This window comes from Lemur catta, chromosome 4 (genome assembly GCF_020740605.2).
Source record: "Lemur catta isolate mLemCat1 chromosome 4, mLemCat1.pri, whole genome shotgun sequence".
In the NCBI taxonomy this organism is placed as follows: Eukaryota; Metazoa; Chordata; class Mammalia; order Primates; family Lemuridae; genus Lemur; species Lemur catta.
Window position 1 is genome coordinate 6,975,724 of NC_059131.1, and position 107,844 is coordinate 7,083,567.

A 107,844-nucleotide genomic window follows, 5' to 3' on the forward strand; every position below is an offset into this window, starting at 1 on the left:
CCTGTCCGCCTCGCTGGGCCCGGGGGAGCAAATGAAGCAATGGATGCAATCACGCTCGTAAACTGTAAAGTGCTTTCACGTCCGACATGATCCTATTAACCCAGGTGCCAATGAGGGAAATACGTTATTTGATGACTGGCTGTTTCCTCCCATTTTGGCTGATTTCTCTGTGGCAGGACTTCTTAGAGTTCTGTGTTGAATGGCAAAGGCCTTTGTCAATGTGAACGATGACAACAGTAACTGAAAACAAAATCTTGCTTCTCGCGTTACTTTGTCTAATCCTCACGCTGAGTCCTCTGTCCTGGGACTCAGATGAGGGCCCGAAAGAAGGAAACATTTCTCAGGTCAGGGCTGAAGGGCCCGCCGTGGTCTGCATGCTCAGGGAGGTCGAGCTGCGTCTGTTTTCCTACTGATACTACGCTCTTCCCCGGCAGTAAGAACTCATCAAAACAGGCTATGTTTTCTTTCTCTTTGATAAATTAAAATTACTTTTATCGTTAATGGAGTGGAGGAACCTACCCCTCATTTTCCAAGGGTCTCTCCAGACAGCAAATACAAGCTGAGACTTCCTGTAATTCAGTTATAGATGGCCACACGTCCTTAAGGCACACTCAGCTTCTGCGACAGCTGCCGTGGTCACTGTGACAACAGCAGGCCTGGAGCATCCTTGTCTAGAAGGGTCTGGACCTTTGAGGCTCCATGGTTTTATTTTTATTTATTTATTTATTTTGAGACAGAGTCTTGCTCCATCACCCAGGCTAGAGTGCAGTGGCACAATCATAGCCCACTGCAGCCTCCAATTCCTGAGCTCGAGCGATCCTCCTCTCTCAGCCTCCTGAGTAGCTGGCACTAGAGGTGCTCACCATCATGCCTGGCTAATTTTTCTATATTTAGTAGAGACGGGGTCTCACTCTTGCTCAGGCTGGTCTCAAACTCCTGAGCTCAAGCAATCCTTGGGGCTCCATGGTTTTAAATGAACCTTCTTATAGGCTTTTAAAAAAATAACCTAAAAATATTTTATTTTTTCTTTCAGAGAGGTGGGGGGGGGTGTCTTGAAATGTTGCCCAGGCTGGTCTTGAACTCTTGGCCTCTAGCAGTCCTCCTGCCCCAGTCTCCCAAGTAGCTGGATTGGCTTTTTTTTTTTTAATTGAGAGAATTTACATGCCATAGGATTCACCCTTTTACACTGTCCATGTTAGTGGTTTTCAGTATATTCACACATTTGTGTAACCCTCACCACTAATTCCAGGACATTTTCATCCCTCAGAAAGATACCTGTACCCATTTCCCCCTCCTCTCAGCCCCCTGGGGATCTACCACTAATCTACTTAAGCTTATACTGTGTTTTTGCATTGCCATTTGTGTTCTATGGGGATTGAAAAAAAAAACAGACGGCTTACTTCATGTAACCAGGAAGGGCCGTGTGTCTCAGTGCAGTGGACACAGTTGTGGGGACCTCCTGCAGTTAGAACACAGGGTCCTGCTACTCCTCACACTAAGGAGCTGGGTGAACACAGAGAAATGATAAAATCTCTCCAACCTTCCATTTTCTCATTCTGAAGGACTAATAATGGTTAATAAAGATACTTGTCCCACTTATAAGGAAATCCTACCTCTCATAAAAAATAGAACCCCAAATCTGCCTGGATTTGATGCTGGGAGGAGAATCTTCTAGAGGCAGCAGGATTAAGGAGCTGGCTCCATCCTCGCCTCTCCCCCTCCCATTAGTGCGGCCCCCGGAGGTACTGCTCCCCACTCAGGCACAGCCCCCGGGGTCCCCCAGCCCAGCTGCGAGGGCTGACACTGAAGGAGACATGCCGAATATTCAAGATGACAGGGAAAGGAGAGCACAAAACACATTGTTTATTCATACCCTGCTCAGTGCCTGAAAGTATTTGTGGTGGCTTGCAAAGATGCATTCAATATGACAAGATTAAAAAAATTCATGAGGAAATTAGAGAGAAATAAAAACGAGGGGAGAAAAAACAAAGATGAAGCCAGGGTGAGGTTGGTGTGGAAAATCCAGACGGCGATTTAAGGAGCACTGACACAACACACATACCACATTCCAAGTGCCATAGAAGTAAATTAAGCCATTTAATCCTCACGACCCCTTATGAGGCAGACGCTATTATTATTCGCATTTTACAGACGGGGAAGCCCAGGCGCAGGAAGGCTGTGCAGCGTGCCCAGCGGATCCCAGCTACAAGCAGCAGACCTGGGTTTCAAACCTGGGCAGCCTGGTGCACGAGTTCACGCCACCCCTGCTGCTGCTTTGTGACATCACATGCGTGTGCTGGGGGCAGGCAGGGGAGCCCGTGTTTAGCACGGCAAGCAGGGAATGTCTTGGACGTCTTGGATCTGCTCTGAGAAATCATGTGCATTTCTCAATTTTTCCCATGATGTTTCTAGATCGGTGCAACAGAATGTTTAAAATTAGATTTTTTTCTGAGTTTCACCTGAGGCCCCGAAGGGTGCTGAACAAAGCACAAGGTGTCAGGTAGATCATCTCCGTGGGGAGCTGAAACCTACTTCTTTTTATTGTTATTTATTTATTTATTTATTTTTCTGGTCAAGTTTAGTGAAACTTACTTCTGCCAGCACTGACCCTCACTCACCTCCAGGGGGAGATGCCAGGACTGAGCGTTTGTTTGGGCAAGTTAAGGAGACTGGTGCAGAGATTGCTCAGGAGAGGTTTCCCATGTGCTCTTCTCTCCCAAGTCCCGGGGAGGCGTCCATAGGCTGGCATGTGTTTCTGGAATTGGAGAAACTGGTGTCTGAGCTCCCTAGAAAATTCTCACGATGAGAGGCTGTGGCACGTTAGCTAAGAGTTGGGAGCTGCCCCTCGTGCATTCATTCAACAAACGTTTATTGAGGTCCAGCATGAGTCTGCATGTTCCAGGTGCTAGGGTCACAACTGTGGACAGCACAGATTGCCCTGCGACCTTACATTCTGGTAACGAGGGTAAGGTCTTCAGAGGGACTCTGCACACAAACGCAGGGATAGGGCTTGCGGGCAAGGAGTGGGCTGCGGGGGTTCTGATGGGCTGGCTGGGAGAGGCGCCGGGCCTGTGGCTAGATCCCTGCATTCAGTGTGCCGTGAGATAATGAACAGACGCAGCATTTGTTGGTAGCTTACTGTGTGCCAGGCACTGTACATACAGAATCTCTAATCCGTGTACCCCTAGAGAGTAGGGATCATCACCCCACTTCGCAGAAGGCTCCTGGGAGGGTGGGTGCTGAGGTCACACAGGGTTCTTTTGCTCAGAGCTGATCTCTCTCCTGCTGCTCTGATGAGCTTCTCTTGGTGTTGGAAAATGGAGAAGGCAGGCACGGAATCTCTTTGAGCTCCATCTTCGCTGTGATCTGACACACATCCTGGGTTGTGTCAATTCTCCCAGACGCTCCAGGCAAGGAAAGCTCCTTCTGGAAGCCTCTCAGGCTGTGTGAAGGTTTGGATCTGGGTGGAGCCCCAGGGAAGCAGGCGCTAAGCAATTCTCTCTGATCGTTTATAGATTTTTATCTTGTGAACAGTCCCCAAGAGTTTAACCAAGTGCTAATACCATTGAGATTGTCTTCTTAGTGATTACCTTGGCTTGTATCAGGAAACGGCTTAATTAGCAGTCAGTTTATTTCAGCCTAGAATACTACAAGATTCTAGGTGGTCTTTCTACAGGACATATCTCCCTTAAAGCAAGATCTCATTATCTGACTCATTTCTAGGAGGAGAATGTGACTGACCCAGGTTAAGGGTGTGGCTCAAGGACACAGGAGGTGACAAATAGGAAACAAAGCTATCTCAGTCCATTCAGGCTGCTATAACAAAATACCACAGACTGGGTGGCTTACAAACAACAGACATTTATTTCTTGTAGTCTGGAGCTGGGAAGTCCAAGATCAATGCATCAGCAGATTTGGTATTTGGTGAGGGCCCATTTCCTGGTCCACAATGACCATCTTCTCACTGTGTCTTCACCAGGCAGAAGGGGCAAGGCAGCCCTCTGGGGCCTCTTTTATAAGGGGATTGATTCCACTAACCACCAGCACACTGGGCTCTAGGATTTAACATATGAATTTGGGGGGGACACATACATTCAGCCTGAAGCCAAAGCCCTAACCACGGCCAACGTTCCATCTTCCCTGCATGTGACTGTGCTGTTCCTCAGAAACCAGGACCCATAATCAGGGAAAGTTCTGGTTTCTTGTTCTGCTTCTGGAGAGGACTGTGTGGAAGTTCCCTCTGCCAGGCCCAGCCTTGTCCATATGAGAAGTCCTGTCGGACATTACAGGGTTCAGCAGGAAGTGGCCTTGGTCAGCAGCAGGCCTGACCATACAGTATTTTCCAGAACACCAAGGGGAAAGAACAAAGGTGCTGAACTTTAGGAAGAAAACCCAGACAGTCCGGGGTTTCTTTGAGGTGGTTGTTATTTTTTAAAATTTGAATTTAAAGCACTGGGTATGTAATAACAGTATTCTTCAGATTTGTATTCTAACAAAATCTGAAATGTCAACAGTTAGGTCAACAAATGCTAATTGAGCACCTACTACATACCAGGCACTGTTCTTGGTGCTGGAGAAATAAATACGGTAATCTTAGGTACAGATGCATGCAGGGAAGTTTATAAACGGAGGCCACATGGAGGGGTGACTGGGAGGCCAGTGCCAGCGGGTCAGGCTGGCCAGGAAGGCCTCTCCTGGGGCAGACGCAGAGTGGGGGCCTGCACGAGGAGGAGGAGCCAGCGTAGATGCCCTGGAGGACTCAGGCCGGGTCCAAGGAGTGGCCTCAGCAAAGGCCTGGGACGGGGATGGTGTTGGGCCTGGCGCCATCTGGGCAGGGAGAGATGCAGGTATAAGACAAAAGAGGACCATGACCATGGGGCAGAGTGTGGATTTCATCTGGGCTGGGAAGTCTCTAGGGTTTAAGCAGGGCGGGGTGGAAGGAGACTGCAGACGGGGGGTGTGGCGGCAGTGGGTGGGTGAGGGACAGACGGGAGTTATGGTGACTCGAATTAGTGCCGTGTACCAGTCAGGGGAATTTTAACAGGAAAAATGTGGTAAAGAGAATTATCAACTGGCAAAAAGTGGTGTTATGGGTTAAATTGTGTCCCCCAAAAGACATATTGAAGTCCTGACCCCTGGTACCTGTGAAAGTGACCTTATTTGGAAATAGGGTCTTTGCAGATGTGATCAAGGTAAGGTGGGTCATTCCAGGGGTGGAATGCCGTGGTCTGAGCATATATGTCCCTCTAAAATTCACGCTGAGCCGGATCCCCATCATGGTGATATTAAGAGGTGGGGCCATTTGGGAGGTGATTAGGTCCTGAGGGCTGTGCCCTCGTGAGTGGGATTCATGCCCGTACAGTAGAGGTTGAAGGGCGCGTCCTAGCTCCTTAGCCCCTTCTGCCCTCTGAGGATGCAGCAACAAGGAGCAACCCTCACCAGACACCGAATCTGCTGGCACCTTGACCTTGAACTTTCCAGCCTCCAGAACTATGAGGAATACATTTCTATGGTTTATAAACTATCCAGTGTAAGGTGTTTTGTTATAGCAGCTGAGTGCACTAGGACACCACAGTCTTTGGTCTCTGCTGATATAATCAAGGGTATTAGGGTGGACCCCTTACCCAATATGACTGGTGTCCTGACAGGAAGAGGGAAATTGGACACAGAAACACCGGGAGTAGATGGCCACCTGATGGCAGAGGGAGGGACCAGAGTGATGCAGCTGCAAGCCATCAGCAGGAGCTGGGAGATGGCCAGGAAGGTTCTCCCCAGGGTCTCAGGGGGAGCACGGCACAGGAGCATAGCACGGGAGCACCTGCTGGCATCTTGACTTCAGACTTCCAGCCTCCAGAACTGGGAGAAGAAGTTTCTGTTGTTTTAAGCCCCCTGTTTATGCTACTTTTGTGATGGCAGCCCTGAGATGCTAATACAGGTGGTTAACTGCTAAAAGGGGTAAGAGAGGTCTCTAAGGAACCCAGGAATAGCAAATGCAGGAAACAGCTGCTACTTGGAAGAGGCTTCCACCCCCTAAAGCTGGGACCCAGACCTTTAGGGAGGGTGTGCCTGCTGCAGGAACACAAAGCCTGCTGGTGGGAGACTTGCCAGAGTGGTCTACAGGACCAGCCCATGCAGTGGCCCCAGAGTCACTAGAGTGAGAGCAGGCCAGAGCTAGTCCGTGAAAGTGGCTCCCAGGGTGTGAAGTTTGCGGCAGAATGAATGTCACCTGACTCCTGCACACCAATCCCACCGACAGCTGTGCCACAGAAGAAAACGCTGTGCACTGGCAGCAGAAAGAGAAGCCCCTTCCTCCACGCTGGCCTTGTGGCCCCCCTCTGGCGCCCATTGACAAAGCCTAGTATTGCGCCAATTGGCAAAGGAAACATTTACAGGGTCCCCCTCCAGCATCCCAAAGCAGGGCAGAGAAGGGTGACTTTGGAACTGGCGACAATACACCGATGACTGGCATAGCTGGTAACGAGAAAGGTGGGGGACTGGTGTGAGGGGACAAGGGCTTGTGCTCCCCACAGTTCATAGTTCTGTGATATCAAAAACCTGCACTGAAAAAATTGTGATAGAGATGAAACTGTACTCTACTCAACCTCATAATCCATGTCTCCTTGCTGTCATCTGCCCTCTTAATCCACTTCATTTTAAATCATCCCTGCCGCACAGGTGAATACATAGAGGCACAGAGATGTTGAATGACATGTTTGCAGTCCTGCTGCTAACAAGTGTGTCCATCTGCCTCCGAGGCCTGTGTCCTGGCTGCTGTACCTGCTGTCTTTCCCGCAGGGAACTGGAAGGCCTGCTGCATTCTGCTCTTGAGAGCTCAGTGCTGCCTCCACCAGCCCCTAGAGGACCCTGGACCCTGGGCACACAGGGCACAGGGGGGCTAGCAAGTAGGTCTCACCTCTAGGAGGGTACCATCCAGTTTTCAACTGCTTCTCTTGGTTACCACTCTGAAGGGTTTCTGCCTCTTAAAAATGGAAGGATTTCTCCCTTGAAGGGAAGTGAGCTAGAGACAGTCCTGAGCACCCTTCCTGCAGAACACCTCCTCCTTTGGCTTCTGTCCTCCCGGCCTCGCCCCAGAGGGCTGGAGCTGCTGTGCCAATGTACAGACGAGGAGGAGAGTGAGTGGAAAATTCAGGGCCAAGAAAAGTACAGGTGGAGCGAAAGCGAATGCCTGCAGGAATATTAATATGTGCATATTCAGTTACAAATCCAGGCAGAGATTCCTAAGACCTAAAGTAGAGAGAGAAACAGATTAGTTAACGTGTTGACTACTGCACACCAGGTACAGTAAACTAACCAGTCCTCTATGAACCTGAATTTATAGATTTCAAGAAAAAAAAAGTAGAAGGTTGAGTGGAAAGGCAGATGAAGAAAAGAAAGCTCAGAGAGGTTAAGTAATGGGCTCGAGGTAGCAGAGCTAATAAGTGGCAGACCCAGGATTCAAATCCAAGTGTTTCTGCATCTAGAGCTGGGCTTGAATTCAGGGCACCACTTTTTTCTTCCGTCTCAAACAGAACACAATTCTGGCCCTCGAGAAGAGGAGCGGAAGCAGGTACGCAAGTGGGTCCTTGAGCTCCACTGTGGGGAGTGCACTGGAGGCAGGCTGCATGCAGGGGTTCAGAGCCAGCACGATGGGGGTGCGCTGGGGCTGGGTGGGTAGCCAGGCATCCCACGGAGGGCACAGTGCCAGCAAAGGTCTGCAGGCTGCAAATAGCTGTGTGCAGGGGGGGCTATCAGCAGTTCAGTGTTTCTGGAGTTTACAGAGCCGGGCCAGGGTCACATAGGATGAGGCTGGGGCGATGGTGGGTCGCCGAGAGCTCGTGGTCCACAATGAGGAGGATGGATTATAGCTTTAGGTTGACCCATAGAGTGAGGAGATAATTTAATGTCCACACAAGGACACTTGTGAGAAGGAAAAGGCGCTAAAAATAATTAGCAGGTGTTAATTGCTCTATAACAGGTATAAACTGACCTTCAGAGGCACCCTTGTCATTCATAGAGAGCCCCTGGAGAGTTTTAAGTGGAGTGTGACATAACCAGATTTGCAATTTGGAAAGTCACTGGCTGCGGTGCCAGACGGATTGGATGCATTTCGTAAAGAATTCAGACAGCACGGAAGTATACGGTGGCAAGTTAAGCCCCTTCCTACCCTTATCCCCAAGTTCTCCTTCTCAGACGCAGCAATCATTGTCCCCAGTTTTAGTGTTTTATTCCAGAGATAGTCTGAAATGTGTGTGTGTGTATGTACATATATATATAATCCCCTTTTAGTGCAGGTGGCAGCACATTATACACCCTGTTCTATACCTTGCTTTTTATTTATAGGCCGTGTAAATCGTTCTATATTAGTACATGTAGGGCTGCCTCAATCGTTTTTATTGCCTGTAAAATGTTCAATGGTTCTAGCATATTGTATTCAACTTCTTCCCCATTGATGGGCATTGATCCTAATTTCTTGCTGTTATAAACAATGCTGCAATTCATATCTTCATACATAGGAATGTGTGCATGGAATGAGTTCCCTAAAGTGGAATTGCTGAGTCAAAGGGTATATGCATTTATAACTTTGATAAATATTTCCAAATCGTCCTCCATGGGAGGGAGGTTCATTCTCTGCACACATTTCTGTGCTTGGAGATACTAATTGCAGCAGTAATGCATTGCGCCCTGGGTGATTGGGCGAGGCGGGGAGAGTGATAATGATGACAGCAGGAGTACAGGAGAGAGGTGATGAGGGTCTTAGCCAACGTAGTCCTGGTGGGGATAGCTAGGAGGCTATGATTTGGAGAAATACATCACATCAGAAAGGGGCTGGGCATGGTGGCTCACACCTGTAATCCCAGCACTTTGGAAGGCAGAGGCAGGAGGATTGCTTGAGGCCAGGAGTTCAAGACCAGCCTGGGCAATAGATTGAGACCTCCTCTCTATGGAAAATAAGAAAATATTAGCTGGGCATGGTGGCACACACCTGTAGTCCCAGCTACTCCGGAGGCTGAGACAGGAGGATCCCCTGAGCCCAAGAGTTTGAGGTTACAGTGAGCTATGATTGGGCCACTGCACTCCAGCTTGGGCAACAGAGTGAGATCCTGTGTCTAAAAAATTAAAAGACAGACAGACAGACATCAGGAAGGAAGGAAGATTGCTTTGAGGTATGGGGGGGGGGTTGGAGGGTTTTTGAGGGTAGCAGGGGGCTGGGAGGGGAATCCAGGTAGAGACATCCAGAAGTTGGATGCGCAGGCCTGAAGCCAGGGAGAAACTCCAGGCTGGAGGCACAGGCTCGTGGTGAGGCCACCAGGTGCCTGGGATGCAGCAGGTCCTCGCTCTGGGGCACGGGCACTGCACTTGCACACCTGGAGAGGTAGGACCTCCTTGCATTGTGCTGCCCGGGTGCCTCTCTTGCCTCACCCTCGTCCTGGCCCTGGTGAGGGGCCCACAGTGTCAGCCATATATTTAAGGCGCTGGCTGAGCAGAGAGACTCGAGGGAAAGAAGAAAGAGGTACGAGAATTCGTGGGGAGGGAGGAGTCCCAGAGGGCAAAGTGCTGAGCTCCCAAGTTCGTGGGAGAAGGCAGGGGAGGGCCAGAAAGTGTCCATTAGATACACCGATTAGGAGGTCACCAACACCCTCGGTGAAGCCGTTTTAATAAAGTGACAGAGGCTGGGTAGTCTCAGATTCTATAAAGCAATAATAGCAAGTCAGGGTGTTTACTCATTGGTCGTATCCTAGCAACAGTGTGTTCTCAACAGGGGCAAGTGTTCTAGAATGTGCAATCAAATTATATGAGAACACAGTATTCTAGAATGTCTGCATGAGTTTGCCAGTCCATTTCTTACTAAGAGGTACTCAGGAGATCGTTGAAAACTATTCCCTTTTCCTCTAAGTTTCCAGTTAGTCGATGACAAGCATTTATGATACTAATAGAACTTAAATTCTTAAATGCTCTGTCAGGGTCACTTCCCCGAATTCAAAGTTAATGTGAGGGAAGAAGATTGAGAACAGTATCCCAGCAGGGAAAATGAGCTGTGGGTTATACTTCGCCACCCTTTAAAGCTAGCAACACTTGATGTTCTTCAGAATTCACGTGGGATTATGTGTTCTCCCAAGACAGCATGACCAATGCATTCCTTTCCCTCCCCCTGTGGGTCCTCGCCCCCCCACCCCGGCAGTAGTGGCTGATTTCACCCAAATTCACTGTGAGCAGCTTTTAATTATGCACAGAAATTTGGGGGGTGGTTTTTCTAATCTAGCCTCTTCCTCCAGTGCTGCCATTCTCGCTTGGGCCTCCCTCCCGGAACCCTGCCCACTTCACCTGGAGCGCCTGGTACACCCTGATGTGTGACGCTCGTTCTCTTCCACTGTCTCCCGATAGCCGGGCTGTGAGCTGGCGGGGAGGCGGGGTCAGGCCACTCTGCTCTGGCCCAGTCTCAGGCGCGGTGACTGGGCATGCTGCCCGGTCCCTCAGTGGACAGGAATCCTGCTTCCTGGAATGCCACGGTACTTTGGACCTGTCCTTCTGTCCAAATCCTCCGAGGCAGCCCCTCAGCCCTGTCAAAGGGCTCCCCGGAAGCAGCCCCAGCATGAGCTGCGTCCAGACCAGCCTGACGTCCTCTCTGCTGGCAGCTTCCTGGTGACTCAGCCCACTCTGTGTCCGGTCCCATTTCTGCCCAGTCCCACAGCCTGACACCCCAGCGACTGCCTGAGGACCTGTGAGTATCCGATCCCGGGTCGCCACCCTCGCTGTTCCCTGGTCCCCTCACGGAGGGTGCTCTCTCCAGCACGCCGGCGGGTTCCCCAGCGACTCCAGGGAGGGCTGAGCTCACCTGTCAGCCCAGCGCCTGGAACAGGCCTGCAGGAGCACTCAGCAAAGCTGATGCGTTGAAATGACGGCAGAAAAGAAACATTCAGCCGGTTTTCATATGAAACCATCTTTTTCAGCCGGTTTTCATATGAAACCATCTTTTTTTTAAATCATCTTCTTCGTTATGCGGGAAGGACGGGATGTAATTATGCCCTGCCTCATAACGCAGTCAGGACATCAAGCTCTCCTTATCCTGGAGGACAGAGGAACCAAAGCAGGATTTCAGCTGCTCTGGACCAACAGCCGCTCAGGTCTACTGTGCAAGAGCAAGATTTATTTTGGGGAGCGGGGAGGCTGCTGTGCAGGAAGAAAGAAGGCGAGAGCGGGGCCTGGTGTCGAGGAGAGGTCACCTGTGGGCCCTGAGATGGGCCTGGGTGCTGGTCTCAGAGTCGCCCCAGGACAGAGAGGTGGTGGCGGACCCAGTGACGCCCCTGTGAAGCGTTCCAGGCACGGGAGAGCCTGCGATGCCTCTGGTCTGCAAGAACTTTCCCTGCCTGGCACCGGGGCCGACCCCGTAGCCTCCTGTGGGTACCGGGGGCCTTCAGCCCTTGCTGGGGGGCGTCCTCGGGAGCTGCTCTCTGCACCATAAGACCAGCCAGCTCCGTCTGATCACCGAGTCAGGCACGCAGGGTCACAACCACTGACCTCCCACCGAGACCCTGCATGTGAAGAGCTCGCTCCCACCCTGCTGCGCGGCTCACCCTCCCACGCGTGCAAGCCGGTCCTCGCCCACTGAGGTCACACAGCCCACGGCGGTGGCCTGAGGGATGTGAACGCGGGTCTTTGATTCTCTGGGAGCTGTCACAGTTGACTAAGTCGGAGGCGACTTCAGGAAAGCTTCTGGGGATGCTCTGAGGCTTTGGCTGCGGATCGCGCTCGTCTGTGTTCTGCGTGAGGAGGATTCTGGAGAACCAAGGACAGGAGAGCTGCAGTTAAACTCTATTTTAAACAAGAAATGAAAACACTGTTTAAAATAAGTTCTGTGGAGGTATTTGAAATGGTAATGTTAATGAAAGCATTGGGTGTTTACCGAGAGGTAGGTATTGTTTTAAGCTAGTTACAGGAGTCCACGCACTTAATCTTCATAGCAATTTCGTGAGATCGGCCCTGGAGAGGGAGCCAGATTGCTGCTGGCTTCTCCCTTGCAGAGCGACACCTCCAGACATGCGGCTTGCAGCTCGGGATGCCAGGAAATGGTGTTCCTTTTGCACATTGGTAGCTATTTCTGCATAAAATCCTGCTCAGAGACTGGAGATAATCAACAAGTTCTGCGAACGGAACCCAGGGAACATTTCTGACCCTGGCTGGAATGTTTTCCTCCTGCCACATCAGCCTGAGCACGGCTGTGCGTGTGTTCCTGTGTGGGGCTCTGGGGGGAGCTAGGTGAGACATAACCATGGTAACTCACAGGCAGTTAGCTCCAATAAGTGCTAATCACTCGGCTAGAATTTCCTTAGGAGCATCTCACAGGATGCTGTGAGAGGCACAAGTCCCACCACGTGGGGACTGTTCCCAAGGCCCTGGGACCGATGCTGCTGTAGGGACACCCGTGCCTCTGGTTAGGAGTCCCGTGTGACCCTGGGCAAGTCACTTCCCACCTGGTCCCTGGGGTTCCCATAGGGAAGTGGAGTGATACTTTATGGCCACCCTGAATTCTTGCGGGAACACAAGGAGTTAAAGCTGGTGAAACATGTTTTGTAAATAGTATGCAAACCCTAGGGGCTCCTGCCTTACTTCTCAGTCCCATGGGGCATCTTGTGGGTGGCGGAGTGTGGGAAGTTGGATGATGCAGCCTTTGATTTTTTTTGAAGCTTTTTTTTATGGTGACTTTCAGATACAAACGAAAGTAGACAGAACAGAATAATGGTCTTCCGTGGACCCATCGCCAGTGTCAACAATTAACAACTGGCCAATCTTGTTTCATTCTTCCCTTTTTAAAATTCATCTCTATTGAGGTATAATTTGTATACAAATAATGCACCTAAGTAATTTTTGATGAATTTAGACAAATTTCGACACTATTAAAGAAAAAATTATTCTGACACTTGTTCAAACAGTGAGGAAGGCTTTATGAAAGACGATTACAGCAGCGTCAGCCCTGTTACGACAGGCGAGAGAGGGGGGCTCAGCCCGACACAGCAGGACCACAGGGCGTTGTGGCCAAGGAGCAGAGTGGGGGTCAGTGATGGAAAGTGACTGAGAGGAGACGCCCAGGTAGGGGGACACTTGCTGAAAGGAGGTCCAGGACTTGGACACCAAAGTGGGGCATGAGGAACCTGATCAGACGTCAAGGGAGGTCAGACCTCAGGGTGGGGTCTCGCCAAACTGCCTTAGCAGGATTCTCGCTAAGGCTGGGCTGGGCAGGCCGAAGACAGGAGGGCCGAGGTTGAGGCCTAGTCCAGCAGGGGCTCAGAGGAGCCTGAATGACGTTTGGCCAAGGGGAGCGTCTGTCAACATGTGTTCGTGCAATCACCACCACACTGAACACTTAACATCTTCACCACTTCCAAAAGTTCTTTCATGTTCCTTCCCCATCAACACACATGGTCCCAGGACTGGGCAGACCAGACCAGGGAGCATGCACATCTTTTTAGGGGTGCACAGGAGATAAGCAGAGCCCCTCTCTGGACTTCTCGTTCATTCTGCGGCTTGGATTACAGGCAGAGTAGGATCTTGTTCTCAGTGGAGACAGGCAGATGGAGGCTTTTTCTTTTTCTTTCTTTTTTTTGTGTGATAAAATACATATAACATAAAATTTATCATTTCAACCATTTTTAAGGGTACATTTCAGTGGCACTGAAGGGGATCAGAACCGCCACCTCCAAATATGCCATCTTGGCATAAGCATTATTTTGAACTGAAGGCAATTGAGAAACAGCAGGCACAGGAAAATCTCTCTGCCCTGCCCCATCTGTCTAAAAGCAGGGCATAAATTTCCTTTTCCGTATCAGGAAACAGAGAATAAATCTTATGGCTGGAGACAGCACCAAGATGAGTCTGCATAAACAGAACCTTGCTCAATAACCCTTACCCACCAGCCGTTTGCCCCACATATTCACCTGCCCACAATTTACTGCCCCTAGAAACCCCAAATCCTTTCCCTTTGTCTTGTCACTTCTCCACAAATTTATTACCTTTTGTTAAAGTGGTATATAAGCCTTCATGTCTCTCTCTTTGAATTTTCATTTCTTTTCTATGAAGCCCTCTAGGTGCACATAAAAATTAAAATAACATCACGTAAAATTTATATGCCTTTTCCCCTTTTAATCTGTCCTTTGTCAGTTTAATTCACAGGCCCTAGCTGCGGACCATAAGAGGGTAGAGGAAAGGGATTTTCCTCCCTAACAGCACTAAGTACATTAATGCTCTTGTGTAGCTGTCACCACCATCCACCTCTGTAACCGAAGTCAAGCTTATACTACTCACCACAAAAAAGTCAATAAGTTGAGAGGGAAGGTTTTGGGGCAAGGAAAGTGACTTTTATTCAGGCAGTCAGCAAACCAAGAAGATGGCAGACTAATGTCCCAAAGAACCATCTTAAGTTAGTATGAACTTTAGGCTCCTTTTTATCTTAAGAGAAGAGGGGGATTAGGTTGTGAGAGGTAACGGAAGACTGCAGACATCTGGGCATCAGCTAGGGTTTGAGGAGGTTGTAAAAATGCCTTGGTCTTGGTTAGTTAACTTTGGAGGACGAAAGTCAGGATGTTTCTAAACGTCTTTAACATAGCATTGTTACTTAGGTGTATACTTTTCCTATCTGCCTGGGAGTTAGTTTTGGAAAAGGGATGGTTGTCACCTTCCTTCTAGCCTACGTGCAGAGCTCTGCAGAAGCTTTTAACCCAAAGGATATTACTGCAGGGGTCAGAAGCAAAGTGGAGCCAGTTATGTTAAGCTTCCATTCCACTGTTGCGTCTCCAGAACTTTCTCATCCTTCCAAACTGAAACTTCACACCCATTAAACAACAACTCCCATTCTTCCTTCACCTCCAGCCTCTAGCAACAACCACTCTATTTTCTGTCTCTATGAATTTGGTGACTTTAGGTACCTCATCTAAGTGGAATCACATAGTACTTGTCCTTTTGTACCTGGCTCACTTCACTTAGCATAGCGTTTTCAAGGTCCATCCATGTTGCAGCCTGTGTCAGAACATCTTTTTAAGGCCATGTGATATTGTGATACAATAACTATGTATTTGGTTTTTGTTCTCAGTTCCTGAACTTCTAAAACCCCTGCGGTTTCCTGAGTGATAGGGATGGGAGAAGCATCTTTTGTTATAATATTTGGCCTTAGTCCCCAGTTCCTGACATAAGAGCATCTAAGGCCCTTGGAATCTCCGGAGCGGTGGGTGTCTCATATGCTAATGAGGTGACTGGTGGCCCCTAGATAGCTTTAGGATGAGGGCTGGTCTCCAGAATGACTACGGCATGGCTAGAAGGTTGGAACTTTCGCCCTCAATCCCCAACCTCTGGAGAGGGGAGAGGGGCTGGAAATTGACTCGATCACCAAGGACCGGTGATTTAATCAATCAAGCCCACGTAATGGAACCACTGCAGAAACCTGAAACAACAGGGTGCAGTGAGCTTCTGCGTTGGTGAACACGTTGAGGTGCTGGGAGGGTGTCACATTCAGAGGGGGCGTGGGAGCTCTACACCCCTCCCCCATGCCTTGCTCTACGCATCTCCTCCATTTAGCTGTCCCCAAGTTGTCCTCTTCATAATAAACTGGTAATAAAATGCCCTCCTGAGTTTTGTAAGCTCTTCTAGCAAACTGTTGAACCAGAGGAGAGGGCTGTGGGAACTCCTGATTTGTAGCTGGTTGGTCCTAAGTATGGGAGGTCTAGACTTGGGATGGTTGTCTGAAGTGGGAGCAGTCTTATGGGTTGGAGGCCTTAACCTGTGGGGTCTGAAGCTAACTCCGGCAGATAGTGTCAGAATTGAATTGAGTCACTGTATACCCGTTTGGTATCTGAAGAGTTGGAGAGTTGGTTGTTGGTGTGGAAAACCCCACACATTTGGTGTCAGAAGTGTGAGTAGAAACAGATCGTAGCAGTGGGCTGAATAATATTCCACATGTGCATATGCCGTGCTTTGCTTATCAGACACTTGGGTTGTTTCCACCTTTTGTGAATAATGCTGCTATGAACATCGGTGTACAAATATCTGTTCAAGTCCTTTCAATTCTTTTGAGTATATACCCAGAAGTGTAATTGTTGAGTCAAATGGTAGTTTATGCTTAATTTTTTGAGGAATTGTCATATTGTCTTTTACAGTGGCTGGACCATTTTACATTCCCAGCAGTAATGCACGAGGGTTCTCATACCTTCACATCTTCCCCAGCACTTGTTATTTTCTGTTTTTGCTTTTTGTTGTTGTTGTTGTTGTTGTTGTTGTTGTTTTAAAGACAGAGTCTCATTCTGTTACCCAGGCTGGAGTGCAGTGGTGCGATCATAGCTCACTGCAGCCTCAAGCTCCTGGTATCAGGCCTCCGGAGTAGTTGGGACTCCAGGCTCGTGCCACCATGCCTGGCTAATTTTTTTCTTTTTTCTTTTTGTAGAGATGGGATCTGGCTATGTTGCCCAAGCTGGTTTCAAGCTCCTGGCCTCAAACAATCCACCTGCCTTGGCCTCTCAAAGTGCTAGGATTACAGGTATGAGCCTGGCCCGGTTTTTTGTTTTTGTTTTTTTAATTATAATAACTGTCCTATTGAGTGTGAGATGGTCTCTCACTATGGTCTTGATGTGCATTTCCCTAATGACTAATGATGTGGAGAATCTTTTCTTATGCTTGTTGGTTGCTTGTATATCTTCTTTGGAGTAACATCTATTCAAATCCTTTGACCTTTCTCTTCTTTTTTAAAAAAATGTTTTCTTATTCTCACAAATAATTTTTGCCAATTCTTACTTTATCTTATGTATATTTATTATTATGCTCTTTAAGATTTTTTGTGCTCCTCTTCCAGTAACTCTGCTTCTGGCAATGAGTCGTGCCTACTTGGCGTCTTCGTTTTGCAGTGGTGCCCTTCACTGGGGTCTCGGTACTTAGACCTGTGAGCTCAGGAACCAGTGAGGACGGGGTTTCAGCTACACTGTCAGGTCCTTGGGAAGGGGAAAGGCCAGGCCTGCATCAGTCCCAAAGTCTAAGGAAAGGGAGGGGATGGGACCCTGGGCGAGCAGCTCCAGATCTCAGAGTCACTCTCATTGGCTGTCTCCCGGCTGGTGACAGCACTGATCAGGGCTGCACCTCCAGCCCCCAGGGAACACTGGCCTTGGGAGGAGCCGGGCTCCTCGGATCCCTGGACTGTGGGTGCGTGTGGGTGAACGTCTGAGGTTCAGTGCTCTGTCCTCAGCTGTTTTCATCAAACCATCACCCCAGCGGGAACCATTTATTGCCCTGATTATTTCAGAACCCACGGGCAGGGCCTACCCTGAAGGGCCAGGCGATGGGTGAGCAGAACCTAAAACGGCCTCTTAGCCACACTCTTACCGCCGCTGCTGGTGCCTCCCAGGCCGTAGCCCCCTACGCCACACCCCCCGTGTCGCCCCATTCCTATCTGTAAGAACGAGACGTGCACCCCCACACTCGGCCTGGACTCTGAAAGCTGAAACCACACCTACTGTGTGTATTAACATGACTTGGTGTCATTCCTGTCTTCATTAGCAAGACTGTATTTTCCCAGGAGTCTCCAACCCAGACAAGTGGCTGGATAATTCTTACAGGAACTTCTGGAAAGACCCATCAGCTCCTCAGTGGAAAACATCAGCAGATGGTCTTTGAGTTCTTTGCCTCGAAATCCTCACCCTGCTCTTCCTACCACCCCCGGACTGTATCATGGCTGTTACCCAATCCTAATCAGGCTGTCCTCATTTGAAAGACCTGCTTTAAATCAAATTTCCAATTCTCCGTAAACGGTGGCCGTGCCTTCCGCCTCCGGTCTGAGACGCTGCCAAACGTTGGGAGGTGGCGCTCACTTGGCGGCGAGCGATGCACTCAGCTGTCTCCTCGACAGCTTGTGCTGGTGACGTTCGGGGGCCAGCCGTGGGCACCAGGCACCACTTACGACAGCCTTTGACTTCTAGATTTTTTTTTGTATCTCGTTGTTCTTGTTTGCTTCTCTGATCTGTGTTTCTCTTGCTCTATAATTTCTCCGGGTTGATTTTAGGGAAGGAGGCATCAGGGCAGCGAGTTTCCATCAACTTGCTTTCCACTGGAACTCACATGGTTACCTCGTGGAGAGCCCACACAGCGTGCCACCCTCTGCTTTCCTATACTGCCGATTTCTGGGTTTGTTCAATCAAAACCCCCACTTGCATTTTTTGTATTTCCCTGTGATTGACCCTGAAATTCAAATAATCTTGATCGGCATTTCAGTTTCAATCAGGAAGGAAATTTGTTAATCGTGTGACTAAAACCCAGTGGTGATCTAATAATGGAGTAATAATGCCAGCTTAATTATTCCTGCTCCTTGTGACTATTTTTAAAATGTAAAGTCTGGAGGCAGTGAATAATTATATACTGGTAGATGTTTCAGTGGTTTAAAAATTTCTCATTTTCTAATTCTAGGTATCTGGTTGGTGTAATGGGCATTTTAATTCACATGCAATAAAAAAGCCAAGTATTTACAAAAATTAAATATGGTATTGAAGTCATGGCTGTTTGAGCTTATAATTACTGACTAAGGTAATACTAGCAATATCCCTCCTGCTAAACTCCTGTTAACTCAGCTGCCTCTGACACTGTGGAAAAGACAAGGAGGTGAAAAGAACACACTCAGGATTTGAAGCCAGACAGGCCCAGGTTCAAGTCCTGGCTGTGCCACTTACTAGGTGTGATGTAGATCAAGGTTTATGACCTTTCTGATCCTTGGTTTCCTTAGATATAAATGAAAATATTTCTATCTCATAGGATTATCAGGAAGATGTTTGCTGTTATTGTTGGTTTGGTTGAAGCAGATGTCATTTTAGGTTTTCAAAGTTATCATTTCAAACTCTGTATCAGCAAGGGCTTGGATATATTTCCTTACCCAGTTTATCCCATAATCCACAAAGCTGAACAGATCCTTCAAAATAGAAGGAGGAGCACAGAACACACTTGACTATGATGGGGAAAGGCTGGTAGAATCTGAGTGTGGGTAAGCTCAGCTTCTGCAGAAGCTCCTAAAACCGTCCCAAGCCCAGCAGGAAGGGCACAGGCCGGCTGTGACCTGAATGTTAACCCAGGAGAGAGCTGTATGTCTCCAGCCAAAGGAGGAGCTTAGCAGAAAAGCTTAGAACTGCATGGAGGCATTGCCCAAGGTGACAAGCTCTGACTTAGGGGCTCCACCAGCAGGCCTGCCCCACTCAGAGGTGCTGGCCCGACTGCCATTCCCCCGACACGGCTCCTCCTCCTTCCTGGGCTCTGCGTTCATCCACCCCTACCCTCTTATCATTAGGCTTTTTGTGCCGCGATCTCCCGCAGTGTAAACTGGGCTCGCAGGGTCCAGATCACAGTCTCCGGAGTGGGAGTGTGCAAGATGATTCACTGGGGACAAATATTAGAACTTCCATTTGCATGTATCTTTTATCTTGTTCTAACATTCTATTTTTGGCTTATTTGTTAGCATGCACATAATGTGGTAGAATAAGCATATTCAATACTTTAAAATTTAGAAAAGATAAATGTGCATTTATTGAAGACCCATACTCTATTTGACCGATGGGCTGCACATACATAATTGGGGTTACCAGAGCCTGGGAAAGGGAGTGGGGAAGGGGGATACAGTGAGGATGGCTAATGGGTACGAACTGCAGTTAGACAGAAGGAATAAGATCTAATACGCAGCAGCACAATAGGGTGACTGTAGTCAACAAGAACTTACTGTATATTTTAAAATAACTGAAAGAGTGGAGTTGGAATGTTCCTAACATAAAGAAATGATAAATGCTTGAGGTGATAGATACCTCAATTATCCTGACTTGATCATTACACATTGTATGCTTGTATGAAAACATCACATGTATCCCATAAATATATACAACTATTAGCTATCCATAATAATTAAAAATAAATTTTTTTTTTAATTGGGAGCTCACTGCACTAGACTGTCTGATCCCTGTGGTCACTCTATTTTGAGTTGCAAATTAATTCTCTGAAATCCTTTCTTACCCTCCCAGTCAGTCTCATGAACTTGGTCATCAGCCGTGGATCCCCTGGGTGGCCAGCAGGGTGGAGCTGCTGGGTGTGGGGGGCAGAGAGCAGCCACGCAGTTTCCTTGGTCTGTCTCCCACGGACACGCAGCCCTGCGGCAGCCCGCCCCGCTGGGTGCTCTTTCTGACAGCCGGATCCTTCATGCCAGTCCTCTGCTACTAGTTCTGGCTGAACCGAGGCCTAACTTAGCCACTTCTTGATTGATCCTTTATTATAAAGAGAAGGAAATCTCATACTTGAAAATGCGTTCCAGTCTCTTGCTCCCTTGTAAGGCTTAACATCTCCAAGCCTCAGCTACTGAATCTTTCAAGTGACAGGATAATAGCTGCCTTGTTTGTCTCACAGTGTCCTTGTAAAGAATGAGTGGGATCGGATCATGTCATGCAGAAACTGCAGAACACCAAAGGTCAGGAGAAGATGTTAAACGTGGTGAGAGGAGAGACAGATTGCTTTTAAAGGAATGATTATTTAAACTAACAGATTTCCTCCTCCCCCTTCTCCTTCCCTTCCTCCTTCTCCTCCAATACCTCCTCCTCCTCCTCCTTCCTCCTTTTGTAGATAGCGGAAAAGTTTATTATATTTATAGTAGAATTTACCAGCTCTACTCTGTTCAGATGGTTCCCAGTTCTGTTGGCCACCCCCAAAGCCTCAGAGCCAGGCACATTCTAGAGCCTCCTGGGCCCCATGAGGCCAGGCGAGGGCATGGCCTTGGCCACGCTGGCGTCACAGAGCCTCTTCTCAGCTGGTCTGACCTGGTGGTTGTTGGTCTTGACCACCATGGCGAGCACCAGTGTCCTGTTGTTCTTCATCTCCGTGGCTGATGAGGTCAGGGGACATTGGACGGTGGAATATAGTTCACGTGGATGGTTTGGGGTGTGCTCTTCTGAGGATACCTGGTTTTCCTTCAGAGTTGCAGTGTCTTGGGCTGCCAGAGCGTGGTTGCCTGTGGAGTAACCTCTTTCTTTATCTTCTTGTTGTTCATGGCTGCGGACACTTTTCTGTGCTGCCTTCTTGGCTTTCAAAGCCTTTGCTTTGACTTTGTTTTTGGGAGATTTCATTTTTTGCATTCAGAACCTTTTGTAAAAAGGCAATAACTAACTTCTTAATAGGAACAATGGAAGCCAGAAAACAACAGACTAATATTTGCACTGCGCTGGAAAATATAACTGGCAATCTAGAGTTTCATATGCAGAAAAACTGTTTTACAAGAATGAGGGTAAAATGCAGACATTTCAAGACAAAGAGAACTGAGAAAGTTTGTTACAAATTCATTCTCACTAACGGAAATTCTAAAGGCAGAAAGGTCAGCCTGGATGGAAGATCTGAAAAGTAAAAAGTGAGATCTAAAGTCTTGATCCGTTAGAGATTAAATGTTTTCATTTAAGCCTGCTTCATAGGCTATTTTTATCTCTGGAGGATATTAGTAGCCATTGACATTCATTGCCTATATCATTAACCCATCAGGCACCGTGAAGTGGTGATAGGCTAATTCTACAACCCCTTCATTTATTAGCTAGAATACTGCTGTAAAAATAGTCTTGTTCTCATCAGTTTATGGATTACCCAGAAATGCAGTTTGTGTAGGAAAGGCAGGATGAAAGTCAAATGCACTGTAATACGCCAACAACAGTCAATTTAAAAAAATATTAAAAATATCATTTATAGTATCATAAATATTAAGTGCATGGACATAAATTAAAATACTTTGGTAGATATGAGGGTAGAATTTTACTGATAAACATTAAAGACCTAAATAAATGGCAAGATATATCATGTCCATTAATACAAAATATTCTGAGCCATATAGATGTTAATTCTTTCCAAACCAGCCTACACATTCAGTTCTATGCTATGCAAAGCCCCAATAATTTGTCTGTGTGTGTGTGTGTGTGTGTGTGTGTGGAATTTGACAAGTTGATCCCAAAATGCATATGGAAGAGCAATTGACCAAGAATAGCCAAACTACTGCGGAAGAGCAAGATGGGGGAACTAGCTCTGTAAGGGAACAGTACTTAGTAAAAAGTTCTGGTAGTTATTAATAAGACAATGTGGTATTAGGGCAGGGATATAAAAATAAACCCCTGGAACAAAACTTGTAGGCCCAGAACTGGACCGGGCATGCACAGAAACTTGATTTGTGACAAAACAGGCCGTGTAGACTAGTGGGGGAAATGTAGTTTTTACGAATGCTGTTGAGATAAAAATAACCACATGGAAAAAAATTAAATAGGCTCCTTTCTCATGCCATTTATAAAAATCAATTCTAGGCAGGTTAAATACTTACCTATGAAAAGTGAGATTATAAAACTTTACGAAGATAATGTAATATTTACCTTTCTGACCTCAAGTTAAGAAGTTCTTAAACAAGATACAAAGATGTATAAATTATAAAAGGAAAGACAGATAAATTGGATAATATTAAAATTAAGAATTTTCGTTCTTTAAAGAGACAAGAAGAGAATCTATGCATCTATCCATTGATGGAGGAAATGTAAATTGGGCTGAGTACTCTGGAAAACAATTTGGCTTTGCCCAGCAAAGCTGAGACCCTGTACCTTAGTGCCTAACGGAGCCACCCCTTGGTGTAGATTCTGGGGAAGGTCTTATCACGAATGCTCATAGCGGCATTGTTCCTAGTGGGGTAAAATTGGAAACCACCTAAATGCTCACTTGCAGAGAAGGCATAAATAAGTTCCGGGTGTATTTACATAATGGAATGTTACAAAGAAGTGAAAACAAATGCACTTCCAATATCTACATCAAGAAGGACAAACCTCAGAACATACAGTGGAGCAAAGAAAAAAAGCAGTAGAAGAATGAGCATATATCATTCCATTTGTGTAAAGTTCAAAACTATGTGAAAGTAAATACATCTCAGGGGTACAAACATGGCACAGCAGTGGAGTGCAGCAAGGGAACGTAAACTCACAACTCTCGTAAACTCACAGGTGGTGGCAAAGGTGTTGTCCATGTTCTGGCTCTCAGGCCGGATTGTGCACGGGTGTGTGTTTGTAGCCCAGGTAGTTTTTACAGCCTACGCGATGGTTATAAATGTCATTCTATATCTATTACATCCACTAGTATCTTCTATATCTACTCGATAGAAACTATGATTCAAACACTTTGAGTTTACAAAGGAATATTGTTATTATGTCTTCTCGAGCAGACCTGCCTGCGTCTTGTAACTGCTTTTGTGCGTGTACCGTAGTCCCCCTTTATCCTTGGTTGCACTTTCTGTGGTTTCAGTCACCCATGGTCAACTAAGGTTGAAAATATTCAATGGAAAATTCCAGAAATAAACAATTCATAAGTTTTATTTTTTTTATTGTTTTGGCCGAGTACAGGGAACTTTATTGATGGTACATGACAAGGCGGGGCTCCCTAGGCCCCTCCCATGCCTCAGGGGCTCTGGCGTGGAAGCTGTGTCCTGAGGAGGGAGATTCTCAGTGAGGCGGGGACTGAGCAGGCAGGGACACCCCCGCAGCTGAGGCCTCTCTCTGCGCTCTGGCTGGGGTTGGTGGTCTGGGGCTCTTACTCCTTGGTGGCCATGTGGGCCATGAGGTCCACCACCCTGTTGCTGTAGCCAAATTCATTGTCGTGCCAGGCAATGAGCTTTACAAAGTGATCATTGAGGGCGATGCCGGCCCCAGCATCAAAGGTGGAAGAGTGGGTGTCACTGTTGAAGTCGGAGGAGACAAGCTGGTGCTCAGTGTAGCCCAGGATGCCCTTGAGGGGGCCATCCGCGGCCTGCTTCACCACCTTCTTGATGTCGTCATACTTGACCAGCTTCTCCAGACGGCATGTCAGGTCCACCACCGACATGTTGGCAGTGGGGACACGGAAGGCCATGCCAGTGAGCTTCCCGTTCAGCTTGGGGATGACCTTGCTCACGGCCTTGGCCGCGCCAGTTGACGCAGGGATGATGTTCTGGAGAGCCCCACAGCCATCACGCCACATCTTCCCAGAGGGGCCATCCACGGTCTTCTAGGTGGTGGTGACAGCATGGACTGTGGTCATAAGTCCCTCCACGATGCCAAAGTTGTCATGGATGACCTTGGCCAGGGGGGCTAAGCAGTTGGTGGTGCAGGAGGCATTACTGATGCTGGTGAGGTTGTTTTGGTACTTGTTGTGGTTCACGCCCATCACAAACATGGGGGCGTCAGCAGAGGGGGCAGAGATGATGACCCTGTTGGCACCCCCATCTAGGTGAGCCCCGGCCTTCTCCAGGGTGGTGAAGACACCAGTGGATTCCACAATGTAATCAGCACCTGCTTAACTTCATTTGATTTTGGTGGGATCTCGCTCCTGGAAGATGGTTATGGAATGGCCATTGATGACAAGCTTCCTGTTCTCTGCCTTGACCATGCCATGGAACTTGCTGTGGGTGGAGTCATACTGGAACATGTAGACCATGTAGTTGAGGTCAATGAAGGGGTCACTGATGGTGACAATATCCACTTTGCCAGAGTTAAAAGCAGCCCTGGTGACCAGGCGCCCAATACGGCCAAAGCCATTTATTCCGGCCTTCACTTTCACCATGGTGTCTCGGAGACGGTGCTGACGCTGCGCAAGATGCGGCTGTCTGTCGAACGGGAGAACCAGAGAGCCCATAAGTTTTAAATTGCGTGCTGTAGACACTCCCCTCTTGGGTGTCACTTATAGGTTGCTTAGCTCTCAGATCCACCGTCACACTACTGAAGTGCTTGTGTTCAAGTAACTTATTTTACTTAATAACGGCTCCAAAGTGCAAGAGTAGTGATGCTGGTATATTGTTATAGTTGTTCTATTTTATTATTAGTTATTGTTGTTAATCTCTTACTGTGCCTCATTTATGAATTAAACTTGATCACAGGAATATATGTATAGGAAAAACATAGTATATATAGGATTTGGTGCTATCCACGATTTCAGGCATCCACTGGGGATCTTAGAATGTGCCTCTCCCCTTTGGATAAGGGGGGACCCACTGTAACGGCTAACCAGGACCTGTGATCTACAGCCCGGATTTCGGTGCACAGCATTCGTACTCTGGACAGCTGGAGTGAGGACGCCGCAGTGCCAAGGGCCACCGCAGGAGGGAGGCAGAAAGAAGGCTCCTTAGGAGGCCACTCTGCACTTTCCCATGGCGACGTCAGAAGTAAGGAGCAGTCTGTCCCTCTAGAGCCTGTCTAGACCCTCTCGTCCAAGAGTAGTTCAGCCAGGTTAATTCCAGGCCCTGCTGGCCCTGGCAGATGCCCCATCTAACAAATCACCAGATCCCAAGCTTGGTGAGGAGGAGATAGGAACAGAATGCAGACAGTCGGATGCACCCCAATTCTGTCTTACCTGTGGTTGTCAAGGTTACCAGAGCCTCATGTTTCTTAGTAACCACTCCTTCCAAAATAGCCTCCACTGGTGCCAGCCACTGAACTGCATCCCATTTCACAGTCGCTTTTTACACTATTTTGAGGGTTAGAATGTGAAGCCCGTTTACATGCAATAAGGTTATACGAAGAACACACAAGTCTTTCCTACTCTGATTGTTGTGACAGCTGGGTGAAGGGTCACAATCTCCATGTTACAGACGAGAAAATGGTCTCCGGGAAGATGTGTGACTTGCCGAAGTCAGATAACTAGCAGGAATCAGAAGCGAAAGCAACACACACAGTTTCTGAGGCTGTTGGTCAGAGCCCTTCCTACACTGCGATGCTGCTCTCATTGCTGAAGTTTTGTTCTAGCTCAGGAGGATGCTGGACCACAGTCACCTCCAATGGCTTGAGTATATTGGGCTAAGGGTCCACCTTGGTAGCTGACACTGCGCTCCCCTCCACCCTCTTCCTTGCCCATAGAACCCAATTCTCTTCCGGCCTGCGGGCTCTAAGCTTCTCAGGGTCATCCCCCACCCCAGGGAGTACAGGTTGATTAGTTGTAATGATAATTCTATTCCTTCTGCTAGCAGGTGTTTAAATGTGGACATGGGACCCAATCCAGCCAATGCAGGTGAAAGTAAATCTGCAGGGGGAATAGTTCTGGGAAAGGTGTTTCTTCCTAAGATCAGAAATTACCAGGAGCAAATGCCCTTCCTCTTGTGTCCCTTTGCATGTGACATCACCTATTTGATGGCCACGTTGCTAATGACAGCTACATGGAAGGACGGAAAGCCCCTGGTCCCAATTCCAAGAGGCCACCTACCCCTCAAAGCCAGGCCTCCTCCATCTGCAGCACCTTCTCGGGTGCCCTTGGACTGCACCTATGGCCGCCTGCTGTGGGGCACAGAGCTCTATCTGGGTGTGTCCTGCTGCCCCTATTGGGCTGTGAGCTGCTTGGTGCTAGGCGTTTGTCCCTTACTTCCCTCTCTCAGCTCAGTCTTCACATGGCAGGGGGCATGGAGGGGAAGTCATGGCATGCAGGGCTGTTCTGCAGCATCTCAGCAGTCCCTAGTGGGAGGCCTCTGCACCCCCGTTAGTGAGGGACTCTTTGATGACCCTCTTTAGAAGATCCTCAGCTTCGTGCCTTGCAGTGGAGCACAAGTGTCATCCCACTCAACCGCTCACAGGACAAGCTTCTTGTGGACACTGTTTCAGTTGAAAACCTTTCACAGTGTAGACAGTGACCATTGTGACACTTCAGAAGTTTTGTTCATGTGCAGAGCACTCTTGCTCTGAAAGAGGACTGTCACTTCCTTCTCTCGTTCATCTTTCCCAAGTGCCAGATTGTTAAATGTCTGGTGTGTGCTAAGCGTCAGGCCCAGAGGGAAAGTTCCCTGACCATGGGGCCCCACCTCGCAGAGCCCAGCCCAGCAGAGCTGATGCACACGCACAGAGAGAGCTGTGGGGCGAGCAGGGCCCTCACTGGGCTACAGGACTGGAGTAGGGCTTGGGGCGGGAGGAGCCAGTGGAGCTGAAAGGCAGTGAGCCCACAGCAGGTGGGCTCCACTGCATGGGAAGTTGTGGGAAGGACAGAGCGAGTGTGAGTCCTGAGGGCCCCCAGTGCCGGGGAGAGTGGGGTCTCCATTTGACCTGCCGTTGCTGGGAAGACAGTGAAGGGTCAGGTGGGGACCGAGGCTTGGCTGCTGGGTTTCGGGGGACAGGTGGGTGGAGAGAGGCCAGTGCCTTGGGGAAGAGGACAGCAGCTAGAACACGGGAGGCCCAGTCCTGGCTTGGCCACCATGGCCATGTGGTTAATCCTGTCTGGTTTTTTGCTTTCTCGGTGCAAACAGAACAGAGAGACACCGTGACCATCAGCAGCCTTGGTTCTGGCATTCTCCGCTTCTCTCTGCACGAGCTGTCCCTGCAGAGATCTGCAGGGCTGTGGCTGCTGATGGGACGTGGGGCGGGAGGGAGGACTCCAGGGTGTGGGACCTGGGGGCCAGGGCTGCGAGGGGACTGGGGTCAGCTCTGTGGGCCGGGGGCTTGGTCTCAAACACCGCGGTGGGGGCAGGTGTTCCGCAGGCAGTGGGAACAAGTCAGGGATGGAGCTGTGGTTCGGAAGTTCTTCCCATGAAGAGCGAGGTTAAGGAAGTCAGGGATGAAATAACGGAGGGAGATGACGTTGAGAGAGACGCCAACAGCAGAAACCTGCAGATGCTCCCTTCAGGGACGGGAGAAGCATCGAGAATGAAAGGGTGTGCAGAGGCAGGTGGCAGAGAAAGCACGTGAGGAGCCAGGAGAGGAGTCTGGGGGTTGATAACATGGACAGTTATGGACATGAAAAGAATTTTACAATAATAATAATACGGGGGGAACCACAAAGCACATACAGAACCCCTTCCGTACATAAACCTGTGTTGGGTCAACGCCCTCCAGCCAAAGACCATCATGGGACAACACTGGATGCATCGGCTCACGGTCGCAAGGAATAACCACAGTGTGCAGAGCCGGGGGGTGTCAGCAAGGGGCCTGGCAAGGGCCTGCTGCCTTGGGCTTGCCGGCCGATCTAGAGGAGTCTCCAGGAAGGGGAGCTTTCCTCCCCTGGATGGGGTGCTATCTGGAAGTGGCTGATCCTGTGAATTGGGGTCTTAAATCCCCTTCAGAAGGAGAGAGGAGTGAAGCAGGGTTAGAGCTACCCTCAGTGAATAACCCCCTCATATCAGCCAGCCCCGGGGATGTTTGGAACAGCAGGAGGCACCCGGTTCACTCCTGGTGGGGGGAAGAAAGCAGGAGAGGAGGGGGCTGGAGACAGGGAAGGGATAAAGGATGGCCTCTCTGTCAGGAAGAGGGACAGAGAGGTTAAGACCACTCTTCTGTAACCCACACAGCCAAAGGGCTCCCAGTACTGGCTTTTTGATGGAACAACCTCAGCCACCAAGTTCACAAGTTTAATATTTAGAACTCCAGAACGCACGTATCTGCAGTTGCTTGTTTTTCTATCTGTTTTTTAATTTCTTTGCTCAATTCCCAAGCAGGTATCAGAGCTAATGAAGCAATTCTATTATTAAACCACTTAGAAATTTAGAAGACAGTGTACTCAGGGTTTCAATGGGATAATTAGATATTGGGGAGAAAAACATTTGTAAGAGAATTCCATAAAATGTCAATGTTATCCCTCGGTACCATATCCTGGGAAAAAATAGGATCACTCACAGAGCTCAGAAACCAGCTACTTTGTGTGTTTCGGTAAAAAGCAAAAGCATTTCTATTTCCAGTGGAATGCTTTATGAAACACTTGAAAAATATAGATCTGAAACTCCATTTCTGGTTTAATGTCTACTGAGAAGGTTAGATTCATTTTGCACTTTTGAAGAAGCGTGTGATGCTGCTGAAAGCATGAGGACTTGCTTTGGCAGAACCAACACCTGCTAAGACACTGGGGCGCCATTCTATTCTTTGCTGAGAGTCGTGAAATAGATTTTAAGTTATATTTTCGTTGATGGAGAAGTGGAGGATTTAGGATATGGTCAGGATGTGGAAGGGACTGGGAGGGTGACTCTCAGCCAGGCAGAGTCCAGAGAGAGCCCGGGGAGGTCTTGTGGCGCTATCTGTGCCCCCAGTTCTATCTCCTGCTGGTGATCAGATGCACAGTGACCTTGACCTTGGCAATGACCCACATTCATGTGGCTCAACAATTTACAAGGCTCATTCACAGATATTACTTTACCAGTTTGAGATCGCCCTCGGAAACAGGTGCAAATAGCTTCCTTCCAAGGGCGTAGGTTGTTCACACAGTCAGAGTCAAGGCAAATTTGAGTTGTGCCCAGTTCCAAATTTGTCTGGACACTATGTGCCAAGTTAGACACATGCACGTGTGTATAAACGAGGTGTCGTATGGGACCTAGAAGCAACTTGGAAGGGAAGGAAAAGCACTAGATTTGGAGCCAGGAGGATCTGAGTTCAGATCTTGGCTCGGTCCCTTATTAGTCACTTGACTTGGGCAAGTTATCTACCCTCTGAGATTTATTTTCCTCATCTGTAAAATGGAGCTGGTTACAGCACCTTCCTCTCTAAAGTATTCTGAGGCACAAATGAGGCATGGAATGTGGAAGAACTTTATAAATGATGAAACATCCTGCAAATATAGTCACTGGGAGTTTGTCAGCAAGCCTGGGGTGGCCCAGGGAGGGTGTGATCGCAATGCTGGAAGACCCTGGGGTCATGTCGTGTGCTGGTGGTGAAAGAACCGCGTGGCTTAGCCCCAGAGACAAGTTCGCTGGCCACGGCCAGGTGCTGGCGGGTCAGCACAGAGTAGCGGAGCTGTGGCAAAGTGTAGTGAGTTTCAAGGGGGCTTCAACCCAGTCGCCCCTGAGTCAGTTCCTAGCCCAGTGCCCAGCACGTCCTCCACAAATGACCATGAAACGGAAAGGGATTGAGTGACGGTCACTAGGAACCTCAGGTGCACAGGATGGAGGAAAACCACACTTCCTCCCTTTATTCCCTCCCCCTTTCCTTTCCTCCTCCTCCTCCTCCTTATTTTTGTGTTATTTCTCTCTCTGGCTGATGTTCAAATAGCTCTAATTACGTAGTTGTTATTTTGCATTTAATTGTTTGCCCATGAATTGATTCACTTACTTAACAAAATTTATTCAAATGTACTTACGCACATTGTACGAAATGAGAACATTTAGCCGTGGCATCCACAGGGGAATTGGAGACCAGGAAAGGCATTCACGGACTGCTGTTACTGAGCAAGTCGGGGGACAGTTCCTCCCACAGCTTCCTTACCCACGAAATTGGGAGATGACAACTCCTTCCTGTGTGTTATGGTGCGGATCACGTATGTGCGAACACTCTGTATTAACTGGGGAGGTCTGAGGATTCTTTGCAGAACAGATGCCTTTCAGAGAAAACACGACAGCTGCCGTCCAGGGAGGGGGTGGTGAGGGCCAGTGCATTTATAAGGCAGATTCTTCAGACCAGGAACAATCATTTTCAGGAAGCTCCTGGGGAGCACTTGTGCCCCATAAATTCTTTATGAGGACGTTAAACCAATAGGCTGCAGTCCCAGTTCCTCCATAAACTCTGCCCCGTCTTGGGAGATATTAAAGCTATTTTTTTTCTCTGAAAGACTTAGTTGTGTCTTCCTTGGTGGTCTAGCGGTTAGGATTCGGCGCTCTCTGAAAGACTCAGTGATGGGGCAAGGAGTTCTTAGAGCTTGTTCCATTCAATGCTGAGCTATTTGGTGTTTGAAAAATCTTGTGTTCATCAGCTGAGGCTGCCCTAACAAAATCTTAAACAATAGCAATATATTTTCTTATACTTCTGGAGGCTGGACGTCTGAGATCAGGATGCCAGCGTGGCTGGGTTCGGACGAGGCCCTCCTCCTGGCTCCCGATGGCTGACTTCCTGCTGCGTGTCCACAGAGCCAGCAGAGAGCTCTGACATCTCCTCTCACAAGGGCACCGGTCCTACTGGATGTGGGCTCCACCGCATGACCTCATTTAAATTTTATCTCCTTAAAAGCCTTATTTCCAATAAGTCCCATGTTGAGGTGGTGTTAGGGCTTCAATATATGAATTTTGGGGGCTCACAATTCAGTCCATAGCAAACCTCGTGTTGAGTCTACAAGAGATTGAAGAGGGTTCAGGAGTCAGAGTGACCCAGGTTCAAACTCTGCCCTGCTACCTGTAGCTGAGGGACTTGGGGCAAGTTATTAACCTCTCTGAGCCTTTTTCCTCCTCTGTGAAATCGGGGTAACAAGGCCACACATCCCAGGGTTTGTGTAAGAATTACGTAAGGCAACGATTGTGAAGCACCAAGAACTCCACCAGCACCTTGCAGTAGTCAATGAGTCAGTCCCTTCCTTTCCTGCCCTCTCCTAAGCTGCCACCTCTTGGCTTCTTACTCCTTGCAGGCTGAAGAGGTTGGGCTGCCTTTAGGGTCCGCAACTGCTCCTCTGGTCTGGGGCTCTGTGAAAACTGCAGCGCCGTGCCTAACGGGCCCGGGGAGGATAAGAATCCCTAACTTTCGAGGTTACTAAGATTAACTGAGATACTTAACTCACTTCTTGGCATGCAGTAGATACTCTAGCAACATTCTTGCACCATGGCGCTGATGAGCCTGAGTTGGAAGGATGTCAGTCAGCAAAGATTTATGGAGCACGTGCCATGTGCCAGGTGCTAGGATGTAAAGAGGAAAACGTAGGTGCAGCCCCTGCTCTTACGGAACTGAGGGAGCTTTGGAAGGAGAGAGACATTAAACGGATCATGATGAAGGATAGGAAGAGCAGTTTTGGAAAAAACGTATGCAGAATCAGAAAATGATGTGTCTTGAGGGGCCGTCAGCCATGGTTGTGTTCACAGAGATCCCACAGCGAGGCAGTGGCAGAACTGTTGGCCACACCCTCGCCTATGCCCTTGCTCCCGGCAAAGGGTCCCTTTGGGAAACTGAAAACAGACAAACTAGGGTGGCTGAGCGTGGAGCTGGGCAGAAGGGCACCTACGGTGGGTGCTCAGGAAATCCTAGCTCTGGCTCTGTGTTTCCCTCATCCAGCCTGCCGGGCTGGGGCACAGGCTGGACTCAGCCGAGGGCCAGCCTATGGGCACTGGGCCCACTGTGCTCCTAGAAAGCTCTGAGAGGAGCATTTTGGGGACCCAGCTCTCCCATCCGCCACCTCCAATCTGCCATCAAGAGACAATGCTGCTTTTCACGGCCCACCAGCTCTGCCCTGGCACTCTGCTCAGGGTTCAATATGTGATCTCATTTAGCCTGTTCCCCAAGCAAAGGCCTACGAGGGGCCCTTGATCCCTGTCTACAGGATGGAATGTTCCCAGCAGCACAAAGCTAGCAGATCTTTGAGCCAAGGTCTAAACCACCCCTGTGGGTCTCCAGGGCCTTGCATAGTCCACCCCATGCCATGGCCTCTGGGGCCTGCGGGACACAGGAGGTGAAGTGTGGGGCTCTCCCGTGGCTTGGAGCTCACGTCTGTAATCCTGGAGCCATGACCCCTTGACTGGGGTCTCTGTGCCTCCTGTTGCTGCATAGAAGGTGTCCCTTGGAGGCTCACCCTTGGGCCCTGCCAGCTCATCCCTTCTGGGAGAGGTGCTCCGGGGGCAGGGTGCTGGAATTCCTGCCCTAAGTCCCTGGCATCTCATCAAGTGCCAGCTCAGCTTCCAGCTATGCATCTCCTCTAGACCATCTCCTGTTTTGGTGTCCTCTGGGCAGCCTCTCCAGGTCTCCATGAGTCACAGAGCCACTGCTTAACCCCTGGTCCTGCTCACAGTGGGAAGCAGAATTCCACTTACTGCAAACACATTCCCAGGAGGTGAGGAGCCTCATTTGCTGATACTATCAATGCACAATGATTGAAGATGCTTTGGACTGGGGGGTGGGAAATGTAGCTTCTGGTATCAGCTTTGCCAGGGACCTGCTGGGTGATACAGGCAAATTTCTGCACCTCCTGGCGGTGTTGAGAGTTTTGTGGTCTGCAAAATGCATTGGGGGTTAGGTGATGTGAGACAGCCCCATTGGGTTTGAGCAACACACAGATTTGGCAGAAGGGCAGATTTGGGATGGAATCTTACTTATGCCAGTTACAAGTTGTGTGACCTTGAGACAGTCACTCAACCTCTTTGAGCTTCGATTTCCTCATCTACAAACTGAAGATAATAATCCCCATGCCATGGGGTTGTTGGGAGGATCCCATGAGAAAATGAGCATAGGAATGCTGAGCCCAGCCTGGGCCACGTAAGTGCTCAGTTAGAGATCACTTCTCTCTCTCCTGCTACTGTGAGTTGAATATGTCCTAACCCCTAGTACCTGTGAATGTGACCTTAGTTGGAATAAGATCATTGGGGATCTGACCAAGTTGAGATGGGGTCATACTGAATTCTGTGGGCCCTAATTCAACAGTGATGTCCTTATAAGGACAGAGAGATTGTGAGACACACAGACACGACACGCAGGGAGATCACCATCTGAAGACAGAGGCAGAGACTGGAGTGCTGCAACCACAAGCCAAGGATTAATGGCCAGCTCCAGAAATGAGGACGAGGCAAGGAAGGATTCTATTCAGGGTCTCGGGCACGGGTGGGCACGGCCCTGCCACCACCCTCATTTCAGACTGTCAGGCCCCAGAGCTGGAATTTCTGTAGTTTGAAGCCACCCAGTTAGTGCTGACTTGTTGTGGCAGCCCTAGGAAACTAATTCACTGTCCTTCTGAGTCCCTTTCCAACTTGGAAATTTTAGGATTGTATCAATTTCATAGCTCAGTTGAAAAAGAAATGTGCAATTGCAGGGGAGGAACTCAATGAATAGTGCTGACTCAGAAGTGACATGGGATAGGAGAGCACGAGAGAAATGTGGTCGAGAAAACATGGGAGTCCTGTTTCTGTATTCCCCAGGAAAGACTTAAAGAGCTCAGAGCTGGGAGGGCTCTACTCCTGTCTTCTCTCTTAGGCCCATTTCAGTGACAGGAAAACTGAGGCCTAGGCAATGGGTGGACAGTGGCTAATGCTGTCAATACCTGGGATAGTCCCAAAAAAAATAGCACCCCAGAAGACATCCACTTTCAATCCTTGGAATCTGTGAATGTCACTTTATATGGCAAAACGTGTTTGTTAAGGATCTTGAGAGGAACCACAACAGAGGCAACCTGGTTCTCTGGGTCTCCCTAAGTGCCCAGCAGCAAATGCTTTCAATCTATCTGTATCTTTGCATCTAGAGTGTGTTTCCCATAGGCAGCATATAGACAGATCCTGTTTTATAAATCCAGTCTGACAATCTCTGCATTTTGATTGGATTGTTTAATCCATTCACGTTTAATGTTACTATTGATGTAGTTGGCTTTACATCTATCAGATTACTTTTTGTTTTCTATATGTCTCCTGTCTTTTTGTTCCTCTATTCCTCCTTTACTTCTTTCTTTTACATTAAGTGAATATTTTCCAATGCAACATTTTAGTTACTTTAATGATTTTCTCTATATTTTCGCGGGGGGGGGGGTGTTATTCCCTCAGTGGTTATTCTAGGGCTCACATTTTAACTCATCAGAATCTACTTTAGATTTACACTAACTTAACTCTATGAGATTTAACTTAAGTTCCAGTGAACTTACTCCTACATAGTTCTCTTCCCTTTCCCACTTTTCTGTGATATTTATTGTTAAACATATTACATTTATATATGTTATAAACCCAACAGTACATTGTTATATTATTACTTTATATAATTTTGTATCTTTTAAAAAAGCTGAGAAAAGAAAGGAGTGTAAGTATATATTTTTAGCTTTTGTTGTATTAATCTCCATGTTTCCTATTTCTGGTTCTCTTCATTTGTTCCTGTGACTAGAGTTCAATGAGGAGTTACTGTCTTAGCTCAGTATAGCTTTGTGCTCACCCACCTTTGTGTTGTTATTGATGAATAGGTGTCATTTGTATAAGTTTAGGCCCGACAATGCGAGTAAGTACATATTGTTTTATATAATTGCTTTTAAAACCAAATAAGAGAAGAAAGGAGAAGAAACATGCATTTATAATGTCTTTTATAATTACATGATTATTTATACCCATAGTCTTTGTTTTTAATGTGGATTTCAATTACTGTCTTGGGTTACTCACTTTCATTCTGAAGAATTTATATTAGTATTCCTTTTAAAGCAGGTTTGCTAGCAGTGAATTCTCTGTTTTTGTTTATCTGGGAATGTCTTTATTTTGCCACCCCCTGTGGGATGAGCCCCTGAGCTGGTCCTGAAGGCGAAGGGTCAGTTGTCTGTCAATAGGGTGACAGCTCTGCTTGCCGGGGGCCTTGTTCATTCAGTGAACATGAGCAGGGGTCTCTGTGGGGCTTGGTGTGGGGCCTGTGGGAGGCGGCACCCTCCCTGGACCCTGCCTGGCCCCACATTCTATGTCACCCCTCTGGGGTATCACAGGTGAGTGCTGAAGATCCCAGTTCCCAAAGTATCTTTCATGGAACACTACATTTTTTTGAGAAAAAAGTTCTGCTGTAAAAATAAATTGAGAAAATGGTGTTTTTCCTCTTTTTTGGAAATTCTTGCAGGTTGGCTCATTAGAGTCTCTGAGAAGTAAAAATCACTATGGACTTTGTATATTAGCTTCCTAGGGCCGCTGTAACAAACCACCGTAAACTGGGTGGCTTCAAACAACAGAAATCGATTCTCTTGCAGTTCTGGAGGCCGAAGCCTGAAATTATGGGGTTGGCAGAGCCATGCTCCTTCTGGAAGCTCTAGGGGAGGGCCCTCCCTGCCTCTTCCAGCTTCTGCTGTTGCTGCGGCCCTTGGCGTCCTTGGCTTGCAGTGCAGCTCTGCGTCCTCTGCTCTGTGCTCACATGGCATCTTCCTGTGTGTCTGTGTGTCTCTCTCTCCTCCTTTTTTTTTTTTTTTTTTTAAAGACAGGGTCTTGCTCTGTCTCCCAGGATGGAGTGCAGTGGCATCACTGTAGCTCACTGCAACCTCCAGTTCCTTGGCTCAAGCCATCCTCCTGCCTCAATCTCCTGAGTAGCTGGGACTGTTTTTCTATTTTTTGTAGAGATGGGGTCTTGCTCTTGCTCAGGCTGGTCTGGAACTCCTGGCCTCAAGTGACCCTCCCGCCTTGGTCTCCCAGAGTGCTAGGATTACAGACGTGAGCCACCACACCCAGCCTCTCTCCTCTTCTTCTAAGGACACCAGTCATACTGGCTTAACGGCCCACCCTACTCCAGTATGACATCTTATTTTAATTAATTACATCTTCCACAAGCCTATTTCCAATTAAGGTTACTATCTGAGGTGCTTCGGGTTAGAATCTCAACATTTTTGGGGGGAACACAATTCAACCCACGAGACTTTATTTAACCTAGAATTTCCCACAGAACTTATTTGTTTGCCTTAGAACTCTTGAAAATGCCTCCACAGCCCCACAGCCTCAGACCTGGTGGTGAGAGCAGCTCCCTTTGGGAAATGCCACCAGAGGTGGACACGGTGGAGCCCACCTCGGGGGAGGGGGCTACAGAGGAGGCCCCACCCCCACCCCCAGGCAGAAAGGGGAGTCTGGCACCTCCCTGAGGCCCTGGGAGGGAAGGGGGCTCACAGCTTTTCCAGACTGCACAGGTCTTCCGGCCTGCCCGAGGGGGCGGGGGCAGGGGAGCTCCTGTTCACCCAGCCCCTTCCTTCCCAGGCCATCCTGGTCCTGGGCGAGTGCGGGGTGGGACAGGGTGGGGGCCAGGCCGTGGGATTGCACGAGGGCTTTGTCACTTCATGACCCGGCATGGAGGCCGTGGCTGAGCAGCCCCTGGTGTGTGCTTGTTCCAGTCACACCTGGGCCCACGCTAAAGGTGTGGGCGGCCTTTTCAGATCCACTGGGGCTGGTGTGTGGAAAGCAACCAAAATAGACCACAGGTCTGTAAACAAGTTTTCTTCCTGCTCATCCATTTTCCCCTCAACTGGCCTTACAGGTAGGTCCCTCCCTCCACCCCCTGCCTTTCTCTTTGCTGCTTTGGGAGAGAAGACTAAGGAAAACCCACACTCTGGTCTGTGGTAAAAAGACACGGCTTCAAGCGCAGGGCTGTCACAGACCTGCTGCTCTTCAACTTGACCTTCGCATTTATAAAACAAGCAGTAATAATAATACCGGCCCTGCTGGCTTCCCTGGGCTGTGGCGAGAGACCCACACGTGAGAAACAGGATAATAATCCTAATAACTGCCACTTTCCTCATCTCTGTTCTGTGCCAGGGACTGTTATAGCAGCAGAGACTCTAAAAGTTCCTTGTCAGGTACAATGTGCATCATGTACCGTGTGAGTGTGATATATATCTTTATTTATAGCTCTATGCAAAAATATGGCATTTAGTCATGTATTAATCAGAAGAAATTGATATAAATAATGCTCCTTTTCTCTCATTTTAATAATAAACTTTTGCTAAAAAAGGAGGAAACAGTCCCTGAATATGGTAATAATGCTGAAAAAGTTTTAAAGGTAGATTTATTGAGGTGTAATTTATATACCGTAATATGTAGGTGTACCATTTTGTGAGATTTGCCAAATGCAGACAGTTGCGTCAACACCCCCACAGTCCACACGAATATTTCCATCCTCCCCAGAGGTTGTCTCCCACAACTTTTGAAGTCAATTGCTCCATGCTTCACCCCAGCCCAGCAGCCATCGATTGGATTACTGTCGTTAGTGGGTTTTGTCTTTTTCTGAATGGCGTATAAATGAAATCAGACAGCAGCCTTTTGTGTCTGACTTCTTTCACTTAGCATCATCCCTTTCAGAGGCATCCACATCATTTGATGTGTCCATGTTCCTTCCTTTGCCCTGCTGAGTAGTATTCCCTGGCACGGATGTGCCACTGCATGTTCATCCATTCACCTGCTGAGGGACATCTGGGTTGTTTCCCATTTGGGGCTATTACAAATATAAGTCTTAGGAACATTCATGTACAAGTTTTTTTTATATGAACGTATATTGTTTGTTTTTTTCCTGGCTGGATTGTATGGTAGGGATGTGTTTAACTTTTTAACAGACTGCCAAATCTTTTCCCAAAGTGACTGCCCACCAACAGTGTGTGAGAATTCCAATTGCTCTGATCCAGAATGAGTGCTTAATATTGTCAGTATTTTATTTGCTTATATTTTAGCCATTCTTATAGGCATGTAGTGGCTTCTCCTTGTTTTAATTTGTAGTTCCCTAATGACTGATGATGTTGAGCATCCTTTCATGTGCTTATTTACTGCTATGGTATGACTATGTCGTCCCAAAAGCATGTGTTGGAGACTTAATCCCCAATGCAACAGTGTTGGGAGGTGGGGCCTAGTGGGAGGTCCCACTTTAGGCCATGAGGGCTCCACCCTCATGATGGATTAATGGCGATTATAAAAGGGCTGAAAATTGTCAGAGAGAAATCTCTTCCTGAAACTGAGGAGGCTTGTGGGGGAGGGAGGTGCACTCTTTTGCCTCGGTCCTGTTTACAGAGAGCTGGGTATTTAGTTGTGTTCATTTAAAAGTCAATTTACCCCAGGAGATGAGAGAACAGAGTGTTCAAAAGCTCAGATGGTGTGATTCTTGCGAAAGTCAGACTCTGAGTAAATCAATGCCAGTCCCATTTTCAAACCATCAAAATCAAGGTCTCTTTGTTAAGCTGTTGATTCAGTACAGACAGGCAGCCAAGACTGCAGATGAGCCGGGTGCTTGGTTGTCATTCATCCCGCTGGCTGGGGGGGGCCAAGCTTCCCTCTCCCGCTGAGGATCCCCATGACTTACCACTCAGGCCCTTTCCTCATGCCTGTGCCTGCAGCATTTCCAGGAGCTGTGGCGAGAACCCCGTGGGCTAGCGGGTGACAGCTGTATTAAAGATCAGGCTGTCTCTATCAGAGGGATTCTCTCTTCCCTTGGTACTGGAAATAGTTAACTCCTGCTTTGCCAATTGGTTTTTCACCCATTTACGTACTCTCCAAAAGGACCGTCTGTGCTCGAGGGCAGGGATCACGTCTTATACTTTTCTGCAAAGCTTCCATTCTCTTGCACATAGTGTTCACTAGACATTTGTGGTTTTAGGGTGTGTGTGTGCATGTGTGCACACGTATATGCTGTGAACTAAAATAAAATTTTAAGGCTCACCCCCACCACCGGCAGACTGAATGGACCCCCTCATGGCCAAAGGAATATCCTAAAACTAAAATGCCTGCCAGGAGGAAGGAGGTCAGACATGCCTTATCATGCCCCTCTCCCTTCTTGGGAACATCCTTTGTAACCCATTAACAGGCCTAAGGGTATGCGAGACAAACCTACAGGTCCTCAATTTACACAACAAATACATGTCCGGTGGCTTACCTCTGATAAACAGCAACTATGTTAAAACATTCCAAGCCTTTAGACAAAACTTCATGTCTTTAGCCAATTACAAGCCAAAGAATCTTTAAACCCACCTACAACCTGTAAGCTCCCCTCCACCCCCTCCAGATGGCCCACCTTTTGGGGCCAAGCCAATATATGCCTCCCATGTATTGATTTATGACCCTACCTGTAACCCCTGTCTCCCTGAAATGTATAAAACCAAACTGTAACCCAGCCACAGCCAGTCCACTTGCTCGAGGCTTCTTGGGCATGGGTCTGGGTCATGATCCTCAAATTTGGCTCAGAATAAATTTCTTTAAAATTATTTTACAGAGTTTGGCTTTTTTTTCCGTTGACAAGGTTGGCGCCCAGACATAGGGCTCAGAGAAGACTCAGGACTGCCGAAGGAGTAGCCTGAACTCGGGGCCAGGAACCGCCATGTCCCTTTTGGGCCCTCTGACTCCGAGCTTCTCCTTGGGCAGAACTGGTAAGTCCTCCTGAGCTCCGGACCTCCCATTTTTGGTTAATGGTCTTGGTTTACTCTGAGCTGGTTCTTTTCCTAGGAATTGTTATTAGGGATCCTAACTTAGATGTGGAGGTGCATTCTAAAGGGTCTTCTCCATTGTCTTTTTATCCTAAAATTAATCTCAATTGGCTTTTCTGTGCATTTTTGAAAGAGGAAACTGAACTGTCTTGTTTGTAGATAAATGAGAGACTGAGTTCCTCAGCTCTGAAGAGAAGGGGCATCTTACTCTTCCCAGCCTTGGCAGCCCTAGGTGACTGGGGTCCTGAGTGGGAGTGGCCTGGGGCAATCCCTGAGGCGCAAGCGGCCCTATAGGGAACGCCCCAACAAATTAATTAAAAGAAGACTCATCCAGGAAATGCACATAAGAGCTGATCACTCTGTGTTTTGAGTCCTCTTGGAGGTACTAGACCTCCAAGAGAGAAACTGAGGCATGTAAGAGGATGAGACCGACTCAGTGGTGAAACACTGAGGAGCCCCACCCATAATCAGCACACCCTGATCCTTGACACCAAACCCTGTATTACAGTGCAGTTGCTTCTTTTAAAGAAAAATGGGAAATTCTTTAAAAACAAAGAAAGACAAGGAGAATGATCCCCGTTGGGCACCCCAATTGGTTTGTGGCACCTCTACTTGCAAGTATTTGTGTAAATGAAAAGATACAAAGGCATGCCAGGATCTAGGGCTCCAGTTGATTATAGCTAGTTCTTGTGCACAAGTTTTTACCAAGGAGCAAGTTACATCAAGGAAAATTCGGAGCTCTAATGGTCGAGCTACCACTATAGAGTTAAAATGTCTCAAGCTCTTTCTTTTCTTTTCTGGCTACTCAAAAACTTGCTAACTTTTTCTATTGACGTTAAGATAACTTTGACGTTAAGATAACTCATTGTTTATGGTATTTACAACTGAAAGGCTACCTGAAGATCCTACTGCCAGTTCTAGCTAAAATGCAAACTTTGAAAACTCGTTTTGAACTGAAGGGGTAAAAAAGGGTAAAGAGGTATTTTTAAAAAATCAAACTGCCATGGAAACTGCTTTACCCAAAACTTTGATCCACAGGCCTAATTAGGTTACCTATCAGGGCAACTAAAGGTTGCCATGTGAACAAGTTCCAGTTATGTCAGAAAAAATTTGAATCCAGCTGTCTTTTACAGACTGGTGAGTTTGTGTTACCATCTCATGGCTAGAGTTCTAGGGTAAAATCTATTAGAATTTTGTGTGCGTGTGTATGTGTGTGAGAGTGTATGTATCCATGTATTATGTTTGTACTTACATGGTTCAGGATTGGCTTAAAAATAAGGGAGCGCTCAAAAATTAAACCCAAATGGTTCACGAGAATTTAGTAATCTTGGTTAATAAGCTGGATTATTATTATTAAAAAATAAAAAGGTGTTATTAGTAAAGTTATAGTAAAAATGTTTTCAAATTGTCAGCATAGATTTGTTTTTGCCTGGGTTTTACTGGATATTTTTTATGTTCTTCAGGTGTCAAGATTTGACATAAAGCTTATGAAAATATAAACTCAGCCAAAGACAAAATAATGTGTGATTTTTGATAAGTAAGGCAAATTTAATATTTGATCTAATGATAATCACTAAATCTGAGTTACCAACAAAAAATGCCTATGTGTTTAACTTTAAGGTAAAAATGCAAACATGCCTAAATGTCAAAAAATTAGAATAAACAAAACACCAAGTAGATAGAGCTCAAAAACAAACTTATGGTCAAAGGTTTAGGAAAATATTTTTGGTTTTGGCCTTTTAATATTAACTGCAGATATAGTTTACTCTACTGATTCAATGTCCGTAGAGAGGTACACAAAATGTGTTTCTAACTCAGCATCATCTAATATTAACAGTACTGTTAGGGATTCAAAGTTGTCCTAGAAGTTGTAGTTAGAACAGCTTAAATTGGAAGCTTCCTTGGTCTTGTCCATTTTTGTCCCACTCTTTACAAGCTAGCTGGTTATGTGTACAGTATGTTGCTATAACAAAGTTTTTACATAAGAAAAAATTTCTAAATTAGTAATTTTTGTGTAGTAATTTATTTTAAGATAAAAAGTGAATGATTGTAAAATGCAAAGAGACTCTCAAAATAATCTTACTCCTTGGAAATATTGCATGTACTCAAGTTTACACCCAAGGAAAAAAAATGTTTTGAGACTATTTATATTGTTTGTAAAACGGCTTAATCTTGATCCTCATGTAAAAGGATGTTAACATTTTGTAACATTGTTTGAGGTGCTAAGGATTGGTGCTAAAGGTTTTTTTTTTTTCAGTCTATAGTCAGGTGATCTTATGTTGATGGGATTCAGAAAATTAACCTAAAATGAAGGCTTCAGAAGCAAAAAACTTCTGATCTTGCCTTGTCTGCCTGCCTCTTGTACCAATTCTTCCCTGAAGCTGGCCATAAAAACCAGAATCCCTTTACCCAAGGGAGGTTGTAAAGACCTGAACCCCTTTTTCTGAAAGCTAGCCATAAAACCTAAAATTATTCTATGTAAAATGGTCATAAAGTAATTATCTGATCTACTTTGTTTTTACTTGGTTTTACCATAAAACCCTATTCCAGAAAGGGCCTTGCCCTCCACCCAGAAGGGAGGAATGCACACTCAGAGAGGCCAAGCAGAATCTAAATATAAAAGCTTTGCTAGGTTCTGCCACTCAGACTGATAGAATTAGCTCATACCCTTTTTGTCCAATCATATTTCTACATGACTACTCATACTTTAAACATAAAAAAAATGGACAATTTCCCCTGCATCTTTTGAGTGTTCATTCTGAAGGCGTCCATGTGTAAGTTTTAATTCTTTCTCTATTAATCTTCATGTCAGTAAATTTTCAGCAGGTCTTTATGGGAACAGTGGCCTTTGCTCCCAAACTTTGGGGACCAGGGACACTTTGATCCCTATGATGTCGATAAATTTTGTTTTGGGATGTGATGTTTTGGAAGGATCTAATTAACTAATACCTTTAAACAGGATATTCTAAAATGTCTACTATGTTTATAAAATGTAGAAGTGATGTTATATTTGTTTAAAATAACAAGTCTTATTGAAATATTTATTTGCTTTTCTTGATAAGATTTATGAGTTTAAAAGAAAAAAAAAATAATTAAAACTATATTTTGCTCCCTGTTTTGTGTTACATATCTAATTTACAGGGTATAGAAATGGTTAACAGAAAAGTAACTTAAACTGATAGCTGTAATCTAAGTGAACTGCTAAGATAAATAAATAAGATAGATTAGGTAAATAAATATGAAATAAATACAAATGAAATTTTCATATAATTTAAAATCTTAAAGTCATTATGTTAAGTTAAAAAAGATAATCATAAAATGGCGGGGTCATTTGTAAGGTAAAACACTAGAACATTAGTTCTTAAACATAAGTTTAAGCTTATACCTTGATATCTTATTTTTATATTTAAGAATGCTAATAAAATTGGTGACTAACGGTTCAAAGTTACTTTAACTTCCTAGGCTTTTCTAAGAGTTGACATTATGATTAATATATGTAATTGAAACTTCTAGATGGAAGGAAAACAATTCTATTAAAAATTTTTAATAAAAATGTTGTAAGACGTTACTTTTGTTAAAAAAATAATTTTGCCTAATTTATTGGTTTTTCAAACTGCTTTAAAAATTCAATACATAAATGATCATTAAAAATTGAGTGGATATAAAAATTAAAAGTTATAAAAGGTGTATAAAAGTCTTAACTTACAGTCAAATTGATTAAAATTAGATGGATTTGTTTATAAGATTTTATTAAAATTAACTTTATCATTAATACACTAATACAGTGAAAAATTTGGCTTTCTCTTTTGACCTGGATTTTCGTATGATATTAATAGGAAGAATAAAAGGTTTTTTATTCACCTTTTAATAAACTGCAAAAAGGAAAAGAAGGAAAGACACAGAGTCAGCCTCCTTATTAACTTGTACTTCAGTCTATTAAGTCTTATGCTTGTTTGAGAAACTGAGTCTCCTCTGTCAAAGAACAGGATTTTTGCATTTTAAAAAATATTTGAATTATCAGTTTGGCTATAATTTTATAGTAACCTGCAATCTTGCTTCATGACAAGTGTCTTAGGATGAACAATTCATGACTTCCTGCTCTTTAAGCTTTCACTAAAATTTAAAGTTACTAAAAATAAGAATTCTACTCAATGCATGTAATTCTATGTATAAAGTGTACCAAAGAATAAGATATGTTTTTAGTGAGAAAAATTATTTAAAAAGCCAGAATGTGTTCTTATTAAACTATATAACTTTGTCTAATTCAGAGGTTATTTAAAGGTTGAATCAAAATAAATTTAGAAAGAAAATAAAAACAAAATTCCACTTGTGAGTAAGAGAAAGATGTAAAAAGGCAATGAATATAGAAACATATTTTTTGGTAAAAAAGGTTAAACAGAGAGAATAATGTAAAGAAAGGATCTTGCATGGAATTTTTTGTTCTAAAATGACTGGTTATTTAGGAAAAGGGAATGTTAGGACAAAACAGAAAGTTTTTAGGCTTGTTTTGTAGATAGTGTATGGTACGTGCAGGTTGGGATAAAGTTTATAAAAAGGAATTTATTAAGGAATTTTGTATGTGGTCCAGTTGGCTATAATTAAAAAAAATTTTTTTGGCTAAAACAAAGATTTCTGCAGATATTAATTTACTCTTAACGAAATGACATGAAGTACTCATTTTGATTCTATAACATTTCCTGGAGAAATAGAGGTGCCCATTTGCCTGGGAGGAGAGTTCTTCCTTCGAACATTTATTGAAGGGCAGGAAAAGCCGTTAAGAACAAGAAAAATCAGTGGCTGGTTGAACCACATAATAGATTGAGGAGAGTTGACGAAGCCATCAGTGTAGTGTACAAAATCTGGTTCTACGCGTCCTTCCTTTACTGTTGCTGAGATACGTACATCCTTTTCCTCTTTCTACTGTTTCTGTGTTAACTGCAAATCCACCTCTTACTCTCAGGAAGATCCACAGGGCACACCCCAGAGTCCCAAGCAAAAGCGACATGGAAGAGGGTCCTCTGTATCTCCCTCTGCGCAGGGTCTCCCTCCCTCCCTCCCTCCCAGCCGTGCTCTCACACTGGTCCTGCCAAAACCATGGAAACCATCCCTGTGGGCCAGTGCTGACAGCAGGAGGGGACCTCCCCAATTCCCCATTTCACTTGTTGTCCAACTGAAGGGCTAGACTTTTCTTAAATTTAAATTTCATTTTCCTCTAGCCAGGAATACAGATTCATTCTTTATATTTAAAATCCAATTCCAGATTTTATTTGTTGAGATTTTTACTAAAATCTCACTAGCGTTTTGTGGTTTTTTTGCTTAGAAAGGCAAGCGCACCGGGTGTGTTAGTCAGCTCGGGCTGCTACAGCAAAATCCTGCAGACTGCGGCTGACAGCAGTTCTGGAGGCTGAAGTCCAAGGTCAGTGTTCTGGCTGATGTGGTTTCTGGTGAGGCCTCTCTTCCTGGCTCACAGATGACCGCCTTCTCACTATGTGGACAGGTAAGGACAGCCCAACAGGTCAGGTCCAGCATTGCCACCACGAACCTATGAAAAGACATTCTGTTTCCGGAATGGCCAACCGGGGGTCGTGCACTCTAACAACTCCACAGATGTCACACTTCTGGTGGAAGGAGAAGAAAAAAGCAGCTTATTGAGAGTTAGAAAGCTGGTAAGTCTGGGGCCTTCCTCCAATGGCCTGCTCCTGGGTGGTCCCAGGTGCTCCAAAGACAGAGGGAAGCCTGTCTGTTTGCTGAGGGGGGGAGCACAGCAGCGGCCCCCTCCGTGTTTGTCCAGAAAGGCTCTCCAGCAATTCCCCATCCCCTGCCTGCTGAGCTGCAAATTGCCCCCTCCCCATATGCTGAAGTGTGCAGATGTTTACCTCTAATCCAGGGTGTAATTAACACCTGCCAAAGCAATGGGCTGGGACAGAGAGGGATTCTACTCTCCTCAAAAAAAACTGTTCTTCAAGAAGTATTCAGTGTCTAGGAAGAAAATTTCTGACTTGGAGGGATTAAAAAGTGATCTTATTAAATGAAGAGGCAGGTGGTGTTTATCTGGGCTAATGCCTCTGAGTTTACATGTTTGATTTCAGCAGACATACTGACAGATGCCTGCTGAGCTGTGGAAACTTATTTTGTTCAATAATGGACCCGTAGCCCCACACATTAATGCCAAATCTGGGAATGACATTTTACTTTGCTCCCCTTGACTCAAGAGACTTTTCTGTGGGTAGGAAGAAGTTATTTGTTTTTATCTCCATAGTTATTTCTTATAAAGCAAACCAAGGGGATGATAACCTTAGAGGCTCTGTTTATGATAAATTAAGGAGCTCTGCAATCAATTAAATGTGCAGTGGCAAATGAATTGCTGAGAAGGTTATGGTTTTATGGGACATAGTTGTACATGTCACCAAGGTTTTTGTTTCAATTTTGAAAGATGCCCAAGTGGCTCACACACAGATAGGTTGGCTGGCCACAGTGGTAACAGTGATGAACACTGCACCAGATCTTTCGGTTTTTGAAGAATTTTCACAGTCACTGTCTCCTTCGCATCTCACATCCTCACATAGTTTCTGTTCTGATATGTCCAGTTTGTAGACTCACATACAGACTCAGTTTGGTTAAATGACTTGTAGGAAATAAGGGGAGGAACTGACATTAGAAACCATACATTTTTCCAGAGATGAACCCTCCATTCTTCTGCCTTAGGAGGTTTGGGTGGAAATGGTGACATGACCCTTATAAGGACACCAGTCATATTGGATTAGGGTTCAGCATGATTCATAATTCATCTTCACTTAATTATACCTGCAAAGACCCTACTTCCATGTAGGGCATGAGGAATTAAGACTTCAACATATATTTGGGGAGGCACAATCGAACCTATGACACATTGTTAATAATGAGCTTTGTGATGCCACTGATGGTCCTGTAACCTGTCATGCCATTGAGCACAACACAATTGTGTGATCTCTGATTGCAACACAGCCTGAGGACATAGGGAAAAAAAAGGAAGCCTGTGCTGTCTCAAATTACATCATCAGCGACAGGACTATAAAGGTTCAGTCACAGATTATACACTGTGTTTTCCTTGGCTATGAGGCTATGAGATGAGGGATTTAGCTCTCTCTAGGCACAGCCCTAAAGGCAAGACTCTTGGAAGGGCAGGGGTTGCAATTCCAGGGACCCAAGGGTGAGGAGAAAGGAAACTTGAGTCAGGGAAGGAGGGAAAGCATATATCACAAAGTGGTGCGCCACCAGGTAGGCCACAGCTCTCTAAGGGGAACTGAGCTAATTTTAAAGTCCTGTACACATGGAGAAGCTATAATGTATGAACCACCGCATTTCGAACAATCCGTCAGGGTTGGGGGATGGCTAGGAATGGCAAGAAATTCACCAGCCAGCCCCTCTGGTCTCCTGTCCCTCAGTAGTTAAATCTTCTCTCATGGTGATTAACTCCTCTGGTGCTGGGTTGTATCATTGCATCCCTCTGGCCAGCCACCGGGGACACCAGAACCAAGAGCTGTGGTCCTGGTGGGCTCTGGAGCTGCAGGAGGAGCCAGGTCTCCTTGGTGGCAGGAGCTGCCAGCAGCTCCCACAGCTGGCTCAGGCAGCCCCTGTGCTAGAGGCAGGTCCGGACAGTATGGTCTGGGGCCAGCTGCATGTGCTGGCCCTGGTGCTGCAGGCCAAGCGACCACCATGCCCATCCAGGTTGCCCACCTAGGGTAGGCGTGGCAGAGGCTGGGGCCAGTGGGCGCCCTGGCTACAGCCTACACATGGCCCAGAGCCAGAGTTTGGGCAGCTCTAGGGGGCGGATCCAGACCAATTCAGTCCCTCAATGTCTACCATTTAGCTATGGATATTTTGAATGTATAAGGTTGATCTCATGGGTTTTCCAAAATACTGGGCTGCTAGGCTCTGACCTGCCATGGCTCCTGCTTAGCGCCTGGCAATAGCCAGTGCTCAGATGGAAACTGCCCTCCTCGAAGCCCCTCCTGAGGCATCACATGGGACGGTCTCTGCCAAGTCAGCACTCTCATTCCTAAATTCGAAGCACAGACATGCAATTTGAAAGTCCTCAAAGGAAATCAACCATGTTGCAGCTGTCCTTATGTGACTCAAAATCTGGTGACATGAATCTTCTTTAAAGAGAGCAGGGATGTAGTGATTCCTCAGCTTCACCTGAGTCCCCATCCAGCAAGGGCTTTGTACTGCTGCTTTCTGCTCCTCCAGGGTTTGTGCAGCTGCAGAGAGTGGGCAGGGAAGGGCCCTTCCCAGCATCGTCCACTTTCAGGGACTGTTCAAGGCAGAGCCTGCTGGTCTGCCACCCTGACCCAGTTCTGCTGGGAGACCCACTCCAGAGCTCCCCACAGGGCTGGTGGGTCTTGGTGGGGCCCACACTGCAGCTTGGCTTCTTCCTCTGTCAGATCCTCCCTGCTTGTCCTGTTCACAGGTGTCTGTCCCTAACTGTCCTCTGGCACAGTGAGCACTTCCTCAGCATCTGCTTCCAGAGAAGTCAACAGGCAGCACCTTTGTGACAAGGTCTTCTTCCCTGTCCTATGACATGTTGGACATGGAAGGGATGATGTCCTTGAACAGTCCTTGTTGAAAGAGTGAGTTAGTAGGTGAGACAGGTTGGGGACTCGAGAGAACGCCAGGTGCTGGTTCACGGATGGTGCTTTTGGCTGCAGGGACCCAACAGGAATCCATCCCATTGTGTAGCACTTAACACAGTCGGCATTTTAGAGCAAAGAGGGCCATGCTGGTTCATCCACTCTAACAATGCAGGTGAGAAGTCTTAGGTTCAGAGGGGGAGGCCGAGTATGGTGGCTCCCACCTGTAATCCCAGCATGTAGGGAGGCCAAAGCAGGAGGATTGCTTGAGGCCAGGAGTTCAGGACCAGAGAGATTTCTCAACTTTGCCCCATGAAAGAGCCATACCTGGAACTGGGTCTGCCTCCTCAGGCCATTGTCATGTCTGTTTCCTGTGTGCCTTTCTGATGATTCTTGAGAGAGAAAGAATGTGAGAGAGGACAAGTGCTGTGCTTGCCCATGAGCATCTATCTCCTGCATGCTGTACACAAAAACATTCTCTTCTCTCTACATGCTTCCCATCCCCCACCTGCAAGATGCCTCAGAGTGAGAGCCTTTGCCATCCATCCATCTCACCCATCCATTCACCCACCCACCCATCCTCCCACCGCACCCATCCATCCACCCATCCATCCATCCATCCATCCATCCCTTTTCACCTCAAACATTCACCAAGTCCACTGGGTTAGCATTAAATAGGTGGCATCTGTCCCCAAAGAGCTCACTGTTGAGAGGCAGAGACTGGCCTGTAAATCAGCGATGGCCACCCAGAGTGTGAGGAGCCTTGGTAGAGGTCAGCAAGGAGTGGGGACCTGGGAGGTGCACAGTGTACAGCTTGGGATCAGACAAAGGTGGCTGGAGATGGTGCTCAGGGTTGCTGTTGAGAGAGACTCAGCCAGGCATTGGCAGAGCGGGTCAGGAAGGATGTGCAGTTAAAGAGCCGGAGCCAGGAACTGAGCTTGGCTTTGTCTTGCAGCTCTGCCCTCCGGCCCATTAGGGTGGAGGCCCTGCCTGCTGTGCTGGGTGCAGCCCACAGTGCAGCTCCCAGGGGTTCAAGTCGCATGCCTGCAGCTCCCCCAGGCTGGAATCTCGCCAGTGGCTCTACCTGCCTGGGGTCTCAGGGGTGGCCTCACCTTCACAGCCTGCTGGGCATTGCCCTAGTGGGGCTCTCTGCAGTGGCCTAACCCTGCAGTGGTTCTCCGTCTGGGCCCCCAGCTCTCCAGGGCAGCGTGTGAAATCTAGGTAGAGGCAGATGCAGCCCCACAGCTTTGCAGGGGGTGGTGCAGGCTCACTGGGCCCTGCAGGGCCTCACGGTGGGGGGGGGGGGGCAGCTGGGGAGTGCAGTGTGGTGACTAGGAGTGCGATGGGAGGCAGTACCAGGCAGTGCTGTCCTCTCCTTTGAAACTTCTGCCCCACAGGCCCTTGCATTGTGATGGGTCACTGTCTTAGACAATAGGTCCTGGCTTCTGCAAAGATGACTGACTGATGTCCCTGAAGTCTGTAGGAAGAAGCACTAGCTTTTGCTGAAGTGGCCCATCCACACTATCTCCTATCAACCCCGAGGCGGAGGGGCTGGGATGCTACGCTGCTGCGTGGCGGTGCTGCAGCGCAGGGGACGGGAGGGGTCCACGGGGCAGGGTCCGGTGCCAGGGGCAGAGGGACCCCCCACCCCCAGGGCGTGTGGGAGGCCATCGACAAAAGAAAAAGCAAAAGCCTACAGCACCCGGTATTCCCAGGCAGTCTCCCATCCAAGTACTAACCAGGCCGGAGCCTGCTGAGCTTCCGAGATCAGACGACATCAGGCGTGTTCAGGGCGGTTTGACCGTAGACAGCAGCCTGTGCTCCTGGACGCCTCAAGAGGCCGAGCTGCTCCGCGACCCGGTCCAGTCCCGCCCGCCGCCCCGCGCCAGCGCGACCCCGCTCGGCCAGAGGGGCAGGCTGCTCCCGCCCAGCGCCTTCCGCCCCACGACAGGCGCGGCGCTGTCCCGCTGCCCCACGGGCCTCCCAGCCGTTCTCCCGCCCCTGGTCGCTCCGGGCCTGCCCCGCCCGGCCGACTCCCGCCAGCCCACCGGCCGCACTCGGGGCGGGCTGTGGTCCCCGAGGCCTCAGGGCCCAGCACCCCCGCGGCCTTGGCGGTCGGTCCCCTCCTGCCCGCCGCCCGGCCCGTCCCCCTTGCCCGTTCCGGGTCCCTCCGGCCGGCCCCATCTTGCCCCGCCCGGATACCGGTCCAGCCCTGCCGCTGCCCTTCCACAGAGCCCCCTTGCCCCCCACCCCCGCCCTGCGCACCACGGTAACCCCCCCCCCAAGAACCCGGCAGGCCGTGGGAGCCGCTGCTCCCCCTCGCCCTGGCACTTCGATAGACCACCTGTCCTTACTGGGGGCAGGGGGAGACTGACGGGCTGCTGGCGACGCGAGCCTGCGTACACACACACGCACACCCGCACACCCAAACACACGGGCACACCCCCGTCCCGCACCCCAGCGAGCAAACCCACAGGAACCCACGTAGAGTCAGACTTCCAGACATGGGGTCAGGGAGCCAGAGCCAGAGCGTGAGCGACAGAGGGCCCTTTCCCCACGCGAGGGCGCGGTGTGGGGGGCGTGGGGCTGGGCCAGGACAAGGAGGCAGGGCCGTGGGGCTGGCCCTTCACCCCGAGGTCCTGAGGACGCGCAGCCCCGTGTCCGGGGAGGCATGTTCTGCCCCGATTCCTGTCGGGCCTGCGTGCGGCAGCACCCACGGGCCTCCGAGCTGGCTCTCCTGTTGCTGGGTCGGGGGGTGGTTGGGGTGGGTTGGGTGGCTGGTACCTCGATTCCTACGAGCGTCCCTTGGTTTGTTGTTGCGTGTCCTCCTGCCCGGGTGGCCCAGACTTGCTGAGTGCGTGCGCTGGGCTGTCTCTCCCGAGCCTTGGCGAGGAGCCTGCCCGTCTTGAAGCCCAGGCCTGAGGCTTGGGTGTGTGGTGGAGACCAAGCCGGTGAGCTGGGGGTCTGGGAGCCCTCATATTTTCCAGTATGAATAGGCAGAGAGTTTTCCAAATTTTAAGTTCTGCTTCCCTTAAGATCAACAATTCCTTCTTTATATCAATTCTCTTTTCTTAAATTTTACCGTAAGCAATCAAAAGGAACCAGGCCACACGGTCAACACTTTGTTTAGAAATAGCTTCAGCTAAATATCCAATTTCATCACTGGGTAGTTCTACCTTCCACAAAACACTAGGACACAAACACAGTTCAGCCAAGTTCTTCACCACTTATAACAAGGATTGCTTTTCCTCCAATTTCCGGTAATACGTTCCTCATCTCTGAGACCTCAGAGTGGCCTTTTCCATTGTATTTCTACCAGCGTTCTGTTCACAACCACTTAGGCACTCTAAGGAGACTGAGGCTTTCTCTACACCTCTCAAACATTTGTAGAGGAGTGGAGATCTGTACACTTTTAGCTTGAAAGCGTTTTGCTCGGGTCCTGGCTGTCTGTGGGCTGGGAGGCAGGCAGGACAGCAGTACCAGGTGCTCGTTACCCGGCACTGCTCTTGCTGGCGAGCAGCTCGGGACATTAGCCTTCAGCAGGAAAGGGACTCTGCACGTGCCACTCTTCCCTGGCTGCCTCCCTACTGGGGATGAATGTCCTGTCCTGTGCTCTGGGCACTGTCCTCCCCCAGGGAGGAGAGTCCCTGCAGGGGACGTGGTTCCTTTAGCCACCTGCCCCAGGCCCACCTCAGAGGGGACACCTGCATCCTCTTGCTGGAGCCATCTTTGTTGCTATCCCTCATCTGCCTCAATTTCTGCCCTCCGTGCTGTCCCTTCTGCGACCTTCCGGCTTCCCCCTGCATGTGACGGCTGTCACTTTCAGCACACCCCATCTTTCCCAGTCAGCGTTCACCTAGACCTCAGCTCTGCAGCGCACAGTTGAGTTCTCCTTCCTGCCCCACGGCCTTGGGGCCCTCCAGTGAGCACCCTGCCCTGGATCCCCGCATGTCGTGCATCCTGAAGACACCCAGACCAGGGGCTCAGCCCCCGCGAGTGGTGCTCCTCCTCAGGAATGCCTCCGCCCTCCACTGGGAATGCACAATATGCTTGAAGATCACTCAGGGTCCAAATCATGGGCAATTTTGTCAGTTTTCAACCTGATCAGTGGGAATTATATTTTAGCTATTAGCAGCCCTGCACTGGAGCTGTGCGGCCAACTGGGCAGGGAGGCAGGTCCTATGCTCCCAGGCACTGGAGCCTTTCTTATCCTTCTAGATCCTTCTGGTGGACTTTCTCTTTCTATTTTTGCCCTCCCAGGCCTCAGGAGCACCTTCATCCAGTCCTCCTCCCCTCCCACACTGCCCAGTGGAAAGAGGCAAGAGATTTGCCATAGACAGATCCTGTTCCCAGATGCCCAGTGGCCATGTCCCCGACCTGTACTTTGTCCCAGCCATGACCAATGGGTCTGAGGAAAAGAAACAGAGACCCCTAGCTGGGTTCTCTCCTCTGCTATGCTTCCTGCCTGCCCTCCTGCCTCAACTCCCAATAGCAGCTCAGGGAGGTAATTTGGCTTTTCCAGCTTTGAAAACTTCAGATTTCTGGGACTTAAGCTCTTTAGGATGGCAATCTAGCTTTGCTAAGAGAGCAGAGAAGGTTCTTTTATTGAAGTTACACTTTGTTGTCTTCTGCTTCCTGCTTTTGGTGGGATTCCTGAGCCTGGGGCTTGGGGCTTTGCTCCTCGCAGGACCTCGCAGAGCACAGAAAGCACCCACCTCCATATCCTGCTGTTTCCTTCTATGCTCCCCAATGCTACAGCCTTGGTTTGCATCCCCAAAGCCACAAACAACTGGTAAACGCCTGTTTCAAAGCTGTGAGAAAAGATCCCAGGACCCTGCTACTTGCTAACTTCAATCCAGCCAATTCCAGATTTTAAGCTTCGTTGTCATGATGACATTTCCTTGTAATCGGATGCCAAAAGTTGCAGCCCCAAGTGATTTAAGCAATAGAGGAATGTATTGGCCCATCGGACTAGAAAATCCAGATGTGGTTCAGGCTTCAGGATCAGCTTGATCCAGTATTTCAGTGACACAAGGACATCTATGGATGTCCCTCCATTCTTCCTTTGACTATGTCCATTTCCACTGCAGGCTGGCTGTCATCAGAGTTGCAAGAAAAATACCAACAGCTTCCAGAGAAACAAGCTTCCTCATCCATACCCAGAAGGAGAGGAAGTTTCTTTTACCTCAACAATCAAACAAAAGTCACTCACTACCCTTTGGAGCAACTTGGATCCAGTCCAGTATGGTGGTTTGGGACTGGGCCCTTTCTCTTTCCCCCAAACGATTATGGAGATGAGGGAGATGTATGTCAAGAGGACCATGCGAGTGGCTTAGACTGATCAGGATCCCCTCTGAAGTTGGAGGGGGGTGCAATCCTATCTGGATGCCACAGCTCCCCCACACACTGGGTTGGGGAGGAGGGATGAATGTTGGAGAGGCCAACAAGGCAGGGAGCAAGGCTGTGTTAGTGCATGTGTGAAGACAGTGTACGGATGGAAGCATTGCCCCAGTACCTAACCTCTTTGTACTCTTTTTCCACCTGACTGTTAGCACATTTTTACAGACAAGGACATGAAAGTTCATGTGTATGTTGGTGCCAGGAAGCAAAGAAGTTTGTATCTGATTTCTTAGGTCCCTTCCAATGCCAATATTATAAAAAATAGGTGCAATGAGCCATTCTTCACATCAGAGTTCCCAATGTGCATTTTTTTCTACACAGTATTATCTTCATCTTGTGGAAGAGGCAACTGAGACTCAAAGAGGTAAAATGACTTGTTCAAGGTCACAGAGCGTACACAGCAGCAGTGGGACTCAGCTGAGTTTTCTGACTCGAGATCAAACCTACCTAGATAGATACTGCCTTCATGGTCTCAGGGCATGGAAATACTTCACCATCAGAAAGTAGGAAGGGGCCTCTTTTCTTGCCAGGAGTTTGCATGTTGTACCCTTCCCTGTTCCCTGAATGTCATGAGCTCCCCATCCTCAGCTAGAGGCATCCAAGCTGAGACTGAGAGCCTGCCTGGAAGAATACAGTGGCAGAGATTTCTACTTGGATGGAAGGTTGATCTAAGCGATTCAGACACTCCAGAAACTGAGCATCTCCAAGGATCCATCTGTACACTTGTGAAGTCCTATTTGATTGTCATGACCATACCAGGAAGAAACTTCTATTCCCCAAGGGCCGTGTGGTGCAGCCCATGCTATGACTAAGGCACAGGAGGCTCTGAGGATGCGTGAACCATGTACATCCGATGACTGGGTGCTGGTTTGGAGGAAGGCACTGAGGACCATGACATCATAATTGGTTCTTTTGTACTGAAACAGCCCACAAATGACAGTAATTATCAAGTCCTGCCTGACATGACATTTTCTTCCAAACACTGGAAGAGGTTCTGGAATTTTCTCTCTCTTAACTCCCATTGCACCTTCCCACCCTCTCTTTATCCCCCTCCCACTCTGTTCCCAGTTCATGGTCAGCCCAGAACACTTTCCGCTTCCCACACTGTTCCCTTTTTCTTCCTCTTCACCTCCCCCTCTCTGGCCAGGATAGATACAAAGTTGGGGACACCAGGACTCAGCAATTGTCATGTCCTTTGGCCGCTTGTATGCTCTCTTTGAGAAACTTCTATTCAAATCCTTTGTCCATTTTTAACTGGGTTATTTGTCTTTTTATTGCTGAGTTAAAAGAGATTTTTATATATTTGGGATACTAGCCCCTTATCAGATAAATGATTTGCAAATACTTTCTCCTCTTCTGTGGGTTTTCTTTTCACTTGCTTGATAGTGTCCTTTGACACACAAATGCTCTAAATTTATCTATTGTTTCTTCGGTTGTTTGTGCTCAGAAGCATCTCATTGCTTGATCTAAGCTCACTAAGAACTCATCTAGGTGTCATTTTAAGAGTTTGATGGTTTTATCTCTTACATTTAGGTCTTTGATCCATTTTGAGTTAATTTTGCATATGGCGTGAGACAGAGGTCCAACTTCCCCCTTTTGTATGAATGGTGTCTCAGCACCATTTGTTAAAAAGACTATTTTCTCCCCCATTGAATTGTTTTGGCACCCTCTTTAAAAATCAATTGACCATAAATGTGAGGGTTTATTTCTGGACTCTCAATTCTATTCCATTGATCCACAAGTCTATCCTTATGCCAGAACCACACAGCCTTGCTTGCTGCAGTATCATAGGAAGTTTTGATGATTTGCTAACATTTTGTTTAGGTTTTTACATCTCTGTTTATGAGAGATATTGGTCTGTAGTTTTCTTGCAATGTTTTTGTCTGGTTTTGGTTTTAGGGGAATGCAGCCTCATAAATCAAATTGGGGAGAACTTTCTCCTCTTCTGTTTTTTTTGGAAGAGTTTGTGTAGGATTTGCATTGCTTCTTTCTTAAATGTTTGGTAAAATTCCTCAGTGGAGCCATATGCACCTGTAGTTCTCATTGTGGGAAAATTTCTAACTACCATTTCAGCCTGTTTATTAGATATAGGGTTATCCACGTTATCTGTTTTCTTGAGTGAGCTTTAGTATTTGTGTCTTTCAAGGAATTTGAGAATTGTGACTCTTTACACCTAAATTCAATATCTTGAACTAGACTTTACTGTAATGCCTATCAGAGTGGATACTTTTTATAGGTGAGAACAATACCATTTCACTTCTGTATTTTCCATACCAGGCCCAGAGTCCAGCATGAAACAGGTGCTCAGCTAATGTCTGTGGAATGAAAGGCAATGTGTCATATATTTAAAAGGGTCTAATGATCAAAATCTCTACCAAAGCAACTAAAGTTAATGACTGAATATATTATCTAATAGAGTTCAGAAGGGCCATGCTTTAATGAGAGAGAGAGAAATAAAGGTGATGAATAACAAAAAAGGAGTAAAAATAGAGCTTCTAAAATCATTGAATTGTACCTCATCAATAATCAAAGAAATGTAAATTAAAAGATGGCACCATTTCCACTCTTCTGACTGCCAAAAACTTTGAAAGATTGATTATACTCAGAAATGGTGAGAGTTTGGGGAAATAGAGACTTTCACCGAGGGTGCCTCTTTGCAAGGTATTTTAGCAGTATGTATTAAAATTTAAAATGTCTATACCCTTTAGCCTAGTCGTTCCACTGTAGGAATGACTCCTACAGAGATGCATATGCAAGGGCATAGGATGTATATTTATTACAGCATTATTTTAATAGTAGAGCATTATAAGCAAACTTAATATCCAGCCATAGGAGAGTAGATAAGTAAGTTCTATAAGTACTAACATAGAATAATGTCTTTGAGGCATTACTAATTAAAAAAGAAAGCAAAATGCAAATGGAAGAAACTTTCTTCCTTTTTTTTCTATCTATCTATGAAAAAGGTCCAGAAATATGAAGACCAAAATATGTGCAGTAGAATCCTAAGATGGCCCCGTGACGCCTGGCCCTGCTGTCCACACAGGTACAGTTTCCTCCCCGTGAGTGTGGGCACGACTGTGAAGATGATAGAAGTCAGTCCTGTGATCAGGTTATATGGCAAAAGGGAAAGGGTTCTGAAGATGAAATTAAGGCCCCTACTCAGTTAGACTTTGAGGTTATCGAAGGGGGGAGATCCCGTGGTGGGCCTGGCCTAATCAGGGAAGCCTCTTAAAACGGGGTCAGACCTCTGAGGTCAGAGAGATTCTACCAGCCACCTTCACAAAGAACGAAGGCTTCTCGCGTTCTATAGCGGCAAGGAAACGGACTCAGCAAAGAGGACCCTGTGCCTCAGATGAAACGGCCTCAGCAAAGAGGACCCTGTGCCTCAGATGAGGCCAAGGCTGAGGCCAACACCTCAACTGCAGCCTGGCGCAGAGGACCCAGGTGAGCCGGGCCACACGCCTGATCCATGCAAACTGTGAGATAATAACGGTGTGCCGCTCTGAGCCGCGACGTTGGTGGTAATTTGTTCACAGTAACAGAAAACGAACACACCATGTTTCGTTCTGAACTTTGGACAACAGGGAATTTGGATGCAAATATGGACTCACGTTTTTCACATCTTTACAGTAAATATATATTAATTTTGCTATTAAATAGAGGCAAATGCTAAAGGATTTGTTTTTGGATAGTTTTCTTCAACCATTTTGTTTACCCTCCCAGTGTGCTTCCAAAGCCAGCACAAAAGCAAAGGGCCTCCCGCCCCTCACCCCGAATTGGTGGCGCAAGCGAGCGCAGCTTTCCTTCCTCTGCTGTTCGCTAGCTGTGCTCGCTCTTCCTGCGATCTCCGCCCAGAGGGGTCCCTCCCCCAGCCGCCCGGCAGCTGCACACATCCAAAGTCTCTGACACCTTGCCACACATCCGGGGCGCGAGGCACCTGTCGCGGTCCTCCCACCTGCCGCCCGAGCGGGATGAGTCACAGCTGAGCCGAGGCTGGGAGCGGGAGGCGGAGGTGCGCGGACCGAACGCGCGACCCTGGGAATGTGGAGATGCGAGGTGGGGCGTCCGCTCCCCGCCCCCGCCGCCGCGCTGTGCCCGCGCCGGTCCGCGTCTTGTCTTTACAGAGCCTGTTCACACCCGGCATTTTATTCGTTCCTTAGGATCTTACAGTCAGGAAGGAAAGGGTCGCTAGTTCCATTTTGCTGATGAAAAAAACTGGGCCATAGAAAAGAAAAAAGCTTAGGCGCTGGGGCGATGATTCAGTCTGATATCCTTCCCCCTCTGCCCCATTTCCGTGGCATCAGCTCCCACCCGCCGCCCCCTGCACTTGACTTCCAGGGGCCAGAGGGTTCAGACAGGAGCAGATGTGGGGGCCTCTCCTCGGTCAGCGTTTCCCGGCGGGGCCGGGGGAGGGTGCGGAGGAGAGGGGGAGCGGAGGGGCTGCGCACTGGTGCTGATGGCTGCACAGCAAGTAATGAAATGTAAATTTTCCATGGAGTACAGAAGGGAATCTTAATGAAAGGTATTATTAAATTCAGCAAAACACAAAGAAATTTTAACAGAGCAGAACTGATTAGTCCACAAAAAGGGAATAGATTGCAGCTTGCATCATTCACAGTCTAGACAAATCATGTAGATACACATGTGCTGGTTTTAATTAGTGCCATGGAAATTCAGCATTCTGTAGCCCAAAATGTTATTATTCAAGAAATAATAAAAACATTTTAATAAAAAAATGCAGCCCAATCACTTTCCATAATGACTAAGTAGACTGTGGTTTTTTTCTCCTCCTCACTCCTCATTTAAATGAAAAACCCACATGAGGTCAAAATTGCTGCTGCTTCTTGTGTCTAATAGAAAATTCTGTGCTCCCTTCCGCCATGGTGTCACGAAATGTACAATTCTCATAGAAGTCGTATGCAGGACTGAATACATCACAGCAAGAAACTTTCCATTTTTAGCTAAAAAGTCCAGACTTTTTTTTGCTGGTTTAACCCTTCAGAAAATTCTAAATGGATCCAGGCTACTAGCTCAAGGTTCTATGCAACAGTGACCTTTAGTGAGAAAGTGAGAAGGTAGCATGTTGATTTTTTTTTTTAACCTATGGAATCCCAGCCTAATCCTTCACAAAATCCAAAGAGCGTCTATGGGGGGAGAGGATAAAGGGCCTGTGTGTGTCCAGAGCTTTGAGAAGAGGGAAGTGTAGGGAGGACTTCCCAGGTAGGGGAAGGAGGAGGATGTACCAGTCAGCTTGGGCTGTGGTAGCAAAGCCCGCAGACTGGGGTGCTCAAATAATAGACATTTATTATCCCACAGTTATGGAGGCTGGAACTCCAAGGTCAATGTACTGGCAGGTTTCATTCCTTTGAGGCCTCTCTCCTTGGCTTGCAGATGGCCACCTTCTCACAAAAAATAATAAAAAACATGGTGGAGAGAGCAAGATCTTCCTCTATCTTCCTCGTCATATAAGGCCACCAGTCTTACTGAATTAGGGCCTCACCTTATGGCCTCATTTAATCTTAATTATCTCATTAGAGGCTCTTGCTCCACATGTAGTCACATTGGGGGTTAGTGCTTCAGCATATGGATTTGGTGTGGGGGGGGCTGGGAGGAAGAAACTATCCCGTCCACAACAGAGGTGGCAGTGCGAGGCAGAGAGAGCATGGTGAGGCAGAGTCACCCCACCTGACCCACAGGCTCCGTCTACTCTGGCCAAGCAAATGGGAAAACCCCAGTTTCCTGCTGGGGTATGGTGGGATTTGAAGGGGAGGCACCTGGGCTTGAGCACATCAGTAGACCAAACCCTGAAACTTGCCAGGGTCTGACAAGGAGGCCGGGGCATGAAGCATGCAGGTTGGAAGGGAAGAGGCCTGTGTCCTGACTGTGGAAGGAAGACCACCCTGTGGCTGCCCCTCAACCCCTATCACAGCCAGGCCCAGCCCCACTCAGCTCTCAGGTGACTCTCACCTCCCATCACCTCCCTGACCCCAGGTCTGGGGCCTGCTCAGAGGACCGTGTCTTTTCCACAGCCACACCTCAGAAACCGCCAAAGCCCAGCTCTGTGGGATGGCTGAGCAAATTAAGGTCCAACACAGACCGTGCAGGTCCTCGTGGCTTTCTCAATTGTGTGCATCACTCTGTTAGTGCGTGATGAAGCTGCCTCTCATTCCTTCTCTCCGCACACCTACCCGGCACCTGAGTGTTCAGGCCCTGTGCTGGGCACAGTCACAGAGAGAAATAATCCAGATTGTGCCAAGGGCGGGGCAGGAGGCAGACAGGCCAGCACTGCATGAGCTGACCCTGTGGGCAGAGGGCTGTGTGAGCACATGGGGAAAGGGGCGCAGTCCCCAGAGACCTCCTGGAGGCAGTGAGGCAGTGCAGCACACGCCAGGGATGGGTGGGCACAGCGCTGCTGCCAGAGGCACTGCGTGTGCAGAGCACGTGGAGGCCAGCACAGTGCCAGGACCCAGGCTGGGGTCTCCCCACCGCTGTCTGCCTGGGAGGCCCAGCCCCACTCTCACTGCCCCGTGTGACCTGGCTCAGCATCCTCAGACCCCACCTGCCCAGTGGCAGCCACTGGCCACACAGGGCTATAAACAAAATGTGGTCAACTACCTACCTCCTTACCAACCTCCACCTCTCACACACCAAGTCAGTATCTCCCCAGCTCTAAATCATCCCTGGGCTGGGGGCCAGGCAACCAGAGACCACCCCTGTAGTCCAAAGCCCACCACAATCATTCCAACCAGCCAACCCTAGCCTGCTCACTCTGCCCTGCTCTGCCTTCCCCTAGACACCCCAGTAGAGGCTCCAGCCTTGTTTTCACCTCACCCCTGCTTCTGCATGGTCTCAGGACATGTTAGTAATGAATCCCTCTTTCAACGGCGTTGACCTGTGTGAGCACCCAGTACATAAGCTGAAATCCTGGGGGTGTCATTTTAGTACACAGCCTCTCCTGGGCTGGCAGAGGTATCTGCAAACTCCTGGGTTCCTGCAGCACCTTGTACACAGCGACGGTACCAAGGGGTGGGCATCTGCCTGAGGGATCCACATCAGACACCCGGATGCAAACCCAAGCCAGCAATCACTGTACTTCTAAGCAAATGTGGCCCCTCCCTCTTCCAAAGAGAGGGCCACCCCTGGGCGCCCCCTGGGGAAATTCAGAAAGCACCACTTCTTGTGCCTACTCTTGTTACAGGGATTACCCCAAACTGTAATCATTATTCACAAAAAAATATATTTTCCACTAGAGTAGAAACCCCATCCCCACACCTAGGAGGGTGTGTGTGTGTATGTGTGCATGTGCACATGTGTGCCATAAAAGCTCAATAAATATTTGAATAAGTGATTGAATGAATGTTACTAAACTCATTAAACTCAGACTAAGACACAATTTGAATTTAACCCTCCAGGTACTAGGGAGCAACTAAAGACAACTAACAAGGGGCGTAACGTGAATAAGGGCTGGAAGATGAAGGTGGAATGTGTGTTGGAGGCGTGTGTTTCACTGGATTCGAGAGAAGAGTATGTCTCAGAGCCGCAGGCCCATGGTCATGACCAGCTCCCCTGGGTGATCTCAGCAGGTTACCTGACTTCTTGTTTCCTTAGAGTTGCTGTGCGAATTAAATGAGAAAAATACAAAGCAGTCAGAATGCTTGGTGCATGGTACGTGTAGAATAAATGTTAACTGTTATTAATACTCAACCATTCTGAGCCTCAATTTCTTACTCTGTAGTAGCATGTCATTAGCTGATTCTAAATGGAAACAAAGTAAATTTGTAAAAACAAGTTTCACCAAACAATACTTGCTTTGTGTGATATACCCTAATATATTCAGTTTTATGCTATCTCATTAAAGAAAAAAAATACTGTCAGTGACCCAGTAAATTGATTTCATTACCCATTAATGGGGATGACCTTAAGTTTAAAAAACCCAGCCTACAGAATATATTTTTACAGACTTTATTTTTTAGAGCAGTTTTAGGTTCATAACAAAATTGAACAGGGAATACAGGGAGTTCTGTCTCCACACCAGGGCTCTGTACTTGTGACAATGGATGGACCCACAATGACACATCTTTATCACCCGGAGTCCAGAGTTTACATTAGGGTTCACTCGTGGTGTTGGACATTCGCTGGGTTTTGACAGCTGTATAATGACACACAGCCACCATCCTAGTGTCGCAGCACAGTTGTTCACCACCTGTCCCTCTAGACTGTTTTTCAGCGGAGTCTCCAGGCCATGGAGACTGCTCAGTAATTTGCAGTGTTGATGATGCTGACGAGGATGATGGTGAACTGGAAGCAGGGAGAGGCTTTAGACTAAGCCAGTTAGGAAGCTGCTGTAATGGTTCAGGCAGGTGAGGTCAGGAGGCTGCTGTGGCTCTGGAAGCTGGTGGCTGTGGTGTTGGACTGTGGGACAGGACATGGTGGACAGCGAGGACTTGGAGGCAGAATTGAAATCTGCTGAACAGCGGGGCCAGTCAGCTGGGACAGCCAGAAAGCTCTGGATTAAGAGCTGGCCCAGCTGGGCTCTGCTCCCATTTCACTGTGACCTCGGGCAAGTCCTTTCTACGAGGAGACTGGACTAGATGTCCTCATCCTACAGCGCTAGGGGGAAGGTGAGCTAGTGCCGCCAATGTCAGGGCAGCGTTAGAGAGGGGTAGGAAACGCTTCACGGGTCAGGCGGGGTTTTCCCTGGGCCGCAAAAGACCGGTGGGTCCAATACCCCCGGAGGGACCGCGGACTCAGGAGCAGCCTCCGAAGGGGCTTCCTTGCGCATGTTTTCCTGCCCAGCAACAGGCGGCCTTGTTCTTTCACCATCCACCCTCTCAAAACAGCAGTGAAAGGCAAACTTTCCAGCTTGAGCCCGCCTGCCGCTTTAAAGCCGGGGTTCCTGGCCCCTCGGCGACCGGTTGCGCCCCGGGAGGGGCGGGCGGTGGCGCGGTGGCGGCGGCGGCTGGGCGGCAGCTGTGTCCGTCTGCCCAAGGGTTAACCCGTTCCCCTGCAGCTGCCGCGCGTGCCTTGCAGAATTTCACCAGAAGAGGGTACAGTTTGAAAAGCGCTTGACGTCAGGCTGGAATTCCTATTGTGTTTAGAAACGGCTTGGGCAAAGCCAGACCAAGTTCGCTCTCCGCGCACCTCGGCGGACAGCGTGGGTCCGCCAGCCCCGGGACCAGCCCGCCGCTGCCTGCGCGCCCCGGGGCGGAGGACGGTGCCCGCCGCCCACGAGGAGACCCGCTCCGGCAGGAGGCCGAGCCGAAGCCGCGGATCGCGCTGCCCGGGAGCCGGGGGTGAGTGCCCAGGCGAGGCCGGTGGCTGCGAGAGCCTCGCCGGCGCGCCCGGCGCCCGGATGCCCGCCCTGAGCCCCGCCGCCGGGTGCATGCCTCCCCCGCGGCGCGCCCCCGCCTGCCGCCGCCCGCTGTGACCGCCCTTCCCCGCAGGCGGGCGCCGGCCGGGCTCTCCCCAGGGCCGCGCACTGGTGGCACCGCCAGACCCCCGGCGGCGGCGGCGGCAGGGGGCGCGGAGCCGAGGCTGCGCGGGCGCGCGCCGGGAGGATGGACGGGTCCGGGGAGTGCAGCCTCCCGGAGCAGGGCAGCCCGGGCTCCGCGGCCGGCGACGACATCGAGATAGTCGTCAACGTGGGGGGCGTGAGGCAGGTGCTGTACGGAGACCTGCTCAGCCAGTATCCCGAGACCCGGCTGGCGGAGCTCATCAACTGCTTGGCCGGGGGCTACGACACCATCTTCTCCCTGTGCGACGACTACGACCCGGGCAAGCGCGAGTTCTACTTTGACAGGGACCCGGACGCGTTCAAGTGTGTCATCGAGGTGTACTATTTCGGGGAGGTCCACATGAAGAAGGGCATCTGCCCCATCTGCTTCAAGAACGAGATGGACTTCTGGAAGGTGGACCTCAAGTTCCTGGACGACTGCTGCAAGAGCCACCTGAGCGAGAAGCGCGAGGAGCTGGAGGAGATCGCGCGCCGCGTGCAGCTCATCCTGGACGACCTGGGCGTGGACGCGGCCGAGGGCCGCTGGCGCCGCTGCCAGAAGTGCGTCTGGAAGTTCCTGGAGAAGCCCGAGTCGTCGTGCCCGGCGCGGGTGGTGGCCGTGCTCTCCTTCCTGCTCATCCTCGTCTCGTCGGTGGTCATGTGCATGGGCACCATCCCCGAGCTGCAGGTGCTGGACGCCGAGGGCAACCGCGTGGAGCACCCGACGCTGGAGAACGTGGAGACGGCGTGCATCGGCTGGTTCACGCTGGAGTACCTGCTGCGCCTCTTCTCGTCGCCCAACAAGCTGCACTTCGCCCTGTCCTTCATGAACATCGTGGACGTGCTGGCCATCCTCCCCTTCTACGTGAGCCTCACGCTCACGCACCTGGGCGCGCGCATGATGGAGCTGACCAACGTGCAGCAGGCGGTGCAGGCGCTGCGGATCATGCGCGTGGCCCGCATCTTCAAGCTGGCGCGCCACTCGTCGGGCCTGCAGACCCTCACCTACGCGCTCAAGCGCAGCTTCAAGGAGCTGGGGCTGCTGCTCATGTACCTGGCAGTGGGCATCTTCGTCTTCTCCGCCCTGGGCTACACCATGGAGCAGAGCCACCCCGAGACGCTGTTTAAGAGCATCCCCCAGTCCTTCTGGTGGGCCATCATCACCATGACCACCGTGGGCTACGGGGACATCTACCCCAAGACCACGCTGGGCAAGCTCAACGCGGCCATCAGCTTCCTGTGCGGTGTCATTGCCATTGCCCTGCCCATCCACCCCATCATCAACAACTTCGTCAGGTACTACAACAAGCAGCGTGTCCTGGAGACGGCGGCCAAGCACGAGCTGGAGCTGATGGAACTCAACTCCAGCAGCGCCGGCGAGGGCAAGACTGGGGGCTCCCGCAGTGACCTGGACAACCTCCCGCCAGAGCCGGTGGGGCAGGAGGCACCGAGCTGGAGCAGCCGGCTGAAGCTCTCCCACAGCGACACCTTCATCCCCCTGCTGACCGAGGAGAAGCACCATAGGACCCGGCTCCAGAGCTGCAAGTGACATGAGGGCGCCCCAGGCAGAGATGAATGGGGTGGTGGATGGACAGATGGTGTGGCAGGCATGTCGGCCACGGCAGAGAGGGGCTGTCCTGTGTCCCCCCACCCTCCCCTGAACAGACTCTCAAGGCCCTCCTGGGCATCTCTGACAAGGCTGGGTAAGACTTCTCTGTGTCGCCTGCTGTCCAGAAGCCGGGGAAGGGCAGGGGGTGCAGAGCCACAGGGCCGCGTGGGGCGAGTGGAGGCCATGGCCCGGCTGGCGGCAGGAGCCCACGCCCGCTTCTGTATCTCCCTCAATAAAGCCTCCTGCTCTGTGCACCCTCCCGTGTTGTAGGTTCTGTCACAGGCTGGCTGTCACCCCCAAGAGTGGCTCAGGCACACCCCAGTGCCAGGCCAGGAGGTAGGTGTGCCGCCCGGGGAGTGGGAGCTATTTTTAGTTGAGAGCTAATTAAAGAAGGGCTCACAGCCCAAGGAGCCTTGCCACATTCCGGGAGGCTCTGTGCAGGCCAGCCTTCCTTCTGGTTCCTTCTGGGGAAGAGCTCAGTCCCCGAGCCCGCCCGGGAGGCGACAGTGCACACAGCATCCGGGCAGGGGGGTCACCGTTTAGTTGTCACTTAGGGAGTGCCCTTTGCACGACTCTTCCTATGCCTTCCAGTGACCCTGCTAGGTAGGTAGTCCCATTTTACAGAAGAAACTGAGGCCCAGGGTCACATGGAGCAGGAATTTGATCCCAGATCTGATGATCCCAAAGTCTGTGTGTCATTCTCTCTGACACCGGATGGTCTTGGGATAGAGGCATCTGCTTGGGCTCCTGAGGGAAGGGTATGCAGACCGGGAGAGGTGCTGAGCTTCCTCTGTGCAGGAGTGCCTGTCCTCCAGCTCTTCTTCCTTCTAGCCCTGCTACCTTGATCTGCCGAAAGGACAAACCTGAGCATGGCGCCTGGTGGCTCACTGCCAGCCCACGCAGAGAGCCCCAGGGGAGCAGAGTCAGGCTGAACTGGGTTTGAAGCCCAGGCCATGCGCAGGGGATCTGAGACACCTTTGAGCTGGTGCCTCTCCCCCACTACTCCCTTACTAGCTGTGTGACTCTCGGCCTGTTGTTAACCTCTCTGATCCTCATTCTGATCATTTGTTAAACGGGGATATAATAAGTACCTTGGAGAATCCTGGCACTTACTCTGTGCCGTGAGGGAGGGTGTCCACAGATCTGGCTGGGCTTGCAGGTGGGGAGGGGTGCGGCAGGGCATTGTCACACTGTTCTCAAAGACTAAGAGTTGGCCCCAGCAGGCCCCTCTCTCTGGTTTTCCACCTTCTGTAAACCCCAGAGCTCTGTTCTTTCTTCCCCTGCTGGGGCAGCTGGTGCAGAGGGAGGGGCCCTGTGGCGGGGGCAGGGGAGACTGTATGAAGCAGTGGGTGGTGGTCGTCCCTGGGCTGCCACCAGCTTAGGCCCATCTGTCCCCTTCTGTGGGCCAGGTTTTCCCATATGTCTAATGAGGGATGATATCTTGGGGCCCCTTCTAGGCCTGACCTTCCAGGATTATGAAGCCTTGGGGGCTCAGATGCTCTGTGGTGGGGACTCCAGGAGGTGGGAGCTGCCACATTGTAGGGGGCCTGGGAGGTCTTGGGTCATCCCTGTGGGGTGAAGGGCTCAGCTCCAGGGTTGCAAGTGATATGGGAGCATCCCAGGCAGAGATGGACCGGTGGGGCAGGCAGTCGGCCCTCTAGGCAAGGCCCCTCTGTGTTGCCCTGAGCCCTGCTGTGTCCCCTCCCTCCAAGCCTCTCCAGAGAAGTGCTGGGTCAGGGCACATCACGGGCAGAGCAGTGAGAGGTGGGGCTGGGGCAGTGAGGACTCAGTGGGAGGGAGGAGAGGGGACTGTTGTGAGGGGTGGTCTGTGGTTCCCGGGCTCAGTGGGGTGCTGAGTGTGGGGTTGCCTCTCTTTACCCCCTTGGCCCCAGAGTCCTAGGGAAGCCCCGGAACCATGCTGGCCTTCTCAGAATGGGGAGAGGCTCGGGGATGAGTCTGGACCGGAGGCTGCCGTCCTGTCCTACCTGGGGCACAGGGGAGGGGCGGTCAGTGGAGAGTCCTGTCCTACCTGGGGCACAGGGGAGGGGCGGTCAGTGGAGAGCGCTCACAGCCACACAGCCATCTTGGAGCTGGAGCTCATCTCATCCGTTGTGACTGAGGCCCAGAGGTGGTAAGTGGTTTGTCTGAGATCTTCGTAAATTAGTATTAGGCAGGATCCTGACCCCAGAGGAGCTGAGTGTGAGGCTATATCACGGAGGAGCGACCTGGGGACTTTGGGAGCCAGGAAGAATCCCTGGGGAATCTTTCTGGGGCATGGGTTCTTGAACTTTGCTGTACATTAGAATCACCTGGGGAGCTTTAAAAAAATCCCAGTGTCCAGGCTGTACCCGCTACCTATTAAATTAGAATCTCTGAGGGTGACATCCAGGCATCAGTATTTTTTAAACTTTAAAGTGCATCCAAGCCATCTGGAGATCTTGTTAGAAAGTAGACTTTGAATCAGTAGATCTAGGTTGGCCCCCGAACTTCTGCATTTCCAGCAAGCTCTCAGATGAAACTGACACTGCTGGCCCAGGGACCCTGCTCTGAACAGCAGGAGGCCAGAGGGGAAGTTGGCAAACTATGGCTGGTGGGCCAGTTGGCCTGCTACCTGCTTTGGTACTGTGAGTTAAGAATGGTTTTTATACATTTAAATGGCTGAAAAATTCAAAGGAAAAATAACATTTTGTGACATATGGAAAGTACATAAAATTCAGCCTTCAGTGTCCACAAATAAAGTCTTATTGGAATAGAGCCATGCCCATTTCTTCCGGCATTGTTGGGGCTACTCTTGAGCTACAAGGATAGAGCGGAGCAGTCGTGACGGAGATCATGTGGCCTTCAGAGCCTAAATTATTTACTCTCTGGCCCTTTACAGAAAAGGTTTGCCATTCCTGGGCAATAGGAAATCTACGTGAGGCCTTGAAGGATGGGTAGGAGCTCACCTGGGAGAGGAGGTGGAAAGAACATCCCAGGAATAGTAGGAGACAGAGGACCCGCCCCAGAGAGGGACAGAGAGTGAGGCCCCCTCTTAACACAGGGCAGTTGCAGGGATGTCAGCGAAGAGCCCTCCCTTCTGTCCCCCTCACAGGGTCCCAGGGCTCACAATTCCCTCTTTCCTTCTTACCAAGAATCCCCCACTCCTGGTTTCTACAGCAAGTTCTCTGCAGTCCTGGCTCCGCTTTGGCAACTGGCTTCTTTCCCTCGTTTCCCGACCTCTTGTCCACAGTCCTGTCCAATCTCCCTGCCCTGGGGGTCAGCGCCTCACATGCTCTTCTGCTTGGGAGAACCTCGCAAGCTCCTTGTTGGCTGCTAGTGACTACCCAGAGAGAGAGAGAGAGAGAGAGAGAGAGAGAAAGAGAGAGAGAGAGAAAGATACGCTTCTTGGCTTCTTGGAGCTGCACAATGTCCAAGCTAGCAGGACAGTCAGGCACCGTGGGGTGCAGCCCCCACTGCACAGACGGGAGCACTGTGGCCGAGTCACGCACAGTTGGGTGAGGGGGCTTCGCTAAAGGCCCCTCATGCCACAGCCCCAGCGCGGGGGCCACCTTGTTCTAAGGTGGGAGCACACAACGAAGTGCTTTTCAAAAATAGAGAATTTTGGGTGCAAGACCGTGTGTGTGTGTGTGTGTGTGTGTGTGTGTGTGTGTTGACAAATAGATGCCTGACTTCTAAATGAAAGGATGTGGTAGATGTTTCAGAAACAATTTCATTTTAGCCTCAGAGTAACTCGGCTCAGTGAGCTAGTTATCCTCAGTTTTACAGATGGGGAAACTGAGGCCCGCAGGGCAGAAGCAACAGGCTAGTGGCTGTGGCACTCGTTGGTGGCAGAGGGAGCAGCCAAGCCCAGAGCCCCCGGCTGACACAGTTCCCGGATCCGGATCGTGCACCTCTCCAGGCTGCCCTGAGGACTCAGCGCCAAGGGGCCCCCCTGCTTCAGATCTGACCTGAGCTTCCTAATAAGGCGAGGCTGCCACCACCCGATCCCTCTGGAAGGCTCACTCCACAAACCAGGCACTGGTTTCGGTGGTGGTGTTTTCTGAGGAAACACAGAGAAGGCAAACCGTTTCCTTGGGTCAGATCCTCGGGCCACACAGAGTTTGGGGCCCACCTTGGCCATTGTAGGAGGGGTCTGGAGCTCAGCCTCACTTCTGGGGTCTGGAGGTACCACACAAAACAAGGAAAACCGGGAGAAAAATCTGCAAAAATGGCAAGATCTGGAATGACTTCACATACACTCCCCGAAGAGAGCAGCAGAGGCAGGTAAGTCACAGGCAGTTGCCCTGGGCTCCCTGTAACCTGCCCGCCTGGGGGGTCGGCCAGAGGCCAGGCCCGCGTGGGGAGCGCTCGCTCCTAAGGCAGGGGTCTGGCCTCTCCCTTGCCCTCCGCAGGGGCTTCCAGCCCCTCCCACGCTCCTGGGTGCAGCTGGTCCCCTCCGCCCCCCACCCCAGAGGATGAGTAAGCCTCCTGAGTCTCCTGTCATCTCCCCAGGAGATGAGGGACGGGGGTGTTTCCAGAGAAGCCGCCAACCTGTCTGCCCCAGCAAGACAGCCCTGCGCACCACGCCGAGAACACGTACCCGCGGCTTGGGCGGGGGTTTTGCCGACACCCAGACTCGGGTGGAAGTTCCCCCGAATGCTTTTCTGCACTCAGAGCAGCCCAGGCCATACCTACAGTGAGGATGTAGGTTTCCAAAAGGAAAAAACAAAACAAGGATTGGGAGGCTCTATAAAGCTTAGTCATTTTTTGTTTTTGAGATTGTCGCTATCAGCCAGCCAGGCTTGGCGCCGGGGCCGACATAGTCACAATGTTATTTCAGTGTCCCCTCAGCTGGCAGAAAGGCACGATTGCTCTGGCTGCAGGTGAGACCCGTGAGGTCCCGTGAGTCCCAGGAAATTGTCAGCAAGTCACATGGCTCAAGAGAGGGCATTGCGGGGCTCAGCCTGGGCCTGCCCCTTCCCTTGGGCAGTGGCTCTCCCCAGGGAGGGAGGCATGGTGGCCACCACTACCGATGCTTCGATGCTTCGCTTCTGGCTTAGCCTTGGGTCGCTTTCTGGGCCACAGGCCTGGCTGCAGGTGAAGGAAAGACCTGCCCGGGTGGGCACTGCCGGCAGCCACATGTCTTCTCCCCAAACGCAAAATATTGTGCCTGTTGTCAAGGGCTTGGCTGTGAAAAGGGGTCTGTGCTTGCAATAGTGACAGCCCAGACCCGAGGGGAGGTGTAAATATTAATATATACAGGCCGGGCTTCTGCTGGTGCATATGTTGGCTAAGCTGTCAGGAGCTGTCACTCAAAGTCAGAGGCTTTATTTCCTGTGTTCTGGTTTTCTAGCTCCTTGCTGGATTTAGCTGGGTGGATCTGACTTGGCCTTGGAGCACAGACCCCAGGGAGGTCCCATTGGAGACCCGTCCCACCCCCCCACCACCAGGTTACAGGTGAACTGTAGCTTCAAGGAGCACCACTGCTGCCCACACCTTGCTCCTGAGTGGGTGCGGGAGGCACGGGCCGGAGCCCTTCCTCTCCCCGCTTGCAGTGTCTCTGGCCACGTGGCCAAGTGCAGACTGCTGGGCTGGCACTCGAGGCCCTCCACACTCCGCTACAGGTGCCCCCCGAGTCATCTCCCGCTCCCCCAGCCCTGGGCCCTCCCTGCCTGTGCACAGACCATCCCTGCCGTCCTCTCAACTCTGCACCATCAGGATTCTACCCCTGCTGCAAGACCGTTCTCGTAGGTAATGCTGCCACGGTGTGGCCTAGAGAGGGGTCCTGGCTTTGTAGGGGCAGAATTGGGCGGGAGAGATGCCAGGGTAAAGCAACCTCACTCCGAGTCAAGGGAATGGACTCTGGGGAGGTCATGAGACTGTCTGAAGCCACATAGCAGCTGGTGGCGGTGGGAACCAGGCCCCCTATCCTGTCTCTGCACTCACTTGCCTTCTGTGTGTGTCTCCTCCCCACCCGCCCCACCCTCTCCTGCCTACAGGTGTGCGCCTAACCAAGTCAGAGCTGAGGTTTTTGCAACTAGGCTGGAAGATAGTCCCAGCAGCAGCTACCCCGTCACCCACACGTGTGGCGTGCCAGGGCATCAGAACAGAGCCCGGGGCTCACTGTTCTCCAAGTCCTTGGCACACAGTCCTTGTTCATTTCAAATCTTCATTGAAAATTCTTGGTGTTTTAAAGGCCTGAAGTTCACAGCCAGACTGAGGGATCCACCTTGTCCTGCTTCTCATAAAGCTGGGCACACACCATGAGTGTGCCGGGCCTCGAGCATGCGTGTGTACGTGTGTGTGTGTGCGCGCGCGTGCATGTGTGCGTGCATGTACAAATCTGTTCCTGCTTTCTAAATGACAAGAGGAAGACTACTGCATGCTTTGTAGCTCTATACCTTCCCCGAGAACCTGGTTCACAGCCAACAAGGCAGGGACTGTGGACGGCTTTATTTCCTACCCCTAGAAACGCCAGCCATATTCTGCACCTGGGACCAGATGGACATAAAATGTTGGGGGTAGGGGGGCCCAAACGTTCTTTTGGGCTGGCTGCCCAGAGCACAGCAGGGGTGAGGGCAGGGGAGCAGCTGACCTCTCTCAGTGACCGACACTGTGCCCAGCATTTGGGACATTTTCCAGAAACCTGAGGCTCAGGAGCCTAAGCGACTTGTCTGGGCTTTCTGTCAACATGTGGCAGAGGGGCTGGGCCAGGGTGTGCACCCCACGTGGGGACGAAGTCCCTCTCCGTTGCACCTCACACTGCCTTTCCTTGGTGCTCCTGGTGGTGGGACAGTGGCCTGAGATGTGGTGTCGGCCCCGGGAGGACAGGTTTGTGTTTGGGTAACAGATGTATCTCCCAGCACCCAGAGCGGTGCCTGGCACATAGTTGGTGCACAACGAATGTCTATGGGATGGACTTATTTATCACCCGTGCTGTGCATGGTGCTGTGCCCTGGGGTGGCCACACCCAGACTTTCTCTTCCTTAAATTCTGCGTGTGGCTGTCTCTCTAGAGTGGGGTCACTGCGTCTCACCTCTGTGCCCTGTGCCTAGCACAGCGCCTGCTGGCACAGAGAAGTGTCCTCTCTAAACGTTTACATGGAATACTCTAGCACCTAATTGCATCCCCAGTGAGGAGGCTCAAAGACTTCTTGGTCAGAAAGCTCAAACGTGGGGATTTATAACGAGCATCTGCCCAGCCGGGACAGCCCTCCGCAGAGTCCCACTCTGGGTCCTGGTCCAGTGAGGGAGGGACCTCAGGCCTGCTGCAGACACGGAGTGTGTCCATGGGGCCACATCCACGTGGCTTGCCCTCTCCACCTTCCCTTCTGGGACAGCCCCAGCAGTTGGAGACCCAGGATTTAGCCTGTGACATGTGACGTCTGCAAGCCCCCTGTGCTCTGGCCTGCTGTGTCCCTGGACGGGAGGAGGGTGGGCTCCTCCGGTTGGTCACAGAACACCCCTCTGCACCTCCCAAAGGTGCGGTGAGCTGAGGGATACCCGCTGAGAATGTCAGCCCTGGTATTTTTTCTTTCTTTTAAAAAGGGTCATTACTATAAATTTTTTTCTAACACACAGAAAAATAAAATGAATGCTATAATGAACATCAAAATACCCGCAAACTAGATGCAACAGTTTTTAGTTTAGTATTTCCCATTATCTGCTAAACCTTTTAAACGTGCCCAACACACAGACAACCTTCTCCCAAAGACTCCAGCACGCGTCTCCAAATACAAAACAGCAACGTTCTCCTGCACCCCCTTCATCGCCACCGTGTGATGCCACACCTGACGACATCTCCACGTGTTTTCAAAGCCACCCCCCTTCTGTGACTCTGTTGACACTGACCAGCGCCAGGGGCTGGTGGGCACCAGAAGAGGCTGGCGCTGGGGCCCCTGCTGTGCCCGTGACCAAGTCCCTCCCCTGGCCTGGTCTCCCGGTGGCCTGGGGATCTGCAGGCCGTCACGGTGGGAGTTTCCAGCCACACCTCCCTGGGCAGGGCGGGAGCGAGCAGGCAGATGAGGGACAGGCCACACGGATTCCTCTGTTCCTGAGGGGCTCGCTTCAAAGTGGGGGGACTCACTCGGAGCAGGCAGCACTCAATGTGCAATCGTACTGGGAGATGGGAGGAGGCTGTTTTATTTAATATTTGCAGCCCCTTCCCCAGAGCCCCTCAGTGCCTCTCCGCTTCCAGCTGTAGGTCCAGCTGTGCACCTGCGTTCTTCCCAGAGGGTGTTCTGAAGTGACACTGGCACCAGAATCCAAGGTTTCCCCCCACTTCCCAAGGAAAGAGGACAAGCAGAGGCCCAGAGGGGTGGACAGACAAGGCAGCTGGAGGGTCCCAGCCTCACCCACTGTAGCCTGGTTCACCATAATAGCCCACTCACTGTCCCCTGTCACCAGTCTTGGCTATTTCCTATGTAGCAGAGGAATTTGTCTAAAGTGCCTGCAGATCGAACAAGTTATCGCCTTGCTTAAACCCCCAGTGCCTTTTGGGTGAGGTCCAAGCTCCTTGGCATCCCTTGAAGCCCTCTGTGTTATTGCTCCCTGTGCTCCACTTGCACACGGGACATCCACTGGCAAGAGACCAGGAAACCCGAACAACACTGACTTAAGGCTAAAGGCATGTGGGCTTCAGGCTTGGCTTGATCCAGGAGCCTGGCTCTGCCTCTTCCACATGTGGGCCTCATCTCTGGCTGGTGGAAAGATGGCTGCCGTGGTGTGTGCCTGACCTCTACAGAAATGTCCAGAGAAGTGGCACTGTCTTCCTGAGGATTGCTTCAGAATGGAGAAAACTTTCCCAGGAGCCCCCAGCAGATACCCCCTCATTTTCATTGGCTTAAATTGGATAACATGTGCAGTTCTGAATCCATTCTCACAGTTAGAGGAAGGCTACTCGATGAGGCCTGGGTTTACTCCATCCTTTCACAGGGACAGGATTATTGTGGCCAGCTTGGACTATTCAGGGCCTGTGTGGGCCCCCTGACTGCATGGGTGAGGGTGGCTGAATGTTGGAGACTCCACGGACTTCACCTTTGTCTACCGAGTACTCACATGGACACACACAGTCCATTTTATTAAGCATCTACTACATGCTGGGCATCATTCTGGCCCCTGGGGATAGCTTAGTGGGTGACAAAGTGCCAAGTCCATGACTGATGGAGTGTGTACCTATGTAGTCTTCAATGTCAACATGGAATGACATGCCTTTCATATCTACATGTAATTCAAATGTCTTCTCCAAGGCAGGTACCCGGGGGCTCCTGTGGTCACTGTGTCCAGGTGGCCCACCAGGCCTTTGCAAAATGCCCCTGTCCCCTTCAGGTCTGGATGCTGAGCCTCAGAGTTTGGTGGCCTATGGTAAATAAATAGGTCACCTATTTATAATCGTCGACTACTCACACACCTGAAGTAGCCAGTATTGGAGAAAGTGGCAGCGAAAAGCTCACATTTGGAAAACGGGCAGCCCAGTTGCCCCTGGCCCGCAGCACTTACGTCTGCTGGGGGTTAGGAAGAGCTGCTTGGTGAGTGGCCGGGCAGCCTTTGCTTCTGCACTTTGGGAAGACATCCCCAGTCCACTGTCCCCCACCACCCCTGGGAGCCTATCCTCAGTGGGCTGCAGGCCCTCCGAGGCTGCGTGGGTCTGGCAGTCGGGGGCGAGGCCTGGGGCCTGCCCTCTGGGTTCAGGGTTTCTTTGACACTTCTCCCTTTAATGCTTTGTAGGCTTCCAGCCAATTCCATGGTCTCCAGTAGTTACAAAGATCTTGTCCCTCTTTTCCCCTTGGGAACCCATCTCTGCCGGCGGCAAGGCTCTGTCACTGCCCATCATCCCCAAACCTGTCCCTAGGGACAGGGAAGTGATTGTTTTAAGTGGAGAGGCACCAACTTGTCACAGTCCCAGGCTGCTTAGTCACCTGCGGGAAGCTACTGGGGGTGGCCAGGTTGGGGTGTCAGGCTGGTGGGGTGCCCCTGTCATCTCCTGTCAGCTGTCCTGGGTCCTCTGCTAGCGTGGACAATAGTGGAGAATTTGGGGCAATCCCCCTGTTGCCTCTCACTGGCCAGAATTGGGTCATTCCTGTAGTTGGGGCCAGCCACGCTGTGATGTGAGGGGGCCTGGGCTCCTGAAGCCAGCGCTGCTGGGGCGGGGGCAGCAGGTGGAGGAGAGGACGCTGAAGAGAGATGCCCACAGTGCCATAGGAGACAGGGGCAGCAGCATCACCCCACCCTCGCCTTTCCTCTCACCTCCCAGCAATTATCTCGATGCTCCCTCCAGCAGGAACAAGGTAAAACCGCTCATTTCTACCTGATTGCCTCCCGGTTATGCTTTAAGGCACATCTTCTGGGTCACCTCCTCCAGGAAGCCCTCTCAGACCACACGCAGTCTGGGTATGCTGTCCTTCTCTGAGTTCCCTGGCCTCCCGTTATCAGGGCACCTTGTCTCACTGTCTTGTCGTTGCTGCCTGACCCCCTCCTTCCCTCTTCCTCTCCCCTCCCCCTCTTCCCCTCTGCCCCCACCGCCGCCCCCAGTGTCAGTTTGTCCAGGGCAGGGACTCATCTCTGCATCATGGAATTGACTAGAGCCTGCCCCATGCTCGAAGGAGACGTGTTTCAAAGAAATCCTGAGCCCAGCCTCACCCAGGCCGAGTTTGTGCCATGAGTGAAGGAGTTAGCAAGGGGCTGGGCTTGGGGGGCTTTGTGGGAGGGCCCAGCTGCCTACAGAGCAGGGAGCGTCCCTGGAGGCACTCACCTGAGTGTTGGCACAAGCCCGGGACAGGCACGGCCTTGCCGGCAGCTCTGTGTGCCGACACGAATCCATGCAGAGGCTTCTCTCCACGCGGCCCCCAGTGTGACCAGAGCCAGGGAGGGCTTGGGAGGCTCCCAGGGTGTGTCCCAGGACCTGCCTCTGCCCCGCCAGCATTCCGCCAGAGGGGTGCACAGACAGCACGATGGAAATCCGGCAGGGGAGTGGTGTGGGGAGCTCTGCCGTCCCAGGGCCTGGTGTTGGTCGGCAGAGGAGACCGCAGTTCTTGCTTGTTTGGTACCATCAGACGTCCTCCGTTCCAGGCTCCATTCCGAGGCCAGAAAGCACCATCTGAAAAACCTATCATCTTCGCCACCCTCCCCGCCAGTGCGCCACACGATCACAGCCGCCCGAAGCGGGAAATCAGAGTGTCTTAGCCTCTCCACTGCCCGCTCGCTCACTCTACCCTCTAACCTGTTGGTTTTCTTTCTGTCTCGTGCTCCCTCCTGCCACAGGGATTTGCACCTGCTGCTCCCTCTGTGGAGATTTCGCTCCGCAGTGTAGCTTCATTGTACCGCCAGAGTTCAGCCTCACCACTGCCTCTTTCCCTGGTCTCCCCACCTGAGCCCCAGGTCTTCCAGGCCACACTCTTACTGCACCGTGTGCCTCCCCGGCACCCATCACATTTGCAATGTCACCTTTATTACAGGATTTTCACTTATATCATGAATATCTGTCTCTCACACTGGACTGTCAGCTCTTTGACGAGAGGGACTGGGATTTTGCTTACTACTGACCCCCCAGCATGCAACACACTGCCTGGCACACAGCTGGCGATCAATAAATGCATGGTGAATGGGTGAAGGAGTTTACCCCTCCCAATGAAGTGAGCCGTTTTAGCTAGCTTATTGTTAACAACACTCCCCAGCAGCCCCAATGTCTGCCAGGCGTGTTTTACAATTTTTACTTCTCTAGTGAGTGTTACTGCTTTACATAATCTGCTTAAACTTCTGCTTCTCAGCACATCAAGTCTAGTCAATCCCTCCTGACTTCTGCTCCTTGAAAGTGAGATTAGGCCCCTAATTCCCTCTGCCCGCCGCCCACATCCTGCTCCCACCTCTCATTTGTACATCGCCAAGCTGTAAAACTTGTATGTTCTCTTCCATGACTAGAGTTATTTCTGCGCTTTGACAATCAGCTGATTCTAAACAGATTTAAACCAATGACCAGCATTTTTAATGTAATGATTATGGAGCTATGCTTCCCTGCAGGTATAGACAAGGAGATGGAATCCAATGCCACTGGGTGAAGGAGGCTGTCCCCAACTGTCACAAAGTTTGCATTTCGATATATCGTCTTCTTGTCTCTAAGACTATCCTGCTCCTTCATCACATTGTTCGTTAAAGATGAACATGTTTTTCCTCTTGGAGACATTCTCTTCAGGACTTTCTCATTTCCTGATTGGACTTGCACCATTTGCTCTCAAAGTCTGTGGCACACTTGCCATCCCACGGCTTTTTCCCCATTGCGCCCCTGGATTTGGTGTGTGGTCTCTTAATTTCTTGGCTAGTATGTCATCTTCTTTCTTGAATTCCTTTTTTGGTTTGCTGGATATGTATCCCTGGGTGTATCTTTCAGGACAGGTCTGTGGATAATAAACTTTCTGAGTCTACACATGTTTGAATATGTCTTTGGTTTGCTCTCCCACGGGACGACAGTTTGACTGGATAGTGCTTTCTAGGCTAATTTATCTGAGGTCAATCTGCTTTTTGTTCCTTTGCAGGTCATTTGCTTTTTCACTCTGGAGGCTTTTAGAATTCTCTATCCTTGGAATTCTGAAATTTCTTCATAACCTGAAATTTCACCTAGAAAGTAAGATTTTCCCATTCAACACTTTGTAGTGATTTTCACTTTGAAGACTCACAGTCTTTCTTCAGCCCAGAGAAATTTACTTCTGTTACTGCTTTATTTCTCTTGTGCGTTTCTTTTGTTTGCTCACCCAAGGACTCTTATTAGGAATTGGAGATTAATTCTACATGTATATTAACTACGGGCTTTTTTGTGTTAGTTTGTTTTGTTTTGTGTGTTTTCTGGTTTTTGTTTTTGTTTTGTTTTGGCTGTCTTTGTTCTCTATATTTGAAGATGTCATTGGCTTTATGGATTGTATTATTGATTTGGTGTTCAACTATGTTCATTTGATCATGCATCTAATTGATAGGTTTTAGAATTGTGATCCTTAATTTCCAAGAGATCTTTGTTTTTTGAACGCTCCTGTTGGATACTGGCTCATGGTCCCTTCCGATGTTTCTCTGGGGCAGAACTCCAGGAAGCAGGAGGCAAGAGTGGTTTTGTGAAGCCTGAACCTGGAAGACTAAAGCAAGTGAGGGTGGGATCTTTTCAGTGTCTGAGACAGAGTTCTACAGGGAAAAGGCAAGGCCCTGGGCCCAGAGAGACCACAGTTCAATTCTTCCTTAGGACTGACCAGCGGTATGATCTTAACTCAGCCATAGCCTCAGCTTCCCCACCTGTAAAATGGGAAAAGTAACTCCTACCTCACAGGCTTGCAGTGGAGGGCGTTGTGGGCAGAGCTCCTGGGGGCCTCTGCATCTGCACACCGATGGTGAAGGAGCCTCCATCAGCTAGTCCAGCACGAAGCCCTGCGCTCTGGCCACACCCTCTCCCCAGAGTGGCAAACTGCCTTTTGTTATTCTTCACCCCCAGCGCCGTCTTGCTTTCTGACTATCTATATGCGTGGATGTATGTATTTTAGTCATTTCTGGGCAGCTTCTCATGCATATTCAAACTCAAGCAGTTAGAGTTCTGGGAATGATTCAAATGTTTGTTGCACAATGTAATTGATCTTAATATAGCCATGTCACCAAAGGATGTGATTCTACGCAGGTCTCCTCCACTCCCCCACCATCTGTTTGGGCCAAGGAATATCAACAAACCTGATAAACTTCCGCCCCAAGCCTAATAGAGACTTGGTCGGCAGGGCTGAAGGGCTGTTTGTCTCCTGGCTTTTGGTTTTCTTTCCTCAACATCCTTCCTACAGCCAAAAGGGGAGAGCTGGGCAGGTGGTGCATGTCCCTAAGCTCCAGTTGGGTCAGTTCCTTCCACAGGCCCCAGGACTGTGTGTTGGGAATGGCCTGTTCCTGCCGCACCAGACACACAGAGCCGAGTAGCAGCCCCTGGGTCCAGTGTGGCCTGGGGATGTGGACACAGGGGTCTCCAGGTTGGCTCTGGGTGCCCCGTGGACCCCAGGGCTCCCTCCTCAGGGTGACTCAGGACACCATGTGTGTGTTGTGTTGTGTGCAGCCCTCTGAGCAGAGGGCTGGCATGGTGGACCGTCATACAGGGTCCTTCCGGGGGTGGCTTGTCTGGGGCTGGATGGTTCCGCAGCAGTGGCTACTGGGCTGGACCAAGGCCAGGTCTGCCTCTGACATGGTGCGACAGTGGGGATGGCACGTCCCTTGACCAGCACACCCTGGGGCCAGACAGGGTGGCAGCTGAGGGGAGAAGGAGTGGGCCGGGAACCCCGCAGCGGCCGCTGGACACGCCTGCTGTTCCTGGCAGGCTAAGTGCCCAGCACCCACCAAGCTCCTCCAAGTCTGGCCAGTTGTTCCACGTGGTTCCCTGGGCGGGCTCTGGGGTCCCAGGACATGCGTGGCCAGGCTCCAGGCGTGACCAGAGACCCAGACCACAGCTGGTGGCTTCAGTGCCTACAGCATGTGCTTCAGAGCAGCCCTGCCTGCAGTTCCACCATTCATGGGTTAACCACCATCACCCCTTTCTCATCTTTTGAATAGGAACTCCTCACGTTTCTAGATCATTTTATAGCAGACAAAGCATTGAAGGTGCATTGTCTTGCTTCACTCTTTCCTGGGGCCACTGCTCCGAGGACCGTGCGGGCCTGTTGCTGTGACCTGCTGCCACCTGGTCCTCACCCCTCCACACCAGGCTCTCAGCGGGGCAGGCGCTCTGCGAAGTGTGGGCCTCCCGCTCGTTTCCAGATGAGGAGAGCGGGGCCTAGAGATGAAGCGACGTCCCAGACAGGCAAACAGGCACCCTGGCCCCATTCCACCGAGGAGGAGACGGGCTGAGCTACAGCTCTGCTCGTGTCCTGTCCAGGGTGACACCAGAGACTGGCCTGCTCCCCCCGCAGCGTCCGCCTGCCCTGCCTCTGTTCTGTGTTTCCTTCCACGTGGAGTCTGAGGGCAGGAAACATGTCTGCCTGGGTGGGCATGCTGGGATCAGGGTGCTGTCAGAGGTTCCCCCTGCTGTCCTTTCCTGATGAGACTGTCACCAGCATGGCCAGAGCGCTCTGGGAAAGGCCCAGGAGGCTCCTTGTCACAGGGCTGCCCGGGAACCCCAGGCCAGATACTGTCCACGGCCCCAGCAGGCCTCAGCAGTCAGCGGCCAAAACAGCACCCCAGCAGTGACAAGGCCAAAGTCCCCCATCTCCTGGCCATTGTGTCCCCTCATAAGGATGTACATGGTCCCCAGAAACATAGGAATCTCCAGGGGTGGGGGGCAGGGAGCCCTGGGGACAGACACCTGGTCTTCAGGCAGGAGAGAGAGATCTCAGGCAGATGGGGGTGGAGGGAACAGGGAGATTTCAGAGCCCTGGGAAGTAGCTGCCCCCAAAACACACCTCTTCCAGGCCCAGAGACAAGGACTTTTCATTCCTCAATGAGAAAAATGATTTGAAGTGCGAGCCACCCATCACAGCTGCTGTTTCCTTCCCAGTTCTACTTGCAGAAGAAAGTTCATGCTCTTTGGTGTTCAGAGCCGTTTGTGGGAAGGCCCAGTCCCCCTTGGGGCCTCCTGGCCACTCTCACACTGTTCACTATCCCTGTATGGCTGTCACTATCCCTGCACCTGCACTAGGTGAGACCTCCGCCACCTGCAGAGCTGCCCTGTGGCAGGACAGTCCCCGAGGCACACAGCACCCTGGACCTGCACTCTCTTCCCTGAGCAGCAGCACCTGGGGGATGGAGCCCCGGGCAGGTCCAGGCAGGAAACAGGTGGCACATGCAAATTGCAGGATTTGAACAGCATTTCATAAAGGCGCTATTTGCACAGAGGTGGGCAGAAAGTGGGGAGGCCGCAGGGTAACGCAGAATCCAGGAGCCCATGACTACGCCAGTGTCCTGAGGCCTGCAGGTCACAGGCAGAGCCTCCTAGAACCTGGACCCTGCCAGGCCACCTGACCACGGCCATAAGCTCCAGCTCAGGGATGTCGCTGGCCTGTGACAACCTGAGAGGAAGTTGGGGGGATGAAGACACCGTCCTCACTCCGCCTCGCCGATCTCCGGCAGCACCAGAGCCACCCAGGAGCCAGGGCACAGGGCCCGGCGAAGCAGGGCCTGCGGGACAGCCTCCCGGGCAGGGTAGGGAGGCCCTGGAGGGCCACGGGGTCCTGCTGTCAGATGGGCGAGCTCCCCCCAGTGCTCCCCACTCGCACCGGGACCACTGTGAGCACCGGACGACCCCAGCCCTCGGCCCTCACCAATGGCCTTGTCTGTGTGAGCCTCACGCCCTGTGGGCCTTGAGGGGGTGGCCCCCGTCCACATTACTTCTCATCCTTGTACCCCGACTCCAGCCACACTGCTGACCACCCACCCCACCCCTCGCACACTCCTGACCATGCTAGATGCTTCCCACTGCCCACTGCTGCAAGGCTGTTCTGCACACGGATGCTGGGACCCTCCTGTGGCCATTCTGTATCCTCAGCCCCAAATCGTCCTCCCTGCCTCGGGGCTCCCACACCGCGTTTACGTCTCCCAATCCTAACACTCACCGTGAGGGCCCGTAACCTCCAGTCCTGCTGGCATCTCACCGCTGTGTCCCTAAGATCCTGGCCTGGGGCCTGGTCCTCCCTCACATCCTCTGGGGACAGGTTCCAGGATCCCTCGTGGATACCAAAATCCACTGGTGCTCAAGTCCCTGATAGAAAATGGCATTTTCATATAACCTGCGCACATCCTCCTGTACACTTTAAATCATGTCTAGATTACCTGTGATACCTCTACAGTGCAAATGTTATCTAAGCAGTTGTTACACTGCATTGGCTTCTTATTTGTTTTTTTATTGTTGTCTTGTTTTTATTTATTTATTTGAATGAGCACATGTAGAACCGGCAGCTACAGAGGCCCCTCGGACACAGCAAGTGCTCAAAGAACGAGTGAATGAGTGAATGAACAAATGATCGGGGGGATGCTTCGGTGCCTATGGGAGGGGCAGCAGGAGTGAGAGTGGGTGAATGAATGAGTGAGCCGACACAGGAATGAATGAGTGGGTGCCTGAGCGAAGGAATGAGTCAGTAGATGAGTAAGGAAAGGCCAGGCAGGGTCGCCAGAGATGGTGGCGGGAAGAACGGAAGCAGGAAGCCCAGCACGGCGAGGGGTAGGGGCGGCCATGCCCTGGGCGGTTCGCCAGATGGCCCCCCGCTCAGGCTGCTGGCAAACCACGGCAACCGCCCAGCCCCCCTCTCCTGGGAAAGCTCCCACAGCAGGGCCCTGACCCCAGAGATACGGAGAGAATCCCCCTGCCCATGTGTATGGGAAATTTGGTTTTTTTCCCTGAAAACGTGGGGCTTGGGATGTGGCCCTGTCCTCTCACTTTTGCTCTTTTCCATCAGTGTGGTTCTCATTATACTCTCACTCCTAACACATCTGAGAAATTAATTTACGTTTGAAACCATGTGCTGGTCTGTGTGACCTCAGAAAAATCGTTTAACCTCTCTGAGCCTTGGTTTTTATGCTATAAAATAGAGAAGACCCGCTTGCGGGACAGTGCTGGTGAGATAATGAGTGATTTCTTTTGTCCAGAATTTAGGTTTTATTTTGTGTGGTGCCCAGAACTTCCCTACTTTTTGCTCCAGCCACCTCCTCACCCCCCACTCAGCTGTACCCAACAGGTACTTGCGATCACAGTGCTAGTAATGTGCATCTGTCAGTGCCCGTCTCAGGCTTCCCCACCAGGCCGGGAGCTCCCGCTAGGCACAGAGTTTCTCTTATTTTGCTTCTTCCTTTATTTTCTCCATTTAAACCATGTCCTTGGTGCCTGCTTTGCCAGCCCACGGGCTATGCAGTGGGGCCACGGAAATGAATGAGACCCGCCCAGTGCCGCCCTCTGCAGCTCCCAGCCCGGGGACAGGCAGCCACACCGGTGAGCAGGGAACGTACAGAGCTCTGGCTGCAAGGGTGGGAGTCTGTTCCAGGCACCCACAGGCCCAAGAGGTGGCAGAGCAGTGACCTCCATCCGGCGGGTGGGAGAGGCCATGGAGATTGAGGGGGGCATCCCTGAGGCCGAGCTAGGCAAGTAGGAAGTGTGTATCCACCAGTGCGTGATGGAGAAAAAATGAACAAGTGCACAAACTTATGGAGAGAGAAATAGATGCAATGAGAAGATGGGTTCGAAAGAACCTCACGAATTGTTCGCACCCTCGCACACGACGGAAAGTCTTTATTTCCATGACTGTTAGAGTGGGGACTTGGCGTGATGGCGATCGCGATGCTCTCACCCTTCTGGGCACGTTGGTCATTTTACATGGCACTTCATTTGCTCCTACAACAATCCTGAGAGGTCGACGCTCTTCTTATTTTACAGATGAGGAAACTGTGGCTCAGAAAAATCGAGCAACTTGCACAGGTAAATTCAGATTTCAAATCCAGGTGTGGTTGACTCCAAAGCTGTGCTGTGCATTGCTGTATACGTCTATGTGAGAAGGGCTGGGGTCCACGATGGGGTCCCCAGACATCACGAGGCACAAGGAAGGGCGGACAGAGATGGTGGGGGGGGGATTTTGTTCATTTTCCATACATCGCCTGTGCTGAGAGCTGGAATGACCACATGCCCCAGTTTGCCTCCGACAGCTCCCGTTTGTGCCCGTTGTTCTGCGTAATTGTTAATAACATCCAGGCTTGGACGATGCATCATACATTCTGCATACAGCTCGGAGTCCAGAGTGCCACATTTGCCTGTGGTCATCTCTGCCAGGGACCGTGCACCAACAACGCAGATGAGGGACGTGTTGAGCGGGGTGTGGCCTCAAGGCAGACAGGTTTACGAAAAGTGCTAAACCGACGGGTATCGTAACTCTCGGTTACTCGCCCACGCCGTTTGAGCCGATGCATTTCCACGTTTCCCGGCCTCATCTGTACCTGTAGGTTAGCTTTCTTGGCCTCTAGAGCAAGACAATAGCCCAGGTTCATCCGGAGAAAGAAGGGATTTCTAAATTCCAACAGTCTCCTCTACCTCTAAGAATGGGGCTGGGGGATTCGGACCGGAGAGGAGTGAAACGCAGGATATAATGTCACAGAGGCGCGGGGCAGCAGGGTGGGGTGGGATCCCCTCTCCCCTGAGTGGGAGGTCGTGGAAGGAAGAGTCAAGACCCCCGAGCCCACAGGGCAGCCCTGCCTGGTCTCCGGGGCTTGCGGAAGGTGAGTGGGTCTAGAATTTCCTGCCTGTCCTGCAGGGTGCTGTGGGACCAGGTGCAGGGTCCTGGTTACTTCAGCCGTGTGCGGGACAAGACATGGCTTTTCACTCAGATGCCACCCTGAGAAGGACCAGTGGCAGGAAAGCGCCCCTGAATCTGAACATCCAGGTAAACATGACTGTGCCGACTGCAGAGGGAGTTTTAAACCAGAAGAGGGGGAGACGCCCATGGCCGGCGGGTTTGAGTTATCTCCCGCTCCCCAGCCAGAGGGGGCTCTGAGCAGATGGAGGCAGTGGCGGGAAGGACAGTGTGCTACATTCGCCCCAAATCTCAGCTGTCCTGTGTACCTCTTTGACCCCAACCTCAAGATCTGTGCTAAGATCCCAGTTCTGCCACTTGGAGCTGGGGACCCTGGGGACCCTTGAGTCTAGTCTATTCTGCATGTCTCCAAACTGGAGACGACACCACCCTTATTGTGAGTGACCGCAGGTGTCCGCTGTTCGTGCCTTATACCCTCCTTCCCCCCTGTCACCACCTTGGCAGCCCCCAGCCTGGACGAGGCCTTGTCTGTGCCCGACTCCTGCCACCCTCCTCCTCCCACCGGGGGGCCGAGTGTTGGGCAGGTTGCTGAAGAACCTCCAACCCTGCTCACCTGGCCTTAGCCCCACCAGGCCCGCCTGGCAGCTATGGCGATGGCAGATGCAGTTACTAGCAACAGCCTTGTTGGCGGGACCTGTCACCGCAGAACCTCCCTCGTGGCCTGGATTTTTATAGGAAACAGTGGACCTGAGATTTCCCGCTCCGTCTTAATCAAACTCCCGCCAGGCACTAAGCAAGTTTGAAACATAAATCGTTCAAAGCAATTTCTTTGAGGGTGGAAAATAATCACAGAACATGACATTGGACCCTGTTGGGTGAGCGGCTGGAAGAGGGTAGGGTGTGGTGGGGCCCTCAGCTGGGTCCTCCCACAGTTGACCTTCGCCCCACTCTGATCCCGCATCCTCCGAGAGTGCTGCCCTGGCCACATCTTTAAAGGGTGTGCATTGAAATGGATTTCAAGTCTCTGGTGCAGACATTAGAGGAAATAACAGGGTGTGAAGCAAGACGCTGAGGCTGGCAGAGAAGGTGGGCAAAGGGTGGGCTTCCTTGCAGCCGGCGCACCGTGCCCCCGCCAGGCCTCATGACTGGAGCAGCTAACACTCAGGAGCACCAGGCCCTGCTCACTAGGCACACATCAACCCCAAGGTCCTGACAACCACCCCTTGCTTTGCAGATGAGGAAACCGAGGCAGAGAGTTGTCCTACAGCTTGTTGGAGGCAGAGCAGGACTCAAACTCTGTAGGTGCAACCCTGGAGCCCCTGGGGTACCCACCGCTCCTGCCACCCTTCTGGGTTAGGATCTGTGGGTGTCTCCCCGAAGTCTCTTGTCTGGACAGGGCTGACCGGGCAGCCTCCCCCATGTCCCCAGACACGGCTCAGGCCAAGCGTCGGCCTGAGAGCTCATCTGGCCCTGCTGTTTTCTCGCAAACTCGGGTACCGAGGTCTGGAGAGCAAGGGGTACCCCCAGGTCAGACGACAGCTGTCGCTGCAGAGCTTTGGGGACAGAGAAATATTTCCAAGCCTTTTTTAAAAAAAATTATTAAATCCATATTTATGATTTGCAGTAGCAACTAAAGGAATATCTACATCAACTGTTAGATCAATGGAACTGATTTGGAGGAGAAAACATGTATTTATTACAAAAAGTCAGTCATCTTCATTTGGTTCTGAGATTTTGACAAAAAAGGATCCAGTGACAGCCCCGACTTCCAGTGACAGAGGACAAAGAGGCATAGCCCATCGCCACTCCAAGGAGTTGGGCAGAGCGGTGCACGCTTCAGTAAAAATGGTAGGAGCTGTTTGACCACAGGCAGCTGGGAACCTCCCTCTCCGCCACACGCGGGTGTATCTTTTCTCTCAGCCTCAAGCGGCCAGGAAGAGCCCAGCCCGGCCTGTCTCTCTCTTGCGGGTCCCTCGGGACAAGCAAGCCAGGGTCCTGGGGGGGCTCTGGGCAGCTCTCTCAGAACGAACTTCCTGAGCTTGTTCTTTCTAATAGCAAACCTGATACATGCCTAGTACACAAAATCAAAGTACCTCATGGCCATATGAATAAAAGTGTAAATCCAAGCACACGGAGACAACCCATGAACCGGTGCTCACATTTTGGTACTGTCCTTCCAGATCATTCGGGGCCCATATGGTTTTCCATACAGAGGAGCACACGATACTCTGGTCTAAAAGCCAAGAAGGGAAGGGCCCAGCAGAGCCACTGTCACCCACGGAAAGCGGTGGCAGGGGACCCCGGCTGAGGGCTCCTATGTGCCCAGCCCCATGCTAGCAACTCTGCCTCGCTGCCTCATTTGTTCTCTAAGGCCTCCAGGGTATGGGTTACTGTCCTCATCTTAATGTCAAGAAATTAACCCCCGATTCCTGGCTGAGTTGGGATTTAAACCTGGATGCTGGGAGGGCAGCTGCTGTCAGAGGTGGGGGAGGGGCCTCCCCCCACTCTGCCCACGGGGCCCCCTGGGGTGCGGTGGACGCCAGGAGGCTTAACTGGCCGGCAGGTCCTCTGCCCCCACCCTCCGGGCACAGAGCCGAGCACTCTGGCTGTAGCATCAACCTCAAATCGGGCAGAATGAGCTCTTAAAGATGGTTTTCTCTGGTGATTACGCTGGCTGTTGAGCAACCTCGTCAGCAATCAGTTTGCAGCGACAGCAGCCGCTCAGAGAGCAGCGGCGGCGTGATCACTGCAGCCCCCTCCGCTACTCCCGCAAAGGTCAACACCCAGCCCCCAGGACTGCTCCGGAGGCCCAGGACTCCGCCACCCACTCTCTATGTGACCAAACATGTCCCCTTCTTTGAGACTCATTTCCGTCATCCCTTCAATGACGATAACAATTTCACCTTCGTCCCTGCACTTCATTCATAGCCGTGCAGCCCTGGGCCCCGGAGAGCTGCCTGGGTGGGGGTGGGGACAGAGGGACACGAGAGATGAACCCCAGGGACCGGTCAAGCAGGGCATGGGGGGAGCATGTCTGAGGATGGGGCCTGAGACAGGGCCGCGTCAGCTGGGACCGTGCCACGGACTGGGGTCTCAGGCCTGGAGGACGGGCTTTATCCTGACGGCCCCGGGAGCCGCTGGATGGGCCACAGGTCATACGCTGCTTAAAAGGAAAGCTCTGAACATAGGGTGACAGTGGCCTGGGAGGGGCAGAAATGGAGGAAGGGAGACCAGTTAGGGGCCATGGCAGTGACCCAGGGGGGCTGTCAGCTGGCTCGGCCCCCACAGACCTGCAGGGTGTCCAGAAGAGGGGTGTGGCTGATCCACCAGCCACATGCAGACTTTGAGGACCAGTGGGGTCTGTCGTGGGGCTGGTGTGGGGGACACCAGGAGAGTGAACAGAGGGGCAAAGGCAGGGAGCCGGCTGCTCTTTGGAGAGATCTCCAGGCAGCGGGCTGGGGTGGGGCCATTGCAAGCCCCAGGAGGCTTTTGCTGGGTCTGAGTAAGAAGGCAGAGCCTTGAGTGTGGCTGGGAGGGATGATGGAGCCTGTCCTGGCTGGAGGGGTCAGGCGGCCAGGGAGGTGGCGCGGGGCCTTCTCTCAGATGCACATGGGGGAAAGGGAGAGGTCAAGTGCAGTCAGAGATGCACAGAGGCAAGTGGCAGGGCTCATTCTGTTCCCAGGCCTGACACTGTTGGGCTCTGGGCACCTTTCATTGCTCTTTGGGCTCCAGCCCAGGTTGCAGAGCCAGCTCTCGATGACGATGGGTCCATAACCTGCCTCCAGTAGAACAGCCTGGGCTTCACGATGGTTGCTGAGCACGGAGGGTCTGGGCAGCCGGCTGGGCTGGCGGCTCGCTTAGTCCTTGCCACATGTCCTCTAGCCGGTAGAACTGTCCCCACTGTGTATGTGAGTAAACGTGCCCCAGGCTGCGAGCAGCCGTGCTGGGGACAGTGGGTCTGCCTGGCCCCGCCGCCCACACCCTCCCCCACATGGCATCATCAGAACGAGTGCCCCACAGCCACTCGCCCAGTGAGATGGCCCCTGGGAAAGGAAAATCTATTTCATTTGTTTAGAAAGTAAACATAGCATGTGATTTTCCTATTGGAATTGGTCTGTCAAGGACTCCTCCCCTACTTCTGCCTTGCCCTGGCTCATGTTTCCCGTGGAAGCAGAGATCAGCTTGCCAAGGCCAGAGTAAACCCCCCAGATTGCCTCCTGCCTCAAACATACAGCTTTTATCATGACCTGGCCAAAAAGAAAAAATTATGGTAAAAGTGCTAATAGAAGGTTACAACATGAAATGACCAGGTCTCTTCAAATGACTTCTTTAGCCAATGGGTTCAGAGATGGTGCCCGAAAACTGAGTTGCAATGCGGAGCCTTGAATATCTCATGAATCCCTCTAGTTTGTGCCTGGCTCATAAGCACCCCATAAATATCACTGGCTGGGTGGCTGGGTGGCTAGGTGGATAGATGGATGTTTGGGTGGATGGGTGTTTGAGTAGAAGGGTAGGTGGATGGATGGATGGACGGACACATAGATAATGTTTGAGTGAATGGGTAGGTGGGTGGACGGGTAGATGGGTGGATAGATGGATGTTTGGGCATTTTGCCTCCTGAGAGCCCCAGGCTCCCACCCCAAGCTGAGGTGACCCTGGTGCATGTGGTCTCACCCCACCTTGGGGATGTGCCAAGACACACTGCCCTTCTGCTCCCATTACTGCAAAGTCAGAGGTGACAACAGCGGGTAATTGCTGGGTCCATGGGGATGCTGTGGACATTTCACACTAGGAATGTGTCCTTGGCTTAAATGGCCAAGAAGATTGCAAAGAGGATGCAGAAATTTCCTGACTCCAGGGAAGGAACAGATTCCAAATCACCAAGCAGATGGCCTCCCCGATCTGCTCTCACTTCCCTGCTGGGATCCCACTTCTCTCTGTCACCTTGCAGTGATACAGAATTTATAGACATCTTCCTTCCCTGCAAAGGAAAATCATGTCTGAGAAACAAACTGAGTCCTTCCCCTGGTAAGAGGTCCCGTTTCTGTCCAGTGGAACACTCAGCCCCTGTCAGTTTGTGGGGCCAGAGGGACTCCTGGCAGGAGGGGCCGTCTGCTGAGGACTAAATGTTTATGTCCCCCCTCACCTTCACATGTTGAAGCCTTAACCCCCAGTGTGATGGTATTTGGAGATGGGGCCTTTGGGAAGTGATTATTTTTAAATGAGGTCACAAGTGTGGAGCTCCCATGATGAGATTAGTCCCCTGATAAGAAGAGAAAGAGACCAGGTTTCTCTTTCTCTCTCTTCCATATGAGAATACTAGAAGGTGCTATTTAAGAGTTGGGACCCTCATTAGACACCAGGTCTGCCAGCATCTTGATCTTGGACTTCCAGCCTCCAGAACTGAGAAATCAATGTTGTTTAAGCCACTGGTCTATGGTCTTTTATTATAGCAGTTCTGACAAAGTCATCGTCCAGGCGTCCACACAGAGTGGAGAGTCTGCCTGCTCTCCCTCCCTGCTGAGGGGCTGGGGTGCAGCTATGGGTTTCAGAGTGAGCAGGACTGGATTTGATTTTTCTAATTTTTTTTTTTTTGAGGCAGAGTCTCACTCTGTTGCCCAGGCTAGAGTGCCATGGCGTCAGCCTAGCTCACAGCAACCTCAAACTCCTGGGCTCAAGCAATCCTCCTGCCTCAGCCTCCCAAGTAGCTGGGACTACAGGCATGTGCCACCATGCCCGGCTAATTTTTTCTATATATATCTTTAGCTGTCCAGATCATTTCTTTCTATTTTTAGTAGAGACAGGTCTCACTCTTGCTCAGGCTGGTCTCGAGCTCCTGACCTCGAGTGATCCTCCTGCCTCGGCCTCCCAGCGTGCTAGGATTACAGGCGTGAACCACCATGGCCAGGCTGGATTTGATTTTAATTCTGCCATTTACTTGAAAGGATGCTTTGGTGAGTTATGGGACTTCTGAGCCTACTGTTTCCTCTTCCTGTAATGGGAGTGATAATACTTACTTCTCAGGGTTGTTATGAGAACTGAACCCCCCGGCCCCACAAACCGACACAGGCTGAGTGTTCCACAGGACAGAAGCGGGACCTCTTACCAGGGGAAGGACACAGTTTGTTTCTCAGACCTGATTTTCCTTGGCAGGAGGAAATGTCTATAAATCACCCAAAGCACAGGGCTAACCCATAACTGGTATGCAGCATCTCTCACGGCCCACCTGCGTGTATGGAGACGTGTTTTCCTCACTGTGGCTCCTAAGATGTACTGTGGCTCCCCGCGGGGCTGAGGGGAAGGAACATGGGGGTTGTTGAGGAGGGAGACCAGGTAAGTACACCAAAGCCGATTTGTATACCGTCATGGAAAACCTGACGGGCTATCAGTGCAGGAGATACCAGCCAGTCAGGGGGAACAAAGACAGAACCTGGCCGGATGCAGCGGCTCCTGCCTGTAATCCCAGCAGTCTGGGAGCTCAAGGCAGGAGGATTGCTTGAGGCCAGGAGTTCAAGACCAGCCTGGGCAACATAGGGAGCCGCCCCTCATCTCTACCAAAAAAATAAAAATAAAAATTAGCGGGGCATGGTAGCGCACGCCTGAGGTCTCAGCTACTCAGAAGGCTGAGGCAGGAGCATTGCTTGAGCCCTGGAGTTCAAGGCTGCAGGGAGCTACAATCATGCCACTGAACTCCAGCCTGGGCAACAGGGAAAGACCCCATCATTTCTTAAAAAAAGACATAACCCAAAATATGCCATTTTCATTTCAAATGAGTGGTGGAACAAAATAAACAAAAAACTCATACCATAAAAATAAATAAATTCCAGGTGGATTAAACCTTAAGTGTGAAAGAAATCTATAAAAGTATCAGAAGAAAACACTGTTTTCTATCTGTATATCCTTGAGGGGAGAAAAGACTTTTGAAGCATGATGCCAAAGGTAGAAACCATCAAAGATAAAATTGACAGATTTGATCATAAAAAGAGAACAGCTGGGCTTCCCAAGCAAGCCGTAAATACCACCAAAGGCAATTGGCAACCTTGGAAAATATATTTATAACACATACAGCTGGAAATAGGTTCAACAGCTACAATATATAAGTAGCTGTTAAAGATCAACAGGAAAGAAATAAATACTTCAGTAAAAGGGCAGGGAATGATATCACACAAAAATATACATAATTGGTCAATATACAAATAAATGTTCCACTGCATATTAATCAAATAAATGCTAAGTGAAGTATCATATTGTCCTAGTCTTCAGTTGGAAATCATTAAAAAGAACACTAATTGGTTGCCAAGGATACAGATAAATTCTTACACACTACCCTTAGGTGTATAAACTGATATAACTTTCTGGGAGGCATTTTGGTAATACATTCAGAAACCTTAATTTTTGCCTCTCTTTGACCCAGTGATTCCAGCTTCAAGAATTTATGCTAAGGAAATAATCACAAATATGTGCAGAGATTCAGCTACAGGACCATTTATAGCAGCACTGTTCACAAAAGTAAAAAAGTATAAAAATACACTTTGAGGATTGACTTAATGCTATTTTGAATATTATGTGATCATTAAGATAACATAGGAGGAAAATAATTTAGTGATATAGAAAGAAGTCTAGTGCATATTGTTAGCTAAAAAAAAGCAGATTATGAATTAGTGATGCAATCATGATTTTTTTGGAATATATATATATGCATAGAAAGAAATACTGTATATATGTTGACTACAGTAATCCCAAGGGAATAATTTTTTATTTTCTACTGTTTGGTTCTCAGCATTTTCTATTTTCCTCTGCAATGAATATTTATTACTTTGCAACAAGACAAAATTTTTATTTTTATTTTAAGAAATTTTTATTTAAAGAAGAGAATACTCTACTTTGGCTACTGCTGACTATATTGTCCTAAGGTTACCTCCTCAGTGTAGGTTCACAAAGGGGACAGATGCAAAGCGAGTGTGAGTTTATGGTAGAAAATACCTCCTACGGAAGGTACTAGAGTGGAACGTCTAGTAACAAAACCTCCACTCTCGAAAAACTGAGTGAAATGGAACCATATTTTAAAGTAAAATCCAAATGGTCTTCAGAGTCCCACCCGGATTAGGTGCTCTGTCGTCTCTCCCCAGCTGCGGCTTTGGTGGCTGTGGTCCAGTTCCAGAGGAACAATCCTGAGAGTGTCTGGTGGCTGCAGGCAGGGTTGGTGAGTCAGGAGGGAGCTGGCGGGAGGGCTCCAACTCTGGGACAGAGGTGACAGGGTCAGGGACAGCCAGAAATGTGAGCGGCAGTCCCAGGACGGAAGCGGAGGGTTCTGTGGGCCGCAGCCAGGGAGGGGCTTGGCACCTCCCATGCCCTGTACTCACTGGTCCTGGCCGATGCCCTCATGAGACCCTCGCCCCAGCCCCACGCTGCCCTGGAGAAGCCAGATGTGACATTCGTTTGCACCTGGGAGCAGAAGGCGGGCTGGGGAGCTGGTTCCAATGGGGTCCCTCCCACCACCCACCGGGGTACCATCAGATTTCCAGACCCTCTGGAGCACCCCGCAGAGTTGCCTGGAATCCAAGACAGAGGCTCCTATTCTCAAGGGGTGACGTTGACATGAGAGTGAGGCGCGTCTGGCCGGTGCACCAAGCTCACCGAGAGCTGCGCCGCACATTGTCTCGGGTTCTCCCACGTGCAGTCAGGGCCACGGGGCAGGGACAAGGAGCAGAGGATGCGACCATGGTGTCCTGTGTGAGGAGGAACAGTGAAGGGTGCTTGGGTACGATTGCAGAGACCTTCCCTCTGGCCTGTGCTGGCCTTTCTGATGTCACTTCTCCCCTTCTTTCAGTGTCCCTCTGACCTCAACCCCTGCTGGGCCCTGAGGGCAGCTCTGACGCTCACGCCCTGCTCTTGCTTGTGACATGCCCGCCCCTCTCCTGTCGCAACACCGCTCATTCTTCCAAGCCCAGTTCAAGTGTCCTCTCTTGGGCAAAGAGGTCGTTGGTTCCCCGGGGAGGTCCACCTGCCTGCCTCCGTGTTCCTCCCGTCTTGCTTGCATGGGGGTCAGGACGCCCCCAGCCCTACCTTGTGTCTCCATCAGCTGTGTGCATATCTGTGTCCCCACCCGTCCTCCCCCTCCACCTCCCTAGGGCCCAGCACAGCGCTGGAACTGAGCAGGAGCTCAACCTGTGTTTATTTTGTTTAATCACCTGGTCCAGTTCCTTATGCGAACTGCTAAGGTTCTACTTCTGTTTGCTGAAGAGGTCATGGCGGGCGGGGAACGTGAGTAACGTGTCCAGTGTCAAAGAACTGTCCCTGGTGGGGTAGGACGGGAAGTGGGGAAGAGACAGGCAAGGCCACTGTTCCCATGCACCCTCCCCCTTTACTTTCCTTTGACCTACGCAGCTATAGCAGACACTCAAGTACAGTCCCGCCCCAGCCATGGGACGTCCCACCCCAACCTTCGCTGAAGGGGCCTCAGGCTTTGCCCCCACGATCCCCTCCCGCCACAACCACAGCTCCACGGGTACCAGCCACCTATGACACAGCTGTGGAGAAAACTCAGCCGCCCTCCCTCTGGCATGCGTGGGAGTGTCACCAGGAGAATCGCAGTCACAGTGGGAAGTGATGCCGGAAGGAACCAAGGAGACACAAGCCCTGGGGCAGAGCTGGGTGCACGAAATCGGGGAGCCGTGGTAGCAGCAGCCAAGAAGGGCAGACCTCCACCGCCGTGTCACTGAGGAGCTGGGATTCCGGCTCCTGCTACAGAGGCCCGGAACGAGGCTTTAAGGTTCTGCTGTGACCACCCTGAAAGTCATAGTAATTTTGAACAAAGGACCCCACATTTTCCTTTGAGCTATGCTCCACAAATTATGATTTATGACCACAACCCCTGTTTTAAAAAATTATTATTGAGGCAAAATTCACGTAACTAAATTTGCCATCTTAATCATTTTAAATTGTACAATTCCATGGGTTTTAGTGCAACCACACTGTTTGCGACCACGTTTGCTACTTCCAGAATATTTCATCATTCCACAAAGAAACTCCGCTGTTACGAAGTCCCCCCCTTCCCTCCTGCCCCTGCCCGGACGCGCTCCGCTACCGTCTGTCTTCTGGACCTGCCTCTTTGGGACACGACACACAGACGGACTCATACGATGAGTGCTCTGCAGGTCTGGCCTCTTTCTCTTAACGTGATATTTTCAAGGTTCATCCAAGTTGTAACATGTATCAATGTTCCCTCCTTTTTGTGGCTGAATAATATTCCATTGCATAGAGAAACCACATTTGTTTATCCATTCCTCAGTTGGTGGGTGTTCGGCGTGTTTTTGTTGTTTGGCTGTTACGAATAGCTCTGCTGTGAACATAGGAGTACAAGTTTGTATGTGGACGTGTATTTTCCCTTCTCCTGGCAGGTCCCCAGGGTGGAACTGTGGTCACATGGTAACCCCGTGTTGGACTCTGAGCAGCTGCCAGGCTGGTTTCCACAGCAGCTGCACCATCTCACATTCCCGCCAGCAGCGACGAGAGTTCAATGTCTCCTTCGCCAACACTTACTTCCTGTCGTTTTGATTCTAGTTATTTTAGTGGGTGTAAAGTGGCGTCTCATTGTGGTTTTGGTTTGCATTTCCCTAATGACTAATGACGTGGAGCATCTTTTCATGTGCTTATTAGCCATTTGTATATCTTCTTTGGATAAATGTCTATTCAAGTCCTTTGCCTATTTTTTATAGTAATTGGGCAATTTGTCTGTTTGTTGTTGAGTTGTGCCTCCTGATTTCGGATCTCTGTGAGGTTCCATTGCCCTATCCCCCACCCAGACCCTCACAGCAGTCCACCCCTCACCTTGGCCAGCATGAGCAAGACTGCTTTTCTCTTACCCTAAAAAGAACAAAGATATTAATTTTTTTAAACCATTTCTTCATTTCTACCTCCTTTCTTCTAACCACCTCAAAAGGCGCTAGTTTCTCCTTTAGGTTTTAGTTTAAGGGATCATCACGTCCATCCAGACACATCCCTTTGGGCAATGCCGCCTTGATTCACTGGATGTTTGGGACTATTTTTAATTTGTCCGTTAAACCTTAGATAATTAGTATAACTCTGAGACTTCTCCATTGGAGGGAAAGAGAGACGTTTGCCTCACTCAACCTTGGAATCATTACGAAACCCAAGAGCAAGGGGCCATTTTCGGGCACCCCACATGGGATGATGTCACAGAAGTGAACAGGACCCTTGGTGCTAAGAAGCAAGTCCCTTTCTTCCCAGGCCTGAAACGAAGAATTTTGTGCTTTGAAGATTTCCAGCACTTCCAACAAGGCACAAAACGTATAGACTGCGGTCCCGCCTGCATCACATGTGGTCCTGCCCGCCTCCATTCCTGCCTACATGGAGAAGTGTGTCTCATTCCGACCAGTCATAAAGGGAGGTCTTTTCAGCATGAGCACCCGAGACCTCGCAGCTGCTGGGAGGAAGACCACCTGCCTCTCCCTCTGCCAGGGTCTGGCAACTCCTTCCATCCAAATGGAACACACCTAATTGCTCATTAACTCCTTCTTGCTGCCTTTTTGTGTGCATAAAAATAAGCATATCTTCTAGCTATGGCAGATACTAGAAAAGAAGAAATCAAGAAACTTTTAGAGCAGCTCAGGTCAGGACTAAATATCAACATCCCAGGTGGAAATGGTTTTAACGACCCAGCCCCCTCCACACTGGTGGGAGATCTCTGCTATATGTTTTGCATGGGCTCCCAGGGGCCCCTAGAGCAGTGGTCCCCAACCTTTTTGGCACCAGGGACCAGTGTCATGGAAGACAATTTTTCCATGGACCAGGGGTGGGTGGGGTGCCGTGGGTGAGGGGTGTGGTGCGGAGCTCAGGCAGTGATGCAGGGCCCGTCTCCTAACAGGCCACAGACTGGTACTGGGCTGTGGCCCAGGGGTTGGGGGCCACAGCCCTAGAGGGATGAAGCCCACAGTGGTGACGTGCTCAGTGACATCTCATGACCGGCTGCCTTTCCTTCTGATATAGTTTGGATGTCTGTCCCCTCCAGCGCTCATGTTGAAATCTGATCCCCAGTGTTGGAGGTGGGGCCTGGTGGGAGGTGTTTGGGTCCTGGGGGCGGATCCCTCAAGACTGGCTAGGTGCTGTCCCATCTCCAACAGTTGCAGCCAGTGAGAGCTGAGTGCTTAAGGGAGCCCGGCCCCTCCTCCTCCCTCTCCGGCTCCTGTTCCAGCCTTGTGACACACCTGCTCTTCCTTCACCTTCCGCCTTGATTGGAAGCTCCCGGAAGCCCTCACCAGAACTACTCACACAGCCTGCAGAACTGTGAGCCAAATAAACCTCTTCTCTGTATAAACTGCCCAGCCTCAGACATTCCTTTACAGCAACGCAAAACGGACTAGCACACCTTCCCTGTTCACTTCCCCACGCCTCTCCCATTTCTGTGCTCACTTCCATAACGATTTACTTGCACTGATCTTTGTCTTGGGATTTGCCTCTGGGAGATCCCGAATGAAGACAGAGTCCAAAGCTGCCTCTGTAGACGCCTTCCCACCGGGCCTTGCCGCCCTCTGGATGTCACAGGAAAAGGGCCCCCGTCCCCCAACACTGGCCCCCTGCAGTCTGGGCCCTGGAGGCTCCTTCAGCTGCCCCTTTGGGGGATAGTCCCACCACAGTCCTCAAAAAGACGCCCCATTACTGTTCCTGCAATGTCACTCTTGGGCCAGAGCACAGGTCAGCACACCTGGGGAGCCCAGCACAGGGTACCTAGATACCTTGCTCTTGACACTGAATTTGGAAGACTTTAAAAAAAAAATTAAAAGGAATGAAGCTGCAAATCTCACTGCTGGTTTATGTGGAGAGAGAAAGAGAAGAAGGAAATGCCAATTCTGCCTTACAGGGGTCCAGGTGCTGCGCTAAGGGGTCCCAACTACAGTTTAGCGCTGTGGTTACCGGACACCTTGCTCATTTGGGGACCAGCCTCATCCATGCACACCACTTTCTGGGCCCCGTGTCTGCAGGACGCACACCTGCCCCTGTGCTCTGCAGCTTTTCTGTCCCCTCCTGCACCAGACGCTGGGGGTGAATGAGCCTTGGTCCCCCAGAAGCTCAGGCTGAGGGGGTTGGACTCCTGCAAGAATCACATGGGCCAGCCAGATGGTGACAGGGGCTAAAATAGAAGCTCATAGACTGTGGGATGCACGGGAGGGAGAGGCTGGCCGTGACTGGGAGTGGAGTGAGGGGCTACTGCCAAGGTGTTTTGGAGGAGGTGGGTGGAGGTGGCTCTTGAAGAAGAGCAACGACAATACTAAGGAACGTTTGTGCCAAGGCTATTTTGAGCACGTGACACTTTGGAGATCATCTGATCCCCACCACAACCCCATGGGGTAGGCACTAGCATTCGTTGTCTTTTTACAGATGAGGAACTCAGGCAAGGCGATGTGCCATCATGTGATGAAGTTCACGTGACTTGGAAGTGGCGGAGCAGGGTGGTCACTCTGGCAGCCTGACTCCGGCACGAGGCTGGGCAGGGGGCGTCTGGGACTCTGTGGACAGTCGGAGCAAAGCCCAGGGAGCGGAGAGCTGTGCAGGGGAGACGGGGTGCCCTGGGACGGGAGCGGCTAGCAGAGACTGGCCCCAGGCAAACGGGGCAGGGCCTAGAGGGCTGGAGGGAGAGGTTCGGATGCCATCACAGGGACTGTGGCGCTCAGACAGTGGAGCAGGGAGATGGGGCAGATGTGTGGTTCCTCAGGATCATCCCAGGACAGGGGCCACAGAGCGGAGTAGCTCAGAGAGACGGCGGGAGAGAGGGAGGAAAGCCGTTTGCACTGCTACAAGGTTGAGGACTCATCCGAGCTGTCCTGCGGCTGGACGCAGAAGTCAAAGGGTGCTTAGAAATTGCACAGCCCCTCGCAGCACCATTGACTAGGTGGCCATGGCCTCTCCCTGCCCAGCACGCTGCCTGGCGGCCCTCCCCAATGCCAGCTCTTGTGACGATTGTCTCAGCCTCACTCTGATGCTCTCAAGCAATCGGGAGGACAGTCCTGTGGCCGCAGCAGGACGGCCATTCCCCATGTGGGTGGCCAGCCTGGGGGAAGCAGGCAGCACTTGGGGACTGGGAGGGGCAAGTTTGATTCGGGTGAGGAGCAGCAGAAAGCCAGCGTCTGGGCACAGGTCAGGGCTCCTCCCGTCCGACAACCCTTCTCCTCCTGCGGCTCTCCTCTCCGGACGGGCTCCAGCCCCCAGGCCGAAACCTCACTCCGTCCTTCACCATCAAGGGTCCCTGTGACGGTGTGGATGGGAAAGAGGTGAGAACCTGGGCGTCCTCCCAGGGCTTCTGTGTGAAAGAGGTTGGGGGAGGAGCTCGGAGGAGCGAGTTCACCCTAACCTCCGTCCTCCCATTGGCCCTGGGGTGGGGGGCCTTTCCCACATACCTTGGGCTCCGGGGCAGGGCAGTGGCAGGGAGCACAGGTGTTGTGGCAATGTGTCACCAGGCAGGGCAGCCAGCAGGCCCATGGAGTGCCAGGAAGGGCAGCCCGGCAGGGCCAGCTCCCCCAGAACCCCAGCCCCGTGCCGGGCCTGCACCCCTGTCCTCGTGCCTCTGCCAGAACTCTCTGCATTGGGGAGCTCGTGTCCTCTGCTCCCGGCACTCTGGCAACGCGTGCTGGCAGGAAAAGTCACCTAAATAGTAATGAGAAGAAGATGAAGAATAGAAACAATGACACGACAGGAGTCTGGCGCTGCCTCACTGAACCCCCAGACAACTGTCGCCGCCCCCTGGTAGCTGACAGAGTGGCCCAGCCTCAGCGCAGGGCTGGGTGGGGGAGCGGCTGGCACCTGGGAGGCCTCAGAGCTCCTGCCCTTCTGGAATGAACCGATGCTGAGCTGCAGTCACCAGGGTGCTCTGGTCCTGACTGGGGGTGGGCTGGGATCGAGTCTTCAGCAAAGGGATGAAGGTGGCATTTCTGGAAGCAGGAGGCTTTGGGGGTGGGGACAGGGGCTGAGAGCACCCCACATGGGCTGTTTCCTGTGTCACAGCTGCGTGGGACCAGCCCTTTGAATAGATTCCCAGCTGGTGCCTTTCTAGATGGAAGTCGATTTAAACCGAGTTAAAATATTAAAGGATCAGCTTGCAGACCTGGCTGCTCCTCCCGCCAGGGTGAGACGTCGAGGTGGACGGGGGACTGTTGAGGAGGGGCTGCATGTGTGGGAGCCACGTGTTCTTGCAGACGTCCGGTTTTCTCCCTCTGCTGTGTGATGGGCGCTTGGCATGTTGTCACGTGTGGCAACCGGGTGGCATCCCCTTCTGCAGATGGAGAAACCGAGGCTCAGGGAGCTCGAGAGACTCAGCCAAGGTCACACATCTGATGAGTGGCAGAACCAGCTTTCAACCCCCCAAGCCCCCGGACTCGAATCCATTCTCCACCCACCCACACCACGGGCAGCATTAAGTAGCAGCACGTCGAAGCCCGATCACAAGCGTTCTGAAAAGGAACCTGGGAGACTGGCCCTACGTCCTCACCCCACTGATCACTTGTTATTTCTACAAGGGAATAAAATCCTCATGAAGACTCACAACTACTCTGAGAATACCAGGGTTTGTCAAAGCCCTGGCAGCGTTGCGTTTGGTTTTCTCACAGTAGCTTTCGTTCCTCTTTAACTTTAAACTTCTGGATACAAACGATAAGTTGTCAGTAAGGCACCTGCTCCTTTGTCCAGGCCTGTAAGAGGGGAGGAGAGGTGTGGCCTGCCCCCCGCCCCCGACAGAGGCCGGGGAGTCATGCTGGCGGTGGTCTGTCCCCAGGGAAGGAGTCTGTCCTACCAGGGTGTCTGGCGCGGCAAGAGGATGGCCCTGAGCACACTTCTGCGCTGGAGCAGCTGGGGGCGCAGCTCTGAGGCCTGCCCTTGGCTCTGAATTCCCTCCTCAAATCGTTCTGGTCACTAGACCATGAATTCTCCAGACTCTGAGCAATTTTTGCTCCTTCAGAGCCAGTGGGAACCTCCCTTCTCCTCCCTCGTTCCTCACAGCAGCAGGGCCTGGGTTTGTGTCCACCTGTGTCTGCTGCCTGCTGTTTTCAAACAGGTCCAGCTGGGTTTTAAAAAGTTCACCTCCTTCCTACATTGATCTCTGTGCAATGTGAGGCTCTATGGCTCTTTTGGTTGCAGTCGACGGAAACCCAACTTGGAGTAGCTCAGACGAAAGGTTAAGTTTGTTGGACACAGGTAGGCACAGCAGAGCGGGCTGCACACGGACCTCGAGGACACCAGGAGCTGGGACTCTCACACCTCCAGGACTTTCTGTCCCTGACTTGGAGTTTTTCTCTCGTAACTAAAGACTGAATTCTGCCTACAGAGCAACAGGGCAAGCGACATGCCAGCATTCCAATGGCTTCTGCTTGGTCTGTTAAAGGATTAATATTTTTTAAAGAGTAAAACATGACTCTCATGGAAATATAAAATGAACACAGATCAAAGATTTTATTTACCTAATTAGTTAATGAGAGAACCAGTAAGATGGAAAAAACAATTTCAAAGGAGAATCAAAGGACAGATATATGTACGTGTGTGTATGTGTGTGTGTGTATATATATATATATGTGTGTGTGTGTGCAATCAGGAATGCTGAAATGAATTTACTAATAGAGGCAAAACTGACTTCTTCCACAGGGGTGGTAATCACTTGCAGCTGGAATGGATGAAATTGTCTGCAAGTTTTGGTTTTTTAAAAATATTAGGTATTTTATAATCTCTCTCTGGCTTTAGTCAAACCAAAACTTGCAGAATCCGAGGTTCAGTTAAAAGGCACAGAGAGAAAGAGTCCAGCCTCTCAGCACAGGGCCGAGGGTTCAGGGTGAAAGTCATGACTGACAGGTGGTGTGGATGTGGTAGCTACCTCGTAGGACTGTCACGGGGGTTAAATACATTATTGCACGTAAAGCATTAAGCTTTGCATAGTCTGGTGCATAGTAAGTGCCAAATCATGGTTGATCTACTATTGTTAAAATCATAATAGTATTAATGTAAATAATAATAATACATTGATTGAAGTGGGGAAGTGCCTTTAGATGTTAAGCCACATTGAAATAATACATTTGTATACATTTATTTATTCGTTCAGGAAATACATTGCTTCAGTATATTGTTGTGCCCACACAATGGAAAGCTATGAAGCCATTAAAAATGTTTTTGGAAGATGTTGTTTTACCGTCATGGAACAATATTAGTGAAAAGACTGTGCTACAGTATTTCAATATGATGCCAGCTTTGTTCACATATTAAACACATGACAAGTGAGTGCTAATAACTTTCTATAATCTGTATTTATAGAATGGATAGATGGCTAATTGGCTATACGTACATGCTAAAATATTAACACTGCTTATCACTAGGTGAAAAGATTTAGAGTGGTTTCAATTTTCTTCCTTTTTCAATCTGCATTTTCTATATAATCTGTAATATTTTTTATTACTTTTATAGTACAAACAGAAAGAGGGAAAGGAACAACAGAAAGTTGTTTAGAGATATATCAGAAACTCTAAAGAGCTGTTCTTATTCTGACTTGTCATTTTGTCACCACGTTTATCTCGACAGAAAACGTCCAACAGTGAGAGCAGCAGCTCTGGGCTAAACGACTGACTGCCTGGAGGCCGGGTGTCCCGCAGTGTCCCAGCGACACCTTCGAGTGTTGCTGACGTGACGCCCGGGAGAAAATAGCCAAGCTTTGAAGGGTTGGCCTCAAAACCTACACTGACGACACAGCAGTACCCAGCGCAGAGGGAGGCCGGGAATCGGAACACAGCCGTCCCCTTGGCAGAGGGACAGAGAGCCTGCCACTCAATGTCCCCGCGGTGGTGTGGGGTGGGACAGAGAGCCACAGAAACCACCCTGCTCCCTGGTGGCTGATCTTTTCTGCACCTAATTTATCCATTTAGGCAAATCTGCTCCTCATTCAAGGTTGAGGGAAATTCTTTAAAATGTTAAATGTGGGCCAAAGTATTCCTTCCCTGTGATTCACTGGCAAACTTGGCGTAAGTAATTTTATGCTTATGTTCACAAATGGCAGCTACTCCCAAGCAGATCACTTGTTTGCTGAAAACAGTCAATGTTTTTGTGATGAACTATTGACATTTATCTTTTGAGAATTTGAGGTTTTAATTTTTGTTCTTTTCATGGCATGACAGCACAGGTCATTTTGACACAGAATCTGCTATAACATTACAATGTTGTTACCACTCTGGACTGTTATAAAAGGAGGCATATCACTTTAAAAAAATTTTTTTCTCTAGGAAAGGAATTATCCATTGTCTCAACAGGCAAATAAGAAAGAGAAAGCAATGTTTCTAAGAGCCCTGCCTTTCAAATCCTTCCCCCTGCCTTCCCCCACCCCAAGCCTGTTCCTGCCAGATAGGAGACCTATTTTGAACGTGAATCAGAGCTGAGTCTCACTACCTACCAATTTTCCATATATTTAGATAATATTTCATATTTTTAATTTTCTAGAAATGTAATATGGCTGCAAGACCACCTTGACTTGCTTGAAATTTTTCAAAGCAAGAGGTAGAGTAACAAGCATAGGAAATAAACGGTTTTGTAAAAATGAAATTGAATTGGAGGCAAAAATAATGGAAGTGGCTTTGCACAGAAGAAAAGCCAGGAACTAGAAAGCCCTAGGAGGCTTTTATGACGACGTGTGGAAATGGAAAAGCTACAGGGCAGGAAGGATGAGAAACAGTCACCACCTCCGCCCGGCGCTGCCCGGCCAGCTGGGCGTGCTCAGTGCGTCACCCGTCCTCTCGCTGAGACCTCGCAGCAATTCTAGGACGCGCTTGTTGTTGTTGTTACTGTTATTATTTTTTAATTTCATAAGCACAAAGTTTATTCTGAATAAATCATTTTATAATTACTGAAAAAGATGTTCATCACTTTGCTCAGCTATGTGCTTAAATCAAATTATCCAAACAAAATAAACATGGTAATAATATAAAAATGTTAGGAATTTAGAAAGCTGCACAAAATAACTTAATATTAAAAAGTTAGACTGATACAGTCTGTAAGATCTCTTCGAGAGCTGCACACAATTGTAGATCTATAGAGTTTTTTTCAGTGGGTCAAAGAAAGGATGCTTTAAGGCTTCTTTGAGAGTAATTCTTTTGGCCGCATCATACTCCCACATCTTCTGGATGGGGCCAAAGAGAAGTTCATGCTCAGCATCCTGAGAAAGCATAAATTCCTTCAGAGGCTCACAGTGCCTTGAAACATATAATATCTGCCAGCAGAACTGTGCTCATCCCCGGCTAATTGATTGTGGTGGAAATATTTGTTTCCTGGTTTTCCATATCACATGTTTTGGTAGAGATCCATGAATCCTTCCTCTCATCGCTGAGTGGTCCTTAGTATCCGGTGTTGGAAATACTGTAAACCCAGGACAGCATTTGGTAAGAAGCATCCTACACTGCAGACGTCACATGGTGGGGCCGCCGTGAGGCTAGAATAGCTTCAGGTGCTCTGCGGTGTCTCAGAGATACCAATGCACTGTGATTTTTTTCATCGTCATATGTTGCACTTCCAAAGTCTACAACTTTAATCTCTGGATTTATTAAGGTATGTTCGTCACGCTTCATTTTGGGATTGCTCGCCTCTGAGTGTGTTGTTATTATTATTAATGGGCCCCCTTTACAACTGAGGGATGGAGAGACCACCCATCTTTGCCAGAAAGAAAATCCCAAGCAGAAAACCAGGATGCATCTCGCTCTGCCCGGCCCCAGATCTCCATATTTCCCTTCTCAGCATCGCCCTCCCGCACTCCACGAGTCACAGGCCCGGACGCCTGTGCCAAAGGTGATCCAGGTGTTCTCATCATTGCTGTCCACCTGGGCCGTGGACACGCTCCTGTCAGGCGAGTGTGTTGGGTGAGGTTGGGGCTGAGCACATGCCGATTCCCAGGAAAAGGCTCTGACCACACCTCAGCTTGATGGGACTTGAGTTTCAGGTGTGGTCAGAGCCACGAGGACCCGGTGCAACTCCTTGTCTCATTGAGAAAAAACGGAAGTCCAAGGAGAGGAAGTAACTTGCTGGAATCACCCAGAGAATCCGAGGCAGAGCCCAGACGGGAGCCCAGGCCCCTCCTCCCAGCTTGGCACCTTCTCTCGCCAGCCAGTGCCCCGCCATTCCCGCCCTCCAGGGCAGCCTGCCTGTCCCCTCTCCAGACTGCCCCCTCCAGCCTCACGCTGGGCCCTGGAGACAGGGTGGGCTGGGGGCTTACCCGCCCCACAACCCACAGCGGCGTCTTGCCCACCACAGCAGGATTCAGCACATGCTCACGATGAGTGGTCTGTGGTCCGTCCAGGCCCGTCCCGTGTGATCATTAAGGCCATTAACCCACCCTTGGGCCACTGCTTCCTTCCCTCACACACTCAAGACAGCTGAGGAAGAGACGGCCCGAGGGTTAGCCCGCATCACACAGCCAACAGGCGCGGAGACAACAGCGCTCCTCCATTCTGCCCTGCGCCCACCTCACGAGCACAGGGAAATGCCCCTTCCACACCCGCTCACTGCGCCTGCTCCGGCCAGGCTGAGGGAGGAGACGAGGCGGAACAGACAAGACCCTGCTGCCCCGTCCTCCTTCATCTGGGGGGAGGAGAGAGCTGGGCAGAGCTGTGCCCACCTGCCCTGTGTGGGGGTCTTCCAGTGGAAGGAAGATGGCAGGGTTGAGCCCGGGGACGAGGGAGTGGAGAGTCTTGGCAAGAACTCAGCTAAGTGACATGCCAGGAGCCTGTGCCAGTGGGGGAGGGAGTAAAGACAGGATGGAGGTGACAGAAGGGACAGAAGACAGAGTCGTCTCTAACAGTGAGTGGGAGAAGAATCCAGAAGGGTAGCGCCCTGTGGTCCAGGAGTGGAAATGGGTTTCAGGATTTCCAGGGTGGCATCCATCCAGGTGGCGACCCGTCCCAGCACCGCCAGCCTCCGTAACTCATGAGCTTTCCCTGTGGGAACACTGAGAAGCCCGGAGTCCTCAGGGCAGAGAGGTCGATACCACAGCTGCCCTGTGTCTGGCCTGAGTCACCCGAGATTCATGGCTCATCGCTGTATTTTTTCTGTCTCTGCCAATTTCTTTAACGGGCCCTCCCACAAAGGTTCTTCTCTAACCTGTTCTGCTTCTCCCCTGCACTCAGCCTCTGGCTTACCTTAAGGATGTTCATTCCTTTTTTGGGCAAAACAATTACTGTGCAAACAGACTCATTTTCTCTTGCCAGTTACCTTGAAGTTATCACTTCCACTTAAATAGAATCTGAGCTAAAAATAGGTGTACGAAGTGGGTTTCCACCTGTCTCATCTTGCTTCCCGACACCTGTGGTCCTGTCCTTTTCAACGCAAAATAAAGCCGTGTGTGACACAGAGACATCCACCGGCAAATGCAGGCACATTTAGGGGACCGGACATCGGATAGCAGATGCTTTCATCTTGCCTGTCTCCCCTTCATTTTTCAGAGAGCTGGGGAACAGAAGCCGCAGAAATGCCAAACTACTTTTTTGGCTACAGCTCTGAAGAGAGAAGGCTCTGAAAACTGGTCGGCCTATCACATAAAGATGTGGGCTGGATGTGCTGCCTTTTTAAATGTCAAGGTTTTTGTTGAATAGGCATTGAGTCGGAACGGAAAGGTCAAAGCTGACAGACTAAACTCATACTCAGAAAAGCAGCTCGTGGTTCCTTTCCTTCCCACCACCTCCCTTCCCTCCCAAATGGAAAGTTGCTAACGTCATCCCAGCTTTCTGCACAGCAATTAATGGCTTGTGAACACAAACCAAAAAATAAAAAATAAACCAGATCAAGAAACTGCTCTGTAAAATGTAATTGCTGCTTCACATCCTCCTCAAACCTAAAACAGCTCATGGTGATGAGAAGTCACGTTTTTATTCAAGAAATTCTTGATTTAGGCAAATAATCAGAGAAAATATCAGGTCCTACCAGGCCCCAGGCTCTTTTTCTTTTTCATACTGATGAAATCACTTGATTTCTGATGTAGACTCAGTTTCAGCCTCAGTTTCTCAGGCACAGAGACAACCCAGCCTCTGTCTGGTAGGATCTAGTAGTGCCAGATTTGTCCTAGACAAGTCACCCATTCACTACACACCCCTTAGGGGCCTAGCCAGGGCCAGGCATGGTTCTTATTACTGGCAATGACTGAAATAGTAGAGCCTCTCTCTGCCTTCCAGAATGTTTCTGCAGCCTGGGGGAGACAGACAAATAATTAAGTAACTACAGTGCAGGGCGGCCCAGGCTGTGGCAGGGCAACGCAGGGTACTCCAGGAACACAGGGTAGGAACGAATTTCCCTTTGACTTTGGACCATATCTCAGGAAACAGGGCTCCTGCCAGTCTTCTCTGGCTGGGGTCTTGTATTCCAGCCCAGATGCTGGTTTCATTTTGTCCTTTGCACACCTGGGTGTTCCCACATCTAGATGCCTGGCAGGTGCTGCCAAGCTCCCCACCGTCCACCTCTCTCCAGGTGCTCTGCTCTGGGCATCACCTGTTCACACCCTCGCCCACACAGTGCAATCACCTGGGGGGCTTTTAAAACTCTGCTGCCTGGACCACACCTTAGACCAATTAAATCGCAGTCCTGAGGGGTGGGACTCGGGCAACCATGGTTTTAAAGCCTTCCTGGTGATTCCAACTTGCGGCCAAGATTGAGAACCACTCACGGCCTGAGCTCACCACTCTGACCCACCCACTGACTCAGCCCCAGCTCCTGGCCCGGGTGCACTGCCAGCTCCCGCCCACCCGGGAAGCCACATCCATCACCAGGTCCTAGGACTTCCCACTGTGGCTCGTCATCCCCACGCAGGCCCCTGTGCGCACGCTGACAGCTGGAGGCATTCAGAAACTATTCACACGTGTCAGGGGTGGCGGAAGAAAGCTTCTATTATGGTGCCTAATGGGAATTTTAGGAGTCTGTCAAGTCTTTTTGCTTTGAATTTCTCACTGATCAGACGCCGAGAAGCAGCCCACAAGGGCAAACAGATCTGTTAGGCCAACAGCATCTGCTGTACCTTCCTAGAATTCCGGGACCAGAGAGAGCTCCAGCGTCACTTCTCTGTGACATGGAAACAGGCGCCAGGAACTCAGAGCAAAGGGTGATGCTTCCTGTGGTTGAGAGCCCATGAGGTACCTGCTTGGGGTGTCCGAGCATTATTTCAGTTCTCACTTATATTAGCCCCATTTTACCATGAAAAAACCTGAGGCCCGAAGAGAATAAATGAATGGTCATGTTCATCCAGCCAGGAAACGAAGAAACCAAGATTTGAATCCAGATACGACATCAAAACCTGAGTTCTTCCCATGACATCTAGTTAAAGCCTGCAGGGGCCACCTGTTTAAAGAGAACGGACCCCGGTCCTCAAGGTAGAGGTAGGTCCCTCGGGCACCCCTAGTCCCCTGAGTACCTCCTGGGTGCCAGGTTCTGTCCCCAAGGTGCCTGAGATAGATCTTGGCCTTCTCCCAGTTTCCAGGCTGGAAGGAGACAGCCCTTCCCATGACAATTGCAACAAGGTGTCTGGGCACCAGGACTGGAAACACCTTTCACTCATCCTGAATGTGGCCGGGGGTTTAGGTTTTCCAACTAGCCTCCTGTGGTCCAGTGTGTGGGCCTGGTGACCGGACCCTGGACCTGCACACGGGCCCCGGCCTTGGGAGACCCAGCCGAGCAGGCAGCCCAGCACCCACCCACTGGACACAGGGGCCTTCGAGCAGGAATGGTAGGGCCACCTCCC

The 107,844-nt window shown here is 50.4% G+C and overlaps 1 protein-coding gene, 1 long non-coding RNA gene and 2 pseudogenes across 2 annotated transcripts; 2 read left to right on the plus strand and 2 right to left on the minus strand.

The window, feature by feature from the left end:
- Window positions 1-23,528: 23,528 nt before the first annotated feature.
- On the minus strand, window positions 23,529-24,594 carry LOC123636410 (annotated as a pseudogene).
- Window positions 24,595-50,079: 25,485 nt separating this feature from the next.
- On the minus strand, window positions 50,080-50,198 carry LOC123637606 (annotated as a pseudogene).
- Window positions 50,199-53,593: 3,395 nt separating this feature from the next.
- On the plus strand, window positions 53,594-57,463 carry LOC123636411. The gene is made up of 2 exons (XR_006734521.1): window positions 53,594-53,631; window positions 56,753-57,463. It is a non-coding gene; the product is annotated as an uncharacterized LOC123636411 (long non-coding RNA).
- Window positions 57,464-62,874: 5,411 nt separating this feature from the next.
- KCNF1 (potassium voltage-gated channel modifier subfamily F member 1) lies at window positions 62,875-65,145 on the plus strand. Its single transcript, XM_045548854.1, has one exon. The coding sequence runs from the start codon at window positions 63,347-63,349 to the stop codon at window positions 64,829-64,831; it is 1,485 nt and encodes a 494-aa protein (XP_045404810.1). The 5' UTR covers window positions 62,875-63,346; the 3' UTR covers window positions 64,832-65,145.
- Window positions 65,146-107,844: the final 42,699 nt, after the last annotated feature.

Bases quoted from the DNA above. Each gene is read 5' to 3' on its own strand.
- KCNF1 (XM_045548854.1), top strand. From the start codon at position 63,347: ATGGACGGGTCCGGGGAGTGCAGCCTCCCGGAGCAGGGCAGCCCGGGC.